At 37.8% G+C, this 144,179-nt stretch overlaps 1 protein-coding gene across 1 annotated transcript; it reads right to left on the reverse strand.

Moving 5' to 3' along the window:
* Positions 1 to 14,237: 14,237 nt before the first annotated feature.
* Positions 14,238 to 109,262, reverse strand: MAP2 (microtubule associated protein 2). The gene is made up of 14 exons (XM_070933828.1): positions 109,001 to 109,262; positions 73,893 to 74,006; positions 72,038 to 72,115; positions 52,924 to 54,684; positions 51,512 to 52,872; positions 50,785 to 51,286; positions 50,375 to 50,581; positions 49,381 to 49,515; positions 43,472 to 43,533; positions 37,601 to 37,751; positions 35,732 to 36,075; positions 18,869 to 18,950; positions 15,668 to 15,780; positions 14,238 to 14,453 (listed from the first exon to the last, which is right to left on the reverse strand). Exons 1-14 carry the CDS (start codon positions 109,260 to 109,262, stop codon positions 14,238 to 14,240), a joined length of 5,388 nt encoding a protein of 1,795 aa, XP_070789929.1.
* Positions 109,263 to 144,179: the final 34,917 nt, after the last annotated feature.

Here is a 144,179-nt window from a genome sequence, read left to right on the forward strand (position 1 = left end):
AAGAAAGCCCTTAATCCCTTCTTAGCACCATGCCACCTCTTGGGATTCCAAAATCCGTCATCAAGGTAGGCCCTCAATAATGTGGAGGGCCAAATTTGCAAGAGGGGGGAGTCTCGCAATGCCAAGAGTTCGGTCGCCAAATACATCTAGTAAGTCAGATGGGTATAGTATTTGGGTCTGGTCCAACAGTCTGATGTAAGAATCTTGAGGCAGGCGAGTAATAAATTCAGTGTGGATAAGAAACTGGTCTCCCTTGCCCTCTCACGGCAGGGGGAAGGAGTTTAGTGCTATCTCAGGATGGACAGAGGATAAAAATCTAGTCATCCTCTCACGGTGGCTCGTTCTGAATGAGATGGTCGTAATAAATTTGTTGTTCCGTCTGCTCAAATGATGTTAGTAATTTGAAACTCCCTCAGCATCCACATTAGTAGCTGCCTAGACAGTGTATGACAAGAGGGTGGCTCAGTTGGAAATAAAGCCAAACAGTGAAGGTAGAATGATAATAGCTCCATGGGGGCGGGGGGTAGATGTATATAAATAGGGAAGGTAGTCTAGGTGGTGAAAGTATAGTCTTGAGGCAGCTAGGTCAGTGTCAAAATCAAGGTGGTAATGTATAAACTGGAGGCGGCTGGGTTAGGGACTAGCTGAGGCAGAGAATTGAGAAAGGCGGGGGAGGCCTCCAAGGTGACCATATAGATAGTCTTATTGTCAATCTCTGGCCTCTCCTACTCTCGGCATATTGAATAGTCCTCTGCATATATTGCCAGGCTCCAGACTTTAGATTATAATGATGTCTTCCAATTCCAGCAAGGGTCTAAACACCTTGCGTGATTCAGGGCACTCAAGGCACTCCAGGGGTTAATAGTTTTGAGATTCCCTCTGATGACGTTGCAAGCTGTCACTGGCCTTAGCTCAGGCCTTTTGAAGAGGTAGTCATTTCTGCCCCAGCAGCTATCGTCGGTGAGGGCAACTTCAGGTTTCCCGGCAAGTCTCCAAACCAATTTGGAGCCCCCAGGGTGTCTAGGGCTCGACAGGGACTACCATGGTGTCGGTTGCCGCTGCCGCCCACCACCATTGTCGTTCCAACTGTCGTTGCTTTAAGAATGGAGGAACTGATGTAACTGCCAGTAACGGAACTGCTAGAGTTAGCCTCCCATGGTGCCTTCACATGCCAATATCTGCCCAGCTCCGATGATCCAGAGGGTGAGAGAAACCTCGTTGAGCTGGGAAAAGGCTCCCCTAGTTGGTGCTGGGGCTGAAGGGAGTTAAATCAGCCCCAGTGGACCTCCAAACGACCCAAAGCCTCCCCATCATCAGACGGAGATTAGGCGAGAGCTGCCATCTTGGCGCATGCGCAGAAGAATATTCTCTATATTTTAGAAAGTGGAAGAGGTTACATCTCTTAAAAAGAAAGCATAAAGGTTTCTTAGAAATTTGCTCAAATTGTTCTTCAGGTATCTCTTGAAAAATAGCCGTTTTAGCAAAACACTTCTAAAAGAACACCTTCTCTCCATTTCTATTATCTCAGGCAGGCAAAAGCCTGGGTGTATCATTCAGCCAACCACAAGAGGGCACCAAAGGGATACAGAAAATCCTCTTGGCTATCATCTAGTGGGTATTTGCATTTTTGCAGTACCTGTAATTTTTTGTACAAAATCATCCTCTTTTGTTCATCTCATTCTTCTCTTAACAAAAACACAATGTACTGCTGTGAAAGGCCCTATGCTAAAGAACCAGTTTGGAATTGTTTTCAATTGTTAAAAGGGCTGTTTGGATCTATTTAATTCAAAAAGAATTTGATTTAGCTATGAAATAATTGTGTTAGCAATACAGAACTGGGCACCATTTGTTCATATCTATTTTATGGACATCCCCAACCCCCTTCCCACCCACTGAATGTATTAAACCTGCCAAATTCTCATGTACCCTAGATGAAAGCCATTTGCCTCCAACAAGAATCATTCCCTCTCCCTCCCACCCAGACCTAAGAATGATGGACATATAGGCAGAACATGTAACTTGACTATTTAAATCTGGTCTTCTAAGTTGTCGGTTTTCACCTAGACATAAGAAAGTGGGTCTTGACTTCAGGTTGATGTTGCGGCAAGAACAGCTGGAAAATAGTGGAGCTCCACCAGGCTCTGTGAAATGCAGCCGGTAACTGCTTGCTGGGAGACCCTACGGGGTTAAAGTTAGGGGACTTGGAGGAATAATCTTGGGATTGATCAAACTTTATAAAGAATTGATTTTTTCTGGAGTCTTTAGATATTGGGATTTCAGAGGTATATTAACTTGTTAATAGACTCCACAGGAGATAATCTAGACCCGTACCAGTCGGGCTTCAGGCAGGGGCACAGCACAGAAACAGCATTGGTCGCGTTGGTGGATGATCTCTGGAGGGCTCGGGACAGGGGTTGCTCCTCTGTCCTAATCCTATTAGATCTCTCAGCGGCTTTTGATACCATCGACCATGGTATCATGCTGCAGCGGTTGAGAGGGTTAGGAATAGGGGGCACCGTTCTGCGGTGGTTCTCCTCCTTCCTCTCCGACCGCTCACAGTTCGTGTTGGCAGGGGGGCAGAGGTCGACCTCGAGGCGTCTCGCATGGGGAGTGCCACAAGGGTCGGTCCTCTCGCCCCTTCTGTTCAACATTTATGTGAAGCCGCTGGGTGAGATCATCCATGGTTTTGGGGTGAAGTGTCATCTGTACGCTGATGATACTCAGCTGTACATCTCCACCCCAGACCACCCCAACGATGCCCTTGATGTGATGTCTCGCTGCCTGGAGGCCATGCGGGTCTGGATGGGGAGGAACAGGCTCAGACTCAACCCGTTCAAGACCGAGTGGCTGTGGCTGCCGGCGTCCCGATATAGTCAGCAGGTGCCATCACTGATTATTGGGGGTGAATCTTTGCCCCGCACAGAGAGGGCTCGAAATCTGGGTGTCCTCCTGGATGCACGGCTGTCTTTAGAAGAGCATATGACAGCCGTGGCCAGGGGGGCCTTTTATCAGGTTCGCCTGATCCTCCAGTTGCAGCCCTTTCTGGACCGGGACGCCTTGCGCACGGTCACTCATGCCCTTGTCACCTCCCAGCTGGACTATTGTAATGCTCTCTACATTGGGCTCCCCTTGAAGAGCACTCGGAGGCTCCAACTGGTCCAGAATGCGGCCGCGCGGGTGGTTATGGGCGCAACTTGGTGTGCCCGCAAGACACCCCTCCTGAGCGAGCTGCACTGGCTCCCAGTGGTCTTCCGGGTGCGATTCAAGGTGTTGGTTACCACCTTCAAAGCGCTCCATGGCATAGGACCCGGATACCTTCGAGACTATCTTCTGCCACCAATAGCCTCCCACCGACCAGTCCGTTCCCACAGAGTTATGTCGGCTGGCGACACCCAGGGGGAGGGCCTTCTCTGTGGGAGCCCCAGCCCTGTGGAATGAACTGCCCCCAGAAATACGTAAGATCTCTGACCTCCGGGTGTTTCGCTGCGCACTGAAGACCCTGTTGTTCCGCCAGGCAGGGCTATCAACATAATAATTTTAAATTGGGGTATTTTAAATTTTTGGGGTTTTAAATCGGCCAAATCTATTTAATTATTTTAATTTTTAATCATTGTTGTGTCCTGTGTTTTTAAATTGGCTGTACACCGCCCTGAGTCCTTTGGGAGAAGGGCGGTATAGAAATAAAATTATTATTATTATTATTATTATTATTATAAAGTTTTATGAAGAAATGTTAGAAATAATGACAAAGAATTATTAGAAGTTGATGGGAATATTTAAAGATAAAGATGTGAAAGTAGAAGACTCTCACAAGGACATGATGGGACTGTCCAAAGATAAAGAAGTGAGTGTAGAAGATCCTTAACAAATAGTAGGAAAAAATCAGAGATGGTATTCAGCCAGTTCAGACCAGTTTGCCCGAACCGGTAGTGGAAACTGCAGGTGCCCACCCACCCGCCCCGACTTTATGCCATCCTATTTAGGCACATTTGTGAAGTCAGGCGCTTGCGCGGAAGGCACGCGCACCAGCAAAGTGCATGCATGGAAGGCCGGGCACATGCGTGGACGGGGTGCATACGAGCAAAACGAGTGTGAGTGAAGTGCCCTACCGGCACATTTGCGAGCCGGTAGGGAAAGTAAGTGAATACCACCTCTGGAAAAGATGAACAAAATATTCAGAAGATAGATGAGAAATCAGAAGGAGTGATGGAGGAAACAAACCAAAATAAGCTAACAAAGACAAAAATAATGATAAGATAATAAAAATAAAGATTAAGAATCCAATAGTTAACTCTGTAAGAGCTTACAATAGCACAGAGAAAAAAAATGAAGCCTTCCCCAAAATAATGAAAAGGTTATGGATGGGCATCCAAACAATGCAGCAGAAGGAGATAAGGGGTTAGGTAGAGGGAACATTCAGATTATGTAAAAATGCTAGAAAGAAATATAGAATACCAAGAGAGAAATATAAAAGAATTACCAAAAAGTCAATAAATGATGAAATTCAAAACAGGCTGAGAGATGACGGATAGAGATACAATATTTTGTAACACTGGGGTGATATTAAAAATTAGTAGAAACAAATATAAGTAACACGTATATAGATATATAATAGATTTTACTATACTCATAAATACTAAGTTTAGGAGGTGGAAGATTGTGATTAGGCATATTTAAATGTATTATTATGATTAATAGTGAGCAAAATATTTTGGAATTTATAACTTTAAGGATTACAAATTCAGGGGATTTAGAGACAAAACCCTGGGACCGATTTTTTAAATTAATAAATGGTTTTATTCAGTGGTGGGATTCAGCCTGTACCATTGTACCATTGTATAGAAACCTTATCTTTTTGCTTTTTTCCTTATAATTTTAAGTTTATTAAATTTCACTTGCATTATGTTTTGTGTGGTTCATGCATATCCAGGCATGCACTCAGGGCCTACTGCATAACATCTGTGAAATTGGTAGAGTTTGGGCATGTTTAGGCTGTGAATGGATGCTGCCTGGAAAAGCTATCAAAGCAGCTTGCATGCACAGATGCTCCTCATTTTGTTGATATCAATTTCCATGTATTTTGATAAAATTGTTGATATGTTCTATTTGTGGACAGTAGATGTTTAAACCTCAAATAAACACCATGACTGGACTTGTTAAAAAAGTGTATCAACTGCATGTCATAGAAGATTCCCAGTCTGGTAGTTGAGTCATGGCAACTGGACTTATTTCCTTGTTGGTCTAAGATGCTTCACTGCCCATCCAAGCAGCTTCTTCAGCCTCAATATGTATGAAATGTATTTTTGTTGTTAAGACTGGTGATCAAGACAAGACTTGTGCTCCTCACGTTTATAGTGTAACATGTGCTGTTGATCCTAAACCTTGGTTCAGAGGAACTTGGGAGTCACTTGGAAGGCATTTTTTTGGGAGCGGGGGGCACAGATCAGATCAGTCATCAGCAACAAGTGGGTCAAAGCTCTTTAGTGAAGCCAGAGAAAATTGCATAGAAAGCATTCAAGGTTGTTGTTGAGATTTTTTTTTTGGCAACTACAGATCACCAAACTACATTCAACTGGTTGATAAACGTTTTCTAGTATAGAAGACCATGAAGTGCAACATGTCACTGAAGATTCATTTTCTGCAATCATAGTTGAACGTCTGTGAGCGACTGTGATGATATCTGGGCAAGTGGGTGGAGCCTTCCACCACCGCCACTACCGGTTTGCCCGAACCAGTGCGAACCGGTAGAAACCCACCACTGACCAAAAGGTTTTGAGGAAGCAAAGCATCTGAAAAAAATGTTGTCCAGTGTTACCAGCACGGTACTGTCTGGATGACAAGACACTGCTGCTCTGTTGCACTACAGTTTCTGGGAAAATACCTAATAGTTGAGATGTCAATCCAGGCTTCCTTTTACTTGAAAACTTTGTATTCCAAAATATAGACAGTCCTGTATCAGCATCTCAGTACCAGATATTCCTGCCAATGTGGCAGAAGCGGGAGGTATATTTATTTATTTATTTATTTATTTATTTTTATTGAAAAAGTTTTTCAAATACAAATTTTTCCCCCTTTCCCCCCCCTCCCTAACCCCCCTCCCCCTCCCTCCCCCCATGGCTTCTGCAAGATGAAATCCAAATTAATATCACATTATATAATACTTTACCACCCTTTTACACCACCCACTATGTGCTAAACATTTCTTTCTAACATTATTATTATGTCCCCGATATACTATACATTTCAAAACAGCCTTCGGCTATAAAACTATATAATAGATCCTAATTTGGCATTTATTCTACTCATAATCTACCCATTTCCTCCACCCCCATACGTATATCTCTTAATTCAAATCTTTTAAGTATATTAATATCTAAACATAACATCCCTTTTTCTAAACTAAGCAATCAGTAACGTTACCTATCACCTTGTACCATATCAATTTTGTTTCACCCACTTTCCTACAGGTCTACCATACATAATATATTTAATATCTTTATTCTTCTGCCCGTATCACTAAAAGATATTTCCATATATAAATAAAACCCTCAAATGACTTTAAATTTGTATTCCATATAGTATCTTCTGTAATGTCTTTCAACTAGATTGTTAATTCCATCGACCATGTTAGGGTAACATCAAGTCCTGCTTCCAACAGCATATTCAGTATCTTCAATTACCATCTGCCCCCATCATTAATAAGTATTTCTGTATATAAACCCCCTCCCCCCGAGTGACTTTATATTTATATTCCATATGGTATCTTCTGTAATGTCTTTTGTCTAGATTATTAATTCCAACAACCACGTTAGGGTAACAGCCAGATCATCTGCATGCCCCAATTCCATAGTTCTCTTGCCTTATAGCTCAACATATACGTAATCCATTTTTCAGAGAGTCCAAAATAGAAAGTTCCAATCCGCTCAATCACAGGCCATCTTCCACATCCCAAAAACACCAGCACTGCAGAGATCTGTTATTCTTCTCAAAATAGTATAAGTCTGTAATTTGCCTCAGCTATATTTTCATGTATCAGCCTTCTATAAATCCTTATTATATTTAATCGTCTCTTAAATAGCTGGCATTAATCTGTTGGCTAAAAAAGAATTGTAGTTTAAAAATTTTTTAGTTTTGTAGAACCTGCTTCTTCTTTTCTTAACTTGTTGTGGTTTAGATCTCTACCCTGGTTGCCTTTCTAGGACTTGTATATCAGCTGATTGAATTACATGCTGGTCTTTAACTTGATAAGACATCAAATCAAGATCCAAAGCTGCCTCTCTTGTATTTATAGGTGATCCAGCTATAGGTGAAGGAGAATCCAAAAGCAGCTCATCCAAAAAGCCCTCTATAACTTGTCGTTTTTCCATTACCTCCATCTCCATCTGCTTGGCCTGAGTTTCAATCTCTTGTTCATTTTGCTTTTCTTTACCCCCCTCCTGTATTCCTGACACTGATAACATACGTGGAGATGTTGGGCCCATTTTAAAAACCTTGTAGTAAAATTCTTCCGCTTTTTCAACAGTGTTTAATTGATATCTTTCTCCTTGATATCTCAATATTATACCAACTGGAGCATCCCACCTAAATGGGATGTTTTGTTTCTTTAGCTCAGTCACCAAAAATCCAAAGTCCTTTCTATCTTTTAACATCTTGGACGGCAGCTCTTTATATATCCAGATCTTCATTCCATTCATTTCTAGAGTGGAGTTAAAAGACTTTTGCACAATATCATTTCTTATTCCTTTATCAGTAAAATAAATCACCACATCTCTAGGCAATTGTCTTTGCTTTGCCACCCAAGAATTTACTCTGTAGACCTTATCAATTTTACAGAATATTTCTTCAGAGCTGACCTTTAAAATCACAGCCAGAACTTCAGCAGACATCTCTCTCAAGTCCTCTCTGTTATTTTCCTGTATTCCCCTCATTCTGATCGCAAATTCCATGGATCTGAATTGCATCATTGTAACTTCATTTTCAAGCCTTTGCTTTATATTATCTACATTGTAAATCTTGTGATCAGCTTCCTTCATTTTAGATTCTACTTCTAAACTATTTTCTTGAATCATTGTCAAATCATTTTCAATTCTTTGTATTTTATTATCCAGATTATGAATCTTATAATCAGCTTCCTTCATTTTAGACTCTATTTCTAAATTGATATCTTTATCCATCTTTATAATTACTTCTGAAAAACTTTTCAAAGCTGTTACAATATAGCGCTTCAGGTTATCATACTTTTGTTGAACCAACTCTTTAATTTCCTGTCTAAATTTTTCAAGATTCTGGTTCATAATCTCATCATGTCTTGCCAACTCCTCCACAACAAATTCCTTTAAATCTTTAAAACCATTCTTCTGCATCTGCAAGCTCAAAAATTGCTCTTGTGATTTATAATTGGGGGAGCCCCTCCCCCTACAGCTTGGTTGTCTGGCTTTGTCAGTTTTAACGCCATCCTGCCACACAAACAGACTCTTTTTAAAGAAAAAGTCTTCTCTCCACACAATATCAATATCAAGTCTCTAAGAAGGAAGAAGCATAAAACAGAAATTTTTCTCTTCTCTTGTAGCCAGCACTATTGCTTCAAATACTTTGTAACATATTAAGCCATTCAAACGGAAAGACTTTCGCTTTCAGCTTTCTTCTCAAGCCTCAGCCAGCCACCATTATAAACCTTTTTTTTTCCTTTTCACTCTCTCTTCATTCTTAAAATCAATCATAGGGTTGTTACAAATACTTGTGATTTAAAGTCCCAAATCCGGATTTCATCCTGCTTATTCAAGCAATCTGTTAGTTTTCGCTGATTAGGTTGGTCACATCATCTAGCTCTGCAAAGCGCAGAGTTCTCTCGAAGCCCGGAGCAGCGGCGAGCTGGATAGGGAGCCTCATCCTGCTTCCTCCCCAAGAGTAAAAAAAAAAACTCTGGGGACTTCGCAGAGGGCTCTACCTGCTCTCGCCGGCTCTCCTCACATTTCCTTAAGGAAACGGAGTTTTTCGAGCCGCCTCCCAGCTGTGAAGGCGGCTCTTTACGGGCGGCGGGGGTGGCGGTCCCAAAAGACCGTCTAGCGACGACGGAAGCCAAACCGGGAGCCGGGAGGTATATTTATTCATTTCCAGATGAAAGCTGTTTATAAATGTACAAAAGATAATCTTGAAGCAGAACTATAAGATCCATTCTAATATTTGGTGCATATGAATACTATACACATTGAAAATCACCCACACACACACCTTCCTACCTTGTATCACCATTGGAATGTCACTAGGAAATTAATACATGCCCCTAAAACATCAGGCATGTATTAAACACAAACACTTAGCTTGATGGGTTGGAATCTGCTAGGTTCAAGAAACAAATAGACACAGCAAGTTATATTATGAGCCATGCTGGCACAGTGGTTAGAAAGCAGTACTGCAGGCTACCTGCTGATTGCTGGCTGCCTGCAATTTGGCAGATTGAATCTCACCAGGCTCAAGGTTGACTCAGCCTTCCATCCTTCCGAGGTCGGTAAAATGAGAACCCAGATTATTGGGGGCAAGATGCTGACTCTGTAAAACCATTTAGAGAGGGCTGCAAAGCACTGTGAAGCGGTATATAAGTGTAAATGCTATTGCCATTATCAGGATGATTTCCTAGGAGACAGAAATTGCCCATCATTCTTTCCCAGAGGAGACGTGGGAGACTCCTTTCTTTAAGCTAATATACTAATATTTCAGTGTGGAACAGCAGAGGATATAATGGAGAAACAGAAACTTGGGATACAAGCATGTTGATGACAAGCGATTTTATTTTGCAAAACAATCACTATACAGCAACAAATACAACTGCAAGTTGGATTGAAAAACATGAACTACCTACCACCAGTCATTCAAGAAATGCCTCTTTTATGATAACAGGCTCTAGAATTACCAGGAAAGGAAAGAATTCTACAGGCTTTCTCATAGCCTACAGTATATCTTAAGAGAAAGAGAGAAAGAAAGGAAAAATCCCAGCACTCTGAAAATGATTTTGCATTTCTCTTTGCTAAAGTTGAAGTGATTGCTAGGTTTGACCATACCAAATTTGCAAAATAATATATATTTTTATATAAGGAACTTTGTTTGATTATTTTATTAGTAGTGATCAATACAGTCTCCTCTAAATTGTGCTGTTGGTGATTTCCTGGTTTTGTTTTGTTTTTTGCAACAATATAGAAGCAATTTGCTATTTTTTTTTTCAGTAAGCATTTCAGGAATTGTTTAGATCTAAAAAAAAGCTGTTGATGACCAACCAACTTTGCATAGCGGTCTTCTTGAGGCCCAGCAACTCCCATTTCCCCCATTCTAGGGAGCAGCAATACTGTACTCAGTATGTCTTGTGTTGCATTCAGTTGTCCATCATAAATCACAAGCCTGGATTTATCTGATAATTTGGTTTACTATTTCACTCTTAATATATTTGGAAGGAATTTTAGTGCCTAGTAAAATAGAAAAACCCCTAGCATGTCTGTTGTGACAATATATATTGATCCTTTTGGATATTCTCTTGGCAAAGAGACTCATTTGCAAACCGCCAGAAGGAAGGGGAAGTTGTCATTATAAATGCATATCATGTAGGTGTGTATGTGTACAGATACACGCGCACACATTTACACTTACGTACCATCCAGTAAGCAAGGTGACTGCTGGTTTGGTCCAGAGTTGATAGAAACAACTTCCGTAGCCTTTACTGTACCCTTCATGCAGTGAGATGCTCATCAATGTGTGACAACTGGCTCTGCTAGCTGCTACCAAACAGCTGATCAGTGTATTAGGCATTGCAGCGCTACTCTCCTCTTATCTGGCTTGCAAAATTCCGGAAAACTTAACAATCAGTTCTAGCAAACTGGTACAAGCCAGCTGCAGCATGCCACTGCCTTTGTGCCTAGGCTCACACAACACTACAGTATTGTAGGCAGAGGAGAGAGGGGATCCTGCCTTGTTATGGATCAGCTTTAGTACATAGCTTTGGTTATAGACTTTTTCCTCACCTTTGCTGTGAATTGCTAAATGCATATTAGATTATTATACTTGACCACAGAGCTTACTAGTCAAAGTTATTGTGTCATGCCTTAACAGCTTTAATTATCTTTAATAGGGAACAAGCAAATAAGAATTTCTGTAGAGATGGTCCAATGTTTTGTGTGACCATGTCCCTTACAGGGCTTACATTGTGCCGTTAGTTTTTAAATCGAGCCTACAGTTGGCAGTTAAAGTTTCAATGGGATTACTAGCCAGGCAATGCCCGCCCTTGTCCCCAGTAAAAATCTAGAGTCCTGTAACATAGTACATGCATTTCTTATATTACAGCATGGTCCCCTTCTGGCTCTTCAATTTGTATAAATTCATCAACTTCTGCTATTCTTTCTATGGAAAGACAATTATGATTACAAGGACTTAGCTTCAAGATAAGATAAAACTGCAACATGGAATTAATGACTTTGGACACGTATGCTTGGTAAGCAACTTTATCATCTAGAATGTGTTTATATCTCAAAAAAGCAGATTACAAAATAGTCACAGATTAAACACTGTTTTGACTGGCTGACACTTAGCATTGTCCACCTCAGGTTCAGTAGAGCCTTAGATCCTGTTTGCTCTAAGATTGGAAAAAGACATAAAAACTCAGAGAGGCTTCTGCAGGAACCAACAGCACAGAGTCAGAGTGACAACATTTCATTAAAAATACTGCTCTTTTTGACTTTTTAATTTTTTTAAAGCAGCGGCATGGAGCCCACAGCAAGATTGGCTCTCTTGTTCTGATCCAGCAGGGGAATTCTTATATCTGTAATCAATGTTGTGTTTGAACTTCATAGAGTTATTCCAAATATCATAACAATCACAGAGCAAAACAGTCCTCTTGACTGCTGGCTAACTTTAAAAGAAAAAGCCTACACAACTGCATTATAAGCAGTAGGATCTTAACATGAGGCAGCTTCTAAGATGTAACCTATCAGGCTATTTATGCATTAGTCTATCCTCATATTATCTGAACAAGTACACAGATTTACTTGTTCCCATTCATTTACAAATAAGAGCTTGACATTAAAGGCTCTATTTTAAAATTAGGATCCAATTTAACCCTATACCTATTACAAAACAATTCCAGAGAAGTGCAAAGAATCATATTTGTGCATCTAATAAATTCATCTAATGAGAGCCAGCTCCATGCATCTTATGAGATTGTATGCAGTGATACATTTGTTAGCTTTTATGATGATATGAGCCTCTTATTTGTTTGCATTGTTGATGTTTTTCTTTGAAAATAATTGAAGCATCATTCTTGAGACACACTAGGTAAATTAAAATGTTTAAGAGGTAGCCCTTGTCCAACAGCTTCCAACACACAAAGCCATCCTAATGAACCATTTACATACAGGTCAGCTTGAGAACATGCAAATGTAATATAGGTGATTTTAAGGAAAATGCCATAAAACTGCAGGGTAAAATAGGGAACAATTATTATGTAGTCAAAACTAGCATATATTACATGAGTAGACGGTGGTCCACTTATGCATCACATTACCAGACCATCTTGCGTATTCTTTTAATTTCCATGTAACAATGGTGGAAATCCCATACACTCCAAGTTAAGTGCCTTTTCTCTTATTAGAAACACTGTCGTATACTTTTTATATTGTTTCTGAAGATTATCAGTCCATCACCTTGGTTATCCTACCTAGGGAGCTTACATACTAGGAATCAATATATGTTATGAATGCAACTCTCTAGAGCCTTGTTCTACTGAGGTGCCCAAGTACATCAATGCAAAGATGTAATTTGTAGACATGGAATAACTTCTGAGAAGACTCCTTGTTGTTTCTTGGAATTTCAACTTTAGCAAAAGAAAAAATAAATAATTTAAAAATATCACTTGTACTTCAGTGTTTTTTAAGGTAGAACAAAATCATTATTCTAAATGATATTTTTAAAATATTGAATCCAAAACTATAGTTTTGGAGAGAGAGGGAGGGCAGGAAGGCAGGAAAGCAGGAAGAAAGGAGGAAAGATAAGTAATACATAAATTCAGTAATGGCAAAGAAAACACAGATAGGTAGAAAGAAAGATTTTTTTTCAGTATCACAGAAGAGACTTGCATCTGGCACTAAAACAGGGTCACATTTTGAGATGTTACAGAAAGCAATTTCATGCTAAACAATCTTTTTTTTTTCTGTATTTGTAAAAGGTTGAATAGGGAAATAAAATCCCTGCTAACATCTACTTTTACAGACCTAAAATTGCAACACCAAAGGGTGCAAGAGACACAGATACTGTGAATAAAGAATTAGAATATTCAAGTATGAGGGGGGGTATCACAAATGGCCACACAGATATATATATATATATATATATATATATATATATATATATATATATATATATATATATATATATATATATAAATATTGATAATACTGTATCAAACAGATGGGAGAGGACATGAAACCAGTAGTGAAGACACAAACCTAGATGCTTAACTAATATTCTAATCTGACATAACTCCATAGCTTAATTTCAGTAACTGTTTTTAAAAAGAAAAAAAATGTTGCTTCCCCAGTACAGCTCATATGATTTTCCCCCGCTACTTACTTAATTATTAGTTAAATAATTTATTGTAATCAGCTATACACTGACATAATCATCCAACTTCCACAACGTTAATAACTTAATTGCCTCTTTCTTCTACCCATGTATATAAAATAACCCCACCCTTTCTGAAGTGTTGACATCACTATATTTGCCCTTCTGCATGGTCCTCAGACTCTCCTGTTTAAATTAACCTGTTGATAAATTACAAGTGGAGATGCTTCTTAATTCCATCCATCAACAAAACGGTCAAATGAGCAACTCAAGGGATTGAACAAGGCTCTTCAAAAAGTAGTGGATGGCCTTCAGGCACATGGAAGGTCAAAATGCATTGTTATCATAGTACATACTCCATGCAAGACAGAGCAGAGCAACAATAATTGTCCAATGTAATATACTGCAATTGTACCCATAGAAAAGCCAAGATCTTCCTGCTGTAATTGGAAATCAGGCCAGTTTCTGCATCTATATGGATCTTTCCCCCAGTTTTTATTTTATGATTACTACAGTCTTGGGATGTGACTTAATTTTAGACATAGTAAAGAATGAATGTTAACACCTGCTCAGAGCCCATTCCTGGCAAGAAATCATGCCTAAATATTGTAACTTCAAACACTGCTAACAAAGCAAATTCATAAGCCCTGTTTAGCAAGGGCTGCAGTGACATCTTCAGCCAGGGTGGCAAGTTGAGGAGATTCAAGCAGGTTGATACTGCCAGAGGAGGAGACGTTGCTGAGCCTCCGAGGGGAAGCCACACTTGATCGGCCAGGAGATTGGGTGATGATTTCAGCGCCATGGTCCACACGGGCCCTTGCGTGCTCTCGGAAATTGAGTTTCTGGCTGTCAATCTGTGCAAGGAAGGAAAGTGCAAAAATAAAATGCAGGAACTACAGAGATATGAAGCTCCCCTGAGACCAATTTCACTTTAATTTCCTTGGAAAAATTCTCTCAATATTTTCTTGGGTGGCAATCTTTCCTGGTCAAACTTCAAAAGCAGATTACAGTTGTGTCCTTTGCCCAGCCTCTTTCTGAAGATGTCCTAATTTCATCACCAGAATTCTCCTACTGCAGAACTTAAATTAAAATGAAGATATGTGCAAGAATCGTGTGGGAAATGCTGAAGTATAAGTTTAATTTGGTTGATCAGGACTTTCCAAATTAACTGAAAGATAGATTCATTCATGACAGATTCCCTGGGCTAAAATAATTTTTTAAAGATAATTTGTACTCTTTGGACATTCTGTATACTCCTTTTAAAAAGATTGAAACATTGATTTAAATAATATTTTAACTTTTTTGTTTAAATCATAAAACAAATAGCTTATACAATGCAGTTAAAGGGAACCCTAAGGGTGGAGGGAGGCTGTGGAATGCAAGTGAACTGTCTGTTGCTGGAGAGATGTTATCTAACAAGGCCATGTAATGAAGAATGTTTTGACCGAAGCAGACAGCTTTTCCCAAAGCAAAAGAATTGAATTCAATTGGTGAACTATGTACTGTGGGTTGCCCAGAAGGGAAAAGGGGAGTTAGCTATGTAGGTTTTCATGGGAAAAATCCCAGATCTGACTTTGTTTCTGCTGTACTTAGATGGATTTTTCAATAAAGCTACTCTTGGTTAACCTAAAGAGATGGGACTTTCTTTTGTTGAATGTGTCAAATGGGACAGTTGACAGAAACAAAATCAAACATGCAGTGAAGATAGAGTCTGAAAGTTTTTGTACATAAACTAGTGGTCACAGTGTAAAGCTTTGACTTCAGAGCAGAGGCAGGAAATCTCTGGAACTTGGATATGGCATAAGATGGGACTTTTCATCCTTGGGAATCTCCCTGCTCTTGCAAGTCTCCTCTGAAGAAAGAGCTAAGCAGTTAACTCAAGCCTAATGGAGGACACCATAAAGTAATAGGAACCTCTATCTCTATGCAAATCATTGTCATTTTTACCTATAGGACTATGAAGAACTCCAGAATATTAAACAACTCCAAAATATTAAACAAAAGAATAGATGATCCATTAAAATAATATATTGACAAGCTTTCATGTCTATAACTCTTGATGTCTTACCTTAATATTACCTCCTCCAGGCACATGGTGAGCATTGTCAAGTGAGCCAACCTTGGCTTGAGCCTTTTCTTTAAAATCCAGTTTCACACTTTCGATTTTCACACGACCCCCTCCTATAAGTTATGGCAGAAGGGAAAAATACTTTAAAAGAGCTCAGTTCTTCTGGATCTAGGATTTAAATAGCATTTAACCCTACTGTGTAACTGATTATTATGCACTTCAAACTGAAAAAAAAAATACTATATGATGAGAACACGACAAAAGAGAAATAAACATATACACACAATCCACATAATTGTAGACAAAACATTTATAGCAGTGGGCCTCATGACTAGAAAATATGACTATTATTAGCTAAAATGAGATATATCTGCCATACAAATGGAATCTGAGATATACAGGAATTGGTGAATTTTCACAGATTTGTATAACACAATAAATCAGTTTGTGGTTTGGTTTACTGCACTCTAAACCCAGACCATGGTTTCATTGTCGTTAATAAGGAAAACTTTAACTATATATTATAGCAATGGCTTGGTTAAGACTATGTGACCTTCACCATACTTCAGCATGTCATTTAACTTCAGCCTTCATAAAACTGAAGTGCTTCTGCAGCACTGCCTCTACAGCTTCTGGGCATTTTTGGACTACACCTCCTTGCAACCACACCAGGTTGATGTGATCCTGATTGGACTAGGCTGTTCTCCGTTAACAAAAAGCAGGAACAGTGAATTGGCCAGTTAACTCCCAGATGGCTGGGACACCAATGAAAGATCTTTGTTCAGAATGATTTGGGATAACATCCTGGTGGGAATGATGATGAGTCCTATTTGGCCTCTGCACTAACTTTAAAAAGGACATTGAAAAGTTACATGGAGATACTTGCAAGAGTAATAATAGAGGTTTTTATTTAAAATATTTTTTGTAATATCTTTAGCCGCCAAGTCATACCTTGCCCTATTTTAACTAATAATCAATAGATATTCAGCCACAATTTTGCTAATTTCTGTCATCCCTTTGAAGTGTGACATACGTAATATGAATATGCTTATGCCTACAAATAGTTACATTTAAACAATGTTTGGAAAACACCCAGAAAAAAAGTGGGAAACACTCATGACAAACATCTGTCCTTCCTTTTAAAACAACTGCAGTATAGCCATTTTTAAAATAATTTTTCTTTGAATATTTCAGTATTTTACTGCTATGAAAGATATTCTTCCTACCAAGTTGTTTTATATACAATGCTAGCAATGCAACTAATGTAACTTTCAGGAGAAACAGATTTTTTTCTGAAATTAAGGAAGCAGAATTCACATGTAAACTATATAGTTACTTTTATACTTTGATCATTATCTAAAATTTATAATTAAAATACAAGAGATTAATGAGTTTGTGTAAATGAAGCGCTGCACTAATAGATAAGTTTAATGTACTCTGAAAATAAAATTATGCAGTTTCTTTATTGGTCTCCAATAATTCCAAGTTTCAAAAAGATTCTCTGCCAAGATGAAATAATGGTGATGTTGGGCTATGCACTGCCTCAGATTTTAACATAAAAGGTTGCCTTTGTGGTCCCAGGGAAAAATGTGGCTGCTTTAAAAGCAATTTCAAACAGGAGTTCCATTAGTTCCCCTGAACACTCTGAAGCACTGGTTTCTTACCTTGCTTCAACCACCTTAAGTAGTGACCTACTTAATTTGGGAGAAGTCCCTTTAACTCTAGTCTTATCACTTTGGGGAAAGACACCAGCTCCATTCTTCTTGGAATGACTGAAAACCATGTAAGTTAAACAGTATGGGCCAACATGTTCCCAGCAGGTATGAAATATATTTATATATATTAGTTGCTAGTGTTGGGAAGTTCTTCACCACTAATACTGAAAACTAAACAGGGTGGTGTATCAACATCTCCAGTTTTGATGTGGTCCCAGTATCTTGTTGGGAAATGATTATTCTGAATAGACTGTTCAAGCACCTCTTTGTTTTGGTTACAAGTCTGTAATTTTGGTTGTCTCCCATATTCCTCTTAACTTCCAAATTCAATATAAAGTGCCAGCTTTAACATATAAAGGCCTTTACAGTTTGATGCCACTTCTTTCCTGTTCAGTTGGCACAGCCATTTGAATCATGCCAAGAGAAGCAGCTGACTGTCCTCCATTTTGGGGAGGGGAGATGGGAGCTTAGAGGCATCTTCACCCCCAGAATGGCTTCCTACCCGAGGTTCAGTTGGGTCCAACGTTAACTGTCCTCCAGAAATAGCTGAAGATGGAGCATTTCGGAGAGCACTGAGGTGTTAATGCCAGATATTGGTTTGGGGTCTCTGTGTACTATATATTTTATTTTAACTATATTTAACTGTATTAACTATATATAACTGTACTATATTTTAACTATTAACTATTTAATTTTAATTAAGCCACTACGACTACTTACAAGTGCCCCATGATATAAATTAGATGATAGATGGATGGATGGATGGATGGATGGATGGATGGATGGATGGATGGATAATTTACAACTTAAGTTACTGCAATGCTAAATATATGCAATATGTATGTTTTTAATGTTGAAAATGTGTACAATCAATTACTTCATGTTGGTTTATCTATTTTAAAAGGCTTAGTAAATTTGACTCCAATGATTTATCTGCAATTATCTGGTTTTACTGGAAAAGGGAAATTTCCTTAAAAAAACCTTATGAATTATACCTACCAGGTATATTGTTTATATGATTTTCTCAGCACACATTTGACCAATTACCAGACTGGTGTAGTCAACCTTTCTCTAATTTAGTTCCATGTACTTCAATGATGTAATGCAGGACATAATTCAGAAACCATTGTAAAAGTTTCACAATCATAAATTCCTCAAAGAATGCACTGAGAAATAGTTACGACCAATCTACTCCCTCGAGGCTTTTTGTTGTGAGTGCTCTTGTGCTGCTCATCTTCTTCCCATCTTATTTATGTGTGCTGGGCTGATGGATAGGCTTTGCTAGAGACCTCCTTCCTTTCCTTTCTCCTACCCTGCCATGTAGCAATGTAACAGACCAGATATTAGGGAAATGGAGGATGCAGGTTTCCCCAATAATCCAGACATGGTTTTGGAATCAGAGTGCCTAAAAATGAAACTTTAGAAGTTTACAGAATTTCTGGAGTTTACAGAATTCCATTTCCCCTCTGGAAAATCTTAGCATTACCTGGCCTATGACGGATATTCTTCAGGGAACCACATTTAGAAGTCACATGACTCAAGTCTATCTTCTTGGTTACAATTTGCACCTGTTTAAAATATACAAAATATATCTGTATGTTTATAGAGAGCTATAGACACAGAAAAAGATGCATTTTATATCTGTAGGAAGAAGAAATTAAAATAGAAAATGTAAGTATCAAGTTTGGAAAAAGCAGAATATTAGAAAGAAATAATAATGGTACAAAGAAGAGAATGATATCCAGGTTAATACAGCAAATATCCCATTGAAGAGTAAATTAGTGGAATCATTTAAAATCTCTTTCATTGATAGGTAAGGTTATTAATCAGGAAAGTGTGATTATTTTTAAAGATGAAGGTAAGATTTTCCTCAGTGCTGTGTGTTGAAGTGTGTCTTTTAAAGCTTCCATTTTCCTTAGGTAATCAAGGATGTTTTATTTTCATTGCCTGACTTTCTGCTCAGGACAATTTTTTCTTCCTAGACTATTTCATAAACTTCCTTAGCTCCTGAGAAACATTAGTGGAAATATTGTCTTATAATTTTGACATGTCAAATATGTTAAAATATTTAAGAGGTGTTCACTACATTGCTTGGAATAAGTTTACTGAAAGGGTCAAACCATATAATTGGGCAAATGACTCAATATATGCAAGATAGCCCTAGATTCACATATCTCCCACTGTGAAGTGAAAGCATCTTACAACTGGTTAACATGCATTGTTCAGTGGCTATGAATGCCATCTGGTAAGATTAGGACCAATGAGTGATCAATCCATTTCTCTTACCTTTGAATCAGTGACAATACACCTGACATTTTAATCAAGCAATGGTAATTTTCTGTTGACATCATTATTTCTTCAGAACTCAGGACTTGTAAGACTCTTTTTCATTTTGCTTTCAAGCTTTGATTAACGATGGAGTTCAGAAGAACCAAAGCAATTAGTCATTACATCAGTGCTGGTAGAACAGGATGCTTTGTGAAGAAAACCTGACTCTTGTCCTTCTGAGTGAAACCTTTGTTTTTTTGAGGAAGATATACCACTCAGCACACAAAGCTGATGCATTACTAGACCAAATTAATGTGTGAGGCATTAGCAAGAAGAGAAGCAATCTTTGTAGAGGATTAAAGGGCTAGTTCATATAGCGTGGGTTCCCCACAGTCACCTGGAGAACAATGTAAGATACTACCTCTACTTACATTTCCTCCCCCTGCTGAATGTTTGATGTTATCTCTTGAACCACATCTGGAGTGTACATCGCTAAAATCAATCTTCTTGCTTAAAATCCTAACCTAAAAGGAATTGGAGGTTATCTTACTATTAAGCATATTCTTTGGTTTTTATGATCCTGAAAATCAGGGTGCAAAACTACACTGTAAGGTCTGGCTTTGCACGATTGCAGACTAACCAACCAGCATTTTGTACAAATCTACTATCTTCCTCAAACATGGTCCATATAGCTATGTATACTGTGTGCATCTCAAAATCAGTTGCTGGAATACGTTAACAAAGAATAATCACATTAATTAATGAACAACATATCAATATATTATTGCCATTTATCATAAAATGTCACGATACAATAATAACGGGTAGCTTTATGTCATGTTTTTATATGAATAAGCATATGTATGGAAGATGGAACACAAAGCACACTCAAAGTAGGCCCAGAAGGCAGAAAGATTTGTTCATGAAAATTTCAGGTACAAAAGTGTGCAACAGTATCAAAATGAAGAGTCAGAAAGACACCACAAAGGATGATTCCCTGAATAACAGATTGTTCCCATGCGAGCTGCATGAGGAATGCTGCTTTGGTGGGAAAACATCAGGATGTGCCACAAAAATTCCCAAAGATTGCCTGCCCAATCTTGTGGGACAATGTAAAAATCTTGGGGATTGTTATCCTTGATTTTATGTGGGCATCTGTTTATGTTTTATAAAACATTGAAGAACTGGATGTGCTCCACAACACAGGGGTCAGAGTTTAGATGACTGTTGTGATGCTTTTATTAATTCTGTTTGGATTTACCCTCGACAACCTCTCTAGATTTTACTCTTTGTTAATACCATTTTATATTGTTTGTATGTATTAACTGCCTAGGGTCATATTTGTGAGATCGGTGGCCATACTTAACCTATGATGATTCATTCAGCGACTGTTTGAAGTTACAACAGCACTGAATTAATGGTAGTTGCAACTGGTCCTCAGAGTACTAGCCATCCCAGCAGCTCCCATCACATGATCACAATCTGGGTGCTTGGCAACTCGAATGCCCTGATCACCAGTTGCCAAATGCCCCACAGTTACATGATTGCCATTTTAAACCTTCCATGTTGGTTTCTGATGAAAGTCAAAGGGTAAGCCAGCAGAGAAGATTGCAAATCACTGGAGTAAATCTGTCCCACCCATGCACCCACCTCAGCCCCTCTGTACTTGCACTGCATATTCCCTCACATCTACCTCATACCCCTGTGCATCCTTTTCTCACCCATGTGGCACTTCTCATGCCCTCTCCCCAATCTGCACAGAGCTACTCATGCACTCTCCATGACTCATGCCTCCCAGATCTCCCTGCACACCCTCCCTGATCTGCACAACACCTCCCACGCATTCCAATACACCCTCCCTCATCTGCATGGCACCTCTTGCACATTCTCCCAACCCACACAGTGCCTCCTCTTGCACACCCTCCCTAATGTTGTGAGGAGCCTCTTGCATAGCCTTGCATAACTTTCCCAATCCACACAATGTCTCTTCCACACCCTTCATACCCTTCTGCAACCACCGTGATCCCCACAACTGCCTGTGGACCTGGGATTTGTAAGTTCCTGCCCACTTCCCCAGTAACTTTGGTTGTGGGAAGCCAGCAGGAGTGGCCTCACATAATGACCACAGAATTCAGTTAATGAAGCAATTGGTATTGCAGGAATTTCCATTGTGGAACAATGCGGTTACATTTTATGATCACGTCACTTACCAATGAAAATTGCAGTCTCAAGAACAGTCTGCAGATTCTAAACTGTTATAATGGGACAAGACAAAAAATGGCTGAACCCCAAAAAGGTGCCTGAGATCTGGCAAGTAGAATCGAATTATATTCTATAATTTAGGGATATTTATATATTAAACACTTCTTCTTTAACTTCTTTTTTGAGTGGCAAACACATTTACTCTAGAACAGTGATGGCTAACCTTTTTCTTTGTTTGCCAAAAGCACAAGCACATGCTTGTGATAGCGCATGTGCATGCCAGCACCCATAATGCAATGTGTGCCACCCCTCCATGTGTGCACGCCCCCCTGTGCATGCGCACGCGATCCCCGTGCATGCATGCGAGGGGTGGCATTCAAAAATTTTAGCAACCTGCACCACAGCAGGGGGGGGCATTTTCACCCTCCCCAGGCTCTGGAGGCCCTCCAGAGGCCAGAAAGGGGCCCATTTCTGGACTTCCGGTAGACCTGTTTTTCGCCCTCCCCAGGCTCTGAAGCCTTTCCTTGAGCCTCTGGGAGGGCGGAAGTGGGCCCCCCTAGGCTCTGGAGGCCTTCTGGAGGCCAGAAAGGGGCCCATTTCCGGACTTTTGATAGGGCCATTTTTCACCCTCCCCAGGTTCTGGAAGCCTTTTCCAAGCCTCTGGTGGGCAAAAACGGCCTCTCCTGGACTCCAGGGCCTCTCCAGAGGCCAGAAATGGGGCCATTTCCGTACTTCTGGAACATGCACGCCACTTCCCCCCGTGCTCCCCCACCCATACATGCACACATGCCCCCCATGTATGTGTGTGCATATCCCGCATGCCCCCCGCCCCTGCACATCCCAAAAATCAGTTGGCCAGTGGGAGGTGCATGTGCATATGCGCAATGGAGCTCAGTTGGGCAACCGCTCGCGTGCCCACAGAGAGACCTCTGTGTGCCAGCTGTGGCACCCATGCCATAGGTTCACCATCACGACACTAAACCAATCCTTTGAATATGCCACATCATATTCTCACATACACAATTCCCGCCAATCTGCATTTTATCTGCACTACAAAAAAAATCATTTCAGCAAATTAACTGAAACCTATCCCAACCAACCAAGAAGTACATGTAGAAAAGAAAGATGAAAAATTTGGATTGATTTTCACAGGGTTGAATATTGTTGAAAATCTGTTGAGAGGTTGTAAACCTCAGTGCATACAAAGAATATTTCTAAACTCTGAATGTCCTTGAGTTCTGAAGGAAAGAGTGGGAAAATAATAAGAATAGGAGTATGCTTAGCTGCCTACAGGAAATCTTTGGAAGGCACTGTTTCTGTGAAAGGAAGCTAACAAAGTGCTGACCAAAGAGGTATCTGAACTGTACCTGAGGAACAAATAAAGAATTGGGGAGGGGGGGAACTAATAAAATAAGGCAGCAGAGATTAAGATTATGAAAAAAGGGTGCAGTTCATTAGGAGATCTATGCTCTGCATGCAAATTGGGCCAGATTTAATCCCTTGGGCTACTGAATTATGTAGAGAATAACTTTTGTCTGATCTTTTGGAGCATTGTTGGCGTCTGACTGATTTCCTTGTTAAGGGAACAGATTAAAGCAGCCACAGAACTGAGTGTTGCCTGCCAGATGACCAAGAAAAGACACATTTCAGTCAAGGCATTCTGGACAGATGCAGCATGAATGCCCACTTGAACTCTGAATCACACTTTGCTCTGAAAATCCAGCTCTCTGCTGAGTCCTAATGCTGAGGTCGGTGGACCTCTGTGACTCTAGAACACAGCAGCTTTATATGCTCCAGTTTCCTGGGAGGACCAAGCACACCGGACAGGCAGGAAGCCACTTGAAGATTTTAAAAGTTTTATGAACTTCTCAGAGTCACTGGGAGTCAGGAAATGTTCAAACCGACTTATTCACTAACTCAACGAATGAATGAATGAATGAATGAATGAATGAATGAATGAATGAATGAATAAATGGATCAACCCAAGGTCAAATTAGCAGGTGAATTATTTTGAAGTGATTATCAAACGAAGGCAACATGTTAAGATATGATAGAAAACTGCAGAAGAAATGGTTGCAACAACTAGGTAATAAATGGAATACTGTATGACCCAGATTTTTGGCTAGAATGGGAAGAGGATATTGGAAGAATCTTCCCTTCTGAAGAATAACCTGAAGCAAAAACATTTACCATTTTAAAGTAGGCTTATATAATATATATATTCCCAGATGACAAAGACAGAATAACAAAATTTCTAATATGTATTCTCTAAAATAAAATGCAAAAATATAGTCATAATTCAGAAGACCATGGCATAAATGGGCAGGGAACAATGATTACATCTGCTCTATATAATGGATCCATAGGATTCTGAGTTATGACAGTTTTTTACCGATAACTTTTGCATTTAAGTTGTTTCATTTGATCAAAGCCTGACACTAGCAAATTCTGGCACCTTTTCTTTCAGAAGGATCAAACAAAAGTTTACTAGAATGCCCAAGAAAAATAATTTCTAGTTCCAAACTTTATGCAATGATATTCTTTCAGAATTTTTATTTTAAAAACCTTGGGGATTCTATGCATTAAACATTTGGTTTAGATCTGGCTCCAGTAGGAAAGGATATTAATATTGGTTATGTTTGCCATCTTGAGTTTTTTTTAAAAAATAATAAAGATAGGATAAAAACAAACAAATAAGCAAATCATTTGGAAGTTTATAAAACAACTGGCTGCCCTATCCTTGAAGTGACAAATAAGCACTTCTGAGAATAGCAATTGAGAAAAAGTATTTATCTGGAAATAGCTTTCCAAGCTTTATGATTTTCCTCAGGGTGATTTTGCAGCTCTTCAGATCCTTACTCCATCCATTTCCCAAGCATATATACAAGAATATTCTGAGTTGTCCTTACTATTTTAGATTTATGTTGACACCTACAATAATGCCCATTATCTACATTTTTTGAGAAACTAGATCCTGTAGAGACTATCAACCAATCTCCAAACTGAGACAAGTGTTTAATACTCTTAAACCCATCATAGATATTATTAATTACAATAGTTTGAACTGTGAATTTACAAAAATGCCATAATCCCTACTATGCAAACAAAACAATAACACATTGCTAGTGTTTTTTTCCTAGCGATTATAATTTACTTTTCCCTATATATGTCTGGTGCTTTGAAAATCCATCCATCCATTTATCTGGCCATACATACAGTATATACATATATTTAAAATCCCTTCTGAGGAATAATGCCAAAGAAATACTGAAGAAATATGTAAACAAAAACCCTGAATATGGCATCTCCTTTGTGATATAATAACAAACCCTTATTCAAAGGTTTTAATTAATTGTACTGTAGTGACATAGTGCTAAATCTGCATTCAAGTGTTTTTTCTGAGCTGAGTGATGAAAAGGGGAATGAAGGAAAGTCAGCTTTAGAAAATGCATGTCAAAAACAGGTCATGGGAAGCCCTGTGAAATAGAAGACACAAAGTCTTGGGAAAAGAGAAAGTGGCATTTCTTAAAGGAAGAAGGGGAGAGAAGAAACCTCTTATATGGAAAACAGACTTTCCTCATGAATTATGGAACAGTTAACCTATAGAGTAACAGTGCCAATAACACTGGACATTTCAAACCAGCTTTTCATCATTTGAGAAACAAGAAGGAGGAGAAAGATACACAGGAAAGATGCATAGAGGGGAAAGCTATGGTCCATCATGAAGATGGACAATAGGTGGGACATTCTGAGGGCTGAATAAAAAAGTTATCTGGAATACTTATTAAATGTACAGATGGAACTGCTTTTAACTTTTAGGGGGAAAACTCTCTTGGATATGTTTGAATGAAATTAAGGATCTCAACTGTCATATATTTTACCTAGTCAATAGTTCTCTATTTTAGAAGAGAAGGCATGGGTATTTCTGCCCAGATGGTAACCCAAGTTCTTGGAGGACCATATCCTTATTCTTGATTGGCAAGTAACATGCAGAATGATTGCCTATTTTGGGAAAAATATGTCACCAGCTCATTGCACAGCTGTGTTTTTCAAACTGCTTGCATGGTGTCTTCCCCTTCCCCCTCCATTTTTTAAAGTTTTTGCTTTATGAACAACTCTTGCCTACCATTCAGAAAACATCTCTCTTCTGTTCTCCAATTCTCTTACTTTTTCTAATTATGAATTTTGGATTTATTATCCCATTTGACTGTCCATGCCTTGAAATCACAGCTGTATCTTTCCTGAGATTCTGAAACTTTTCTGAATTCCTCTTCCCCGACACAAGTAGGATTTCTGAAGCTGCCAATATAAAAACCTTTTTGAAAATAATTAAATGCCACAAAGGTTCATTAAAAAGTTCCTAAATGTTTAAGTATATGTTTAAGTATACATGTTTTAAAACATATTTTATAATTGTCTAAGCTTTGTATTTTTTCTTCACAATCAGGTAGATTTTCAAGAAAATTCTAAGGGTATTCGCTTGTCTTCATTGCAGTATGCTGTTAGTTAAGGTGACTTTTTTAGTTTTACAGCTGCTGAATAAAAATTCTACCTTATGATGCCAGGGGAAAAAGGCTGTCCTTGTCTGAATCTATCCTGCACACATGACTGTGACTAGTGTTGCAAAAAACAAAAATACCAGAATTTTCCATTTATGAATTAAAATTACACAGCAAGGCAGTAAGAGAATACTTGCTTGGTGTTGCTCTCACTTCCAAAGGAAAGCAGCAATGCCTAAATGAGAGAGTTGTGTGTATGTGTGTAGTTTTGCAGAAAGTTTATGAAAATTCATATATATCTCAAGGATCATTCTTTGAAAGAAGGGCACACAACTCTCAATGTTAATTCAGTACCTTCAGGGTCCCTTCTGCTGTCTTTGCCAATTTCATATTTCCTTTGAAAGTTATAGAACACGACATTGCCAACAAAATGAGGCTCAACATGCAGAGCACTATTCAGAGACTGGCTGGCTTTTCCCATGTGCTATTTTAGAATGCAGAGCCATGCAAAAGAGAAGCTCTGGTAGAATCCCCAAGTGTTACACAGACCCATTTGGGTAGTAAAGATGTGCAGCTGACTTTTATTGATGACCCCTTATGCCCCTTCCAATTCTATGATTCTAAAGCTCTACGGTGGTCTTTCTGAGTCTTTCTCAAATTATTAAGTTGGAGATCAGGTAATTTTATCTGACATCACATACTAGCTACGAATGTGAGTGGGGGAGTTCTCTTCTTTAGATGGATTTCAAATGCATTTTTAAATTAGAGGTATGAACTGTAATGTTTGTAAAAATAAAGCTCTTGAATCTTAGCTGCATTTCTATTCAGGTATAGATTGAGAAAGTACAAATTAAATAAATTACAATTCCGATGTATGCTAAACCAAATTCTTCCATCTCTTATCTTTCTAAACTACTGCAAACAAATTTTAAGATAGCTAGGGAATGCAGAATGTCAGGACACTGGTATATTTAACTAGCCATTATGGGGGAGAAAGCAAAGCTGAGAGCACAGTGGTTATATGCATTAATAGCCACACATCTTCATTTTTAAAGATAACTATGAAATTTAACAAGTATAGATTGGTCAATTCTAGATGATATTTGAATATTTTTCTTCTAAGACATTCTCTCTTGCTAGAACATATTAAGAAGGGAGTTTGTTCTTTTTTTAAAAAAAAACAGGGCTCTACCAATAAATAAATTATCTGGGATACATTTAAGACTCTATGATTATATTCCTGTAAATTAAAAAAAAAGATGATTAAAGATTAATTTTTGTTATACGTTAGAAATCTCACAGACAAATCATATCAAGTATTTGTAGCAGCAAAGCTTAAATTGGAGGCAAATAACAATTTCAATTCTCTCTGAAATATATTGACTGGAAATACTGAGAATCTGATAGAAAGATACTAAAAAAATGCATTATTGTTTGAAACAAGAAAATTGACAACATGTTTAACTGAGATTCCAGATCAATGATAGAGAACTATTATCCAAGCTGAATTTATCAATTATCAGGGTTTTGATTTTTATACTGAGTTATATTAATCAGGGGCTTTTGTAACAATAGCAGATTATTAATTTCCTGGAAAACTAATATATTTGTCCCATAGCTAGAGTTATTACAAAAGGATTTGTTTCTCAACTTGTCAAGTTATATCATTGCACTCAGAAAGGATGCTTCCTGTCTCTTTTAATTTTCAATTTAGTTCTTAAACCACTGGCTATTTCTATTAGACAATCTCAAGATAGTATTAGTATGGTTGCATTCAATATTGAATATAAATTGTTCTTATGTGCAGATATTATGACTATCCTTGTTAATTGTACAATGTACAATTGTACAATGTCATTACCACCATTGCTTTATAAACAGCAATGTGTTTACATTCTGGTTATACTACTAGTTATAACAAACTTGATTTACTAGCATTAGGATCCACTACAGCTATAGATTATTGCAAGAGACTGGATCTACAATTTATATTGGTTCACTAAAATGTTTGGATTTGTATTTTTCTCAACATATATCACAATCTATTGAATTAACTACCGTGTTTCTCCAAAAAGACAACCCAGTTTGAAAAGAAGCTCTATCACATTTTTGAGCGCATGCGATAAAATTAAGCCCCACCTACAAAATTAGCTCTAATTAAGATCCTGCCCACCCCAGGGTGCAGGGGGTGGGGTGAGGCACACAGTTAAAAATAAGCTAGGGTGGGAGTGGGGGGTGAAGCTGCCCTACTTACCGGGTCTCGCACACCCCGACACCTGCCTCGCCTTCTTCTGTAGCCACTTGCCATCACTCGCACGCATTGCCCTGGCCTCCGTTTTGCCTTCAGATGCCTGCTGGCATCTGTTATCTGCAGCCAATAACCATGCTCCAGATCAATCCAGAGCTCTTTTATTGGCTGCAGATGCCTTCCAGCAGGTATCTGAAGGTGAAATGGAGGCCGGGGCAATGCGTGCAAGTGGCGGCAAATGGCTACAGAAGAAGTGGGCCAGAAGCGGGCTCCTAATGGGTGGGGCTATCGGTGCCACCGCCGCAAGGTGAACCCTCCAAAAAGAAGGCCTAGCTGTTTTTTTCGGGGCTCAAAAGAAAATAAGATCCAGCCTTCTTTTTTGAGAAACATGGTATATCTAAACACATAGGTGCAATTTCAGTAAATATAGCTTGACGATTAAAACTCTAATTAAGTCTTTGGTCAAGATTAATGTTATCAAAATGAATATTACATTGACATTAATATATATTTTAAGACAGATTCCAAAGTTACTACTTTTCACAGGTAGATAAACTACTGGTAGATCAGAAAATGTTTATATCAAGCTAAAGTCCCTTGACTCACCAAATTGAGATCATCATAAAATGCTTTAACTTACTAGATTTTCAACTCAATCATTGGACTTTTATACACTGCTGAAAAAAATAAAGGGAACACAAGCAGAAGACATCCGCGATCTGAATGAATGAAATAGCCTTATTAAATACTTTGTTCGTTACATACAGTAGTTTTGTGTATAAACTACTGTATGTAAAGAACAAAGTATTTAATAAGTCTATTTCATTCATTCAGATCGCGGATGTCTTCTGCTTGTGTTCCCTTTATTTTTTTCAGCAGCATATTAACATCAATATGTTTTATTCTTTTAGAATGAGGTGTTTTATTAATATTCCCTTCTTTTAGCCTAATTGGTGAGTGAGTGTGTACTGCCTCTGGAATCTTGGCAAGTTTTACAGTCCAGACACATTAAAACAGGGACCTTCTTTTCTAGCGTTGAAAGATAGACAAGTGAGAATGTGGCATTATGGAATAATCCAGTCCAATCCAAACATTTTAAATCAGGTGGTTTTAACAGTCTTTTAAAGACTTCCAGATACTGTGTTCATTTTCATTCCTCATTCTAAGGAAATGATTATGTAAAATGAAAGTCAGTATTAATGATTTAACTGAAATATGGAATTAAGAAGTAGAATTGCCTATTTTGAAGAATCAGAGGATCCAGTCATTAAAAAATGTAAAATGATAGTATTTTATCATTTAAAATAGATCAATTCATCAGAAAATTATCTATTTTCTGATATTATTTAATATTTATGGGACCCCTCAAACAATGTTTAAAAAGACTAGACATTGGTGTGGCAATTAATTTGTATGTTCTGGTCTAAGACTGTAATAATAAATTGTATTGTAATTAATTTGTAACATTGAACGACATTTCTAAAACTTAATCTGTCATTTAAGGACCTTTGGTTCTTTTGAGCATGAACCATGACAAAACAGATACTTTTACACAAATGGAAATACTTTATGGATTTTAAGGAATGGATTCGGGATAAGAATCATATGTTTTTGAAAAGTCTCTCTGTTTCTACTGGATACGGTTTAGATTTAATGCTAAGCTAAGATGTGAATTAATATTATATTAATTTTCCTTATTAATTAGTTTTCACATTTAGTTTATTTTAATTCCTATAATATATCTAGTTTTCTTGTCTCTCTGCCTAACCACTGTTTTTCCTCTTAATACTGTAGTTTTTTCATATTCTATTAAAATAAATAATACAAAAAAACAAAACACCCCCCCCCCCCCAATATTGATTTTTAAAGATTCTGGTTGCATTGCCATGATGAAGGTATATGGGCACCTGTTTTAAGCCTCATCAGAAATGAACTGTGTTGCATGTTATTTTGTCCTTTCCACAAACATATGAACTGCAGATCCACATTTGATCATCTCAGTTGTTGTGTATGTGATGCAATGTCCTCCACATTATAAATGTTCTAATTATTTTCTGTTTTCTATTTTTCAAGGAGATCTATAAGGAGAAATATACCTCAGCTGAAGTGTGTGGTTTTTAAAGGGTTCTCTAGCAGTTACCTAGCTGCCCACAGAGCATAAGAATATTCCTGTGGTAGGATATGTTTGATAATTTAAAAACTTTGTAATTTAAAACCAGAAATATATTTTACACAATTTCTTCAATCATAATTAAGAAAAAATAGCAACCAATGAGGGATTGGGGGGGGGAGGGATCTGGGAAGAAAAGGGCTGTGTATGTACAGCAGACTTCTCTCCTGACTTTCTTTGGGCTTCCTTGCCAATCATTAAGCTCCCAAAGGCTCTTTCTCTCCATGTTTCCCATTCCTGATGGACAGCATACTAGATTCTTCTGAAACATATCATTCACAGCAAAGAGAACCACACTGTACATTTGACAAGGAGAGGCTGCTTTTTGCCCAACACACCCTGAAGAAGAATAACAAGTGCTTGGTTTTTGTTTTTTTTTAAGTTGCCTTCATGTTGAGTTTGGCCCACAATGATTTATACAGACACATCCTTATTTTGGCAATGCCTTCTGGGATGTATTTTCAACTTCCTAGTCTAAACCACAGCAGTAAATATCTCCTGGTGATCTCCCATTCAACTACTAACCAGGCCCAATTCTGTTATATAAAACTACTTAATTTTTTGTAATGGTGAGTAATATTAAAATGTCATTGGATTAGGATACGTTTGTCTAGGAAGATTAACAGAAGTGGCACATTTTTCTCAGACTGCCCCTGTATTACTTTTCTGCTGTGCATCATACCATCAGAGATATGCCATTATGAAAATAAGATGGTTGGACTTTTGTTAGAATGCATAACTATGTTGGTGGTAGGATTATACTTCATTTTGTTTTTTTGTCTTAAATCATACATTATAAAAAATTACAATATTAGCAAAAGAGAAAAGCTAGAACTGTTCCCTTGATACTATCAGCAGCCACAGGGCTGAAGTTTTTGTGCTTAAACTATTTAAGAATGCAGTTCTTTATCTGCAACTTTTGGTGATTACATTAAGTAAGAGTGAGACTTTATGAACTGACTAGCAGTAGATTTAGCTGTGAGCAAAAGATACCTTTCTCCTGATTAAGAAATTGATGGCAATAGATCCTCTCTCCTTTGCCATTTTGCATGTTATAGCCATCCTTTTTTGGGGAGGGTCAGAAGTTTATTTCAGAAAAAAAAGTAACAGAACTTGAAATGCCTTTGTTTTGTTTCAGTTAACAATTGGGGAAACCTCATCTTACTTCATAGTACGTGATCACGATTATAAAGTCTAAGGTCTTCTGTTGACATGTGAGCCATTTCAAGCTTTTTCAAAATTTCCATTTTTTTGTTGTCAGATAGTTATGCTGTATAAAAGTACTAACAGAAGCAGACCAATATGTGTGCATAGGTTGAGAGCAAGAGATAGGTTAAACAGATTTATTAAGTAACTATCTACTGATGAGAACTATACTATATTTTGATTTATTAACAAACAACTTCTTACTGTTTTATGTAAGCACATCCAGTTGTTGGGGCTGTGACAATATTACTCTATTTCCAGACTAAGTGCATGGGTTAGTACATTCCTAGGTTAGTGTATGCCTCTGGCAAAAGGAACAAGTTTATCTCCCAATGACACTCTAAAATAGCATCTCTTCTCTCTTTAGACAGTTAGTTGTCATATCAGTTTATAATGGATTTTCCTCCCTTCTATGCTTTTTATTTTTGTCATAGCTATTTTAGCTCATATTATGAAACTCCAGCAGCATGCTCTTGATTTCCACAAATTGATTGTGGAAGCAGTTCATAGAAAAGCAGTTCATTTCAATAGCCAGGAAAGTCACAGCCCAGATATCTAATACTGAGGAAGCATCACCACATTATCTCAGATACTTAATTTTTTGAAAGTTAATTCTTATTGCCTAGAAGTACTTTTTCCAAAACTCCAAAGACCAGGCCTCTGGGTGGGCCCCCAAGTGACTGAAATGAAGCATCATTACCAAGCATGAAGACTGCTTTCAACAAGAATGGTCCACCCCTATCTCCTGCCGGACATCTCCCCATGCCCATCACACCATCATGTCACTGCTTGCCTTTACTTCCTTCGTATCACCCATCGCTTCTTCCCCAGGTCAAAGGAGCCATCGTATACTCAATTGCATGCGCCTTCAAAATAGCTGACTGATCTGGGATGCTTCTGCAAAGCACTCTGCAACCAAAACCTAGCCAGCCAGTCTATCTACTTCCTTCCATCCATCCATCCACTATACCATCTCATGGCTCAACCCAGGTACCTGGTGAAAATTTGAAAAAAGAAAGAAAAACCCTTCTTATACCCTTACCAACAGAATGAACCAGAAATGATTCTCCTCTCCTCTCCGTCTCTCTCCTAAGAAGGGACAAGAAAGTCCCATCTCCTCAAACCTTTATCACTAGTTTAGTTTGTTCCTTAGTCTTTTAGATGTAATGATGCCATGGAAACTTGGCTCTGGACACTCAAGATCCTCAAACTTTCATGTCCAGAGTGCAGAGTGAAGGAGATGGCCAAAATGATCACTATCCCAGAGAGCTCACATGACAGCCAGAGGATGCAGGTTTGTTGTCTTGGTATGTTATTGATCTATCTCCAAACTGATACCTGGGTGTCCAGTCTCTTCAGCACACCAAGATTGATTATTTCCAGTTCACTGTCACCACTGCTGCTTATGTCAGATTGGCCCTTGATGCTATCCCTCTTGTTGTTGCTTGCCATCACCATGTTGGAGGGTATAGTCAATTCTGCAGCTATGTAGAGTCATCTCTTCAGCTATATGTAAATGGAGACTGGCCCTCCCTAATTGTTTCTTTTGGATGAAAGTTCCCCTTTGGACTCTTTGAGTCAACTGGAGTAATCCCAGTACAATACCTTACACGCAGGCTGTGCACCTAAAGCTGTAGCTTTCTCATCTGTAATGGTGTGTATATATATATATATGTGTGTGTGTGTGTGTGTGTGTGTGTGTGTGTGTGTGCGCGCACACACACACACACACACAAACCTTCTGTAGGTCTTCTAATGTGATTATAGTACTTTTTAACCATTAACATTTGCCACAATGCTTATTTAGCAACCTAAGGGGGTACTTTATTTATATGAGGCAATTATCATACAACCCTTTCCCTAGTTTCTGTGTTCATTTTTATTATTCCATAGTGCACAAGAAAAAAGAGCAGCTTCAAAGAGGCTCCAATGTCCTCAGGTTTGTCTAAATATTGCTCAAAATTGATTTTCTTTCTTCCTTCCTCTCCCACTCACCTTAGTAACATGTTGCTATGGCCACAGTCATTCAGAGAAATGTTTAAGAGCAGATGCCACTGTAACTGCTTTATGGTACCCAATGAGGACTTTTCTATCCAGATTTATGCTTTATCATCTAAGCAATGGTATGCTATCCACATTTTCTACCAAAATAAATGTGGATCATCTGCTGTGGCATACTATTTTATTCTATCCTTGTGGATAGGAGGAAAAGATATTTGTCAATCAATGGAAACTTAGGTAAGAAATTGTGATACTTAGCTATATGCCAGCTTGAAGGCATGAAGGGAGAGATTAATTGACTTTCTGTTCTATTAAACTTGCAAAAATACAAATATACTGATTTTAATTCTGAAAAATTAAAAACATAATGATACCTTGAAAGAATTTAGACTTGATTTAAATATATATTACATTGGATTATGAGATATAAAGGCTGAAAGGGAAAGGGTAAAAGCAACTGAGACATGTTAAGGGTCCAATACATAACTGGACAGAGAAAGAAGAGTAACAAGGACAAGCTTAGTTTTGCCATATAGAAAAATCCAATTATATGAAGCTTGGCTACGTTTGCGTTGTAGTTCACAGAGAAATTTACTACATGTTAAAATATAGATCAATGCCACACACTCCCCACAATTAGTGAAGAACCTTCATTTCTCATCTCAATGCTCAAGAACAGATCTGAGATAAGAGAGCAAATGATGTTTGTATTTGTAAACCAATAAAATCAACTAGTTAGAACCTGGAGAATCAGAAAGTAAGAAAACTCTGAAAAAGCTAAAAGTCTGACCCAAGAGCTTTTGAGGCATGATGCTGATCTCAAGGCATCACATGAGTGTTTAATGGTCTTTAACCAACTATGCTTTCCATTCCCAGCAGAAATTGAGGAAAGTAACCCGATCAGGAAGAAGGCAATGTATACATGCAACTCTCAAACTGAGCCAGTTGGGGTATTGGGAGGTTTGCTGCCGCTATTCTTCTACAGATACTGTAGCAGAACTCTCCTAGTAGTAGATACTTCTTTTAGTTTCTTAATCCTTCTGTGCAGAAGGCAGGGATTATTGCATGAAAGCATCCCAAACAGGCAGATAGAAGATATTATAGCAATATGAAGCTGCATGACATTTTTCTGAGAGGCTGAATAAAACAGGCACCATAATTTGGAATTATTTTTGATGAACGAGGCACACTTGATCGTTCAATATAAATAATAGTGAGATCTTAATGTATACACATTCTGCTATTTTTACGATTTATGGAATGTCCAGATATTTGCAGCTCCAATCTGGTAGCCCTCATTTGAAAGCAATTCCACAAAATAAAATAAAATAAAATTTCACAAGAAATAAAGCACAATTTGCATTTTAGGCAAATTATACCAAAGTATTTCACAAAGCTATCCCTTTATCATCATAAAGTCAGATTATAAAACAAAAACATTTAAGTGGTTAACTTCACCCTCTAGAAGTTTCCATTCTGCAGATTTTCTTTCTACTTTATCAGAAGTAATTGGCTTCTTTTCTTCTAATAAAGGATACTAACACCTTATACATTCAAATATACTGCTAGGAAAAATGCTAAACGAATGGAACAAGAAGTGTGAGTAATTAGGTGTCAATTACTACTAGAATAGAATTAGAAGTGTACAGTAATTAATGAAGAATGTCTTTGGTAGCTACAAGTCAATACTGCCTGTTCTTCTCAACTCTCTCTACCCTAATCCTGTTTTTAAATGTACTTAAATGAAAGCCTTACCTGCCCCCCTTTAGGCTGATACTTGATGTTGTCTGTTGACCCAACTTTGGACCTGACATTCTTGAGATCTGGTAGAGGTTGATTAATCAGACGAAGTTGCTTAGGGGTTGCTGGAGATTTCGGAGGTGTGCGTATGATAGCAACTTTTTTCTCAGTGGGTACCAGAATTGCAGATGTGGGAGTACCCGGTGTATGTGGGGTTCTGGAATAACTAGGGGTCCCAGGTGTTCCTGGGGTTCGAGAGGAATAACTAGGTGGGGTTCCAGGAGTGATGGCAGTTGATCCTGGAGTAGTTGGAGTTGATGTACCACTTTTTCCTGTTCGGCTTCGAATAGGCTCTGATCCTGTATTGATAACAGAATTCTGTTTGTTCTATGATATTAATACCATTTCCTAGAGAGAACTGGCATCTAATTGTTCATAAAAGAACCTGATCACAAAAATATTCAGTCTTTGCTAAAACTTTTGAGGATCAGGGTGAGACTTAAAATTGAACAATATTATACTAAATGACAAGATTATCATGAAGTACAAACCAGCTGGGATTTAAAGCAAGTTAAAAATCAATAATATTGGATATTTGCAATTATATCTTTCATAGTTTAATGATCCCCAAGGAGAAATCAATGAAAAAGAGAGTTAGAGTTAAGGCTTAATGCAGATTTCGATCTTCAACAGTATCTCCATGTGCTCCCTACTTCTAGCTTCATCTCTCCCTATGACTACCAGTTCTGGGTTGCAAATACCTGGCTGTCATTTGATGATAGGAAAAGATACACTCATGATTAGTGGATATCTGGATTTTTGCAGCCCAGATTCAATAGCCCTGCCTGTACCTCTAAATTAAGATTATGCTTAAAATTTAGAATCTCTTCATAAATTGGAAATTTTTTCCCTTAAATCAAAAACATTATATATTACAAAATGCAAGGCATTCTTTTCCATATATTTTAAAATTCTGCTATCAAATATTTCAAGGAACTGATATAAACTATACAAATAGAAATTTAGGATGTGTCCAGGGATTACCTTTTTTCTGCTAAACTTTTCTCTTTTCCTAAACACAGAATTGTCCTAGCTTTTTAAAAAGTATCCAATTACACAGAACCCATACTTTATAATATACCTAGAATTTTTTTATCAGATCTTCTTCTCTGGTAGTATACATTCCTCTTACAATAGAAACACAGCTGAGCAGAAACTGGTTGCTGTCTAATTTAGATATCATCTCTGGTCTAAAACGTATTTCTTCAACATGGCAGTGTGGCCACCAATGCATCCAGAAATATTTCTTTTGAAACCAGACAGACTCTGTATTTCATCTTGTCTTGTCTCATCTCATCTCATCGGATTCTTTTAGTTTAAAAAAATTAAATGGGAGATTAGCATATTGCAAAAATATTGCAATTTTTTTTATTTCCAGAAACATTTCTGGGTCCTGCATAGACTCTAGGTGGGGCGGGTTTCAAAACCCGTCACTACCGATTCGCTCGTGGGCGCACGCGTGCTCACACACCACTTCTGTGCGTGCACAGAAGCGTCTGGGTGAGTGGGCGGAGCCTCCTACCACCACTGCTACCGGTTCACCCAATCCGGGGTGAACCGGTAGCAACCCACCACTAGTCTAAACCAAAAGCTAAGATTGCATCTTATAAGGTTACAGGGAATAGTGCTCTAGAATTGTACTAGTTTGCCTTCTGATAAATGGGGATTTTTGAGACTGTCTGGGCTCATTGTAGCATAATTGTTGTAAGATTATTTATAAAATGCTTTCAAAATTTCAAAAATGCCCACTAAGTCAAAATAGATTAGAGAACCCTGAGCTTGTGCTTCCAACTTTAACTCTGAATTATAGGGCAAGAGACATACTTGTAGTTCGTCGTACGGATGAGATGGTGCTGTTCAGGGAGAAAGAATTTTCATCTCGTTCTCTGTCTGCTGAGATACCTCTTCGGGCGGGTAAAATGGAAGAAGGTCTTGGTAAAGAGGAGCGCTTTTCAGGACTCTTGGTTATTCCATCCTAATACAAAAAAAATAGGAAGCATTTTTGTTTTAAATATGTACTGGTATATTCAGCTCCAGCCTAACTTTGCATTTAAACCATTAAAGGGAAAGCAACACTACAGTAGTACAGTACAATAGTACAGAAGCTGTTGAGGAAAAAGGGTAGACTCCAAGGTTGAGGTCAGAAAGTTGACTTAATTTGGCTATGACTGCATCAGAATAGCCTTATTTTATTTGCATTTAAAGTAAAAAAAAAATTGCGTCTCTGCTGTGAACATACATTCATAGATCCATACACAGACATATAATCTGAAGCTAAATAGAACAACCATTCACTTGGTACTTGGAAACGGGCAGAGTGACTTCTCAACATACAAAAATTACTTGTAAAAGCCAAAGTTCTTAAGCAAGGGCTCTTCTATTGCAGCAAATGGCCTAAACCTACTACAAGTAGTCCTCGACTTATGATCAAAATTAAGTCCAGAATGTTGGTCTTAAGTCGTTGTGGTTGTTAAGGAAGATACCCATGTGGCTGCCTTGCTCAGCAACCACAATCCCAGCTCTTCCCATTGTGGTCATTAAGCAACCGCCCAGGTCATTAAATGACCTGCTGGCATGCAGAAATCTGCATGCTGGCAGGCTCAACGTCATGCAGGCCTCCTACCTCCTCCCACATTCCAAGAAGCCTTAAGCAGCTAGGCTCAGGAGTGTGCAGGCCTCTGCCTTTTCCCCCACTCCTGAGTCTTCCAGTGAGCATCAGGTTTCTGCATCCCAATGGGCCTAGGCAGCTGAGGTCTCCAGCCCATGTTGGGGGAGAGGGCAGTTGCAGTGTTCCCAAGGGTGGGAAAGTTGCCAAGAACTTGAATTTTGATCACATGATCATGGGGTGCTACAATGGTTGTAAATTCAGGCAGGGATTGTATGTCCCTTCACTCAGCGCTATCATAGTTTTGAATGGTTTGCCGAATGAATGTTCATAAAACGACAACTACCAGTATGTGCATCTTATGAAATTTGTAGACATTGAATAGAATTAAATAATACATTAAGCTTTTTGAACAAATTTATTTTTATCATCTGTAAATTAAGTTTTAATACTAGTCATTATCAAGGCAACAAATCCCAGATTCTGACATCCTATGACATCACAACTCAGCTCTATCTCACACAGTTCTATCCTTGGCACTTCTTTGGATTCTGAAATTGGCTTTGCCTGCCAGAATCTGTAAATCAGCCTTTGCATTTCTTCCTGTTTACCTTTTCTCGTACTGTTTTTCAAAAACAGTTATGGGAATAGATCATCACCACTTTCTCTCATCAATTTTCTCATCACTTGTGATCTGTGATGAGGAATGACTAGATTAATTCCCTTTTATAGACTTTATAAGCTAACCACGAGAAGTGACCCATTGGAACTTTTGATATTATGAACCAATTTGATTATATTTCTAACTTATATACTGCATTTCTTTTTTATTTGGGAAAAAGGATATCAAGGTGAGATATCTATATTTGATAGTGAAGGGAAAAAAAATAAAGATGTGGGAATTCATTCTTGTTCTACCTCAACTGCCTTACCTGAGCTGTTTTTGAATAGTCTCTTGGGCCCGCTGAAGAGGGCCACGCAATATAATTGTCTTTACTGCGCAAAACAACTTTTTTAGTGGTGATTAGTGAACAAGCAGAGTTGGGTCTTGGAGGAAGCAATGACTTTGCTCTAACCTTTGAGGCAGGAATCTTTGACAAAGAAGAAGTCTAATTATAGGAAAACAAAAAGAAGAATGTAATACGAAGATGAATAATGAGACAAACAGAAAATGTATGGAATATGGAAAACAGATTTCAAATCAGAACCTTAAAAATAATTATTGTATTGTATTATTGTTATTACATTAAAATAAGCATACATTAAAGTGATTTCATTGTTCAAATCATAAGAAGAATGATATAATGGCTATTTTTCAAAAGTTGACATGGTTTTTTCTGAAGCTAATTTACACTATCACTGGCCCATGCTAACATTCTATTTTTCTACTTTTACTGTTAGCATCTTTCCAGGTTTTAAGACTGGAATTTCAGTTATAGTATTCACCAAAGAGTATTGATATCCAAGTTAGGATTCCTTCGGTTACCAGGCTGAGGCTAGACTTGCACTGACTCTATTCTAGGTAAATACAGCCTATATTCATATTATTTATAATGTTATTGTAAGATACAGGTTTTTTTAGATCTCAGAAAAATAAGTCAATAAGCACTTTAAATTCAAGTTTAGGATATTAGTAGACAATATTGCTTTGAAACTGCTATTAAAACATTATGCATTACGCATTATTAACTGCAGCAGTCACAGACAAACTGCTATATCTTGTTAAAGCTGGAGAGAACATAGTCCTTGCCTTACGAAGTCTTCACACATAACTAATTTTAACAAAGCGAATTATGGAAACCTTATGATATCATTAACATTTTTGCTGATTCTTTTCCTATTGCAAAACAAAATACAGAGGGCACTGTTTGTCTTTTTTTTTAAATAAAAAATTTATTATTAATTTCCTTTCAGAAGCCTTTCACCTGAAGTCACACTCAGGTGCATTCCATATGCTATTCTTCATTTCAGTTTTAAATATACAAATCAAAGTAAATCAAACTCATATATGTGGCCTTTGTAAATTCATACAGATATAAGGACTAGGTTAGAATTACATTTAAAGAAAATAAATTGGGCACCAAAAACATGCAATGTGAATAACTTCCAAAAGAATAGCTATGTTAATCTATAAAGCCAAAAAACAGAGTAAGTATTGAAAAACAGAACAGAGGGATGGGATTTGATGGGCACAATTAGTATTATTATGTTGGGGTTTATAAGCATATATGAGCATATAAGGCAGGGGTGTCAAACTCAAGGCCCAGGGAGCAGATTCCGCCTGCGGGGAGCTTAGATCTGGCCCACAGGGCTATCCTGGAAACAGTGAAGGACTGGCCCGTAGTGCCTCTGCCAGCAAAAACGGAGCTCCCTGAGCTCCATTTTCACTGGCAGAGGGTTGCAGGACGCCATTGCAGCTGAAAACGAAGCTTGGGAGCCTGTTTTTGCTAGCAGAGCGCTCAGACCGCCAGAGGTGCTCCCGACATGAGTGACATCAAGCTGACCATGCCCACCCTAGCCATGCCCCCCATCCCCAAAGTCAAACACAACTCTGATGCGGCTCTCAATGAAATCAAGTTTGATACCCCTGATATAAGGTTTGAGAAATTGTTTATGAAACTGTTTAATCCAATAAATATTTTTCTCAGAAAAATTCTATGAAGTTCATTGAACTCAAGTCTCCCAGCCACAGACCAAGAATTGTAACCATCAAGTGACAGATTTATTTTAGAGAGAGATATTTTTTTATTTATTAAATTTATACAGCTGCCCATCTCACACAAAGTGATTCTGCACAGTGTATAATTATTAAAATAAAACAATAAAAAAATTATTAAAACAGACATCATTAAAGAGATAACCTCCTTTACTTAATCGACTCTCTGCCATCTTAAGATACTTGTGCTCAGAGCAGATAAGGTAGTCAGGGGGCAAGCTTGCTACTTGAAATTATCACTTCAAGTAGTGACAGGAATTGAACAGAAGTGTAAGATGATTTTTTAAAATTTACATATGCAAATTACTATTCTTTCACTATCGAATTCTGAAAAGCTGTGGCTGCTGGATAAAAAGGAAAAAGATACTTTCAGTGGGTGAGCAAAGGTATTAAATACAAACAGGCAAATGTACATGTGCATATTAGATAAAAGGGAACAGGACAGCCAGTGGTGGGTTTCTACAGGTTCACTCCGGTTTGGGAGAACCAGTAGTGGTGGCGGCAGGAGGCTCTATCCACTTGCCCGGACGTCATCATGGATGCTCTGCGCATCTACAGAAGGTTCTGTGCATTCGCAGAAGTGCTGTGCGCAAGCTCACAGTTCCGAACCGGTAGCAAAGTAGAACCCACTACTGAGGACAGCCATATGTTTATTCAATTATCTGCACATCCCATGCAAATGAGTATGTGAGGTATATAATTTTTATAACATCTGGGGTATGGGAGAAGCCATCTCTTTCTACCTTTCTTTATAGTTTTCTTCTCAATCTGGTTTATTCTGAAGCAGCTAGACAAATGGTAATTATGCCCAGTCCCCAAAGTTATGGCCATTGCAATGCCCCTACAGCCATGGGATCAAAATTTGGGCAGCCAACTCACTTAACTGCAGGGGTGCTTCAATTCCCTTCATCTCTCCCCCCCGCTCCACATCATCTGTGTCCCTTTGGCTGCCCTTAGCTACACTGACTCTACCACTCCCAGATGCTCTTTGCCATCTTCTTCCTCCCACTGCTGAGGAAGTGTGCCCAGCCTGGCTCTTCATGAGGCAGGATGTGCAGCCTTGTCCAAATTGTGTCAGCTTTGTCCAAATCATGTGCAGCCTTCTCATGAGGCTCTGAGGGCCACATGCAATTTGTACAAGGCCGCGCTTTGTTTGTAGAATGGTCTAAATAGTCTCAGATAGAAGGTCTGGTGATTTGGATTTGATAGGCTCCCTTTCCTTGGTTATGTTTTATCATATCTTATTATTTGATTTCAATTTCTGCACTAAGATGGACTTAGTCGCTTCATCCGGTTGTATGATTCCAGCTGCAAAACTCATAACAGGTATATTTAAATCAGAGGGGATATTTCTTCCCTATAGACTAAAACAGAATATATGTCTGAGGAAATAAATATAAAGAATTGGAAAGCATTTCAACTTTGGCCACATCCTTTTTCATCCTGCATTTCCTGTTAGAACAGGTATGGTTTAAGAGAGACATTCTGCTCCTCCCATCTTTCTCTTCGCAGGAAAGGGGAGAAAGGAAGCAAAAAGAAAAGATGGCACTTCATAGAACCTCCCAGTTGTAAGTCACCAGTCAACTGAATTTGTGACCTTGAACAAAGGATAAACATGGAAAGCAAAGTACTATGAATGGTACCTACCACATCTGGTAAAGTGCAGTCAAACATATTTGTGCAATGATTCCTTCCTTTGTAATGGTTAACAATGGGTGATAAAGATATTGTTCTGTTCTGCTGGTGGTGGTTCATTGTGCTGATTTCCTATTTTATGCTAATGAAAACAGGTTTTCTTTGCATCTTGAGGCTATGACAGCACTAGTTTTATTATATTTTCGTCTAGATTTTGCTTAATGCCTTGAGAGTCCATGCAGCCAGATTTTCAGCTGCCTTGTAATTCAGGGGCCCTGACCAGAGTGTGCTGGTGTCAATTTGCTTATCTAGCTGGTTAGCATTCAGTCCCAGCTTCAGTGTATTGGCTGAACTTTGGATTCCCCCCCCCTTTTTTTTTCCAGGCAGAGCAGCTGCCATTGGCTTTTAAACATACAGAAAGCAGATGAGATATAGATTCTAATATTTTCTCTTACAAGAATGAATCAGACTGATAGATTGAAAGTAGTGCCATGAAATTCTCAGAATTGCATCTGATTGAACATAAAATAGAAAACTTAATATCTTTCTGTCAATATGTAATTTTACACAGTACAGCAATTAGAATATTTTAAGATCCTATGATTAATTTCAAAGTAAGTAAAAAAGAAATTATTTGTTTAAAATTGTCAAATGGTTTTTAAAGTTATTTATGGTAATAAAACCACCAAATATTCAAAATACGCAGACATTTAAAACACATAAAGGCAAATTCACCCACCGAAAGTTTTTCCTTTGCTTGCTTAAACACCCCAGGCGTCTGGTTTATTTCACCACCAGCAGCTATTAGAAAAAAAGGGGAAAAGGGTTAACATTTGAAAATCATAACTTCAAATTAACCTTTAACATTTTCAGTTTAAATTGCCATGCAATATTTATAATGAAGTAATTACTGGCCCAACTTTTGCTAATTAAAAAATAAATTGCAATTGGAAAATTAAAGAATAACACTTCATAATGTTCTCTAAAAATGTTACCATCAGAGATTGCAAAGAAAATTATGAGGTTTGAATGATGTGGTATTAACAGCATTATATTCAAACAATTAGCAATAATCTGAAATCATTGGCCATCACCTTTTAAAACATATCAGCACCAGTAATATTTGGTCATGACTTAAAACCACTTCCTATGTGTATGTACTGCATCTTCTAGGAATAATATTACAAAGGAGGGCAAGACTTTATTTATATTAAAATAAAAGAATAGGACACTGAAATGATGGCTTTTATTTCCATTGTGTTATCTGTTATTTAAATGGTTTGCCCATAAACCAATTTACAAACATTAAAAAAACCGTAGTTAAAGAAACAGTGAATAAATACATAGCCCAACTGTTATATTCCATTCTTTTGGTTAGCAGCACGGAATGTAGAATTTGTACATATAAGAAAATCCTTGCATGTATGTTCAGTCTACTCCTCTGTAGTTGAAAAGGACAATGTGGGCATGAGTCAACATGCAAGATGTGAGTGTAACATCCCTCACTGAACAGTTTCCAAACTTCTTACTCTGAGCTGGGGAAGCATGGAAAATGCTTCTATAATTTCTGGCTCCATGTATGTTTTCCATGGTGTTCAGGTGAGTCAAACATAATAGTCCTGAGATCTTCATCATCATCAAAGGAAGGTTGGGAAGAGAGTCAAGATGATACAGAGGAGCAGCATGTATGCATCCTTTCCTCACCCCTTTAATCGTCTTATGTGCAATCTGAATAACTGTGCCTAGCTTAACATATCCTATTGTATTAATCATCACCAGTTCATTGCTTGCAGTCAAATTCAAAGAACACAACTGCAGCAGATAGCATGGTTTGCAACATACGTTTCTTAGAGATCTGATGGAATTATTTCCAAGGTCCAGTTTGGCCAAACATTCCATGGTTTGCAAGGAAGTATCTATTATCAGTTTGGCTACATTATTATCAAATTAAATCCTTAAGTAACATTTAAAAAGTATTGGTAAATATATTAAAAGAAAAATAAAATAAAATAGTGTAGTCAGTATTTGCAGGATATATTAATTACAAGCTGTTTGCATAATATTTTCTCAGTTTACTACTGGTCCCATCTACCCACCTACCCACCCACTCTTCCACGTAATAGATACATCTGATTGAATCATATATCAGTGATCCACAGCTATTAAATAATGGGAAAATGCCTTTACTGATGACTTACCTGAAAGCATAATAATTCTTCCATCTGAACAATAAACCTGGATCATGACTTCACCCTGTCCCTTGGAGTTTGATTAACAGTTTAATCATGCAAGAAACATGTTTAATTCTGGGACACACACCATGAAATTTAAGATGAGGAAGACAAACCTAATACATGTTTGTCCCAGTTCAGAGCCTAAGCTGCTACTTCTGTTTGTCCTATGATATGGATGTTGTGATGTCACAAAGGAAACACAGCCTTACTTTCTCAACCAACCAAAAACTGCAGTACAAATTTAGATAAGGTTCAGATGATAGCATTTATATTACTGTATTACAATGGTTGATTAAAGTCAATGTGGTTTCTTCAAATGCCCTTTTTTGTGTATATAAAAAAGGATAAAAAGAAATAAGTACTGCATCTAAGTTTTACCATTACACTTCTCATATATATGCATGCATGTATGTATGTATGTATGCATGTATGTATATGCATATGCATATGCATATCTCTATCTCTATATGTATATGTGTGTATGTATATATATAGTTTCATATATATAGTTTACTCTGCTAGAAAGAAGATCCGTTGATTCAATGGGAAGGATTTCCAGCTTATAATGCCTGAAATTGCAGTTACAGAAATAAAACCTCCATAGGGAGCTTTTGAGTATGTAATTAATAGAACTGGCAAATATGGGACACATTTCATATAAAACTGAGAATATTTTGAAGGGTTTCGGATTTGCAAATCAGTTCAGTCTTTAAAATAAATTTGAAGATACACAATTTGAAACTTGGCTATTTGAAAATAAATACCATATCAAGCCTTGCTTTAATAGTACACTCGAGTCTGACCTAATTCACAAACGTCAATCTTCCATGAAAGAAAACAAAAGTATTGATCAGTAGCAGATTCTTCTAGTTTCCCTGAACCCCAACCCCTGGTCTCCTTACAGTTTTTCCACCTTATGGGAAATCCTTTGTGAGCATAAGCTAGAGGAAGAGATCTCCTATTGTGTTGGAACTATGGCTAACTCAACTTTAGTCAGAACATGCCAGGATCTGAACCGTTTTCCTGAGTTCAGCTACAGTATTACAAGAAATAAGAAATTTTAAAGAGAGATATAAAAGATATACAAGAAAATAATGTTGTCATTTCCCCTACTTGCTTATTTAAAAGTAAATTTGTTCTATCCCTCTAGCATTTTGAAAAAGTGCACAGACATTGAGATGATCAACACTGATGTAACTTTAAATGGATTTGCTATCTGGCCAATATTCTTGAAACTGTAATTCAAAAAAATTTGCCTGCTTCTCCCAGAAAGTAAAACAAACAAACAAACAAACCCCTTAATTTTTGGCAACCTTTACACTGAGAGCAAATGTATGCAGAAAGATAGATATCTCAATTTTGTTTCAATGTAAACTCTGAGTTTAATTTGGAATATTAGTGTAGAGGATATGGTTTAGTGTTTGTCAGAAACTGCCTCAAAGATACCTTAAGTAGCTAATGAGAACCACAAACAATTCTCTATGATGGGGCATAAAAAATCAAGAAAGCAATGTTCTTCTGCAGCTGATAGTGCTGCTCAGTAGACAATTAGTGTCATGAAAATTATAGAGAATGAGTTTGTGTCATATTCAATCATATCCATCATTTGCTTATCATCATTCTTATTTATTGAGTTTTGCTTGGAATAAAAAATATTATTTAATTGAAATTAAGTAATTAATTACTCTATTAAGGAATTACTCTATTAAGGAAAAAAGGAATTTTAAAACTAAGACTTCTATTAGTCTCTCACAATTCTTTGGGAACTGAGGCTTTCCTAATGCAAAAAACAAGATTGGCTTCAGTCATATAGAAACAAGAGTGGTCATGCAACATCGGTATACTCTTAGGAGCTTTTCACTTTAGTGAGTACGCAAAAGTCTATCTCTCATTATGCTAAAATGTTCTGATTCAGAAACTATTATCTGATCTTTATATAAGGTACAACTAATCCCTGATTTACAAGGATTTACAGTTGTTTAATGACCATTCAAAGTTACAACAGCTGGGAAAAGGGAACTTTATAGCCTCTAAAGCTATATGAAATAAAAGTTCCCCACAATCATGTTATTACCATTTGCAAAATTCCATGCCAGTTTCCCCAGAAAGTGAATTTGGAAAGGAGGCAGGGAAGGTTGCAAGCAGAGGGGACAGAGAAAAGCTGAAACTCTCATCTGGGCTGCAGGAATGGTGCTGAAATTCTGAACATCATGACATCCTGAAGATTTCATTTCTGTTCCTGCAGCCTCACAAAGGAATTCTCTGTACAGGGAGTAGAGCTAAAGTCCTTCCGTGAGCTGCAAAAACTTTTGGGAGCAAAAGGGCTGCCTGCCAAGAGGACTTCTACTTCACACTGACCTGGGAAATTGCTTAATGTCTGCAACTGGGAGTCTTTGAATGACACAGTCACATGGGCTTGTTGCTAATGACCACTTTGCTCAACAACCAAGATTGCAATCCCAAGTGTGGATGAAATTGGAAGTGCTGTTGCAGAATTACTTCTGCCACAAATGTGTGAAGGACAGGCATTTCTGTTGTCAGTGCTATGCTACATTTTGCCCAATGCTGTCCTCACAGGAAATTTAACTGGTATTTATTCCTACTTTTGGATACAGAAACCTATGCACCTTACACCAAAGTAGGAAAAAAAGGCATTCATTGCCCACTACCATCTTCTTTAAAGACAACAAGACAATGCAAAAGTCTTTTAAAGAAAAAGGAGTCTTCTTTTGTTTTTACATAGGGAGCCAGGATGCTTCTTATAGAGCAGCATTCCCCAACCTTTCCGGGTTGGTGGGCCGGCATGGGAGAAGGCACGGGAAAAGGTTTTGTGCAAGGGGCAGGCAGGCATACAGGCATGTGCACAGCTTAATTTGTGTGAGGGATGGGCTGTGAGTGGGGCTGTGAGTGCACCGGCCTACCATTCACATGGCCCAGTTGCGAATAGGCCACGCCCCACAGGTTGGGGACTCCTATAACAGAGAACTTCTTGGAAGTTTGAAGAAAGAAGGCAGATGCAATTTTTAAAAAATATTTAGGTTTGCCTGTTTAATCTATCATGATTTCAGGATAGAAACTACCAATAGTTTTAAGAAAATATACAACCTAAATGAAACCCCAAGAGTCAAGGCCTACAGTTATTGTAATCCAGACATTGTCATTTACATATCTGAATTATATATAATGTACTATCAACCTCTTCAATGAAGAGAAATATGCATTAGTCACAAAAAGTTCTGCAATACAATAGTTGATAATATATGGTTGAGTTGTACAGAAGGTCCAGTAAGGACAAATTTGTACTGTAATTTTATAAAATATAGCTTTTTGTCAATAAAGGGAATGAATTGTTATTTAGCATTAGATTGGAGATGCATGAATATAACCAGTTAACAAGATTCTTTTCATCTATAAATTATGGACTGGCACTCCGGTTTTATAACCTTATATCCACAGACACACTAAACGAGAAATATTTTGGAATTGTCAGGAAAAATATTTTCCTGGAATTAGTAACATTATCTCATGTGCATTGTAATTCTGTATATAAAATAAAGAAATCAAGGGTAGTATGTAGTTATCTCTCCTTAGATTGCAATAAAAAGCATACATAACCAAATATGTAATTATAAGATGCATATTTCAATCAATTTTTGCATGGTCAACCAAGTACAATTATTGACAAGTGTGCAAATCTGTCCTGAAAAGTATTTGCACAAATGTTGTTCCTTGTGAATTATTTATATTAATCTTTTCAACTCCAAAAGCTTATATCTCCTAAATTACTATAAATGTATAATTAGCTGCAAGTAGTCCCTCATTTTCTTTTCCTGTATTTTCTACGTTTTTCACTGTAAGCAAATATTCATATTCAGGAAAGTTTTCTGTTCAAAAATAGCTCAGATTCCGTGCTTTAATACATAACAATTTTAGCAAACAAATCAGCCATCAATTTGACAGTTATGGTACACAATATAAATACAAAGTGGAATAATGTCGCAATTATTATTATGCATGAGAAGAAAAACAGTAAAAGAATAAAGGAAAAATGTAAAACATGGTTCAAAGCCATTTGCACTTTCCCACCAGAACAGAGCAAAAATGAAAAACAAAACAAAGCAAAATAGAGAGATTTATACAACACTATTATCAACAATAAACAGCTACAGAACTTGGGAAGTCCAAGCATGGTAAGCATTCATGATCATGGCCTCCGAATAATAATAAATGAAAAGAGTATGATACAAAAAAAAGCAGTATCATTCATGAGAGCTGAAAAACTCTTAGAGAGGAAAAAAATTGAAATCAAAATTAGAGCAGCCAATAGAGCAATGAGATTACAAATAATAATAATGAGAATAGTAATGTCTATGTTTGCCAGCCACATTGCATAAATTCAAGACAGCACAGTCACCTGTCTGCTTCCGCTTAACACAGGAGTGATGAGTTGGTCTAGTATGTTTGATAGCAGGTTTTAAAATGATTTTCCTGGAGGGAGAGTGAGCCTGAACTTCAGCTTTTTTAGAAAGTTCAGCTTTCTTATACACAGCTATAGACAAGAAAACAAGAGCATACAATCAGAAATAAAAAAATTGTAAGTAGAAATATATTTCAACAAATCAACATATTGGCTGCTGGTGCCAATTTAGCCATTTAACTCTGACTTGAGTTACCAATGCCCACATGATCTATATTTAAGATATTACTGCTTTCAACAATTCTGTCATCCTATCAATACACATCCTTTCCAAAATTACACAATTTTATTGAAAATGCATATATTATTTTAATAGGGTGGGAAAGCAAATTCTTTCTATTCCAATCTGTACCCCTGTGTCATTCTGATCCATTCTCTTGTCTAAACATCTCAGATAGCCTCAATGCTGGGCAACGTATGAAGCTATGGAAAGAAAGGAGCACCGATGTACATTAAGTACAAGGAGATCCTTGTGAGACATTCAGTTTTGAAGGCTCCCAACCTAGCTGTGGTTTGACTAATACGGTTTGATTCAGAGAGTTGGACATTTACCTTGATTCAAATTAAATGAAGTCTTCTGGATACTTACTGACAACTCTTTCTCTCTCTCTTTTTTTAGTAAAGATTAGAATTGAGAGTACTCACGTGGAAGCCGTGATAATTAATGAGGTAGAAATACTGCTACGTGGATACTCAGCACCAGTATTATTAAGGTAGATAATATCATGCTGACAATATTAATGAATCTTAGAAGATGAATTTCTATTGGTACGTTTATTTGCTGTTACCACCAGCATAAAAGTGAAGCGATGGAAGTAGTATGGACCGTATGTCATACTGTTAGCACAAATGTATGTCCTTAATGAAAAAGTATACAGATGAGCAACCCACAGTACAGCATAAAAGGAAAAAGAGCAAGTATTATATAAACCTTTTTTCCTTCTCACTTCATCTCTGGAGACTGTGCTAGGTTCCTTTTTAGCTATTTTTCTTTCAGGAGTAGAAATCCTGCCTCTCCCAGTTTTTAAAGGCTTTTCTTTTTTATGTTTATCAAGAGATGGTCTCCGCAATTCTCTCTCTGATTTCTCCTCTTTAGGAACAGTGTCTAACTGTTCTGTCATGATGCTCCTATCATCATCTGCAGGATCAGAGTAAATTATAACAAAAACAGGATTAGTTATTTGCACTTTGCTGGGATATAATCTTTTAAACAATTTGGTTGATTCATGCTTGTATTATTTTAATAACATTCATGACTGCACTATCATTAATTATTTTTACTTGTTAATATAGTATATCGAAAGCAAAATGAATGAATGAATGAAAAAGCATAAGGCACACCTTGTGTATCCACCCATATGCTGTCGGTATCCAGGACGGAGTCATCAATCGTTGTTTCATCTTTATAATCGTCATATATTTCTGTCTTGTAATCAGTTCCTGGGATTTCTTCCTGTTCAGCTGATCCAGGAGGTTCCGAAGACTTTTCTTCTGAGTCTGCTTCAACATGAGCAATAATCTCTGCCTCCATATCCAGCTTTTCAGTACAGAAAGCTTCTCCGCCTGTTTCAGCCTGTGCAGTTTCAGCAAAGCGAACACTGTGGGAATTGGCTTCTCCTTCATCAATGGTTGTCTGTACAATTGTAATGAAATCATCCTCAACTGTAACAACAGATTCTATTACTCCTTTAAGCTCAGGTATCTCCACAGGGATAGCTTTACATACTTCTTCACTGGGTCTCTCCAAGTCCTCTTCTTTACTCGTTTGCTTACTGGTTTCCTCTTCTTGATCTTTTTCCTCCTCTTGTCCTTCTGCTTGCTTGATCTCTTCCTCTTCTTTTTGCTTAATCTTTTCTTCATATTCATCTTTCTTAATCTCTACTTCATCTTGTTTCACAGGTTTAATGTCTTCATGTTGTTCTACATTTTTAATCTCTTTTTCATGTTCTTCCCTGTGCTTGATTTCCTCTTTTGTTTGTTTTTCTTCTCCCTCTTGTTCTTCTATTTGCTTAATCTCTCCCTTTTGTTCTTCTATTTGCTTAATCTCTTCCTTTTGTTCTTCTTCCACTTTTTCTTTTTCTTTCTCATATTTTAAATCATGGGGTAACTTTTCAACATTCTCAGTGCCAGTTATCGCCACATTATCTACCTGATCTACTTTATGTTCTATTATGCTCTCCATTTGAGTTTCTGTTGTTTCTTCTTGAATAACTTTCGATATACTTTTTTCTGTAGCAGATTGTCCTGATGGAAAATGTGCAGCCTGTTCTTCCTCTGGCAAAGATGGGCTTTCTCGTTGTATTTTGTCCTCATGTGGCTTTGAAATTTCTCCAGACAATCCCTCTTGCACTTGACCATTATCTCCACTTGATTCATACGATTCTTCTTTATCTACTGCTTCTTGGTGCACCAGATCAGGCTTAGGGCCTTTTTCCTTAATTTCAATTTCAGACAGTTTAGCTGTATCTTTCATATGATCAGTTTCTAATTTTGCACATAGATCAGGTTCTTGATGTAATGTAAAGAGGATCTTCTCTGGATCTTCTTTATCCTGCTCTGAAACTAATTCTGTGATATGACCTCCTAATTTACTCTGATACTCCTGTTCCACTTGCCGAGCAGCAGAATCCATATCATGTTTTATAGCATCATAGTCTGGTTTGCAGGACAATTCTGCCTTATCTATATCTGCAGCAACATGAATAGCATTTTCCTCTTTCTTAATTAATGAAGAATTTTTTTCTGGCTCAACTAGAGTTTTATCATTAACATCTACTAGCTCTGAACCAAGCTTTATTTCATGTTCAGTATCTTCAGGAAAAGATACTTCTTTAGCATCAGCTTGTTCCTCACTTTTTTCTAACACAGTATCTAATTTATCAATAGCTTTTCTCTCTTGTTCAAAGTCCTGGCCCCAAACTGTGGAGTCCTCAGAGACCTCTTTTTCTTCACAGGATCTCTCAGCTGCTGCCAACTTCACTTCTATCAATGAGAGATCTGTAACTACACCTCTCCTCATTTTCTCCTCATAAGAGGAGCTTTCTCCTGCCAAATTCTCACTGTCCTGAACTGGAGACGGTAATGGTACTGTGTATTTGTTGAAAACACAGTAGCCTAAATCTTCTATTTGACTGTCAGCTTTTAGAGTCATGTGATTTTCATCAGTCATAAACTGCTGAACTGCAGAGCTGTCCTCAACAACCACCTCTGAAGGAACAGATTTCCATTGTGCTACCTCTGTATCTGCACTCACAGATGCTACTCTTGACCTTGTGCCAGCTAAATCTAACATTTCAGGTAAGTCAGGAGCCATTACTGTTCCATTTTTGTAATAATCTTTAGCTAGGAAAGGCGATTCATATAAAGGCTCCACCTGAATCTCTCCTGACTCTTTAAATTTGGATTCTTCTATCCTCTCTTCTTCTGCTTCTTCTTCTACTTCTTCTTCTGCTGCTTCTGCTTCTTCTTCTTCTTCCCTACTTTCTGTTGGGAAGGGGGGAGCTTTTTCTATTCCTGGGGTGGTGGCGGGCAAGTAATCATCACCTTCATCTCCACTAGCCGTATCTAAAATATCTGAACCTAAAGGTGAAAGATCATGAGCACGTCCAAAGTTAAATCCCAGTGCTATAGAATCTAAGCAGGACATTGGGAGATTAATTGACATACTTCTCTGTTCTATAGCGGATCTTCCACCAAGCCCTAGGCTCCTGCTGAGAGTTAAGTCATCTTTATTTTTATTGTGGAGTTCTCTCTTATCTCCATACACATTTGGATCAATAGTATACATTCTTTCTGGAGGAGAGCTAGGTTCCTTAGCATCATCTTCTGGGAAACTCTGGGCAAGGGTACTGTATCCAATTTGATGAGCAGGTGGACTGGGCTGTTGGTGTGCTTCTGGCTGATAGTCATCAGTCTCCTTTTTAGATAGAAGGGAATTTTTATGGTAAATATCATAAATCTGGTCTTTTGAATCACTCAGTTCATAGTAATCATTGCCTTGCTGTACTTTATCACTCTTGATAACTTCATCTTTAAGAGTGGAAGTTTCAAAATATGTAGACATACCTGATTTATCTTCTTCTATCCTCATCTGGTGGGGATCTGAATCTGTAACAGGAAACACTTTACCTTTCCCTTCTTTTTCAGAACGTTTGTCTTCCTGGGGTTCTTTATGTGTTTCAGATGGGGCTTTCTCTATTGTTTCATGTAATGCAGCGGTATCCAAATGCTCTTCATATTTTTCAGGAAAAAAATCTTTACTGAATCGGTCTGCCATGATCTCAGCACCATGTGTTTTCTCATCTTCTTTAATATTCCATGTTGTTGATTCCCCAGGTATCCCCAAATCTTCTGCTTTGGATGCATCATATGCTTCTTTAGGGTCAATGTCTTTTCCCATAACTTCTTTATCCAGAACGGTTGGTTTTTGGTCACACACAGCAAAAGATTGATCATCCAATTCTTTGAGCCTCTGTCTACTGGACATGGCGTACCTCTCTTCATCACTTTCATCCTCAGTCATATCTTTCTCTTCTTCCCAAAGGGGAATTTGACTTGGAGTTTGTTCTACATTGGCTTGTGAGGCACTTGTAGCCACCACTGCAAACTCTTCTTCCTGTATTTTTATGTGCTCTTTGTTCATTGTTTGATCTTTTGAAAGGTCTTTGGTAATCTCTGTAATAGCAGACTTTTGTGTTGTTTTGCTACTCTCTTCTGGTACAGACGTATGTGGAACACCTGGTAAGGTTTCAGGAAAAAAGGCACTTGTTACTGTGCCTATGTCCACTATAGGTTCTGAGGGCAAAGAAGAACCAATGCTTGCAGGAGAAGTAAAGTCATTTTTTGTAATAGTCATCTGATCATCTTTAGATTCCAAGGGTGATGCTTCTGTTGCAAGTTTCTGGGTCTCTGTGGCCTTTTCATCTAGTGTACTTTTCTTATGCAACTCTGTTGACAAAACTCTTTGCTCTTGAGGTGTGGAAGCCTTCTCTTCTTTCTTTTGCAGAGTTGCATCCAAAGTTTCTCCCAACCGAGATGGGAATGCCATCTCTTCTCCTGTGAGCTGTGGTTCTCTCATTTCTATAGTCTCTGTTTTTGCTGGCTGTGGAACTAAGGCATCTTGGACGGGGTGCTCACTGGGTTTACTTCCTTTCTCTTCTTCCTTGGTGCTCAAGGGTGTAGCTGCGAAAAGGCTCGTATCTTCCTGTCCATGGATTTCCATCTTCGAGGCTGAAAGTAAATCTGTAGTTGTTGCATTGGATTTTAGAACAGTTTACAGAAAGCATTTATAAAAGTAGTTTATAGCATAATGTGGCATGGCAAAGTCATAAAAATATGGCTACATGCAACTAGAAAAACTAATTAGAGATCTGTTTACTTTATTATTGTTTTACTCTCTCAGTGCACTATTAATAATCTTAGATTGATAAACCTAGCTGTATTTTGTTATATTTGTAACAATTATTAGATTTAAAATAAATCCAACTTCACCTTAGAAAACTTTATCATGCAATGAAGTTGAGATAAGATTCTGGAATATAACTAATATGAATATACACATATGTATGAATATACATACATGTGTGTATGTGTGAATGCATTTATGTGCTGTATTTAAAATTCAAAGTCCTGTATCCATTTAATGACATTATTCCTTTTGTCTGATTCTGGCCAAATCATGGTACAACTGAAATGGATATACCAATCAACTTTTCACACAAATTGGTGAATGAGGGGACTGCTTTTTAAATACATTTTTAAAAAATTCTAGTATCATAAAACTATTCTTGAAAAACACAAGATTATGATAGAATGTTTATACCTACAACTGTTTCATACAAAATCACTGTACTGCAACTCTGAAACATTGCTGAAAAGCCGAGACTGAATATTTAACATTTTAAAATAATGGAATTCAATTATTAATCTTTGTGTATATTACACATTAACATTTATTATATGACTGTTGCAGGCTTTGACAGTGACTCAGAAGAAGTGTTCCATACTTCTCTCAACCCCAAGGACAATACCTCACTGCTATTCATTCAAGCATGCATATCTTTTCTTGGACTTTCATGACACCTGAAGAAAATATAAATTAATCTTAATAAATCAAGTTCTTAAAGAAGTGCATCTTTAAAAGTATTTATAGTAGTAACCACATCTTTTTTGGGGGCTCAAATGGTATACTGAAAAAAGGCAACTGTGTTTTAATGAATAGGCATTGTATTTGCACTTGAGTGAGGTATAAAACAGTAATTCCAAATCATTTTTTAAGCAAACATAACCCTAATTTATATAATAGCACTTTTCCAAAACATTTTATGAAGTTCTCCCAAATCAATTATTGGGTCTGTGTGTGTGTGTGTGTGTGTGTGTCTGTATGTATGTATGTATGTACAATACACACAGACACACACATCAGGGTGGATAATGGCTATCCATTTATACATATTTAAAGACAAGATCTGACTTTGGCATTGAATTCTTAATTATTTCAGTAGGAACCATTTCAGCTCCATATGCAGCAAAAAGCATATTTATTTTGAAAGAATTAAAAATGTGCACATTTCTCCAGAATTACTGGCAAGCCCAGGGATCAGTGAGGCATCTGAATTGGGCTGCAAAACATACAAATGTTAGTAGCATCCTTTTCAATGAACTTTTCCATTTGCAAAACTGGTTAGGAAGTATGGGTTTGTGAAATATATAGGAGTTGTTGTCCAATACATCTGAGCAGCAAGATATTGGAAATGACTTTTCTAAAAGGAGGAAACTGGAGGAAAAACACTACCACAAATGGAAGGATTTCTCGTATTTCTAATGTAATCTTCTGCCCTTGATTTATTTCCCAGAGAAATTGCATTTCGCAACACTGGAATTCTTTAATGGTTTTGTAACCTCCTCAGACTCAGGATAAAGAACTCCAATAATAAACAGTATTCTGAAAGCAGTGAAATAAAGCAGTTTAAAGCCACACAATATAATTCTTAGAATCAGTTTCACACTGGGAAATTGGCTTCCATATGCAGAGTAGCCTCCTAGGTCAGAACTGAAAAAAATGCTTCTTCTAGCTGATGAACACCTGAGATAAATGGCTTGATGGAAAGCAATGTCCAGTCCAGAATTCTGCCTCCAACAATGATGGACTAGATACCTCTGGAAGTGTGACTACTGTATTGTAATAGTCCTTGAACAATCTATCCTCAATGAACAAATTTAATTTTTAAAAATGCAGTTAGAATCAATGACTGTGAAAATGAAAATGGTGTGCTATGTGAAGAACTATTGCTTCATCTGTATAGTAAAACCCATTAATTTCTGTGGATTTTATAAGGTGGTGGAGGAAACAGATCAGCTCCCTGATGAATCATAATGCCTAGATTCCCAACAGTTATTTAAAAAAAAGATAGGCAGCTTCTTATCCCTCTGGAAGCTGAGCTTCAAAACAAAAATATATTGCTTCTGGTTGGAAAGGAAGTATCTGCCTACTTTTTAGCTAGTGGATGGACAGTTCTACAAAAGACTAAGAAAAGGCATACATATATTGCCTGGAAACAGAAAAACATTTTTGCTTGCTTTGTTTTGAATCTTCCATAATGGGAAACAATTTCTGCCTTAGAAAAAAAAATTTTTTAGAAATCTATGATTAAATAATAATAGATGGAATGCCTGAGCAAAGCATTCATAAAGAACTAATTCATAAAGTATGCTGTGCAAATAAAGTACCCTTCCTTGAAGCAAAGCATTAAAGTATAGTAGTTGCATCATTTGGGAAGCTGTCATGATTGCTTCAACAGGTGTCTCTAGTTCTCTGCACCTAAAGTACATCTGTTAGGGCTGCTAAGGAAAAACAGCTGTGTAGGCATATGAAGGTAGAAACATCTAGGGACAGCCTTCAAAGCAGCCATGATAGCTTTCCAGGGGACACAGCTGTTCCAAAGGGCAGTGCTTTTCTTGCACTAATGTCTTTTCAAATATGCTCTTTCAAATGCTCTGCACAGGGCATTTCTGTGACCCCAAAACACATAGTAGGAAAAAAGCATTGGATCTTTATTATTTACATTTCCCATAGACTTCATTGCTTCCAAGATGAAAAATTCAGCATCCAAAATATCCCAGGATCAATCTCTGTCTCCTGCAGATAGAGCTGGGAAAGATTCGTAACTAAAAACCCAGAGAACTTGTGCCAGATGGGCATTCTTCATGTTTGCCAATTCCTTTTTCCAAATTAAAATACATGCATTAGACTGAGAGTGAGAGACAAGATGACATGTAGCAAAGTGTCAGCCTCCTATCTTAATTTTCAAGGTTCTGCTTGGTTTGTAATGACCCCAAAAGCTAGGCCTGTGTTTGAATTACTTCAAGTGTTTTGTTAAGTTCATCTCTCTCTCTCTCCCTCCCTCCCTCCCTCCCTCCCCCTTTCTCTTTGTGTAAACACCCACCATAGTCTTACACAATGTTGTAAACATATGATAGTCACTGGGTAGTCCAATTTTTTGTTATCCTATTTCCTATTTTTTATTATTATACCTTTCATTAAAGATAGATTTTTCAATGAACATTCTACTACACCTCATTCCAACCATTAATTCTTTCCTAGGAAAATTACAAACAATTTAGATCATATCAGTGAATGTGGCAAATTAGTTTTGGCTCAAAAATATTCTATTGAATGGACTCACAAAGATAAGCTAGTCTGTTTTCAAGTTTACCAAGTCTGCATGGGAATCTATCATCTTTGACAATTAATTTCAAATTATCCCTTGATTTAAGGGAATAAATGAATTAACTAAATTCATTTAATGCATATGAAAATGAATGTCATTCCTACACTTCCTCTCTGTCTTAACTAGTGACTCAGTAAAATAACTTACTTTCAATTATTTTACTGTATGTTTCATTAGATAAGTCACTTTTGACACAAATGATGTGAAGATTCATCAATGACTAGAATCTTTCATTTTTTTTAAAAAAAAAATGTTAACAGTAAACTAAGGGGTCAAATACCTATGGAGGGAAAATGTAAATAAGGAAAAGTCATGTGGAAGAAGAGAACATTAATCCTTTCCAGTGCTGGAATCCCAAACTAAACTATTCTGATCACAAAATTCTCATTACTTGAGATTATGTTCATGTATGTTCCCTATCACAACTAGCTTGGTTTACCTGTTTGTTGATATAGTCAAGGGATGATGAATCCTTAGTGAAGTAAGAAGAAGCAAAGTTAATCCTGTAACAGTTGCAGCTGTTGTGATATATGTTCAGACTTCAGCTACGAGAACCTTAACTAGACTTCCCACAAATATTCCTTGAATGAAAATTAGATTTAACCAGTGCACAATTATTTGTTCAACGGCTTGTGTTATTATGTGCAGAGAAATGTGAGTATATATCTAGACCACATTTAATCTGGTTTATTAAGAATAAGCAATATAAGTCAGTGAAAATTTATGAGCTTTATATTTAGTCCTTCACTATAATATCCAATGTGATTCATGTGAATTTTCTTCTCACACTGGGACTTCCACTCAGATAAACAGCTGGAAAGAAGGATAAAACAGATGCAAACTCAAAATCCTGGCAATGGCAAACAAGTGTTATGGTGGGCTGCAATGAATGGTAAAGATATGATATAAGCAGCAATAGCCTTAGGGAAATTGAGGCAGAATGTATTGAAGCATAAGCAAAAGTAGATTGCACAGCACAAACGAACTTTACAAAGTAAGCATTTTACGCCATAGTCAGGGTTAATCAGTTTGCTTCTTGAAATGAAAAACAGATGAATCTCCGTACCAAAATGAAATGAAATATATATAAAGACACAAATATCAGCAATGTGACTGGCAAACACATCTGCAACGAGGAGGGACAAGGGATGGCATATCAGGTTGGCTGCACTGCAAATGGTATCATGAGTAAAAAACACTCCCTTAAAAAGTCAGGAATCTACTGCAGTGGTGGGAAACCATGTCATCATACAGCCTTTGGCTTGCCATGTGCACACTCTTCAAGCATAATAACAAGAGCATTAACCATGAGGACAAATCAATGGGAAGAAAAGCCAATGAGAGAATGGGAAGAAAACTGAAGAGCAGCTCCTATGCAGCCAAGACATGCAGGTCCCTAATGCAGGCATACCTTCCTCACCGGAGGAAGGTAGTTTTGCTTTTGAGGTTTCCTTTCCAATGAGGATTATATTTTCCTCATTGTGATCCACTTGATCTTCAGGAAGGGAATCCTGCTGGGCCTCTGAGAAACCCTCTGTTTGTTCCAAAGGCTCAGCAGGCTCACTCCTTTTCTCATACTTCTCATCAAGGGGAGCCTCAGGTTTGGGGTCATCAGCCATGGGACCTTTGACTGTTTCTTCTTCCTCTTCTTCTTCTTCTTTGGGGGAGCAGGAAGGAGAAGGAAAGTATGGAAAAATGAGGCAACAGCTTCAAGATTAACAGATATTATATGGTCTATACACATATTAAACATTTACGTATGGAAGCTTTACATTTATGTTTATCTTTTTCAAGTACTATAAAATTGGTTCGCACTGCTTTTTTAAAAATGGCTTAATTTCTATGGCTCACAATGCCTTAACATACTACTTTTTTACCTTAAAAAGTATGGTCTAAGTGTCCCAACAGCCAAACTACAATTTGTGGTCTCGCCCCTCTCTGTTTCTCTGCCTCTTTCTCTGATAAAGCTAGTTGTGATTTATGGTTACATCTAAATTTATTTAACTATAGAGTTACTGATGATTCTAATTCATTTTTAGAATCAGACCAAAACCACTTGATCATTCTGGCTTAGAAGCTACCCAAGTTAAAATTACCTGGAACTATAGTATTCATTTTGTATTGGTAAATGGGGAAGAAACATTGCAGAATAGCCCCAAATGTTAAGAACATTTTGATACAATATAGAGAATTAAACAAAGCATTTGTTTTCAAGCAAGAAAGATAGAACTGAAATGACTGTGGTTCCTGGTAGATATGGCTATTGGGTTCTAAAACTACATTTTAGAAATGAAAGTATTGTAATCTTAGAACAGGCTAACACATGAAACGAGTTAGAATTCAAAACAGGACATCATCAGCTGTACCTGTTCTCGATATTTTCCACAGAGAAAATGATGAGGAATACTTCAAAAACCTATTATGATGTGAGAGGAAGGTAGGGAAGTCAGATACCTCTGGTTTTGCCCTACTGAGGTTCAAATGTTGTAAAAAATACAGTGGATGGGCCTTAGCAAGCCTGTGGTATTCTTTCAGTCTTGTCATGGGCAATAAAGTAACAGAAGTAGGTTCTTCAGGCAAGATTTTAGATAATTAAGACCATTTTTGTATTATTGGATATTTCAACCCTCTTATTTTAGGTGTGCTACAATTTACATGCAGTAATTGGCATTAAGATATGACCATATTTGTATTATAGACAATGTCTTTTATTTTTATTTTTTCTATTTTTATTTTATTCTTTCCATATTTAATATAAAATATTGTTTTGGCTTAGTTAGTCATATTTATTGATAACCTTATTCGTATTTTCTGTTTTATGTTACCTCTTTATTCTCATTTGTAGCTTTTAAGTAAATTACAAAATTTATTTAAAAAATAACAAGGAGATAAAATAGCATACATTTTTCTGTGGAATCTTCTTTAAAAATAGTATTGCATAGAGAGATTGCTTTATTTTCCTGACAAGTCTATTCTTGTCACATGAGATACAGTGGGAACTGAATGACATACTGTAGAGTAAGGGTGTCAAATTCACGTCGTCACGGTGGCATCACGTGATATATCGGGACTTTTTTCCCTTTGCTAAACCGAGTGTGGGCATGGCTAGCACATGATGCATCCGGCCTGCAGGCCGGGCATTTGACAGTCCTGACATAGAGGCAAGGCTAAATGCACATCTGAGTAGAATCGTGCTAATGTTCTTTGGAAATATACTATTTGGGATAACTTTTCAATTTTAACCAATGTTAGCTTTAGTTCAAGAGGCTTAGAAAACTAATGGTCTATGATACAAACATATAGCCTCCTAATACCAGCTATATGGAGAGAGAAAATAATTCAAGTTTTATACCTGCTTTAACCCTGTTGTCCATTATCTTTTGTTGAAATGATCACATAGGGAATGGAAACTTTCAGCATGCCTGTTCCATGAAAACATTTCACAGTAGTAAAATGGTGCTTTGGCATGAATTAAGTTTGTTCTGGCACCATCGTTATTAGGATAGTAGCTGAACAGCAAATATTTTACACAAAGGAATATTTAATTTAACTGCTATTGGAGACTATTGAATTAAACAATTTAATAAAGCTAATTTCTGGTGGAGAGAAAACAATTAAAATGTCTTCTAGTTACAGTTAATATTTTTAAAAATGTAGCTCTTAACGTGCAACTCACCCTTTGATTTCAAATTTTTATTCAAAGTCATATATGCTTAAAATAAAAGCTCTCTTTTTACTCAACTTATTTATTTCTCAGTTAGCCTCATGGAGTACATTAAAGACAAAAAGATAAATTGCCTGTGGGTCTCTGTGCCTAACTCTGTTTGACTAAATGGATCAGCCACCATTCAAGAAATCTTGCCAACTGAAATCTCAACACAACAATGCCTATATTCAACTTAGTTTAATTAAAATTGTATTAGGTACCTTATTCCCCCCAGCAGTACAAACATATCCACTCATTCTTATAGATAGGTAAAGTAAGCTATGAAAGTAGAAAAGGGAAGCTACAGCTGCAGGCCCTGCTGAATTAGACCTAAAAGAGATCTGACTCATTCCCTCTCTTTCTTTTGAATTTGCTGCAAGAGTACCCACCCACTTTTGATAGGATAGCCACAAGATGAGTTACACTTGAATTGTAGAGAAAGAAAAAAGAAGCTGGGTCGAAATCTACATGGTTTTCGGATCCTAGATGTATCCCTCAGAGCCTTCCAAATATGGTCACTGCAGTGTAACTTTTAATGAGACCAAATTGGAAGACATGGGCAGTCATCCTATTATCAATACTAAACTGATGTATTTTTATTATATTTAAACTTAAACATCATTAAATTGTACATAATTTTCCTTCACTTTACCCATATTTTCATTTCCTTATTACTGTATTTTTGCATGCGTTTATTTTTTGCATATATGTTGCCTTGTGTCAACATAGTATATAAATCACATACATCTCTAGACTTTTCTCAATGCAATACCAATGACAGCTTCACCTAATGTTTTTCTTATAACCATTTTCTGAGCTAAGTTGAACTGAGAGAAAATTCCCAAAGCAAAGTTATCCAGCAAGTTTTGAAACTGATCAGGGCTTGAACCTGGGTCTTTTCAGATGCAATCTAACACCAGAGCCTTTACTTCCTGATGTTTTTTGCCATGGTTCCACAGACATAGGAGAGTCCAGGATGCCACTAAAAGTCCATTTTGATTTCTGGCCTGGGAAAAAGAGTGTCTTATAGCTTTTAATTCTTGACTCCAAATAATTTTAGTTGCATATACCTGCACCTAATATGTACAAAGCCATAACAACAGAATGTGTGGTTTTTCAACTCTACTCTGCACAAACAAGTGAAAAGGCAGGCATTACCATTTGCATCCCACTGAAATCAATGCTGCCCGCTAACCACATACTGTGGCTTGCTAGTTGAAAGGCCTATCCAACTCTGATGAGCTAAGTAAATGGGATGTTTACAAATCCCCTAGGTGGCTACCATATGTGGTTCTGACTACTGTTCCCAATTTTCCATGCCTTGTTTTGCTTATTTTAATATCAATGCAGTGGCTTCACATTAAATGACTGCCCTTGAATGGATCAATAGACGACCCTGTCCTTGAATGGCTGGGTGGACTGGACATTAACATTTGAACCACTATAAATCCATGCATTTGCCATACGCTAAATAAATAAAGGTGACTGTAATTTATTCATTTAGTAAATAAACAAAGATTCTTTAAAAAAAGATAAAGATAGATGAAATGTATTAAATGAATTTAAAACATTAGTATGATTAAGTGTGATTTTATATGTCTTTTAATGTTTGATTGGGAGCAACTCAAGAGTTGGTGGAAAGATGGGCATACTGTGGACTAACCCAAGCCATATAGGTAAACCTGTATCAATATCTGGGTTGCTTGACTGGTTACTAGGAGGCCAACAGTTGAGCATGGCTCACTACTGATACATGCCTTTTAATCTTTTTTCTCCAGTTCAGAGATTTAAACAGGAAGGCATGCCAAGTAGGGACATGATATTGCTTTGGACTATTGCAATAAATTAAAACAGTATGTTGCCTCACTTTCTACCACGACTACAGAACTCTTTTCAATTGCAGGAATCCATTTTCCAACATGTATATCTAGAAAATCACTTTATTTTACTTATATTCAAATTCCCATCTAAGGTTTTGTACTGGTATGAATTATTCCTTAACTGGAAAAATGTGCAGCTCTGAAAGAGTCAACTAGCAGTGCATATTGGCTCCTATGCTGTTACATTGATAACCTGATGTGCCAAAAGTTAAAGACAAAAGTGCAAACATCTTGTTTTATGCAGATAACATGGTCCAAATGCCCTACATCAAGATAGGGAAGATAAGATTATTTCATAGATCTTTCTGCTCTTGTGAAATCAATGTTCTGAATATTATTAAGATTAAGGTTAATATAGTCATATATGGAAAGAGGCAGCAGATATAATTGATGTGTGGAAGGGAACACATATGCCAAGTTAAATTTTATCTGCATTAAAGGGCTGTCTTTTCAAAACAGGTTCCTGCCTTCTGCATTTTAAGAGGAGTTCACTAAAGACTATAACCAGCACTAGTTTAATAATGCAAGAGTTATCCACAATTCCAGTTAACAAGGTTTATAAATGCTAAAATAGTTCTGATGATAACATATGGTACAGAACTATGAGGATTCATCAATGTTCCCTTGTTGAAATGAAATCAATCCTCCTCAGAAATGCATCTTGAGGCTATATAAATCCACTCCAACCTCTGCTTCTGAGGCCAAGCTGGGAATATCTTTCACACAAAATCTTATGATCAAAGTATTTCACTACAGGCAGAAGTTCTTATCATTGAACTCAGACTCATTTACCAAATTGTGCTTTGAAGAGTAGGTTTTAACAAGTCTCCTTGTACTTGGGCTGCTCAGTTTACAAATACTATTTCTAGGTATTGTTCTCTCTAATCTCTAGTTCAAGCAGGCCAAGAAAAAAAGCTTCAGACAAATGCTTCTAAAGGTCACTGTGTGTAAGATAACATTGCATTCCTTAAATTTGTTAAGTCTATGAAATGGCTGGCACAATATAATAAAAGTAATGAGCAATTCATATGCCACAACATCGTAGAAGAATTTTTTTCCAGAGCACATTTCTAACAGCTTGATTCCATGGTAAGGTATGGGAGGTTTCACAGAAAGATTGTATATAGATGGCACTCCAACTACTGAAGATATACAATATCTTATTTGACCGTTACCTAGACTCTGAAACAAGGCCTGATGTAAGCACCTATTTTAAAATTTAAGAAATATTGAAACAATCAGAATCACTGTCATATTTCTTCCAAAGAATGAACATGCATATTACCAGCAAGACTCCCTCTTTCATATCAAAGACTATCCAAACGATAAAACATTTAGAATAGATAGGTGTAATGAAATTCTATGAATGTATTAATTTTTCTTTACTGTGATTTTATATCTCCTATTCCTGTTTTAATATGTTTTTTTGCCCACTGATGGGGTCACATGACTAAACAATAAAATTAATTTGGAAAATTGGGGATCATTTACTGAATTGATCAGGCAAGGTTATCAAGGTTATCTTAAAGCAGAGCACTAGACAGCAATCCAGATTGAGTATCTTCCATATTCCTTTGCTCCCATCCAGTGACTGATGAAATTTTCACAGCCGAGATAGGACGACTTCATCTTCAGAGTTTCAGCAACATAAATCCTGTTCCCCAAATGTAAGTTATTCAAATGATATCTTAGTTGACTTACATGGAGAGGAACATTTTTGTCAGAAATTGACATTAATTAAAGAAAATCCATCCCATATCAAACAGCAGCAGTTCTGGCGATGATAAGTAATCTATTGTATTTATTGACTTAAATTGGAATGGAAAAAAAATTCTATGGTCAAAATTCCAACAAAATCTCTCTGGTTTTAGGGTTGAGAAAAAGGTGAAATATTTTAACAAACACAAATACAAAACTGTTCCAAAACAATTATGTACCTCTCTGAAATGACATTAAAAAAGATCTATTAAGATGGGATAAATTGCAGTTATCACTATTGGGCAGAATCTCTGTAATTAAGATGAATGTCTTACCAAAGATGCTCTTTTTGTTTCAGTCATTACCAATACTTGCAACTGATATTCCATTTAAACAATGGCAGAAGGATATCTCAAAGTTTATATGGCAAGGGGAAAAAAACCCAAGAATTAGACATAGACTACTGCAAGATGGTAAGGAAAGAGGGGGTCTGCGTCTACCAAATTTGAAATTGTATTTTGATGCCTGCTGTTTGGTCTGGTTAAAAGAATAGGTGAACCTTCAGAATAAGAGGCTACTGGATTTAGAAGGTCATGAATTAAGATTTGGTTGGCACCATTATTTATGGTATGACAAAGTTAAAGTAAATGTTGACTTCAATAACCATTTTGTCAGATGTGAGAGTTTTGAATACATATAAAACATGCTTTTCCACGAAGGTGCCTCTTTGAGTTTGATCACAGGAAGCTTTTTTTAGAAAAGAAATTGTGACAAGGCCGAACTGGTAGACTTATGGTAAAATAATATTTCAACTTAGGGAACCCTACCCTCAAATCTAAGGAGGAACTAGAATCAGAAGGTCATGTTTGTCATTGGTTTACATATTTACAACTGAAAGGAAGATTTAAATCAGATAAAAAGAATCATGGGTTTAACTTTGTTAAAAATGAACTAGAAACTCTACTGCATGGTAATGATGAACATAGAATTACTAAAGTCTATAAATTCTTATTTAATTTAAATCTGGAAAATGAACAAGTAAAGCATTGTATGATTCAGTGGGCAAGAATTTTGAATATAATGTAATGCTTGAACAGTGGGAGAATATGTGGAATAAAGGTTTAAAGTTTACATTAAACTATAATTTAAAAGAAAATTTCTATAAGATGATGTATCGTTGGTATTTAACTCCAGATAAATTGTCAAGAATGTATAAAGGTACTTCAAATGAATGTTGGAAATGTAAATGTAAGGAAGGGAATTGGAGTAGGATTCACTGAAGATGGCATTTAATTTTGTTGTACAAGGTGCAATGATAATAAAGTAAACTAAACTAAACATATCTTAATACAGAAAATTCTTAAAGTGAATATAGAAAGAGACTTTTCTTTTGAGTTTAATGGAACAAGACTTGGGAAAAAAGTTCAGAACTCTGATGTTATATATGTTGACAGCAGCAAGACTATTCTACTCACAGAAATGGAAGATCACCTCGATTCCCACAATGGATAAATGGCTACAAAAACTGATGGAGTTAGCAGAGATGGCTAAATTGACTGCTCTGATCAAAGAAAAAAAAATACAAATACTTTCATTTCTACTTGGAAACCACTTCTGGACTTTGTGCTTAAGGTGGAAAAAAATGAAACTTTGATTTGGGTTTTACCAATTAGATATATTTGTTTTTATAGAAATGGCTAGTTTATATGATTATGAAAAAGTAAAAAGTTGAGGGTACATGTTAATGCCTTATTTTCCTGCACCAAAGGAGTTGGAAGTCAATGATTGTTTTTTCTTTTCCTCTTGCTTTCCCCCACTATCCACTTCACTTTTTCCTTCCTTAATATTTATTTTTGTATTCTCTTTATATGTCACATTATAAATTAATAAAAAACTATATATATAAAATTCCAACAAAATCTCAATGACCTTTTATGTTGTTTTTTACAGGCAATAACAATAGCACTTAGACTCATATACACTTCACAGTGCTTTACAGCCCTCTCTAAGTGATTTATAGAGTCAGCATATTGCCTCCCACAATCTGGGTCCTCATTTTACCCACCTCGGAAGGATGGAAGCTGAATCAACCTTGAGCCGGTGAGAATTGAACTCCTGGCAATCAGCAGAATTAGCCTGCAATACTGCATTCTAACCACCGTGCCACCATCAACAGGCAAGGGTTCCAACTCCACACAGCTACTATATTCAAGCCACTGGAACTTCCAGCCCTTCAGTTGATTTCTTTTAAGGGAGATAGATTGTCTCTGGCACTTTTACAAGAATTTCCAAATTTTAAAGATTTCTTGCTTTCTTCCTCTGTTTGTTGGAAATAAATTTATCTTTCAGCACTACTACTGTGAGGACTAGGTTACATGGACATTAAGAACCACTTACATAACTCAAACTCTACAATTTAATCTACTTGGCTGAAATTTGGGCACAGCTACCAACGAGCAATTGCTGCTCTATACAGCAGGACTTCCTTCTGCCTGTACTAGTAGAACTAATGAAAGTGCTCATGCTGATTTTTTAATTTTAATTTTGAATTTTCTGAAAATGGCTTAATATATATTCAAAATTGAAAGAAATGACAAATGTATAGACTGCTTTCTTGCAACTTGTGGTAGAGAATGGATATGATCTTAAAACACAGTCTGAATAAATATATTTGAATTATACTGGTGGCTCCATGGTTCCTAACAAATATTCTTACTTTATACTTAATTTCTACAAGCAGAATTTTCACTATTACAGATATAGATATTTTTAAAAACAGAAATAACTAATTCAAGTTACCAGTTGGAACCATAAGAACAACTTGATCTACTGAGTCACAGTGACCCAGGAATATTTCATTTTTAAAAAACTGAGTAAACTACAGTTAAATACATTTGGCATTTGAGAGCCTTAAAACTCCTGGAAATTAATCAGCTCTAGGGTTATACCAACTTAAATTAGTGGAAAAGCAACAGCACTTTACAACAGCAAAGCCAATTTTATGGTCACAATTGAAGTTTCCTCTGAATACAGACCAATAACTTGGCAGTCTGTATAAAATGTCAAGAAAAAGAAGTTCTCTTCCTATGAGCCAAGGGAATAATTTAGATAGTATTTTATCATAAGAAACTGAGCCAATGGAAATTATGTAATAATTTAAGTGCACATGGGAATAATAGTAGAGAAAAGGTCATTCATTTCCATATTAGCTAATTGAGTAACATGTGTTTTTCCAACCTGGTTATATTTAATATATTCAATACACACTTGGCTCTCTTTTGGACCATTTCGGAGAGCTGCAAGAAAGATAATTTAGTGATAACTGAAACGACATTCAGCAGCATCCACCCTCATTTTAAAGGTAAAATAATAATAGAAACAGAAATGACTATCAATTAATAGTTCTATTTTAGCAATATCAGTGTCAATATGTATTTAAATATATTTAAAGATATATTTGCATATCATTGAAGTATTACCTAATGCAATAATTCTTTACCTCATCAAACATTGCTTGACATGACAAAACTCAAATTTTGCATCCTACCTTATACACAGAACTAATAATGATATTGCTTAAAAGATTTTTAAAAAAATTGTTTCTTTTTTAAAAAAAGACAACGAAGATATAGATTGATCCCTATAGGTATGAAAGTATCCAATTACAAGTTTCTGTTAAAAGAAATATGAATGAAGCAAAATTAGTCATATTAATTTCATATAATTCATTCAAATTAATGGTTTAAAATATATAACTGATGAAATCACAAAAATAAACATAAACATGAATAAAATCATAGTAATAAACATGATTAAAAACATGGATAAAAATTCTACAAATGATAGGGTAGTGTCAGGTTTCGATGTCGTCTCAAATAAAATAAATTGCATTTCCAAACAAATAGTCTTATTTGTTTGGTGGAGAGGTAAACCTTCTCTCCCACTCGGAATGGTCTTTGGGAAGTAAATGCAGGTTGAAGTGCTGACAGGGTAGCTTGTTAATATAATTATGTTAATATAACTAATTGTATATCCTATTGTATTCTATTGTGCCAAGATCACCTTCTGAAATGCAGGTTTGCCCATAATCTAAAACAAATGTAATGATTATTTTAACTTGCATTTTTAGAAAAATGAATATTGCTTCTATGGAGTAAAAAGATTATTATGGAAACAATTAAATGGAATATGTCTTTAGGCAACCTGGCACTTCATGTGAAGCTGCTTTAACACAAGTATCCATTTTTTCTTTTCTATTGTTATAGTTCAAAATAATCTTAAATTTGGTCTTAAGGAAAATTGATCTTAACAAAAATCTTTATGTTTGTGACTGTAGTGTATAATTCCCTTTGAATTACTTTAATTTCAAGTGTTCATATTTCAAAAGGTAAAACAACTCAATCCCAAAGTGCTTAAAATTGGTTATGAAATCTCTTTTAAATCATGCAAATGGCTGAAAAATGTTTATAGAGTACTGGTAGTTTCATCCTACATTTATCTTGATAAATCCCCTGAGAAAACTAGCACTTATGGAAATAAAAAATGTAGCAAATGTTTATAAGTTTGGCCTGGATGTTCTATGTTTAAAAAAATATTTTCAAACATCATTAGGGCAGTTTATTTTCCTGCATGTAATATTACATATGTTCTCTCAGTCTTTCTGCATATTTAAATTGCAGAATTTTAAGACTACAACCTCTTTAATACCTTAAAGCAAAAGTTCTCAAACTTTATGATACTGTAAAAATGATAATTGTTTATCATATCAATTATAGGCCTCATTCACGAGTACAACTAATGATTTCATTGGGTTTAGGATTAGATAATTAAGAAGTGTACTACTTACTAAAAATTATTACAATCTTACTAACAACTAAACACTTACCATTTACCTAGATTTACTAAAATAAACTTCACTGCATTTTCTGAAGCTAATTTCATCAGCATTACTGGCAAAGTAATCATCTTTAGTTTTCTTCTTACCACTTAACAAGCCTTTTCCACTTTGAAAGCCTACAAATGTTAATTAACGGATAAAAATACTGACCCTTCCTAATATATGCACTTCCACAGATATTCAAAAGTCTTCAGATTTAGTCCCACACCAGAAGTGAGTGGCTGTCAGTAAACCAGCTAGAAATCACAGTGCTTCTGTAACTAAGAATGATTTTGATAAGACAACCAGACCAGTGGAACAAATTGCAACAGTGCTCCCCTTGTCCTTGCACAAACACAACCAGTTCTTTAAAATCCTGTAGTCCCCACCTATGTTGTTTGCAAGCCCACAATTTGAGAACTTGAGGCTGAAACAGAAATAACAGTTTCATCATAATCTCACATTTTAAACCTACAAAACAAGCTTAGCTGCAATGGACTGCACTACAAGATAGACCAGCCTAAGAAACCAAAGCCATATAGGTCAGGATTGTTTTTTATTGTAACAGTTATAGTAACTGAATATTGCAAGTATGACTGTGCTTCTCCTCCCTCACTTTATCTTACTGAGAATTAGTAAAGGGCCTGTCTAATTTCTTGACCTGGCGTCAAGACCCATTTATCCAACTGTTGCCTTGCTAGTGGCTCTTCCTCTTGCACTTCACGGCCATTCCTTATGCCCACCACATGGATTTAGACACAGAAATAAATTAGCTTATGGATGAACAAAAGGGAAAAGGCATTGCAATATTATTTGAACAAACATTGATCCCAAATGAAATATAAAAATAGAAGATAATTTAATTTGCCAACTTCTTTCTCCATCACACTCTTATGTCTATAAGTTCCTTATAAACGTATCTTCACAGAATAAGTGCAAATACAGTAAAGCAAATAGAATTCTGTTTGTTTCTTCTTTATATATAAACTCGGAACAAATAGAATATTTCAAAATCTAATGAGTTTTAGTACACCAGACAATTTTTGTATTTAAAAAATAGACCTGAAACAAGTTGGAAAGGAAGAATTTCAGTGTAGAATATTTTTAGCAATATGGTAATAAAGGGCTAGAAAAACACTTTATCTACTTAAGTCTCAAATTCATCTGTCAAGAATTCTAGAAATATAAGCATTCTTATAGCTAAAATAGAACCTTAGCATCCTCTTCAGCTAGATAGCCTGTGTCTTAATGAAGCTTGCCTGGCTCAGATGTTGAAAGAATGATTTTGTTAGTAATAGCATAGAACAGTCCATTTTAAAGAACATTATTCATCACAGGATCAGTATGAATACATCTAATGAACTTTTTTCTGTTTGAAATGTGAAAGCTAGCATGGCCTTTTACAATATTCATAGGATAAAAAGAAAATTCACATAGTTCATATTCATTTATATTTCTTAAATATATAGATGCATGTTCACACACACACACATGTGTATGTATGTATATATATCAACATACAAATTTAAATTAAGTCTGCATTGCTATATGCTTTTGGTTATTTTTTGAAACCCCACCTATTCAATCTATAAGTTAAGACTTAAAGAATCTTCCTCCTACCTCTCTTTCTCTTTCACCAGGGTCCCTGGATTTCTCCTCTTAAAAATGCACCTACATTGTGAATGCAACCCAAGGAAATTCTTACCTTCTTCCAGGGTTCCAGTCTGCTCTGACGCAGGTGATGGGGGTGGAGAAGGAGGCAGGTTAGCTGTTTCTTCAACTGCTAATGATTGAACAATAGAAAGAAAACACATCTATTAATTAATCTGAAACCAAAATACACTATTGGAGTCAAACTCCATTGTTTCAGTCTGCATCCAATAAATTGAATCTTATGAGTTCAAGTGAATCTCAGGAGTTTTTAATGTTGTACAACTCAAGTATCCACTCAATTCAAATGAGGGGACATTAAAACTTGTGCATTTATAAACAAGTACAAATGTTGCTATATACTGTAAGAGGCAGAGGATATGGGGGTGCTTGGTTGACATGCCAACTCTTTGAATAAGTAACATTGTAGCTCTCAGATGACAATAAAAAACTGATTTGTAAACCTAAAAAGAAAAAAAAATCAAGCAATACTTGATTATAAAATTTGGAGGGGTTTTACAGCAGGATCCAATCACATGTAAAATTCACATGTGAAATTGAGAAATCAGTACTGTAATTTATTTCTTTCATATGTCATTACAATTTAAACATTTTTTTTCTGGCATCATCTTCATTTCTTACATAATTGCCAGCTAATTTTTTTTATAACCAGAGTAAAAATCATGATGCTCACCTCCTATTAATCATCTATTGGTGGTAGATGACATACTGTATGTGGCACAAGAGCAAAAGAGTGGCTTGAGCAGAAATCAGTGCTAAATATACCCAAGTAATATTTCCTAGGCTTTCTCTTGAAATACTAGGCAACAACCAGGCAAATGTAAGCATCTCTTTGACCAATTTACATCATTACAGAATAAACCATTTTTAAACAGGACTTTAAAATAATGTATTTTAAAGTCTTTTCAGTCTTATTTATGGTTCCTGTAATATAGGAATATTAGCAACATTCATAGATCTGTGATGTATATAGCAATGGGTAAGATAAGTAGATTAAAGCTGAATCCATGGGAAAATGAATCTATTATATATAAAGGTATAGTATTCATACTATGTTCATAAATGATTATTCTTGTTAGCACGAGAGAGAGAGAGAGAGAGAGAGAGAGAGAGAGAGAGAGAGAGAGAGAGAGAGAGAGAGATTAAATATGTGCTTAAGTTTCAGCATAAAATGAATTGAATATGCTTTCTGCTCACAGAAAATATATTTGTTCCTAAAAGCAGACACCCATTTTAATTGATTTCTGTTCTACTTTCTATTTCTCTTAATATTTACAGCAAGCCCCCAACTCTCAGGAACAGTTTTTCTTTTAAACTTGCAGAGGTTTGGACAACTGATTAAAATTTGGCAGTCTATCTGTTTATGCATGTGCATGGATATATGTAATTGAACAACCTTATTTATATACAGAAATATTTCTATCCCCTTTTTTTCCATCTAGGAACTCAAGACATCACATATGGAGACTCCAAACCTTATCCTCACAAGCCTGTGAGACACAGTACATTGGCCCAACGTAACTGCATGAGCAATATGAGCAAACAGGGCCCTGAATCTAGATTTCTCACTTCCAATATAACCTTTTGATCACTAATTCCATTGGGTTTTTTTATCCATTGCCCCTTATTTTGATTGCTGGGAAAGTTGAAAAATTACTTAAAGAATAAACATCCTATTTTGAAGTTTGTATTATTCATATAAAAAGTCAAAAATTGGACTGTAACATAATCCTACCTTTCCTAAAAAGCTGCAAAATAATTCTAAGCGAGTGAGCTCTCAGGTCTTAAAAATGAAATAAATTATACAATTTTTAAAAATGGGAAAGCTGTAATTCAACACTTCGTTTTCTAACACACCACAAACATACATCTAAGATCATTTGCTTTACCTAAAGGTAATTGCGCTGGCTGATCTTTGAACTGGGTTTCTTTTTCCTGTTCACTTTTCAGAACTGCCACAGCTTCAGCAGTTACTACTTGGACTATTCTTGCAGATACTTCTTCTGGGACGGATGGAGGATTAGAACAAGACAAACAAAAGCATGTTAATGATATAGGAAGACAATTATTTTCAATCTAAGTTGCAATTCTGAAAGCACTTTTCCACGCTTACTTTATTATACTCAACTTACTCTATTTTGCTAACTTAGTACTGCTGCTTTCCCCCAAAATAGTCAGTCAGTCAGTCAGTCAGTCTGCCTGCCTGCCTGCCTATGTTATCTATCTATCTATAATATCTATGATACCTATGATATCTATCTATCTATCTATCTATCTATCTATCTATCTATCTATCTATCTATCTATCTATCATATATTATCTAATGTAAGGTCAAATTTCCACATATAGTTATTATTAATTCTAGTCTCCATGACTGCATTGATTTATCAAAAATGTTGAGGAATAGTACTTGTACTTCAGCTGGAGTGAATAATCTAAATCTTTCAGATATTACTCCACTTCCTATTTGTTGATTGTTAGGAACTGCTGTTCATCAACATTTGGAGAACTGCAGATTCCCTACCGAGGCACTATATTGAAATTACTTGAAGACTCTTTATTTAGAATACTTGATCTGTGAAGTAAAGCATTATTGCTACCAAGCAATTAGTACTTTATAGACTTAATTGCTATTTTTTTAAAAAAAGGACTGTCTGTGCGTACTGTTTCTTAGGGGTTCTGGGATTTAGTTAGTGAATGTGGGCAGGTTCAAGGTTAAATAAAAGCATGGCTGCATAGTATTAGAGAGAATGAAGTGACCTGTCAACTATCTCACCAAATAGGTTAGTTACATCATTACCATCACCCACCCATCTTGCCCAATTGTGCTATTTTTCTATTGAAGAGAGATTTCTTTTTTTTTTTAAATTTTTTATTGTAAACAAACATACACATATAGACATAAACGTTAAAACAAACTAGACATAAACTAACTATACAATTTAATTTTTAATTTAATTTAATTTAATTTCGAATTTATATACCGCCCTTCTCCCTGAGGACTCAGGGCGGTGTACAGCCAAGATAAAAAACATAGAATACAAATATTAAAACATTTAAAAATATATATAAAATTTGAAATCAAGTCATATAACTTGAACTTTGAAAGTAGAGTTACTTCGGTAATTATATATCAATATATCTATATATATTATCTTTCATCTTGTATCAATGTTTATATAACGATATTTCCTTTTATTTCCTTATTTTTGTGTCATTGGGTGGTATTCTCTTATTTCGTGTCTTTTTTATCTAACCATTTGTACCATTCTTGCCAAATTAAGTAAAAGTCTGTATCTTCTTTTCCTTGTATTTCTTTAGTCAATTTATCCATTTCTGCACATTCCATAATTTTTTGTATTATTTTTTCTTCTGGTGGCGTGTTTTCCAATTTCCACATTTGTGCGAAGACGATTCTAGCTGCGGTTAAGATGTGTATTATCAAGTATTGTGTCTCTTTTTTATAGTCCTTTGTCAGTATACCTAGTAGGTAGGTTTCCGGTCTGAGGGGTACTTTTGGGCGGTAATTTCTACGGAGAGGTCGATAGAAAAAGGAGGATTCTCTAGGACCTTGGTGTGACAGCAATCACCCTGAAGGTTCAGAGGAAACCCTCCTAATTCCAGCCAGGAAAAAAACCAGCCATTTTGGCCGGCCGGAGCACTGTCAACCGATAAGTGTGGAAGCGAAGATTCAAGAGAAACATTGGTAAAGATTAAGCAGATCGAAATATAAAGGTATAATCATAAGGACCTAAATATATTGGCGAGAATAGGACTCCAAAAAGTGGTGGCAAGATCGTCAAGCAAGCGGCGAGAGACAGTGATCGGAGCAAAGCTCAATACACACAGTGACAACGCAGATTTGACAGGCGAAAGGAACGAGTGACAGACAAAGAGGATTATAAGTAAGCGGTGGATTATAACCTTAAAACAACACAATTTGACTTAACAGAGGAAAAAAAGGATTATTTAAGAGAAAGATTGTAGAAAGTGAACTTAAAGAACTGAGACTTTTTTAAGATCGTTGTGAGCGGAAGGAAACCAACTGAACAGTAGCGAATGGCGGACTGAGGATTTGGAGAAGAAAACCTTCACTTTGTATCCAGCGACAATAATAAATTCAACTACAGACACGAGACTCGTAGTGAGACATTAGATACATTGACGCTGTTGGCAAAGGAGATACAACTTGCTACACAGAAATACTGGAACAATTGATTTACTTACGGATTTAATAGAGGATATTGAAATAGAACTGGGACAGATGGGTGAAAAGAAGGCGAACTGAAGAACGAAGGAAGAAGGAAAGGAGAAGGAAGCAACCCCAATTGGTCTGAGAGTGATATAGTTGAGAACTTTAAATACTAATTTACTAAATTTCATCTATTTTAAAACTTACTTAACTTTGCTTAAAGAACATTAATATCAAATTTGAAATTATTATAATATACATTAAGAAATTGATTTAACATTACTATTTTTTTTCTCTTCTCTTTTATTGTCTTACTGTTTCCTACCATATTGAAACAACTATATAGATTGCAAAATAATATATTGATTAAGTGGAATTATATTGCATATTGACTAGAAAGTTAGATATTAATATAGACATTGCATAGAGATTGTTATAGATATCATTAAGGAATAATAATTGTGATAATTAATATAGGTAGCATGTATTGGTAACGGTGATATAACTCAATAGAATACTTTAGATGATTTATAGAGAACTTTAAATCCCATTGATCTATCATATAAAGGTTATATAGAGATTGTTTAATTTTAAAGTGAATTTAAGTATTGTGATTATTTGGTATTTAAGCATTAATTGCACTATACTGTTTAGGGATAAGAATAGAAGAATGAATTGTTAAAATATTGTTTTTTCCCCCTAACTCCTTCGAATTAATTAACCCGATCCTTATATAACGATATTTCATCCACCCCCAATCAATTAGTATATGAAAATTTGGGGAAAAGTAATATAAAAGACAACGATGGCAACATCTTCACTAACAATAACTAAATCAGGGAAAAAATTAACAACAAACCCAATATCTACACAATCTTCACCTGCACAACAAAAAACCATAGACACGATGTTAACTACAGACAAAGAAAAAGCTGCCAGTGCACACAGCATACAGAATATACAGTCTATACTAGCTATGATTCAGGAGGGGATGAACAAAACCCAAGAAACAATTGCGAATAATCACGAAGAAACAAAAAAGAACCATGAGGAATTGAAATCAGAAGTAGGACAAATAAATGATAATATTAAAAAAATGGATGATAAGATCGAGAGAATACAACAAAACATAGTCAAAAATGAAGAACGAATCCAAAACATGGAAGCCAAAATGATCCTAACGGAGAAAAAGATGGACAATGTCGAACAAAATCAAATAGAGTCAAATAGAGAACTCGAAGAGTCAATTACCCATTTAGAATTAGAAAAAGCATCATTCTTTTTGCGATTTCAAAATATTGCAGAAACAAAAGGAGAAGATCTAAGAGACCTGATGACAGATATATTAGTAGAGGCTACCCAAAAGGAAAAAAGCGATATTAGTAGGGAAATTGACGAAATATATAGAGTTCATACGAACTATGCTCGTAGGAACAAACTACCTAAAGAAATACATGTTAGATTCGCACGTAAAACTGTAAAAGAAGAGATTTACACGTCCATGAGAGAGGGAAAACCCTGCTACCAAGGGAAAGAAATAATAACCCTAAAACAAGTTCCAAGAAGAATAAGAGAATACAGAAAAAACTATAATTTTCTGACAACCCTACTGATTCAACACAAAATAATGTTCCGCTGGCTGGTGCCGGAGGGAATCTTAATATCTTGGGACGACAAAAAATATAAAATCGATACGATAGAGAAGGCACAAGAATTCTTTGACACTCACTTTATAATAGAAGAGGAACAGGAAACTAGACGTGATTCAGATAATGTAAACCAGGAACACCCCACGGGGGAAACAAAAAAAGGAAAGGAAGAGAAGGAGCCTAGGGAAAGAGAGAAGATGGAGAGAGAAGGGGCTAGGGGGAAAACACATATGGTAACAAGAAACACAAGTAAACTTAAACTAATAAAGGAAAACTAAAGGAAATGGGACGAGAGTTGAAATTAATCTCAATTAACATAAACGGCCTTAATCTACCAACCAAAAGAACACACACTTTCAGAAAACTTCAAAAATTAGACATAGATATTATCAACCTACAAGAAGTACATATCAAAAAACAACATCAACAGTTACTAGAAAACAGAAAACTTGGAACACTATTCACCTCACTATCAGATCAAAAAAAAAAAGAGGTATCGCAGTATACATTAAAAGCCATATCCAGGCAAAACAAATTTACACAGATGAAGATGGCAGGATACTAATGATAGATATTAAGATGGAGACCCGAAATATGTTATTGATATCAATATATGCCCCGAACGGGAGCCAAAAAGAATACTTTAAAAAGATGCATGATAAAATTAAAGAATTAGACTACGAACATCTATGTATAATAGGGGATTACAATGCAATCGTGGACATGGACTATGACTACCAAAGTAACAAAAAAAATAACTCTAGGAAAAAGACACTACCTGATTCTTTTAAGGACATGATTCAAGAGTTACAATTGAAAGATGCCTGGAGAGAACTGAATAAAACTAAAAAACAGTACACTTATTACTCAAATCCTCATCAGTCCTGGTCCAGACTAGACATGGCCTGGATGACTGCAGAATTAAGAGAAAATATAAAAGAAATTGAAATCACACCGAATGTATGGGCGGACCACAGTCCTATAACAATAGTCTGGAAAGGCCAGCCAAAAAGGGGACGATGGATGATGGATAGAGAGATTATTAAAGATAAAGAATATATAGAGATGATAAAGAAAGAGATGGAGATATTCTTCCAAATAAACAACAGGGAACTAACATCATTGCAAGTCCTATGGGACACTACAAAAGCATATATAAGAGGATTAACAATCTCATTTAAGGCGAAGAAAAACAGAGAGAAACAGCAAAGAAGAAACAATTTATTGATTGAGCTCAGAAAACAGGAAGCAGAATTACAGAATAGACCCGACAAGAAAGAGATCAAGGGGAGAATAAATCTCATCAAACATGAAATAAATCTAATAACAACAACAGAAATAGCTAGGAAAATCAAAATGGCAAAACAAAACCAATTCGAATTCGCAAATAAAACAGGACGTTGGTTGGCTTATAAACTAAAGAAAGAAAAGGAAAAAAATAATAATACACCAACTACAAGATGAACAAGGGCAATTACAACACATGGACGAAGAAAAAAAGCGAATCGTAAGAAATTTTTATCAGGAACTATATGCACAGGAAGAAATTCAATTGGGAAAAGTGAAAGAATATATAAATAAATCCAACATTCAAGAAATAAAGGAAACTCAAAGAGAACTCTTGAACAAACCAATATCGATGTCAGAATTAATGGAAGCAAAGAAGAAGTTGAATAACAATAAAACACCAGGTCCAGACGGCATCCCAGCGGAATTTTACAAAATCGAATACCAGCCAATAGATGACATTTTATTACAAGTCCTAAATGAAGAGAGATTTCAATCAGATTGAAGTACTTGTACTAACTTTGGTTTTATTTAGGAAGAAGATCCCAGTGTGTTTTGCTTAAGGTGACAAAATGTTTTGGGTAGTTTCACTTTAATACCAATGATCAGGAAAATCTCCCCTCCCTTAGACTCTTGTTTCAGTATCAGAAGGAACTTCCACATTTGTAGACAACTTGGCAAAATTGTTTAAGAGTTGTTATTGCCGTTTTAGATTAGAGTGATAGAATGGAAACACTTCCCTCTATTTTTATACCTGCCTTAAAAATCTCAAACAAAGTGGAAAAAAATTCCTTCCCTATACTACTTAGTAACCGTAGCATCATTGCCAAGAACTGACTTGTTTCCAGAAAACTAAAAGTGTAGGGAATTAATTGACCTTTGAAGTCCAGAGAGAGGAAGCTACAGCTAAGAGTGTTATTTTCTGGGTCCCCTCTGATCTTTTATAAGGATGAGGACCCAAAGCATATTTTCTCCGTTAGAACATATAAACTGAATCCAGACCCAAGCTATACAGAGGTTTATAGCAATCCTCAAAAGGGGCTTCAAAACCTATTGGAAGCTTTTTCAAGATAAAGTATTATTCTATTAAACTGGACCACGCTGCTGAGCAGCAGCGTTCTGTGCCAGTTGAGGCTTCTGAGTCATCTTCCACAGTGTTCCACTTAAAGCAAATTACAGCACTCTAACTGAGAGATGCCAAGGGCATGAGTCACTGTTCTCAGTGCCCATGGCCACCCCGGCACCTGCAGGAGCCAGAAGTCCAGGCAGACCATAAGATTGAATGACAGATTTTCTATCGTAGTACAACCCCATTCATAGCAATAGGTGGAGCAACTGCCTCTTATTGGGATTTAATCTTATTCTGTTTTTCCCCATCCAATCCATCCGCTTCAGACAAACAGTCAAGATTTCTACTACATCTCCTGTTCAGTCCAAGATAGAGCATTGATGATACCGAATCTCAAGCTAACACATTTGAAATCTCCTCACAGCATATAATTTAAAATGTAAGTGATGAAAAAAATGATTTAAAGTTTTTGTTCCTTGATTTAATGACTCTTAAATATATCAATTTCTGCTTCAGAGTGCAAAAAATAGCTTATGCAACTTTTCAAATAAAATTTGGATGGCTGAAGAAACCTAACTCTTTTATAAGCTCCCAAATAACATCAATTCCTTATTCATGAATTTTGCAACAGCTTTAATCATCTGAGATAATTATGTCTAGTTATTCCCCGAGATCCCTTTCACATCAAAATCCTGGTCCAGTCTATGATTAGTGCCACCTCCTTGTGTCTCCACAATGCCATTATATTTGCACAGGCTTGGGAAGATGAGCCATTTAACTACTGACTTGTCCGTTTGAGAGACAAATGGTGCATAGAAAGATTTTTTTGGATCTGAGGGGTAGGTAATTTCCAACTGGTAGGAACTGTTACCTCATCACTCTCACTCCCAACCAGGAAATCTACATCCCTTACTACACCATCTTTTCCAGTCATTGATATGATTTTACCAGTTTGGTCTGTGCATAGCAATTCCTACATATAGGCATTCTAAGATATTATATCTTATAATAGCAATTTAGTTTAGAAAAACAACTGTTAGGAACAGAATCACTGGCCCTATTCGGCAGACAAGATGGTTTTTAATTGTCAAGGACCTCATTCACAATATGTATCACATAATTTCCTTATCCTTTCAAGGGATATCAATTGTGTTAAAAAAAAACCCAACCATTGTTAAAAGATAAACCCTTGATGCTGGATTTAGCTTCAACTCAGTAGAAATAACTATCACCTTCAAGGCTGATTTAACAGTATGACAAGCAATCTTTCTTGTTTAACAAAGCATGCTGTCTCTGCCTGGAAAACCTACATGACTTGACATTTGTCCTCCCAGAGAAAGTGATGATACTTTGAAAACAGGCTTGGTAATGGGTCATACATAATGAAATAAAATGCCCATACGTATGCCTGAAAGTACGTAACCTCTTCCTTTCTTTATCAGTTGGCAATGTATGTTGCTGCAGTTGCAGCCCAGACTGGAAGGCATCCAATGCAATCAAGCTGAGTGATAGATGCTCGATCAAAAACTGACAGCCATCATCTCACACTCTGCTAAGATTCTAGGCATGCCTGGAAATAAATGGTGAATCTTTCTTTTCTTTTAATAAAGTTTATAACATGGATATGACAACTGGAGATGAGGTTAGATCTGGAGCTAATTGATAGATTCAATCTTCTCTACAGTATGTATTTGTTGCTGAACTTTCAGCCCTAGGGACTTCCAAACTCTCTTAAGTTGAGCTTAATATTGGAAAAGATATGAGTGATTTTGGAAGTGAACAAAGAAGTGTCAGGGAGGATTTATTATCTAGCAACATTTTGCCCCTTGGATGATCTAGTAGAATAGCCTTAGCTTTATTCTATACCAAAGAAATTTGCCAGTCCTTGCCACTGGCAGTAAATTTTGCCTTGGACAAACCCACAGCAGACATAATGCTGTGTTAGCCTGAGCAAACTGCAACTCCTCAGAAGTCTGTTTACTGGCAGAAACATCTTTCCAGAGAAATTGGGGGTGTGGTGATGAACAGTCCAACATTTACCTAATTGCTGCAGTGGTCTCAAGTCTTTTAGTGCATTGGTTACTAAAAAGGGAAGAAACAATTTGTAACAACAGCTGAGGTAGTAGAAATAATAAATATAGTCTGAATAGAGTGTACAAGGCCAGTACATCCCCCCCACCCCAATCCAGATCTCAGTATCAGGTATAATAAAAATGGTCATTGGCTTTTCTTCAGATTCTGTTTGTTTCTCATTCTAAATATTATGCCTCTATCTCATGCAGCAGTCATGAGATGGAGAAAAAGTTGCAGGCTGTAGTGATACAGGAGAAGCAGTTTTGCTTCTTAATATATTAATATGTTTTTATTTAATCTTCTTATTTAATATAAGCCATCCAAATAAAACTAAACAAACTGCCATTTTTATTCAAGTAAAATTCAAGTTATAACATTATTGTAAGGGACATTTTTAGTAACATGTGCAGCAGAAACAGTCTTTTTATTGTTAATGGCTACCAAACAAAACCCAGACATTTGGTACTAATGGATCTTATAAATAACAGGATCCAATGATCCAAGGAGTCTGGATAGCTCTGCAGACAAGGCACTGTAATTTAACACCAGCTGTCTGCAATTAAAGTAAGTTCGAATCTTGCCAGGCTCAAGGTTGACTCAGCCTTCCATCCTTTCTAAGGTAGGTAAATTGAGGACCCAGTTTGTGGGGGCAATAAGCTGACTTTGTATAAAAACATACAAAAGTATGAAGGCTATTGCTTAACGCACTGTAAGCCGTCCTGAGTCTCCGGAGAAGGGCGGCATATAAATCAAATTTTTTTAAAAAAATACAATTTGGGAAAGGTAGCTAGCTACTTAGCTCTTGTTACATAAATGGATTTTAGTGATATTAAAAAAGAAAATCCAATAAAATTCAGTGAGAAGGCAGGTGGGTATGAGTTTCTTTATATCTTTAGAACTGTGTTTTTCAAACCTGGCAACTCTAAGATCTGTTGATATCCAGGATTCCCCAGCCAGCATGGGAATTGGCCCACAGACTTTAAAGTTGCCGAGTCTGAAAAAACACTGCTTTAGAATATATTGCACGGGTGTCAAACTCGTGGCGTCACATTGCCAACATGTGACATCGGGATGTTTTCCCCTTCACAGAGCTGGAGTGGGCGTGGCCTGCACGTGACACATCAGGCCCACAGGCCGCCAGTTTGATACCCCTGGATAGCTATAAACTCTGAGCAAAAGGGGAAAGAGACTTTTTGATGCTGTTACACATTTATTCCCTATGCTGTTCTACCACAGTTCACATATACAGCACTGGATGAATTCTTATATAGCCAATAGGGATGTGGTTCACCCTGACTATAAGAGAGTCAAAAATGGGATTATATTAATTCTTTGAGATTTTCCAACTGGAGATCCTGTAAAGCAAGAAATCTACTATATTTAAAAACAATAAATGGTAGAGCATTTATTGAAAGACTAATTGGGGAAAAAAGGCAAATATTGTTGAATTGTTTGCTCTCTGCAAGCAGACATCAGATTTGGTGATTTCTCTGAAGATCTGATGAAGGAACATAGGCTTTCTCATGATGTGTTTTAGGTTATAAATACTAAGCATTTTTATCGTATTTATTTATAAATTAAGAGAAATCACAAAGGAAACTACAATAAATACTGCCATCCTGAAAAATACCATCATCTGTAATTTACAAAAGTATCAATGAATCTTTACTATGTTAAAGAAATAGTAAAGAGCCAGAAACAGCTGGAGAGAAAATGTGGGTCAAACTAGTTGCGTGGAACAACTATGTATAAGATGGAGGGGAATTGCCTCTTTTATTTGGCAAGAAGCATGGGGAGAAACAGCATTATTTTTCTCCACCCAGCGTAATTCTCCTACTAGAGCTGGTTTGGGGAAGAACTGCTTAAGAGCATAAAACGGTAAACATTTGGTTCCTCCAAAGTATGAGTGATGCTTGGGTGACTCAGCCATCCAGCCATCCAGCCATTTCATTATGAGCTGAAACCAGAAAAGGTAGATTCAAAATGACAGTCCCATCACATTTTATATTCTGAAAGTGGTCAAATACTGGAAAGATTCAGCTGGCCCAGAGAGAGAAATACTACTTTTCCCCCCTCTTCTGCCAATTTAGCCATGTTTTAGATGAGGAACAGGAGCAGAGGACAATGAAGCAATTAGCTATACTGCAGCTGTGATATGAGGAATTTTCAAATGCTTCTTGGAGAATTTCACAGCAGGGACCAGTTTCCTTAGCAACAACTCTAATAGCTGTTAAGGTAGAAATTAGACAATAAAAGGAATGAGTAATTCAGTTGTTAGTTAAGTGCATGTGCTAAATATATTTCTAAACTATGAAAATGAAGAACACTCATTACTTGCTTCATGTTAACAACTTGACAAATCTATGGTAGAACTTTGATTTTTTTTTCTACTAATATATATCATATCTAAGCATCTTGACATAGATAACCAACAGAATTGGATTCTATTGTAATACCACCAAAACATTCAGTATTTTGAATACGTTGAATGTTAGGTAGCTTGGAATTAAATTTTTAAAAATCCAGATGTAATTTATTTGTATTGTATTTTTATATCAAACTAGTTGTACCCGGCCACGCGTTGCTGTGGCCCAGTCTTCTGGGTATACAATATTTTTTGACCAAGTGCCAATAATTTCCCTCTGTAGCTCAGGTAACGCCTACTTTGGCTCCGTCCCAGTTTGCCGCGGTGTAAGAGCTGGTTTCCCGGCAAGCCGGTATAACCGCTTTCACCTTCGCAGCTCTCTGCACCATAGGCGGCATCAGGGTCTCTGCCAAAGGTACGGCATACTCAGTTAGTCGGGAGGACGCTTGGCAGCGGTTGACATTTCCCACCATTTTGCTTGTGGGTTTGGCAGCGGCGGCGCTGAGAGGAAAAGACCTGGCTCGCGCCTGCCATTGTAGTACTGCGACATTAAAGTCCAAAAAGATAGTATAGCGTGTGTTGCTTTATGTCCAACAGATGGCGCTGTTTCTTAAAAAAGCATGTTTTTACCTGTTACAGGTGTGACATCTATATAATATAGGTATATAAAAACACACGCGTATTCGAATGCAAAGTTGTGTCAAAATTTCAAAGCAATCGGTGAAGAACTTTCGGAGATTTACGATTTTGAATAAACAAACATTTACATTTTTATTTATATAGATTTAGGGACTGCATATCTCACTTAGAGAATGATGTAATTTAATATTAAATAACATTAATGCAAACAGAAAAGAACCATGAAATTATGAAATTCAAAACACTTTACCTCAACTTGTCTATATCTAAATTCATTCATGTCAGATTTCTTGCTCAATATGTATGTGAACCAAGTGGCAACAAAAGTGAGTACACCCCTAAGTGATAATGTCCAAATGGGGCCCAAGTAGCTGTTTTCCCTCCCTGGTGTCATGTGACTCATTAGTGGTACAAGGTCTCAGGTGTGAAGGGGGAGCAGGTGTGTTAAATTTGGTGTTATCACTCTCACTCTCTCATACTGATCACTGGAAATTCAACATGGCACCTCATGGCAATGAACTCTCTGAGGATCTGAAAAAAATGAATTGTTGCTCTACATAAAGATGGCCTAGGCTATAAGAAGATTGCCAAGACCCTGAAACTGAGCTGCAGCATGGTGGCCAAGACCATAGAGGTGGTTTAACAGGACAGGTTCCACTCAAAACAGGCCTCACCATGGTCGACCAAAGAAGATGAGTGTCCGTGCTCAGTATCATATCCAGAGGTTGGCTTTGGGAAATAGATGTATGAGAGCTGCCAGCATTGTTGCAAAGGTTGAAGGGGTGGAGGGATGGAGGGGGGTCAGCTTGTCAGTGCTCAGATCATATGCCACATGCTGCATCAAATTGGTCTGCAGGGCTGTCATCCCAGAAGGAAGCCTCTTTTAAAGATGATGCACAAGAAAGCCCGCAAATGGTTTGCTGCAGACAAGCAGACTAAGGACATGGATTCCTGGAACCATGTCCTGTGGTCTGATGAGACCAAGATAAACTTATTTGGTTCAGATGGTGTCAAGAGTGTGTGGCGGCAACCAGGTGAGGAGTACAAAGACAAGTGTGTCTTGCCTACAGTTAAGCATGGTAGTGGGAATGTCGTGGTCTGGGTCTGCATGAGTGCTGCCGGCACTGGGGGACTACAGTTCATTGAGGGAACCATGAATGCCAACATGTACTGTGACATACTGAAGCAGAGCATGATCCCTCCCTTCAGATACTGGGCCACAGGAAAGTATTCCAACATGATAACGACCCCAAACACACCTTCAAAATGACCACTGCCTTGCTAAAGAAGCTGAGGGTAAAGGTGATGGACTGGGCAAGCATGTCCCCAGAACTAAACTCTATTGAGCATCTGTGGGGCATCCTGAAACGGAAGATGGAGGTGCACAAGGTCTCTAACATCCACCAGCTCCGTGATATCATCATGGAGGAGTGGAAGAGGACTCCAGTGTCAACCTGTGAAGCTCTGGTGAACTCTCTGGTGCCCAAGAGAGTTAAGGCAGTGCTGGAAAATAATGGTGGCCACACAAAGTATCGACACTTTGGGCCCCATTTGGACATTATCACTTAGGGGTGTACTCACTTTTGTTGCCACCAATGTTGTTTAGACATCAATGGCTGTGTGTTGCGTTATTTTGAGGGGACGGCACATTTACACTGTTATATAAGCTGTATACTCACTACTTTACACTGTAGCCAAGTTTCATTTCTTCAGTGTTTTCACATGAAAAAATATACTTAAATATTTACAAAATGTGAGGGGGTGTACTTACTTCTGTGATATACTGTATATATAGATATAAGTGTGCAATCTTCGGTAGTCCAAGGTAAAAACTGCAAATAGTTACTCTTTTTACTGTACCCCTTTGAAACTAACCTTGTAGAAAGTGATTACCCAGAAAGCAATAAAGTATTTCTTAATCAGAAAACACATCTGAGTTAGGGGTGGGGGACACTGTGTTGCAGTGGTTCTCCTCCTTTCTCTCCGAGCGGTTGCAGTCTGTGTTGGCAGGAGGGCAGAGGTCGACCCCGAGGCGCCTCATATGTGGGGTGCCGACAAGGGTCGGTCCTCTCGCCCCTTCTGTTCAACATTTATGTAAAGCCGCTGGGTGAGATCATCCGTGGTTTCGGGGTGAAGTACCATCTGTACGCTGATGATACTCAGCTGTACATCTCCACCCCGGACCACCCCAACGATGCCCTTGAAGTGATGTCCCGGTGCCTGGAGGCCGTGCGGATCTGGATGGGGAGAAACAGGCTCAGGCTCAACCCATCCAAGACCGAGTGGCTGTGGTTTCCGATGTCCCGATATAGTCAGTTGGTGCCATCACTGACTATTGGGGGTGAATCACTGGCCCCTACGGACTCGCAACTTGGGCGTCCTCCTGGATTCACGGCTGTCTTTAGAAGAGCACTTGAGGGCCATGACCGGGAGGATTTTTCATCAGGTTCGCCTGATTCGCCAGTTGTGTCCCTTTCTGGATCGGGACTCCTTACGCACAGTCACTCATGCCCTCATCACTTCCCGCCTGGACTACTGCAATGCTCTCTACATGGGGCTCCCCTTGAGGTGCACCCGGAGGCTCCAACTGGCGCAGAGTGCGGCCGTGCGGGTGGTTATGGGAGCGACATGGCATTCCCATGTAACACCTCTCCTGTGCGAGCTGCACTGGTTCCCGGTGGTCTTCCGTGTGCGCTTCAAGGTCTTGGTTACCACCTTTAGAGCGCTCCATGGCTTAGGACCTGGTTACTTACGGGACTGCCTGCTGCCACCAGTAGCCTCCCACCGGCCGGTACGCTCTCATAGAGAGGGGCTCCTCCGGGTGCCGTCGGCCAAACAATGTCAACTGGCAGCCCCCCCAGGGGGAGAGCCTTCTCTGTGGGGGCACCTACTATCTGGAATGAGCTCCCCCTGGAGATACAGAGGATCCCGGATCTACGCACCTTCCGCCACGCTCTCAAGACCTTTTTATTCCATCAGGCTGGCCTGGCCTGTTTCCCTTTTTTCCCTTTTTAAAATGTAAATTTTAATTCGTTTTTAATTTATTGGGGTGTTTTAAATCTGTCTTCAGCCAAATTGTTTAATTCAATTTTATTCAGTTTTAAATTTTGTATTTATGTTTTTTATCCTTTCGCTGTTCACTGCCCTGAGTCCTTCGGGAGTAGGGGGGTATACAAATCAAATAAAACTAAAACTAAACTAAACTAAACATCAATGCCTCTCTAGTGAAATCTATTTCAGTGAATGCTGCAATAGATGGATGCACTTGATCTTCTAAGCCAGGGGTGTCAAACTCACAACGCACGGGAGCGTCATATGATGTATCGGGACTTTTTTCCCCTTTGCTAAACCGGGCATGGACATGGCCAGTATGTAACGCATCCAGCCTGCAGACCACGAGTTTGACAGCCCTGTTCTAAGCAATACATGGATAGGGACTCCTGGGGTTGCCAGAGCTGTAGGCTAGACTACAAATATACATTTTAAGATCAGGGACAGCTATCTCCTGAGGCATTCATTGAAACAGATTCACTGGAATACAGGTAGTCCTCAATTACAACCATTTTTTTAGTGACCATTCGAAGTTACAACAACACTCAAAACAGTGACTTGTCACTGTTTTTCACACTTACAACTGTTGCAACATCTCCACGGTCAAATGATCAAAATTCAGACACTTGGCAATTGGCATGTATCTATGAAATACAGGGTCCCAGGGTCATGTGACCACCTTCTGACAAGCAAATTCAATGGGAAAGCCAAATTCAATTAACAACTGTGTTACTAATTCAGCAACTGCAGTGGTTCACTTAACAATTGTGGCAAGAAAGTTTACAAAATGGAGTAAAACTCATTTAACTGTCAATGACTCAGGCTCCTCCTTATCTTTTTATTAGAGAATCTCAAAACCTTGATTTCTTGCCCCCCATGATCTCACCATTGTAGTGTCTGTTAATTTGCACATCCTATTTTTAAAGGTTGATTGTTATGTGAAGATGAACTGACTATAGAATAACAGATAATGGAAGGCTGCATGGCTGTAACTGCAGGGTTTGGATTCCAGTTCAAATATAGGTTATCAATATGTGCCAGGTAATGGAGAACTCTAAGTTTGATACTGTTTCCATCAGCATGGAATGATTCATAAATAAATGTACACTTATTGGCTTTTTGGTACTGTAAATTAGACTATAAATATTCCTTTTCTTGTCTTCACTGTCCTATTTAAGGCATCCCCCACCAGAATAATAATCCAAAGCAAGTGTGGTTCATGTAGAAGACGTTATTCATTTAAGGACATAACTCTCATCTGAAGTTAGTACAAACTCTTCATTATATCTTATTCCTACATCACCTTGTACACCGTGGTTATTTTACACAGAGAAAAGGTTGGTATTATTGAGAAAATGCAGCTGAAGTGAAATAATTTCAAATTAATTTACAGTGTAAGTAACATCCATTTATGAAAAAAAAATTCAATTAACACGCACAATTTCTTCAACGCTACCAAGATTATACTCCAAATACTCTTTACTCATTATTTTAGAGACAGCAGATTCTTTCAGGACAGATATTTATTATGTCATCCTCCTGCCTCATTCAAGGAATTTGGGAGATTGAGATGATGTCCTCTTCCCCTTATAAGCTTCCTCTGAAAAGTCATCAAATGATTCTAAGTGCAGAGTGTGCAAAACGGCAGACGAAACAGTAGATCATATACTCAGCTTCGGCAAGATGATTACAAACTGATTATAAACAACAACATAACACAAAATGATTCATTGGAAGATCTGTTAAAATCATCATTTGTCAGTAATGAAAACTTTCAGTGCACAATTTAAAAATTAATTGAAAATGAGCAGGTTAAAATATTCTGGGATTTCCAAATACAAACTGATAAACTCTTGGCTCATAACAGACAAGATTTAAGTTTGGTTGAAAAGAGGAAAGATTATGGCACAAATTGTTACGAGTAATGGTGGATCAGGCCCAATAAAGAGACTTGAGTCATCAAGTAAAATATCTCTCCTTTATTTGCAGGTTCATCATATCATCACTTGGTTACATTAGGATCTGGAACATGGAGGAGTGTGCCCACCTTTTATACCTGTGGGCGGGGATTCAGGTAAGGAGGGGTCTATGGGAGGAGCTGACCAGGTGGGTGTCTGGGTTAACCCTTGCACTACTGAGCTATAGCTGATCCCTGGCACGGGCAGAGCATTTATACCTGACACAAATTGGCCATGATGGTCCCAGTAGTTATCAGCCCACTAAGTGCAATACCACAAAATCTAAAATCTGGGAATTTAGAAAATCTGGGCTTGACAAAATTTCTATTTGTCAGTTACAAAAGGCTACATTGGATCCATGTGTACATTATGACTTGGAAGTGCTTGGAAGAATTTGATGCATATGATTTAATTTTAAATAGTTTAATGACAGCATGTAGACATTTAACTCTAATCCTAATATTTTACAGAGAAAAAAGCAGCCTATAATTGCCTTGGCACTGTTACTGGCAGAAATGACTCTAGATTGCTCCTGCCAAATTCCAGAGACTTGAAAAATTACTCCAAGATATTTAAAAGCTGGAACTTGTTCTATTTTGTTAATTCCTATTTGGCATTGGTGTTTATGGCAGCTAGATCCTACCAAGAAAACCAACAGTTTTAGTCATAGAGTAACATCTGCAGTAAGATATCCGGGGGGATTTGGACTCTGACTGGGTAGATCGGGGCAGGGTGACGAGGAATAGTCTTGAGAATGTTACCTGGGAGGAGTTTGATGCTGTGACTCCCGATGATGTGGACAGGGTTTTGGGGAGACTTAGTGCGGCCACATGTTTACTGGACCCGTGTCCCTCCTGGTTGGTACTGGCCTCCCGGGAGGTTACACGAGGCTGGCTCCAGGATGTTATCAACGCTTCATTGAGTGAGGGTCACTTCCCTGCGGCCTTGAAAGAGGCGGTGGTGAGGCTTCTCCTCAAGAAGCCGTCCCTGGATCCGGCAATATTGGCCAACTACCGTCCTGTCTCCGACCTTCGCTTCACGGCGAAGGTTGTTGAGAGTGTGGTTGCACGACAGTTTCCGCAATTCCTGGAGGAAACATCCTATCTAGATCCATTCCAGTCGGGTTTCAGGCCTGGGCACAGCACGGAAACGGCATTGGTCGCATTGGTTGATGATCTCTGGAGGGCTCGGGACAGGGGTTGCTCCTCTGTTCTGGTCCTGTTAGATCTCTCAGCGGCTTTTGATACCATCGACCATGGTATCATGCTGCACCGGTTGGAAGAGTTGGGGATGGGGGTCACCGTGTTACGGTGGTTCTCCTCCTTTCTCTCTGACCGGTCGCAGTTCGTGTTGGCAGGGGGGCAGAGGTCGACCACGAGGCCTCTTATATGTGGAGTGCCTCAGGGGTCGGTCCTCTTGCCCCTCCTGTTCAACATTTATGTGAAGCCGCTGGGCGAGATCATCCGTGGCTTTGGGGTGAGATACCACCAGTACGCTGATGACACCCAGTACGCTGTACATCTCCACCCCAGGCCACCCCAAGGATGCCCTTGAAGTGATGTCCCAGTGCCTGGAGGCTGTGCGGATCTGGATGGGGAGGAACAGGCTCAAGCTCAACCCTTCCAAGACTGAGTGGCTATGGTTCCCGGCATCCCGATATAGTCAGTTGACTCCATCACTGACTATTGGGGGCGAGTCTTTGGCCCCCACAGAGAGGGCTCACAATCTGGGAGTCCTCCTGGATATGCAGCTGTCCTTGGAGGAACATCTGACGGCTGTAACCAGGGGGACCTTTTGTCAGGTTCGCCTGATTCGCCAGTTGCGGCCCTTTCTTGATTGGGATTCCCTGTGCACAGTCACTCATGCCCTCGTCACCTCTCGTCTTGACTACTGCAACGCTCTCTACATGGGGCTCCCCTTGAAGAGCACCCAGAGGCTCCAACTGGTCCAGAACGCAGCAGCGCGGGTAGTGACGGGAGCAGCATGGCGCTCCCATGTTACACTGCTCCTGCGTGAGCTGCACTGGCTCCCAGTGGTCTTCCGGGTGCACTTCAAGGTGTTGGTTATCACCTTTAAAGCGCTCCATGGCATAGGACCTAGCTATCTTCGAGATTGCCTGCTGCCACCGACGACCTCCCATCGACCCGTGCGCTCCCACAGAAAGGGCCTCCTCGGGGTGCCATCAGCCAAACAGTACAGGCTGGTGACCCCCAGGGGGAGGGCCTTCTCTGTGGGGGCACCTACCCTCTGGAATCAGTTGCCCCCAGAGATAAGGAGAATCCATGACCCCAGTGCCTTCCGCCGTGCCCTTAAAACCTTCTTTTTCCAGCAAGCCGGGCTGGCTTAATTTTTTAAGTGTTTTTAATTGTTTTGTTTATCGTTTTTAATTAATGGGGCCAAATTTATATATATCTTTTAACTGTATTTTAATATTTGTATTTGATGTTTTTATTTGGCTGTTCACCGCCCTGAGTCCTCAGGGAGAAGGGCGGTATACAAATTCAAAATAAAATAAAAAATAAATAAAAAATAAATAAAAGATATCCAGCTTTATTAGTGACCAAAGACCACTCGAGTTGCTATAATGGACTGTGAGAAGGACCTTGGGAGTCAAGAGGAGAAGCTGCAGCCCAGGCAACAGTGTGACAAGAGACATCTCAGCCCACAGAAGGAATGGGAATGGAGAGAAAGCCTCTCAGAAGGGACCCTCTCTAGTTCTGTAGAAAGTAAAGGCTGGGGAAGGGGAAAGTGCTTTCACACTTGCAAGACTCTGTTACTGTAACATTACAGTAAGGGTTAAAGTTAATACAGGACTCATGATTTTAGTTTCCTGTCTGGATTACCTCAAAGGGCTGACATTTGTTGATGGGAAATGACTGGTACGCTCCTATCTTGACCTCTCTTTACTCATATTAACAACACATTCCAAAATATAATGTAATAAATCCAAACTCTAGGATTATTAAAAGGAATATTTCTGAATCTCAAGTATTCTGATATTACATAGATATAATATCAAAATACACCAGAAGGGATGCTCTAGCATGGCAGAAAACTCAAAGCTATAAGTATTCCTTTGGGAGGGAGGTTGACAAATTTTCTGAGGAGAAAAACAAATTCCATTAGCAAGACTGTGACATGAAAGACAGGCACAATGCCTTCTCTCCCTTCAGGGTCCCATTGCCACATGACATTGCTAATGCCACTAGACCTAAAACATTGCACCAGCTGCATAACTCCTGGATATTAGTTTGGGCTCCAGCATAATTGAATCTTTTTCTTTTATACTGCTAAGAATTGCATTGTGCAATAACTCACCAAAATATAGAAGAGAAAGAAGTAAGAGTCTCACTGCACAAAAAAAAAATAATCAGATTTGACACTCAAATGTGTATATAAATTGGCCCTCTGGATATTTATGGAAGTTGCACAAAATGATTCATTCTCAAAAACTATTAGCTTAGTTTTGTCATCATGATAGCTGGTGGGAAAAAGAACAGAAAACTGAAATCTTTATTTTGGTGGCCTGAAGAATTTTGCACAAGGTTCCCAATTTTAGAGTGGACTACCTGAAAGTCATTATTTTAGAGGCATATCAGATATGGAATGCCAAAACCTGGACAACCACTAAATGGAAGCAAAGTGTTTTCAGAATCTGCAAAATCCAGATCACTGGATGACAGCAAAAAAAAAAAAAAAAAAAAGATGGGAGATAAAACTGACATTTCTTCACAATCAGAATTGAGGAAAGTAAGAACGGTGAGAGAGCTGAAGAAACTACCAAACACAGAATTGGTAAAATTCCTAAAACTATGAGCATTGTCAAAGGAAGCAACAATTTCACTACAGATTCTACAAGATATATAATAATATTAAGAGATATTTAATGAGAAAAATCATCCTTCTCTGAGAGTAGATACTGGAGAGTAGATACTGAAGGCTTCAGAAACTTAACTATTACTTAGGATATATAGTGTACTCAGATATCCTTATAAAAGTGCAAGACGAACAGAGTTATGATTGCCATAGGACTGAGCCCTCAAGGAGAAAGCCAAACTTCATAGAGTGTTTTCTTGTATCTTCCTTCCAGAACATCTGCTGATACTGCATTCACTTGATTTTTTTTTTAAAAAATAAGCAACTCAGCATAGGACTAATCCTGGATATTTCTTTGTTCTTATAAATGTGCTCATTTAAGCACACGTGTGTGTGTGTGTGTGTGTGTGTGTGTGTGTGTGTGTGTATCAGTGGTGGGTTTCAAAAAAATTTACTACCGGTTCTGTGGGCGTGGCTTGGTGGGCGTGGCAGGGGAAGGATACTGTAAAATCTCCATTTCCTCCCCACTCCAGGGGAAGGTTACTGCAAAATCCCCATTTCCTCCAAATCATCTGGGACTCGGGAGGCAGAGAATAGATGGGGGTGGGGCCAGTCAGAATTTTTACTACCGGTTCTCCGAACTATTCAAAATTTCTGCTACCTGTTCTCCAGAACTAATCAGAACCTGCTGAAACCCACCTCTGATATGTATGTATGTATGTATGTATGTATGTATGTATGTATGTATGTATATATATGTAAATCTTTTAAAAAGATTGATATGCAGTATCTGAACAGCACAATTGTTGAGAATAGTCTCAGAGATGATGATGATGATGATGTTGATGATGATGATAAGAATAATGACAACTACTATCTCTGTGTTGCCTTACAGATAATCATTCATGCACATATGTGCGCGCACACACACAGATGAGAGGGAGGGAGGAAGGGGGAGGGAGAGAGATCTAAGAATTGCAACTTTTTGTAATTGAGTTGAGATTTTATCTTTTCCTATTATGTCCCAGTGATTTTCCAGATCTTTGGGTACTGCACCAAATGTGCCAACTATTATTGATACCACTATAACAATCTTTTTCTGCATTCACTTGATCTATTTTTGTTAAAATGCTGGCCACAGAATGGCCTCTTTTGCCATTTTTGCCTTCACAGCACCAGCTGCTTATTCTGAGTACATCTTTGGTTGCACTGTTTTCAATACACCTTCCTTTATTAAGTCATATAGCTTATCTTCCTAGCTACCCTTAGTATACTCAGCTCTGATCCTTTTTTCTTTTTCCATTGTTTGCTGCACTTGCAGCGTTCCTTTCATAGCAGGAATGATCTATCAATTTTGCTACATGGGTGTAGTGCACAATTCATTGTCACTATTTTCTAAGACTTTGATCTGGTATTTTTAGCTCAGCTTGTGTCCAGAAAATAGTTTTTGAATACAGTGGCTTTGACTTTAATACGTCTAATTCACTAGAAATTTGTAACCATCCTCTCATGCAAGATTTCATAATTTATTTCCAACTAGCCTTTCAATTCCATCAATTTTCACTTATTTACTATTAATGATGGATTTTTACCTAATTGAAAATCCACACTTTTGATGATGATATTTCCTGAGCACTGTATTAAGAATGAAACTATGTTGATTCTGCACACAATATAAGAGACACAATACAAATATAAAAAGGAGGAAATTCTCCCCCCTCTCCCTATCTCTCAATCAACCAATCAATCAATCTCACATGGTTGATGCAGTGTGAATGTCATGATGGAAAATTTATATATAAGCAGCTTGAGCTCTAAGAGGAAAAGCAGGATAGAAATAGAATTTTCTTGGTTTTCTACAGTTTCTATGATATATAACACAGTCTTTTTCTCAACTCTTCACAACTACAGAAAACAAGACAACTTTCTGATAAAACAGAAGATGCACTGGAAATACAAAAATGATTTATTTCTACTGATTTACAGTCAGCCTAGATTTTTTTCATAAATGCAGATTCTGCATGAATCAAGCTCAATTTGTTCATAGTTTTTAGTGATCTATGTGTGTGAATGAGACATATAGATTTGTGTACAGCCCCTATTTCATTAACCAAGGCAGTTCTTGGCTGAAATGAAGCCAATTAATGGGTGCTGCCATTCTCCTATGATGACCATAGCAATAGCCTTATATACTGCTCCATAGTGTTTTACAGACCTCTCTAAACGATGCACAGAATCAGTATATTGCCCCCAACAATCTGGGTCCTCATTTTATTGACTTTGGAAGACTGAGTCATGTCTTCCAAAGTCAATCTTGAGCCGGTCCAGATAGAACTCCTGGCAGTGGGCAGAATCAGCCTGCAATACTACATTCTAACCACTGTGCCACCATGGCTTCTGAGATGCTCAGATGATAACTGACACAGGCAGAAGAAGAACATAGAGACACAAACTATTAATTCACAGGGATGATAGAGATGCATGCTACTGTTTCCATTATTTCTGAAAAGGCCTGCTGGAAGACTTCAAGGAAATCAAGGAGAAATAATCTAATTGGTAATATCACCTGCCTTGGCCATCTCCCATATTTTTCCCCAGAATTCTTAATGTGACTCTCCAATGTGTCTTTCATTTAGATCCTGTTACTGAATGGAATGTTTCCTGATATTTAATCCTTCTGAGAAAACACAGAGTGCTAGCAGCATCAATAACCATCAATGATGCTGTCAAAATGTTGAATTAAATGATTGATTATGCCACCAAGTATAATTACATTTACCTTCTTCTACTGTATCTGATGCAAATCACAAGCCATAGTGTGATCTCATAACACATACTTGCTGTCATTTTCTCCTATGGCAAGGCTTTGCTCAGCCTAGCATCTTCCAGATCTGTTGGGACATTGAATCCCCAGTTGCCTCATCTTTGAATTCTGAAGTTTCAATCTCAGGGCAGCTAGAGTGCGCTAGTTAGGATCAAACTCTTGCAGTTGATGAAAAGATTCCTTCCAAAATGAAGGTCTGATTCAGGGAATGTAATAGTTCCTGGTACATAATTAAGTCTCTTGATAGATCTGAGAACACTTTTTTTTTAATCATAGGCTTCTATTTTTTCCCCCAAGTCTTCCACTTCTCATAAGTTTGAAATATTCAATATATTCACAGTAAATGTTCCCTTTTTTATATTAAAAAAAACTAAAAGAATTGAAGGTTAACTCGAGAAGAGGGGAGAAGGTAAGCAATCCAGAATGCTTTATTTTAGTTATGCACAGCTATAGGATGGGCTCCAGCACGAGTCCGAAGCCTGGAAGAATAAACCTCTGGTCCCAGTGACCAACTCGGATTGGATCCTATACACAGTAACTCATTTATTTGATTGGATCCTATACACAGAAATCATGGATACTGACAAGAAATCCTCTTTGTTTCTTAGCTTAATCCATCTATCCACTGTCTTTCAACCATATGCCATTATTGCTGAAAATGATTCCTTGCATCTTTTGTCTAGCAGATTGAGCTACCTCTGACTAGTCAAAGAGACAGTGCAGTTGGCCACGGGTCTGCTCTTGAATTCTAAATAAGCTCCCTTTCTGCCTACTTTATCTCAGAGGAGTTTAAACTGAAATTTCAGACAGCACACTGAAATGTTGGCATGGCAACACCAAAGAGAAAAGCTGCATTCAGATGAGGAATGGCAGCAGCTTGCTTATGTAGATGGTTGTTTTCAGTGTTTCAATTCTAACTCAGGACGTATTATATTTCTATGATTCTAGAATGGGTACATATTAACCCTGCACCATGAGTGTTTATAACTAATCAGAGAAATGAGGCAGTAAGTGTATAGATACTCAACAATCTTTTTAATTCCTGATGGCCTTCAAGAAATAAAATTTGATAAACGTAGATGCCTTTATTAAGAATTGAGTTTATAAAGACAATAACAAAATGGCAGAGTACTATAATATCTTACCAACGTCTTCTGGAAATATGAATTTCCTAAAAGTCTATGGCTGCTAATAAAGAATAAGGAAAACTGAGTGAAACAGAAAAAAAAATAATAAAATTTCTTTAATCAGTTTCATTCAAAATGGAACTATTCAAGGAATAAATGTATTGCCTGTAAACAAAAATATGAATAAAAACTGTAGCAATTTCTTCCAGCTAGCTGTTTAAACTTTGTTTTGCTATAAACTAAAACGAATCCTTTATTTATCAAAGGTTAAATGGAAAGTGAATTGCCTCTCAACAAAATTATAAAATTATTTCTAAAATATTTTTAGAAATCCATTTCCTATAATAATTTGTATATCTGTTTATGAATTATTCTGCAAACACATATAAATTCAGAAATCAATATGATTTCTTTTAAGTTGGATTTCTTAAGTAAGCATAGGGGTCTGATTTTAACATGAAACTATAAACATCTTCATTTAATTAGGTTTCATGCCTTTCCCTTAGTCTAGTTCCAACTGTATCTAGATGAATAAGAAAAAAAATAAAAAATATTTTATAATACACATCTATAGATTAGACTAGAGCAGAGGTGTCAAACTCAAGGCCCGGGTCCTGGATCCGGCCCGCATGGTGCTTACATCTGGCCCATGGGGCCACTCTGGAAACAGCAAAGGGCCATCCCACCGTGCCATTGCCAGCAAAAACAGAGCTTCATTTTTGCTAGCAGAGGGTTGCAGAAGGCCATTGCAGCCAAAAACGGAACTCGGGAGCCCGTTTTCAATGGCAAAGCGCTCAAGTCACCACAGGTGCCCCCGACACAAGTGACGTTGAGCTGGCCATGCCTACCCTGGCCACGCCCCCCCCGAGGTCAAACAGAACCCTGATGCAACCCTCAATGAAATTGAGTTTGACACCCCTGGACTAGAACCCCAGTACTGAATTTATTAAATTCATTCATTGCTGACCATTAGAGGAGCTAGAAAGAGGAAACCCCTTCACATATTATCAAAACAGTTCAGATATTACTGGCGTCATATATTATTTGGACCTTTCACTGTGCATATTACAGATAATCTTGTAACGACTGTAATTGGGACCAGAATTTCCACTGCTAAGCAATACTTTCATAAAGTAGATGTCACAAGAATTATGCTGCTTAGTGATGGCAGTTGCAACACTTCCGTTTGTTGTTGTTAAAGTGGACATCATGTGATCACTATTTGCGATATCCTGTTAGTTTCTCCATTGATTTTGCTGACAGTAAAGGTTGCAAATGATAATCATATGACCACAGGACATTGTGATGTCATAACTCACCAAGGGCAGGGCAGAAGCTGCAACAGCTACAATTACAAGGACTGATTGTAAGTACCACTTATTCAGCACTGTCGTAGTAAGTTTGAACAGTCGATGAACAAATTATTTTTAAGTGAGGACTACATGTACCACTTATTAATAAAAATAAAAATTATTAATTATAATAGGGAAGCCTTCACAAATAAAGAAAAGATTACAATTTGAATTGTTGATTTTTTAGATTTCTAACTAGCATTCTTCTGACTGTACTCATGGTCCACATTTATAAATATCTAGTACTAACATGTCACTCAAATTTTAAATAACTTTAGAGACTGCTTAATCCATTGATGTTAATATCCTAACTGAATCCCAAATTATATAGGGACCATCAAACTAACCAATTTTGAGCCCTCTTTGATAAGCGACTGTTTAAACAAGGGGTCACCAACCTTTCGGACCTCAGGGACCACTAAATTCATAATTTTAAATCCCACGGACCACTAATATGATCTGCCTAATGACCGGATGGGTGGGCATGGCTAGGTGGTCATGAGACTTGGTGGGCATGGTCAACTCAATGTCACTCACGTCAAGGTGCGTCTTGACAGCCTCTACTCACCCCTTCCCTCCCAGCCACTCCTTGCCTCCCCAACCAGGCACCTTAGGGCCACAACAGGAAGCAGTTGTTGGACCTAATCAGCCACCATGAGAAAGAGTTGACAAAACAGCTCAGTTCAGATTGGATCTGATCAAGAAGGAGGCTCAGGTGAGGCTCAAGTGAGGTGAGCATAGGCTTTGCAAGCAGAGGGAAGACCTGCGGGAGTGCAACAGTGGTGGGTTGCCCCCGATTCATACTGGTTCTATAGAACCGGTAGTAAAACCAGCGGGAGGCTCCGCCCACTGACCCCAACATCATCAAAATGCTTTTGCGCATGTGCAGAAGTTTCTGCACTTGCGCGCGAGCGAAGGAAGCACGCGCGCACGGCCCCGTTGTGAACCAGTACTAAAGGTAAGTAGAACCCACCCCTGGAGTGCAAGGCCAGGTACCGTCGCCTGGAGGCTCAGTGGGCTGAGATGATCAGTCAGTTCCAGGCCATGATGCAGTCCCACTGGAAAAAGGCCCTCCGGCTCTTCGCCACCAGCAGCACTTCCCTCCAGCCTTCGCCCAAAGCCCCACACCAGGAGGCTGAAGCAGACCCCCAGTCGGAATTTCATCTCTAACATGGCAGGTCTGAAGGAAGAGATTCTACATGAACTTAACTAAACATTTAATTCATATTTAATTTTGATCTGCCTTATGAATATAAAACTGACAGGTAGAAGAGTCTGTGCCAGAGTCTGTGCCAGGATGCATTAAGGTTATATAACTCTTTAGAATTGATTCCAAAACAAGTGCTTAGGAACATATTTATTTGCCTGCCTGTCTGCCTGCCTGCCTGCCTGCCTGCCTGTCTATCTATGGCATATCATATATGGACTAGCAACATATATTAACATAACACCTCGATTAGTAAAACTAATAAAATATAAATGTTAAAAAGATCTATGTTTAAATATATATAAAATATAGATATATAAATATATATTGAGTGTGTGTGTGTGTGTGTGTGTGTGTGTGTGTGTGTATCAATATATATATGAACCATTTCACATAACCATCATTTATAAGAAGAAAAAAAATCAGGAACACAAACATAGTATCTTTCTGAAACTTTTTTAAATTGTTGCGTCTTTTCCCAGGATCATATGGCAGTAGCAAGAGACAAACAAATGATCTTAAAAAAAGTAAAGGTAGTCCTTGATTTACAACCATTTGTTTAGCAACCATTTGAAGTTACGACAGCACTGACTTAAAACTGGTCCTCATCCTTACAACTGTCGCAGTCCAATTCCTGCAGTCATATAATTGCAGTTTGGATGCTTGTGCTTAAAATATTTCAATAAATATATATTTCACTTCTAAAATGTCATATACATTATTTAACTTAGCTATAAATAAGCATGAACTTTGCATGCTTCCAATCTCAGACACTGACCACTGTGCAACTAATGATGAACTGCTATTACCAAGTAAGTCAAAAATGGCTATATTATGGATCCACTTATATATTATATTTCTTCATTATACTATTTATAGTTATTTCTTGCTTTCATGAACAGCTTTAATCCATATACCGTAATAGAGGGAGATACAGTTAAAAATTAATCCATGAATTGATGATCATCTCAGTTCTCTACATTGTAATTGAGATCTAGGCACTGTAATGTGGTCCAGACATTTATCAAATATTTACTACTAAACATATTCACTTTTAGAAGAAGTAAACCAATACTTATATCAAGTCTTATATTCAGACTTTGTATTGGTATTAAGCATGTGTAAGTTTCCTGCAGATGTTAATAGGTGTTTTCTGACTCCTTTTGAATGGTGGCTACAAGTATGGATCAGCTAAAACATCTTTAATCCAAAATATAATTTTACAATATTTTTAAAATATCAAGCATGATTATTATATATATTTGCCACAATGTGAAGAAGTAAATGCAATTTGCAACTGATGGTACTGCTTTCACCCTTTATATGGATGAGAAAAAGACTCTGACAATGGGAAGCATACCATATATTCATTTTATTCCCCAATATTTCATTTTTGACAGACTTACTGAACAGAAATAAAATTAGGAGTCATAGATGTATTTTACTGTATTATTAGTTACTCTTAGCTAATTGTCAGTTATTTTTCCCTAAATAAGTTGCTTCCTATTTATTGTTTTGTAAAATATCAACTGTAAAAGCATGGATCTTTAATATAAAATGTTCTCAATTAATCATAAAGTAGAAGCCTTTATTTTCCTAATCTAAACATGCCAATTAAACCTAATCATATGACAAATATTGCAATGCTGCAGTAAAAACAGAATAAAGCATTGCCAAGCTTACCAGCATTAGATTTCTATACACCCTCACAGATATAGAAAGTTAGAATGGATTTGTAAATAGTTTTATTTATTTGTTTGTTTGTTTGTTGTTTGTTTAGTGTATGTCATATCATATGCTAAATATGAATAAATAAATACACGGGGAGAGATTGATTCCTAAAAGCAAGTAAATTAGAGCCACACCTTTGAATTCATCCAGCATTAAGTATTTAATATCACTAACAATCAGTGCAAACAGCTTCACATTCTCAAATATCACAGTAGAAGAATATGAGACAAATGTTCCTAGAATGGACCAAACCTTTCAACTTTACTGTGGAAAAGTTTCACTTACTGTTTAACTGTCAAATAAAAACGTACATTATTAGGAGCCACTACATCTGGTATAAAGATACCAGAATCCAGTCCATGCTGTAGAACCCATTTGTAGCTACATGTAGTCAGTTCACTTGGCCAAAGAACATTTTCTTGCTGTCCTTGAACATTGTCTGTGTAAAGTACAAACTATCTATTCAAGAATGTATAGAGAATAGGGTGAGGAATCTGAAGAGTACATAAAAATGTATTTGGTTTAATCCTCAAGACCAGAACAAAAACCTGATAAAGCAAAAATAGCAAGAGAATTAAAGACCCTGTCCAGAAGATGGTGCTACCTAACTACTCCTCAGTGTGCACTTGTGCTCCTCTCTTCCATGAAGTAGAAGAATGACACTAGGATTTATGCCATCAGATGTGGGCTACAAAAATCCTGGCAACCATTAGATGACTTCAAAGAGATGCAGAAAACTCTTAACCTTTTGCTGTCACTGATCGTCATCACCTGTCATCAGCATTGTTACAACTCAGGTCTAGCAGCTCTGAGCTCCTGTTAAGAAGCCTTTTATTTACTGAAGATTTTTAGGGAATCACAGTCCTAAATTACAAAAACTTGATTTCATTCATAGAATATTATTTATATATTTAAATGACAAATAGGCCACGTTTCCTCAAATCAGGATAGTATTTAAAGAATAACCATCTTAAAACATAAAAAAGGACAATGTCTCAAAAAAAAATCAAGCCAAATTTACTAGATATTAGATGACAATACTAATGTCTTAAAAACTCTTCAAAATAAGTACAACAGGTGCTGTAATTTTATAAAGGGAAAACAGCTGAACCTAAATGGAGTATGGACTGATAAGAGTGCAAGATGTAAAACCTTTTATATCTAAATGATTTTGATAATTTTCGTCGGGCCCTGAAAACTTATTTATTTCACCTAGCTGGGCTGGCTTGATCCCACAGTTTTTGGTTAAATTTAATTGATTTTAATTGGGTTGTTTTAAATTGTGGCCAAAAATATTTAATTATTTTTAAACTGTTTTTAAATTTTGTATGTTCTGTTTTATCCTGGCTGTTCACCGCCCTGAGTCCTGCTGGAGAAGGGCGGTATACAAATTAAAACAAACAAACAAATAAATAAATAAAAAACATTATGATACTCAATTCAGTCTTGGAGCTAAATATATTCTCAATTCTTGAGGAATTTAAGGAAAGTTCAAAAACATACTGAGACCAGTAAGAAGAAGCATTCATCTATGGCCCATAAATTGCTTCTTGATTTTTTTAAAGTAATCACATACAATGAAATTGAGGTTTCATCATATGACATCATATGTAAAAGAATGTTATTACTTAAACTTTTAAACGCAATGTGCCAAAATGCTTGAATAGAAATTAAATTAAATATCATCCAATGGATAATTTAAAAAGTCATTCAATTTCACTGGAAAAAATTTCAATATATTCATAAAGAAGAGTCTACTGCAGGATAAGTAAATGACCTCTCTCCAAATAACTCTTCCTTGGAAAAATAAATCTGTCATGTCAGTCACAAAGCATTTAAACACAAGAATGTTGGTTAAATTATAAAAGAATATTGGAAGATGAGAATGTGGAGAACACGTCTCAGAAGGGATCCTCCCTACTTTTGGAGAATAAAAGTGAAGGAAGAAAAGGGTGCCTTGAGACTTGCAAAATTGATATTAGCCTTGGAGGAAGTACAAACAAGAAGCCGACTATGATTTACAGGTAGTCCTCAATTTACAACCATTTGTTCAGTGACCTTTTAAATTACAATTGCACTGAAAAAAATGACATATGACCAGTTTTCACACTGCAACATTTGCAGCATCCCCATGGTCATATAATTAAAATTTGGGTATTTGGCAACTGGCACATATTCATGACAGTTGCACTGTACCATCTTCCCAGCTGGTTTCTGACAAATAGAAGTCAATGGGAGAAGCCAGATTCTCTTAATGACCACATGGTTCACTTAACAACTGCAGTAATTCATTTAACAACTATGGCAGAAAGGTTGTAAAATGGGGCACAACTCATTTAATAACTGCTTTACTTAGCAACAGAAATGTTGGGCTCAATTGTTGTCATTAAGTAGAGGACTACGTATACTAGCTTTATATTTATTATAAGGTTGCATTAAAAGAATTTTGCATGCCTGAAAATACCTCTCCTCTTCCTTACTTTTACTCTCCATAAAGTAACACAGGAAGTCCCTTCTGAGGTGTTTTCTCCACTGCCACCCCTCTTTCAGTCTCAGAATTCATTGATCAGCTCAGTCTGTTGTCTAGGCCAGGAGTCCCCAACCCCTGGGCTACAGCCCACTACCGGGCCTTGAGCCATTTGGAACCATGCCACAGAAGTGGCGGGGAAGCACACACCAATCCCCACTCATGCAAGCAGCAGGTGAGCACATGCACATGCACTCCATTTGTGCGAGCAGTGGACATCCATGCCCACTGCTTGTGAAAATGGAGCTGCACGCACGTTTGTACAAATGAAGCTGCATGTGTGCACGCTCATGCAAGTGGAGCTGCATGTGTGCGCACACTTGCCCACCGCTCACATGGAATCATTCTCTCTCCCCTCCCTCACTGGTCCGGAAAGGCAGAATGGTTGGAGAACTCTGATCTAGGCCACAGCTTTTCCTCCTTTCTCCCAAAGTCATTCCCACACACCATTACAGTCACAAACAAACTCATGGGGAAAATTTGTGAAAGAAATTTCCTTTGCACTATCAAGTGCTTCTAAGGTTTGGATTTTAAACAATCTATGTGGAGTCATAGTAGCAGAGTATATATGTTATTCTTTTGAATTGTTATTGCTATTGAATTAACACAGCATGCACTGCCCTAATCATGCTACAGAACTCCAATAGAACTACCTTTTTAAAAAGTATACTTAATCATACACTCAAAGTCCTATTGCTTCTGCGCATGCGCAGATCATCATTTATGACGACCGGGTGGGTGGGCAGAGCCTCCCGCTGCTTTTACTACCGGTTCTAAAGAACCGGACTGAACCAGGAGCAACCCACCACCGATTCTGTTATATAAAAACATCAAACAATTATATGTTTTATTCTGAAATAACTTCTTCAAGGTGAATTTCTTTTTTGAAAAAATTGAACACTAATGTATTTAGCAATGGAGCTACAGTGGCACAGTGGTTAGAGTGCAGTACTGCAGGCTAATTTTGCTGATCACCGGCTGCCAGCAGTTTGGCAGATCAAATCTCACCATCTCAAGGTTAACTCAGCCTTCCATCCAGTGGTGGGATTCAAATAATTTAACAACAGGTTCTCTGTCCTAATGACCGGCTGGGTGGGCATGGCCATGGTGGGCGTGGCCAGGGGGTGTGACTGGCAGCACTCGGCCTCCTGCACTCCCCTGGGAGCTGCAGGGGGGAATGTGCCGCCCCCCCCGTGCCCCATTTTGGGCCAGTAGACCTCCCTGTAGCCTCCTGGGAGCGAAAACGGGCTGCAGGGGGACGTGCTGCTCTTCCCTGCGCCTTGTTTTGGGCCTAGGAGGCCTCCCTGCAGCCTCTTAGGAGCACTAATGGGCCACAGGGGGGGCACTGCACCCCCGTTCCCAGTTTTGGGCCTAGGAGGCCTCCCTCCAGCCTCCTGGGAGCCAAAATGGGGCGCATGGGGACTCCTGGAAGGGGTGGGGGGAGGGGCGGAGCCAGCCAGCAATTTAACTACTGGTTCACCCGAACCAGCCTGAACAACCTGAATCCCACCACTGCTTTCATCCTTCCGAGGTGGGTAAAATGAGGGGCCAGATTGTTGGGGGCAATATGCTGACTTTGTAAACTGCTTAGAGAGGGCTTCTAAGGCACTGTGAAGCTGTATATAAGTCTAAGTACTCTTGCTCTTGCTATTTAAATAGATGGTGGAAAATATATATATTTGCAGACAAACTGAACACAGTGCAGTGGTTTGGGGCTACAAAAATATAGTATACAATTGGATAATATGTAATTTTCCAGTTACTATTGGCTTCCATAAGCTACTAATAATTTTAATGATACTAAGGATCCAGTGATGCCTTTCAACTAGCAAAATGCTTCTTCTATTCATAGAAAAGTTATTTCCTACCTACTGGAAAAATACTGTCTAAGATCAGCCCACATCTGCATTTATTGTTGCTCTTTCATGCACACAGTGTATGTGTTTTAACATGTCAACTCTTCTTCTATACTGCTGCTATATCTTTTGATACACCATGATGCTGTTTTATGACAAAAAAATCTCCCATTGTTGGAAAAGAACTAATTTCTCATTTTAAAAAATTAAACTATTGGCAAAAATATGTATAATTTTTAACTATGTAATCCCAAATTTTGGTGGCTCAGGTAATGCATTCATCAGAATTTCCTCTTAATTTCTGAAGATCAGATGTTAGCTATCCTGCTCACATATATTCCCCAAGGTGTACTTTTTTTTTCTTCAGAAAATGTTCTTCTTCCTAATGGTTAAAGCATTTCATCCTGCTGGGAGGTATTGGATCAAGCACTGCTTCTTGTGTTGAAGAATCATAGATTTTATATCTTAATACATGAAATACTAGATCAAATATAGTTTAGCTTTTTTAAAAAATTGACCATACTTTTGTTGGGGTTGGGTTTTTTATTTTGCTTTTGGATTTGAAATGGCAACTAAGCTTATTAGTTATCTTGTGCATCAATAACAACAATAAGGAAGCAAATGGAAAGCAATCGAACTGCTTGAATCTGCGTAATTGCCAAGACACCTAAAGGCAAGAAATCCTTCTGCTGTAATTACTATCAATTACTATTACTACTATTTGCCATGGAATGAATAATTTAATTGACTTTCTAGGATGGCAATACAGAACTTCAAAGAGAAGCCTATTCAGTGGAGCCTGATTTCCTTTATGAGTGCAGTTAGGGGTGTTCATAGGCAGGGATGGGTGTGGGAAGAAAAAAATGACAGCAACAACAGCAACAACAACAACAACAACAACAACAACAACAACAACATGGACATCTCTAAGTACAATAAAACATTTTTTGCCTCAGAATGGTAAACATCAAGAGTGATTGAACTCAAACCAAACAATTAGCCTGAGATTATTATCTATCTCCTGAGCCTGGCCTACACATCCCAAAGAATATGAGACATACCCTTCCATTGAAAAATGTTCTCTTAAGCTAAAACTAAAAACAGGATGCAGCAGGCAAGGGGCTGTTATGACAATATGTTCTCCAGATCTGTTTATTTTCTATTCATAGAGCTGTGTTACGGAAGGCTGCAAGGCACTGAAATGGTATCTGCCTCTGCAGAAGGAGGGCATCTATGCCAGGATCACAGTATGTTGCATGAATAGGCCAAGATCTCTTATCATTTATTGATAAACGTTGCTTCATACAGAATGTATGTCAAGTTATCTGGAACTACTAAAAGTAAATCAGATCTTATTGCATTAACATTAAATAGCTGCTTAGGCTTTAATCAAAGCAAGTGTCGGCCTGCAAGGTGGACAGACTAAGAAACCAATGCCGTATAGAGGAGGAGGACTTTTATTTTAACACCAACAGTGCCTGTAGTAGACCCTTGCAAGTCTGAATGTGCTTCCCTCCCACCTAACATTATTTTCCTGTGACCTAGGGAAGGGCCTGAGGCATTTATTTAAATTAATTTCTTAACCTGAATTGAACTTCTCTTATCCAACTATTGCTTTGGTAGAGGCTCTTCCTCCTGACCTTCAATGTCATTCCCCTATGCCCCCTACAGCAGGCCACGTATTCATCAATTATACTTCAGTTAATTCCATTATACAGTAAATGCAACAAAAATATCTGTGACATTACTAGCTGCATTTAGTGCTATAATGATACACTAGCATCCCTTTCTTTTTTTGCTGTAAAACAATTTTTCAAGTAGCACAGAATTAATTTTTATAAAGTCTGCCATTGTTTTCACTCTGAAAACTAGATTTTAATGACTTTGTTTAAATTAGACTTTGACTAATTTAACTGTTTGACTGTTCAGCAACTAGACTTCAACCCAGCGTTTCTGCTCTTGCTAGTAAGCCCTTGTTAAGATCTCAGTGGCTTTCTAGCCTGAAAATACTATAAACTAAGACTTTTACTAAGAGCAACTACATGTAAACACTTTTCTTTCTGTGCAGTGCATTCTTCCCACTTTCAGAATTGGATCCCAATTCAAATACCCTGCACTGTGGTTTTTAATAACGTAACTATGTTACCTGCGGAAGCCTAAACTGATTCAAGTTATTAGGATGCTATTGCCTAGAAAAATATTATCTGCAGTGCTCTTTCCCTTAAAAGCAAGGATTTCAAGAACAAAAGAAGAGTAGTCTTTTGATAATTTACCTGCAGTGTCTTTCTCTCCTGTAGTTAGTTCTCCATTGATTCCATTCTCTTTGGTTCTGGAATATGAGCTCTGTGGTCCATGTGCACCATATTCTCCAGCTTCATCCTCTTTGTATGGAAACCCATTAGAACTTCTGACCAGTCCTTCCCCTGTGCCACTTTGCTCCTTCATCTCTGCAGCATGTGGATGTGAAGAAGCTTCTGCTATCTGACCCGAGGTCCAGTGCGGTGCCTTAGCTTCATCTTTCCTATCGTCTGCCATACTTCTTGTCCTTTATAATTTTTCTTCTAATAAGAAGGGAAAGAGAAACCACTAGTAAACTGAAACATGCTGCAGATATTCTTTCCTACCCAATGAAAAAAACGAAATATGGTTGGATATGGAAATGAGTAAGAAAGCACCATCTTAGGGATATGAAGAAAAAGAAAAATACATTGAAAGTTTTATATTTGACTTCAATATAGTAAATATAGCAAAAATCTTTGGATTTTTGAAGTTGCCTTCATTTACTTCCATTGGTAATACTGCAAGGAAGCAGTTAGAAGATGTTATAAGTTGAACGTTTCTTCACGTGTTATTTTGACATACATGTGAAATAATACAATTTACTAGATTTTACAGCTAAGGGATTTTTTTGAAATGCCTGAATCAGTGGTGGGTTTCAAATTTTTTTACTACCAGTTCTGTGGGTGTGGCTTGATGGGTGTGGCATGGCTAAGTGGGCGGGACAGGGGAAGGATACTGCAAAGTCTCCATTCCCTCCCCACTCCAGGGGAAGGTTACTGCAAACTCCCCATTTCCTCCTGATCAGCTGGGACTTGGGAGGCAGAGAATAGATGGGGGCGGGGCAGTCAGAATTTTTACTACCGGTTCTCTGAACTACTCAAAATTTCAGCTACTGGTTCTCCAGAAGTGGTCAGAACCTGCTGAAACTCACCTCTCGCCTGAATGCCCACTACTATTTGCTGTTAATCTTAGGAAGACTAAGAGGAGGTAGTTGCATTGAGTCAACTGCTTAGCATTTAGATGGGCTGATTACCATCTTTTGGGCAATAGAAAGTTGCTGTAGTAGGAATTCAGAAATATTTTGGTTTATTTAAGCCAATGGATCTCAAATGGTTTACATTTTTCTGCTTACAAAATGCAATTACTAGAATACAAACAGAATGCCTTATGCTGAATCACCAAGGGTCTGATTTGACCAGTATTGTTTCTTTTCTCTGGCAGCTATCCAAAACTGCAGAAATTAAATCTTTTCTAATTCAGTTCCAAGAACTCTTTTTTAAAGCTGAAGATAATAGATAGTAATGCAGGTCCTCCAGCATGCAAAGCACGTGTACTGCCATTCAGTTATAGTTTCTCTTTGACTGTGATACAATGTGATACAGTGTTAGAGTTCTACCTTTAAAAAAACCCAATACAATTATGGACTAAAATGTCCAGAAACAGTAGAAAGTAGGGCTTTTGTACAACTAGTGAAAAAGAGTGGAGTTTGCCAGATGAAACTTGTTGCAATACCATCATTCAGGAAGTAAAATAAAAATCCCTGCTCATCGTGTTGGTGAGCTGGATGGATGGTGAGCTGTTATCATCATCACAATTTGTCTGTGTGCTGCTTTTTATAAGGAGAAAGACTGGCAGAGCCAGGGGGAGGGGAGAAAAGGGGAATCAGCCTAGAATCACTACATAGCCACAAATCAACAACTGCCATTGACCCTTACTTAAGTTTAACCAGGTGCTGAATCTTTAGTTGAGAAGGTTCCTGTGCATAGGCTTTTACCAATAAATCAGTTAAATTGAACCTTCGCGTGTAGACCTGGTTTTTGTTGCGGATATTTTTTGATGTAAACTAACCCAAAGCAGCCCATATTATTAAAAGAAAGCTTGCAAAATGCCAAGTCTCCCAAACAAAATATCAATACTGTAATTATGTGAATGTTAAAGATTGTACAATGCTAAACTTAATTTAGCATATTAAATGTATATAATCCTAACAAAAAATCTAGAAATACAATTTAATCAGCAAAACTGATGCTTTTCATAAAATTAAATGGTGGTCCAGCAGCAAGGCTTAAGATTTGCTCAGGGTACCTTCAATTGCAGGTAACTAAAAGCCTATAGAAAAAGGCTAATTATTTCAGTCTAGATAGAGACTGGCTAGCCGCTAGAGAGAGGGGAAATGATCACACCATCTCCTTGCAGCAAAGTAGAAAAAATAGAAATGCAGATATTCATACTTCTTTTCATACAGCACTCCTGTATCTTTTTTTGTTTCCTCGTGTTTTTTTCAAATGGAGGTAAAGTTGCTAATATATGGACCTTCAATGCACATAGAACCATTAAAACTAAAAATGGGCAAAGGTGAATTGTTTTATAACTATCACAAATTCTCTTTATAAATTTATTTTTCAGGATTTATGTATCTTGCTTTCCTTTATCCCTGATAAAATAAAATCCAGTTATGAATCACATCTGTTCCTGATTTCAAAAGGTGAGCCTAGAGACAGACTGACTGTCTGACTTCATTTACTGCTGCTTCTGATATGCTATGGTATCTTCTGAAGAAGATGGAGGGCTTCAGTAAGTAAAAATAAATAAGAAAGTAAGAACTTGAGGGAAGAACCTCAGTCTCATTCTACCCAACATCCTGAAGTTATCATGCTATAAAAATGATGGTCAGATATGTATAAATCCTTCCATTCCCCAGCATCCAGTCAGAACTGATGACGCTTCTTGGATGAGAAGTGAAAAGTCTTTAAAGAAAAACAAGAAAGTCCAGTTGCTTCTTGAAAAAGCACCTTTGGGGTAACAAATTAAAGAGTATACGAGTTAAATGAGTTAAGAATTTAGTTATAACAAGACATCCTCTTACTCATTGGGTCATCCTTTCAGAAATAATTCTTTACCTAACCAGAGAAACAAAATGACCACAGCAACTTCTGATCTTCTGCCAACTTCCCCATTAATGTTGCTTGTGGGAGACTGGGAGGCAGCATCAGAAATTACTCCTCCTCCTCAGATGGCCTGTGGAACTGCCAGCCATTTTGCTGGAGTGAGGGGGAAATAAAGACAGCAGCAGATTACAAAGAAAACTGCACCCCGGCTCCCCATCCTGACATATTCCCAAGGGGAGGGTGTGTATGGATGATGTCTAGGTCAAGTGAGCTCCATACCCTCCACTACAGGAATTCAATTGCAGTTTCTTCCTCAGTATTCAATATCCCTACTATAAAGACTATGTTTATTGCAAGCAAATTAGTAGCCCATTAGGACATCAATCAAGTCTGACATTCTAGAACTCTCAGTATATAAAAAGATTCATTTTCTACCATGTTTCCAATGTTTTTCTCTAGCCAGTCCAAATCTCCTTTATGTTTCTCATCCTACTCTCAGAAGGAATAGAATATTTGCATCTGAACAATGTTCTCAACCTAGAAACAACCTTTATCCCCAATGCCCTGACATCTCTCCAGAGTGTTTTGGGTTCTGGTCTATACTATTATTCTATTAGAAAGCAGTAACTGAAATAGATTGATGGTGTGTGGTTTGTATATTTTATGGTTTTCCTATTAATCTTCTGTGCTAGTATTAATTTCAATACATTTTAAATTGATTGCATTATATGCTGCCTTGAGAACACACTGCAATTTTGTTTCAACATCGGAAATATTCAGTAAAGTTTGTTATACAAAAATTCTGTTGTAGAATGGAAACCTGACTCAGTGGATAAAGGATTTAATTTTTTTATGTGTAGATAGATCAGGATGAGGCATTTGTGGTCTTCCACGTGTAGCAACTCCAACTAGCATAGCCAGACATGAGGGTTGCTGAAAATTATAAATTCAAACATTTGGAAAGCAACAGGCTTTCCCTTCACAACTCCATTATAATGCTTTCTACCCAATTCTTGTGTCAGTTTAAGATTTCTGCCCTCATTTGCCACTGCCACTCATGCCACAGTAATGAGGCCAGTGAATGGTTCTGTCACTTCTTAATTATTTAAGTCAAATTAAGGAACTGGTAGATTTCCCCCGTTTGATTCTTCTCCCATCCAGAGTCACCCCCTGGCAAAAATTGCAAAAATTGCAAATAATTCTCTCTTAACACTGTTGGGCAGGGTAGTGTGAATTTAGAAGAATGCTTACAATGGTAGGTTTACCCATCTGTCAAGTTACCTGATAAGTGGCAGAAGCTAAGAGGAGAGCTTGGTATGAAGTAGGAGGTAGCTATCCTCTCAGCTGAGCTACTTCTATAGTGTCTCTGTGAAAGAGACCTAAACCCATAAACCCAAAAGAGAGTACTTCAAGTCAATGTTATGGGGATGGTGCCTTGCAGGTTCCTGCAGGGCTCTACACTCTCTCTGCCCTTATTTAACATCTATGTGCAACTTCTGGGTGAAGTAATCTATTGACATAAGTGCTTGAATCCATTGGAATTGGGTGGCTATAATACATTTAAATATTTTTTAAATATGCTGCTGTTAACGCAGTTATGCATCTCCATCCCAAGCTGACTAACTGAGGGCTGTAGGAGTTGTTTCCCAATGCCTCAAGGTTTTGGAGATCTGGGTGGAAAAAACAGGTTTTGGCTCAAGTCTAGCAAAACTGAGTGACTGGGATTTTGAGTCCTCTAATCCTAAAAATTATCACTTTGGGAGAATACACTCCTTCTGGTAGAACTGGTGCACAATTTGGGGTTTCTCTTGGGCTCTCAGCTTTTACTGGAGGAGCAGGTGGTAGACAAAGCCAAAAGGGCCTTTAAACAAACATATATTATGCATTAATAATGGATTAGGAGCCCCTACGTATGGTCACTCATGCCCTGGTCACCTGTCATTTGGACTGCTGCACTTGAAAACCACCCAGAAACTGAAGTTGTTCCAGAGCACAAAAGTATAAGCTATACTGGCTTCCTGAAACCTTCTGGATGCAGTTCAAAGTGCTGATTGTCACCTGTAAATGTCTTTATGGTACAGGGCCAGGTTATTTACAGGAGTGCCTGTATACAATTATCTTCCCATAAAATCTGGTGGATCAGAAATGCTTTAGATCTCTTCTACAAAGCAATATTACCTAGTGGAACCAAAGAGATGGGCCTTCTCAGAATCAATGGGTTCCCTGTGCAATAACACTCCCTCTGAGATTTGAATGAGCCTGACCTTCTCTCCTTCTTTAAAGCCTTAAGAACCTGGTTCTCTCCCCAGGCACCAGGCCAAAACATGGCATGAACCTATGTAAAATGAAATACTGTATGCTGCTTGAGATATGCATACAGTAACAAGGGTAACAGAGGGAAGGCTTCGGTCCTTCAGGCCTTCCCTATATTTGCCATTTCCTTGCTGAAGCCTGCAGGGAGATTGTGTTCCTGTAGGCTTCAGCATCCCTTTGCAAAAGGCCTTTGTTGGCACCAGCAGGGCTTGTGAGGAGTGGGCATGTCCCTCCAAAGCCCTGTTCCTACTGGCAAAGGCTTTTTGCAAAGTGCTGCCAAAGCCTACAGGGACACAATCCTTTGCCGACAAGAAAGCAGCCCCAAAAGGCCACATGCAGCCTTTTGGGGTTGCTTTCTCACCCCACATCAGCTTGACAAGGCCTCCAGCACTGAGAAAGATAAGTCATCTGGCGCAACAGGATGGAGGAAGCAATTGTGGGGAGCCCAGGGGAGGGAGAAGGAGGTACTTCTGGGTTGGGGGAGGCCTTGGGAGATCTGAAGTAGATGGCCTGTTCCCTCACTAGGCCTCCCATGGCTCTCCCCACCCCGATACTTCATGTGCACTTAACGAACCATGCATTTGTCCATGCATTTAATTAGCAAATGCGTGGGTGAAAGCAGGGAGTGATGTTGTTCAATGTATGAGATTCATTCCCACGAATTCTTGAGTTATGGATGGAATGGGCAGGTTCTGTTACATTTGTAACTCGAGGACTATGTGTAGTCTTCTTTCCAACGTTTTTCAGAACTGATTTGCTATTGCCTCCTTCCTAGGGCCAAGATGAAGTGACTGGCTCAAGGTCACCAGTTGGCTTTGTGCCCAAGGCAGGATTAGAACTCATGATCTCTGGTTTCTAGTCTGATGTCTTAACCACATGAGACCAATATAAATGGTTCTCAATATAAATGCTACCCATTAGTAAATTCAAGGTTTTTTCCCAGAAAATTTGAATAAATTTGAATAAATTTTTGGGGAAAATGCAGACTTAGCACATAAAACTTTTGATGTAAAATTAGCTTATATCAAGATAAAGAAACTACAAAGCCATTAAATAGATTATTCAGCATTTTTAAAAGAAAAATATATCTTGATTTGACAATATGTATAAAATTATTCTCTGCTCTCTTAGTTGCTTCATTTCAGGAAAAAGCATGTAAGATTAAGCATGCATTTGTATTTGTGTTAAGCATAGTTTATGATCATTTTTTTAAAAAAATACATACATTTAAAAGGTACAATGGCTGTCCTCGCTTACCAACTGCCTCCTTAAGCAACCATTAAATCTTATAATGGTTAAAAAAACAATTTTACAACCAATTATCACCTTTATGACCATTGCAGCATCACATGGATATGTGATCACCATTCGGGTGCTTCGTAATTGACATGCATTTAGGATAGCTGCAGCATCCTACAGTCACACGATTGCCATTTATGTGCTTCACAACCAGCTTCCAACAATTGTTAATTAAGAAATAGTTAAGAATTAATAGAGAATGTGGAAGTGATACTGCAGGTCACAGTCAGGTGATGTCTCACTTAACAACTGCAGTGATTTGCTTAAGGAACAACTCACTAGTGGGATCATAGGACTGCCACAAGGACTATTTGTACTTGAACTGCCAAAATATTTTAAGCAGAAGTATCAGACTTTGAGTCCCTGAAGTGGCAGCCAATCTCAGAATGGCTCAGGAACTCTATGGCTTCCAAAAACCAAATAAAGTGGTGGACAAGCATCATAGTAAGTACTTTCAGTCCCAAACACAAGAATTATGCAAGGCTTGCATATTCTATGTCTGTGTGCATCTGTGTAAAAATGTTAAGATTTTTAGAGTGAATTTCAAAAATTCAAAATGCCTGTTACTACTAAATGAACATTAATCTTAAATTTAATTTCCATGTACTGTATATGCAGAAGGCTGATATTCAGAGTAATATTATTCAAAGTTGCAACTTTTCTGACTTGAAAAAATCAGAGTTGCAATGCAATAGGTCAGATTATGTTCTCATTTAACATATGTTAGCGTAAATTAGAATAAGCAGTCTTTGACTCACATTAACAGAGTTGGAAAGGACCTTGTAGGTCATCTAGTCCAACCTCCTGCCCAAGCAGGAGACCCTACACCATTTCTGACAAATGGCTATCCAATCTTTTCTTGAAAGCCTCCAGTGATGAAACTCCCACAACTTCTGAAGCCAAGTTGTTCCATTGGTTGATTTTTCTCACTGTCAGAAAATTTCTCCTTATTTCTAGGTTGAATCTCTTCTTGATCAGTTTCCATCCATTATTCCTTGTCTGGCCTTCAGGTGCCTTGGAAAATAGCTTGACTCCTTCCTCTCTGTGGCAGCCCCTCAAATATTGGAACATTGCTATCATGTCTCCCCTGGTTCTTCTCTTCACTAGACTAGCCATGCCCAGTTCCTATAAATGTTCTTCATATGTTTTAGTCTCCAGTCCCCTAAACATCCTGGTTGCTCTTCTCTGCACTTTTTCTAGAGTCTCAACATCTTTTTTATAGTGTGGTGACCAAAACTGGATGCAGTATTCTAGGTGTGGTCTTACTAAGGCTTGTCACAAATTTGTGCTGTATGAGCCCAGGTCCTGGATCTTTCTTGTTGTCTAGCATTATGGGAGTTGTGTGCAGTCCTGAGTACATTTTTCATGAAAAGCCAGTAATGCCTATACACATACTGTATGGGCAAGATTTTCCTACCACTCTCTTTGATTAGCAACCCCTTCTTTTGGTCTGGATTAATTTATTCAAACTTATTTAGAGCTCTTACCTTGTTAAACTGACATTTATTTCTATTCCTTGAAGGAACTATGTGGGGCAAGTTTGAATTATTATTCCCACAAGTGCATGTAATAATGATTTAATTATTAGTCCCGCACTTGCAAGACCATCTGTCTAGCAAGTTTTAACCCATTCTGGGTGTCTTTCCAAGGAAACAATGCTGAGTGTCTTCACCACAGGCAATGTGAGAGATCTGGGGGCAGCTGCAGAGCAGGAAGTATATATTACCAATTTAAAATAGCTTTTTAAAATCAAAACTATTGATTTTAAAATTTAAAAAGTTAATTTAGCCTGGAAATAGAATAATACAATTTTGACCCATCGCACTATTGGGTAACCATAAATAAATGAAAAGGACTACCTCCTGAACCACTTAAGTTGATTCATAATTAATTGGAAGTTTCTTAACCGGGCCACTACTATACTGGTTAGAAAAGCTTCAGTTCAGGGAGAAAAAATCCTGTTATTGAAGTACTACACAGACCAGATGAAAACTCCTAATTGACAGAAACAGAACTTCCTTCCAAAGAGCAAACTAGATATTATAATCTCAGATTATAAAATGCCAGAATAGGTATCAATATTTGGGTGCATTTAGATGATAAATATATATAACATTGTTTCATAGTATATTATAAAATACAATATTCTATAATTGATTTTTAAATAATAAAACCTACATTAAGAATTACATTTTTTTTAAATTTCCTGAAATTAGTAGGATATGTAGGAGTCTAAATGTATATATCCCAGAAAAACTGGCCAGAATGGTCAAGAATCAAGGCTATTCTGAGTTGTACTTCAGATCACCCCAAGACTCCCAACCTAGGTTAAAACAGCCCTAAAATGTTAGCAAAATGATTGTGTCAACAGGAAACACATTAGTCTTTAATGTCTTACATCACAATTCATCCCAATAAAAGCCCAAAATTTGAGTGGTACTGGGAATTTTCATTTGTTTATTCTTTGTCACTGACATTCTCTATTTTTGTTAATCTAATATTTCCCTCAACATCCTAAACCTTTTCTTATTTTTCAAATATCAATTATATTAATTTTTAAAAGGATATCTAAAAGCTAATTGCCAACTTTATCTTTATTCTTTTTTATATATATAAAAGAAATATTATGCACAAATATACATATATAACTGAGTTGCCAATACAAAGTTACACAGAAACTTAAAATTAGGATGAGGAACAATGAGAAAAAAATGTGCCTGGAAACTTGCATCAGAAACAGAAAAGAACAGAATCACAAATTTAGCAGATTATTTAAAATTCTTCTTCTTTACTCCTTTGTTGAAAAAACACTAATTTAAATTCTGTATTGATAAACATCATATCAATAATCCACTGCTTTGGATGGGGAAGGGTAGATTTAGGATCAGTCTAAACAAGACAGAGTGGCTATTAATCCAAAAAATGAATTCCAGAGCAGTGTTGATGGGAGTCCATAAATTTTAACAGCAGGTGGAGAAACTATTGTCTGAATACTCTTTGCCCAGCTTCTGTTCTTGGACTGGGAGCCATCAGCAACTATCATTTCTATTCTTGTCACTATCAGAATGAATTTCCATCATGTATTCTGCCCTTGAAAATCACCTAGAAACCTCACCTGGTGCAGAATGCAGCTGTCTGTGTACTAATGAGAATTTCTCTACATGGACATATTAATACTGGTACTCTAAGAACTGCATTGGCTACCAATTTATTTATGGGTACAATTCAAGATGGTCATGATAATGTACAAAGTCCTACATTAAGGCTTGGAATCTGGATATCTGTAGGGCTGTAGACTTAAAGCAGAATTTACCCATTGAAAAAGTGTGAATACAGAAATTATGCTAACAACTACACCTCTGTGAAATGTAACAAAATCACACAGAGGTATTTTGTGGATCAACCTGTCAAAACAGCAAGAACAGCAGGAGTGATGAAGTCCTGTCCCTTTTTTACATACATGCAATTCATGCAATATGTGCTGAAAATATGGATTTTCAATCACCCAAATCTGCCTGCTATTTTGATGCTGGTCACAAGGAAGCAATCTCTGCCAGAACTCCCTTCTGTGGAATTAGCTTCCCCAGAAGTAAAATTTGCATCTTTGTTAACCTTTAGAAGGTTGGTAAATTTGGAGTTGCAGGCATGTTGGATAAAGAGTCTTTTCTGTATGACTATCATTGGAACATCAGACCCCAGACCCCAGACTGACCCTGACCTTGCTAGCCTTTCCCAAGGCCCTCAAAACATGGCTTGGCCCACAGTCGTGAGGACCCAGGAATGGGGTAGAGCTGGTGCAGTGATTGTACTGATATTAAGGATGGATGTATTTACCTTGGCTCAGTATTTTGTTATACAGTTTTATATTGTTTTTGCTGTTTTTTAAATGATTGTACTATAGAAAAACAAAGTTGTTTATATTAGTTCAAATGCTTGTGTACTGCTCAGCAGATCTTGAGATAGAAGGCTATATAAATTAGATGACAGACAGACAGACGGATGGCTATACCTAGGATGGGAGAGGGCTATCTTGCTAATCATCTTGTTAAAATGTTGACTACTTTAATGTGATACATCGTATAATTTATTATATATCTCAGTGTTAACCCACTTAGGTTCATTTCTTTTTACTGAAGCCACATAAAGTACTTGACAAATAAACAAACAAACAAAAATGGAAAAGGAGAAAAAGATCTTTGAGAGTAGGGTGCAATAAATACTATAATGCCTTTGTTCAGCCCGGAGAAATAAAAGAGGAATGCCTGTTAATGTCACATTTCTTGCCCATTTCAGACAAACACAGAGTGGTCAGCTGTTACACTTGAACAGTGCGATATCTTGATGGCTTTGAACTTCCTACTAAATAAACTCCTTCAAACCTGACATAGTCAAATGTTCTTTCTATGAAGTGTAAAAAAAAAAAAGGCAGAGAGGATTCAGTGCAGGATGATTGTGTATGTGAATTTTTGGAAGGAGATGCCTTTTCATATTTTGTCAGAAAAGACTGAAGGAGGGCTGAAAAATCTGATTCCAGGATGAGAGAAATTACAATACCTTGGCCTTAGTGTTAGACTATATTGACTGAAGATAGAGAGGAGACCAAGGGCAGGATCTCTTCTCACTTATTTACAGGCCTAAAGCAGAGCAGGCAGAAAACAGTTAGTAAGAATGTACAGTATACTATTGTTAGTCCTGCATCAACCGGATCTGAGAAGATTCTAGGACAACCTAAGCAAAAAAGCAGCTAACCAGGAGTACTGTTTTGTTGTATACAGTAAAATAGAAGGCTTAGGAACTGCTGCTTATGGTTTGTTAAAGACAATACATTTCTATGAGGAACAGTGGTGAGTTGCTCCCCGTTCGGTCCGGTTCTATAGAACCGGTAGTAAAACCGGCGGGGGGCTCTGCCCACCTGCCACAACATCATCATGGGGGATCTGCGCATGCGCAGAAGCAAGCAAGCGCTCCCGCTGCGAACCAGTAGTAAAGGTAAGTGGAACCCACCCCGATGAGGAATGTCATATGTTTATAATTTGTAGGTGCTTCCAACATGAATAAAAAAAGAGGAGGAATGCCCTATATTTTAGGCCCTGCCTTCCCCCAAAAAGGTACCATTCTATAAGGAGGGTCAGGTTCTGTTTCTGCATCACATTTCTCCTCTGTATATGTGAAAATCTTTACTTTTTGAGATGGCCCAGAAAGAAAGACTTTCCATATTCTCACAGCCTTTAAGATCCAAAGATACCTCTTTACTCACAGTCCAATCCAAAAATGGACAGCATTCATCCAGTCCAAACAAATGGGACATTCCTACTAAATTACTAAATGCTAAATTCTGGGCATGACATTTTAGCATCTGTTTGCTAATAAGCTTTTCACCAAAGCCATTTAAGAGATTCAGGCACAGTTAAGCTTGACTAGAACATCTATCTTTTACTATTTCACTAATGCCCAGCAAACATAATCTGAATCTGCTCCTCATTATAAGATTTCTCCCAGCTTTTTTTAGCTTTATGGACTAAAGCAGGCATTTGCTGACCTATACAATATTTTTATTTCTCATCAGGTCCAATTTCTAAACTTTCAAGAAAATCTCTATCACAGGGCTTCCGGTTTGCTCTTCGTAGCCACCAGACGGTCTCTTGGGACCGCCAGCCCCTTCGCCTGTAAAGAGCCGCCTGTACAGCGCAAAGGCGGCTCGAAAAACCCCATTTCCAGGAGGAAATGTGGGATAGAGCAGGTGAGTGTAGGTAGAGCTCTCCGTAGCCCCCAGGGGTTTTTTTTTTACTCTTGGGGCGGGCGGAGGAAGCTCCCTATAGCACTCGCCGCCCGCTCCGGGCGTTGGGAGACTTCTGCCTTTTTGCAGAACAAGGCTACGAAGACAAGCCTTTTAAGATATTTAACAGATTAACTAAAGATGATGAGATTTGGATTTGGATCTATGACCCTAAATTGCAAGTATTAATACTTATTTTACAAAGGATATTCAACAAAGTAAAAAAGACCTTTTAAAATGGCGATTGCCGAAACTGGAGCAGGGAAGCTGAAAAGAGAAAGTCCTTCCGTTTTTTATTAAGTTACAAAATAGCAGAATAAATGCTCCTGGTTACATTTGAAGGGATTTGAGTTGGACCTGTGACCTCGAATTGCAAGTATTTCACTTATTTTATAACAATTATTGAAGAAGGAAAAGGAAAAAGGAAAAAAGAATCTTTAAAAAGGGCGACTGCCGAGGCTTGAGAAGGGGCTGAAAGGGAGAGTCCTTCCGTTTCTTATTGAGATACAAAGTAGCTGAATAAATATTTTTGGCTACACTTTAAAATAAAGCTCTACTTTTGTGTTTTTTCTTTTCCTGGAGATTTGATATTCATCTTGGTTGGAAAGAGGTTTTTTTTTTTTTTTCTCTGCTGCCTCTCTTTTCTTTTTAAGAAAAATAGTTTGTCTGTGTTGAAACATGGCATTAAAGTTGGACAAACAAGCAATGGGGGGGGATTCCCCCATTAACAAATTACGTGACCAAGTTTTAAAGCTTCAGTCTCAGAAAACCGATTTTAATATAATTGAATTTCTTTTGGAGGAGATTGTAAGAAGGGATGAGATTGTGAATCAGAACTTTGAAAAATTTAAGCAGGAAATTAAAGAATTAGTGCAATTAAAGTTTGATATTTTGAATCGAAAGATTATAAAAATGGCTAATGATCTTGTAGGATTTATGACTAAGTTGGATGAAAATACTAACTTATTAGAGTCTAAAGTGGAAGAAATTGAGGACAATTTGGATAATAAAATACAAAAAATTGAAAATGATTTGACAAATACTCAAGACAATAGCTCAGAAGAAAAATCTAAAATGGAGGTTGAACAAAAGTCTTGTAATGTAGAAAATTTACAACAACGGATTGAAAGAGAGGTCTTAATGATGCATTATAATTTTACAGAATATGCGATCAGACTCAGAGGTTTACAGGAAAATAACAGAGATGATTTAAGGAAAATATCTTCTGAAATTCTGGCTGGGATTTTAAAGGTTCAACCTGAGGAAGTGTTTTGTAGGATTGATAGAGTGTACAGAATAAACTCCTGGATTGCAAAGCAAAGGCAATTGCCTAGAGATGTGGTGATTTATTTTACAGATAAGGAAATTAGGAATAAAATTGTGCAAAATTCCTTCAATTCTACTTTGCAATTGTATGGAAGGAAGATATGGATCTACAAAGAGCTTCCCCCCAAGATGTTAATGGAAAGGAAGAAATTTGGTTTTCTGGTGACTGAGTTAAAATACAGAAATATTCCATTTAGGTGGAATGCCCCAGTTGGCATAATATTGAGATATCAAGGAGAAAGATACCAATTAGATACTGTTGAAAAAGCGGAAGAATTTTATCAAAAAATTTTGAAAATGAACTTAACATCTATAGGCACAATACAGGATAAGCAGAAGGAGTTGGAAATAAAGGGAAAACATCGAATTACAGAGGTTGTGGTAGACAAACTGTCTTTGGATTCTCTTGATACTCCAGCTGGATTATCTACAAATATGAGAGAAGCGGCATCTGATTTCAACGTGATGATCCAACAAGATCAGTTTATAAAGCAGAATGAAAACCGATCAGTTGATATACAACTTGTAGAAAGGAAAACAGGATGGAAATCAAACCCACAAAAAGAAAAGAAAAAAAGAAATAGGTCTCATAAAAACAGAAATTTCTAAACTAAGCAACGGTGAAGCCAGTGATTTTTAAAAAAAATGAATGAATATGTGAAAAGATAGTGGAGGCGAAGTATTGGTTAATATCATCCTGAGGACAGTGACAGACCTCTGCAATGCCGTAATTTTGGGATGTGAAAAGAGCCTTAATCTGTTGGATTTGAATTATCTATTTTGGATTTCTTTTCTTGTACTGATAAATATATTATAATTATTCTGAGCTACAAGGCAAGAGAGTTACGTTGGGGCATGCAGAAGATCTGGTTGTTACCCATTACGATGATGGGAATTAATAATCCTGATGAAAGCCACAATTACAACTATATGGAATACAATTATAATGTCACTCGGGTGGTTGTTTTTATTTTTATATATATATGAGGATATTCATTACTGATGGGGGCAGATGAAGACTGAAGACTTTGAACAAACTGTTGCACCAGGATGCTATGTTACCCAATTATGGATGGGGGACTCAACAATCTAGTGGAAAGACATCAAAGAAGATATTATATGGATTATAAATTTAAAGTTATTGTCTTTTTTTTTTAAATAACGGAATATATGTATATATATATATATATTAGCAGAGTGGGCAGATATTAAGAATTGAATTGTTGTGTATGGTAATTTTGTAGGAAAGTGGGTGGAAATATGTTAGTCTACTGATGGATTAGCTTAAGAAAGGGGATGTTTAAGTGATATATTTAGGGTAGTGGAGGAAATGGACAGAGTTGAATAAATGTTAAATTAGTACTTATGTGGAAGGCTGCTTTGAAATGTTATATTAATATACACAAAGAATAAATGTTAAAGTAGGATTTATTATACAGTCTTAAAGTGGAAGGTTGCTTTGAAATGTTGTAACAATACATAGATATAAGTTTTGGGGAGGACAAAAAGGGTAGATTATTGCTAAATTGGGAGTTATAATAATATTATGCTAAACTAGAAGTTATCATACAATGTTATAGTAGACTGCTTTTTTTTTTTTTTTTTTTTTTTGAAATGTATGGTAAAAGGGGAAAGTAACAATATTAATAATATTTTTAGTAAGTAAGGGTCAGTATATAGAGGAGAGAGTAAGGCGATGGTAAAATATTATGTAATCTGTTATGAATTAGGTTTTTGGTGTGAAGAAGTCACGGGGGGGATGGGTGGCGAGGGGGGGTTAGGGAGGAGGGGGGGAAGGAAAAAAGGGGAAAAATTTGTATTTGAAAACTTTTTCAATTAAAAAAAAAAAAAAAAAAAAAAAGAAAATCTCTATCACAGATCAGAGATAAACTGTACTCCTATTCGTTCTGAATTCAAAAACAGCTTCCAAGCTGAAGGCCATAAACTGTGCACAAAGCATTAACAAATTACTGGTGTCTGCATTTCTTGCAGGTATAGGGGAAGAGTGCACAGAATGACAGCATGTCACAGACTACAGCAGTGTACTAACTTTCAGAGCTAAACATAAAAATATACTGCATGAAATATTGCCCTTGTTGGACTAATGAACAGCATGCCAGCATACATGTAACCAGTGAACAGGCGAGTACTTTAATGAAAGCAGTAGCACTGAGGAATTCTCTTTTCGATGACAGAAATGCAATGAATATAAAAAATAATATAGTGAATCCTGTTCCGTTCTTATACAGCTCCAATTTACAACAGTAACTCCCTAATGGGATGCTGAATAGTAATGACGTCTGTCTGAAAACAGATGCTGCAGGGCTTTGAATGAAATCTAGTGTACTTTCTTACTCACTGAAAATGAGATGTTTGCCCCATTGATAACCTCAGCTCATACCCAAAGGGCCTGTCTCTGGATGAAAGATTATTCTTGGCCTCTGCACACTTAATTGAATGAAAAGACTGTATTCAAATGGCAAAGCATTTGTCAGTTGAAATCCTGTCACGCTTTCAGTCTGACATGACTAGGTCAGAATCATGCACTTGGTTCCCTGTCTCCTTAGACTGCATGAACCTTTTACTCCTCAGTCAGTTCTTAAATAGTTCATTTTTAAAGGGCTTGATAGCTCTCACTCTTGCTGGCTATAGCAGCAGCTGATTCAGATCTTGGGAATATCTAAAGATGTTTATATCTTGCACAAAGGGCCAGTGTGTTGTAATGATTAAAGAGTTGGGATTAGGAGTGGGAAGACTCAATACTCATCCTCACCCTCAGAAAACACCCTGGGGTAACTCTCATCTCAACAGTGTCTAGACCTGTGATGGTGAACCTATGGCACGCGTGCCAGAGATGCCACACAGAGCCCTCTCTGTGGGCACGTGCACTATCGCCAGCTGCTCTTGTTTTCCAGTGCGCACATGCACACTAGCCAGCTGGTCTTTGTGGGTGCTGGAGCATTGGAAAACAGCCTGAAAACAGCCTGCAAAATTGCCAAAAACGGGCTGAAAATGGCCCGAAAAACCACCAAAAATGGCCAAAAAACATGCAAGCGTGCACCGGCCAGCTGGTCTTCAGGTTCAAACTTCTCGAAATTGTGAGAAGGTTTTCTTTTACAGCATGTTTCCCTGGACACAACAGTGAGGAAAGCGACAGAGCTTGAAAGGTAAGATGCGCATCCCACTTCTCACCCGCCCTACCTGCCACCTCCAAATTGCATCCCTAAAGGGGGCAGGTGGCTAAGCGAGGGGCAGGAGCCCTGTCATGCGTGGTGAGGGGCGGAGAAGGGATGGCAAGGGGAGCCAGGTCTCGCTTCACGCATCTCGCTTCTCCCCAACCCCACCTGCCACCCCTTTCGATAAAGAGATCCCGGGGAAGGGAAGCAGCTGTTGCCATTGGGGTGGGGTGGGATGTGTTGGGCCATTCAGCCGGTGCGAAGAACAGGGAGGGGAGGCAATGACAGCAATGGGACATCCAGTCCCATGCTCGCCACCTCCTGCACCCCCAAAATAATAAGACCCCTCAATAATAAGGCCAAGCCCTTATTTGGGGGAGGGGGGGTTAAAAGAAAATAAGATCCTGTCTTATTTTCAGGGAAACATGGTATTTGTGTACCATTATAGGCTGACTTGATCAACTGCTGTTACTTGTGAATATTTAATTATTATCTCAAATTCCTCATGAACATGTTACCAAATGAGCAATCAAGTGAATTTCCAAATGACAGTAAGTTCATTTATTAGTTTATTATTTAAATAACATTGTGATGAAACTATCAAGAAATGGGTGAAGATAATGGAGACTTTTCTTTACCCTCCTACCATATATCAGTATATGGGAAACAGCTGCCCCTATCTAAAACAGCTGGCATATAAAAGAGAAAAAAAGCAGGAAGCCAGTCTAATATTGATTGATTGATTGATTGATTTTTATCCTGCCTTTATTATTTTTATAAATAACTCAAAATGGCAAACATATCTAATACTCCTTCCTTCTTCTATTTTCTCCACAACAAGAACCCTAGGAGATAGGTTGAGCTGAGAGAGAGTGACTGGCCCTAAGTCACGCAGCCAACTTTGATTCCCAAGGCAAGATTATTCGTACGTAGCTCTGCCTTTACCATATAACCATGCTCTCCTTTATATTCCTACCCTTTATATTCCTATCCTTTGGTGGAAAAGATCCTCATTCAGCGTCTGAATTGTTAGAATTAGGGCTGGAGAGACACAATTTGGCCTTTCAGTGGTGCTAGGGCCTGAGCTTTCTTTCAGTGACCAATCCACTGTGTATCCCCCTCCTCCTTTAAGGATGACCCAAAGAGTAGATAACTAGTATGCATCTACTACTATTGCCCCCTCTCCTTTTCCTGCTGATCTGATTCTACTTTCTGAAAAGCAACACAACACATCCTACCCCTCCCACACAAGAATGGGGATGGGATGAATATCAAAGTATAAACTGAGATGTGGATGGATGACAACTATAGTTGTGCATTTATACCCACATTTCAAATGTATATTAGGGATTACCCAAGTACTACACATGTAAATGTCTTTCTTTGAGCAAGGCAAAAGACTCAGTGGATGTGATATATGGTACATAGAAAATGCTACTAGATAGTCAGCACCCAGCATCCATTAGACTATCGTATATGAATTAAAACAAACAGAAAATGTTAGATTCAAAGCGAGCAAGTTTTAGAAAACTGCTCCTAGTGGAAGATGAGTATAAATTCAACATGCAACATTTCCAAGATTATGAAGACATTGTAAGAGAATAAAAGCAATCCAGGCATGCATGCTGCTTCTATCGCTAATGCAATACCGTTTGGCAATTTCAGAGACGCAAGCTGAAGACCACTTCGTGGCTGCTTTGACACCAAAGCAACCTATCCTGGAACTGTTAAATCTGGAAGGAGGATATTTAGAAATGCAAATAAAACCATTTGGCTTTCTTCAAAAAATGTCATAAACATTTTCTGAAATTACTCACATAATGGAACATCCCTTTTTGGCATTCTTTCAACCTCGGAAGATCTGCAATCACGAATAACCATTGCAAATGTTTTGATTTAATATTCCCCACCTCAAGCACATACATAAAAGACCCATTTTCTGTTGGCTACCATCCTTTTAAATTGCTATGTTGCCATGAGAACTTGATTAAAATACCACCTACAGGCTAGGGAGGGAGGGGGGGGAGGGGGAACATCTTCTAACCTTTTGGAAAATGCTAGTCCTACTACATATGTGCTGCATTGCAGTATTTTCCCAGTCACCATAAACGTTCTGCAGTACAAGGCAGCTGAAATGTCTTGACAGCTTTTATTTTGCTGAACGCTTTCTGCTGGAAAATATTTAGCAGTCAGAACACTTTCTAGCCAGTACGTACTGTCACACAACAATATTCATGCATATACAGTAATCTTTTGTATTGGTAGAAATATTATTAGCACAGAGATCTAGACTGAAAATTACAAATGGGGGTTGTTTTTTTTAGCTCTGGGAGGTAATAAAGTTCCAGGTGTGCATGTCTGCAAAATACTCTCGGAAGCCTAATAAATTTGAAATTTCTTCCATTACCTAATTTTATACATTCTGGGTTAATGAGTAATGTAACATGGGATTGTAATAACACATTTGTCTGATGATTTGCCAAAAGAAAAAAGGGGGGCACCATGGGTAATCTTTTAAATGATTAAGGACTAGTCACAAAATAAGTGTAATTAGTGACGCCCAAACGTATCGAGTGGCAACACTAGGGAGGAATATCACTCAAGCCTGACATAGGAAAACAGTCCCTATTCACAGGAGTAAAATATTGTACACTCCCTAATTATGCATAGTTCTTTTCTGAGAAAAATAATGGAAAAGTAGTGGATAATAATAATGGACAAGTAATGGAAAAATACATAATGATAAGTTTGTAATTAAATTATCTCTTGATCATATTTCTCAACCACCACAGAACTACTTATTAAATCAGAGTAATTTATATTACTGAAATTTAGAAACAGATTCATTCTCAAAGAGTCTTTAATATAGCAAGGTATACTCATCAGAACCTTTCAGAATACAAACAGCACAGATCACATCCAGAAAAAGGGTGGCCGGGCATAACTCTTCTAGCTTTCCATGATAACTTTAGGCCACGCAACTTGCCTGATCATTTATTTAGATCTCAAGCAGGAATGGAGACTCATATTGATAATATCAGCTGAACATTACCACCCCTGGCTGAACTGCAGATGCCATGGAGGTTTCCAGAGGCAATCAGGGTCTGAGTAGATGAAATAAGTTCGGACTAAATCCCTCCGAGATCAAGTTGTTCTTTGTCAAGAGACATCCAGTAACATTGGACCTGATATGGGAAACTGGACAGGATTGGATTGCCCAGAGGAAGACAGTTCATATTCTAAGATCTGCCTGGACATACAGCTGCTATTCAAATAGCAAGTGGAAGCCAAGGCAAGGAAGGACTTTGCCCAGCTCCATCTGGTGACCCAGTTATAACCCCATGATGCTTTGACAATGGTAAATCATGTTTTTATCACCACTCATTTGAATTACCTTAATACGGTCCCTGAAGCTACAATTAATCCAGAATGCAATGGCTGGATTGATGATAGATAAACCTCACCATGGAGATAATATTGCTGCTAAAGTTGTTGCACTGGTTACCACCAAGTTCTAGGATGCTTGTCATCACCTACAAAACCCTGTATGACACAGCACTGGTTACACCAGACATCACCTTGCCCATCTGCCTAAGAACAATAGGAGAAGGCCTGAGAAGAATCCTATGCTATATGAAGTCAGAGGGATGTGCAAGCAGCAAGCCTTTTCTGTTGTAGCCCCTGCACTCTGGAACTGCCTGTCTGGAAAGTATGTGCCCCACCCTCCTTCTTGGCATTTCACAAAGCTGTTAAAACTACACTATTTCACCATTGTTTTAATGAGAGTTGATTGCTTAATGGCAGCTAGTTTGGGGAGGTGGTTATTAATTTTTATATTATTTTTTTGCACTTTGTCATTCAGAGTCTAATAATGTGGTCAACTATCAAAACTATAAAGCAGAACAAACAAACAAACAAACAAACAAACAAATAAATACAACGCAGATTTCTATTTAAGCATGAACCAGTTAGCTACAAATGTAAGTACAACAGTTATTGTTCTTCACCACATGTTCACTTTGCACATAAACATTTAATTCTAAATTGTAACAAAAACTGCTGCTAAGTACTTTGATAGATAAACTAGATGTGAAAAGGCAGCCATGCTTTTTTATTCTCTGCATGAATAAGAGCTATGGCAAGGGTTCGGAGAAATATTTTATAAGCAAAGAAAACAAAAAAGCAAGCCAAAAAAAGCATCAAAAGCAGAAGCTGAATTTACTGAACTCTTATCAAGTCAAGCATTTTTCTTCCCAGACCAGCTGCAAGCCACCTAGGGTACAGTGAGTAGTGAGCATACAAATTGATGTGATAAATAAATAAAGCACAAAGTGAGGAGGCTTCATTCATCCTCTCCTTTGCGTCTCTTCGGATGTAAAATTAATTTATAAAGCAGAGAATAAGACAATGTCTAGGCCTATGTTAAATGTGACTGTCCAAATTCTGTTATATTTTTCTCCTCTTCAAAATATATACAAATACAAAAATCTATCATTAGTATGCCACAAAAATAACTTCTATCTCTTAGTTTCATTGTACATTCTGATGGTATGGAACCTGTTGCAACTGATCTCCCAACTGTATAACAATAAAAATAAACAATTTATATTCCATATTTAGACATATCTATAAACTAGATGAAATTGTCTTTGCACTATCATCATCATCATCATCATCGATCTATCAACAACACCTCAACAACTGTGGTGAGAAATTAAATCCTCATTGTTATGTAAACAAAACTGAACAGATACTATACCTTCCCCAATGAACTGTTGGTTTGACTGAAATACTGCATGACTATATCAATTGTATAAATATTCTTGCTTTGCATTGAATTAACCAATATAATAATTTTGCTATTAATGTTCTAATTTACATCTTTCTATCAGGGAGAATAGTTTTGCAAATATTTTGGGGAAACCAAATCACATCAAATCAATTATCATTATTATGGTCTTTGACCACCCTTTACAATAAAAGGGTACAATAAAAAGGGAGATAGTTTAACACAACAATTTTAATTGGGGAAGCGAAAAAATAATAGAATAATAAAACAACATTTTTTGCACAAAGGTTTTGCACAGTTGTAAATATCTGGCCACCTAATATGTGAAAGTGAGGTTAGCATCTTTAAAAAATAATAAATGTAACTTGATCCGTATGGTCCTCCAATTTGGAAATGATTTGGTGATCAGAGTAACCAGAACTGATGTTTTCATTCTAATTTCCTCATTTCTCTTCCTGACTCATCTAGATCCAAGTGTCACACAAATTTAGTTAACTAGCACACTTCAACAGAATATTTGCAACTAACTAGCAACATTTCAAGTGAAATTCTGAATTAAAATAAGGATGGATAAACCTGTCGGTTTCAGTTTCTTTCCAACTTGGTCTCTTTCTTTTAGTTTGCCATGTTAGGAGAAATATTTGCTCTTCTTATACACACTGTTTTGCAATTTGTCTACAAAATGCATTTTTTTGAAAGCAGCTTTATTTAGCATGTTTGTATATTATCATCTGTGTGTGTGTGTGTGTTGTGGGATGTGTGTGTGTGTGTGTGTACTTTTTCCTAAAAACATGACTAAAAATTCCTATGTTCATTTTAAAACATCAAAAATTACATTTAGATTTCTATTTTAAAAAAGGATACAAAAGTAGCCCATATTTACAATCATTATCTAGATATCCCTGGATAAGCCTAGACTACTGATCTATATTCCTCTGTCTCCAGTGAATTGGTCAAAAAATTTCTGAACATACAGAATGTGGATTATGGGAGCTAAAATATCTAACATATCTGAAGGATGGCAAGTTGGGGAGGCTGACCAAAAAATATCTCCATAGGTCATTTTGATTCTGGGTTTCAGTTTGTGTCTTCTTGGTGAATACTTTTTCTGACCTTGCTATCTCTTCAGCCATCTGTCTGTTTTATTAAATATATGACTCGTTTTATGGTAGAAAAGTTGAGGCATATAAATAACTTGTGTTCTCTTTTTGTCATATATAGTAATTTTTATCAACTAATTGGCATGAACATAAAATGTAAAGAGTTTACTTCATAGAAATTGATGTATATGACAAAAAGAGAACTTAAATTACTAATATGTGCATAAAGGTGCAAAAGGGGAAAGAAGTGGACATGTCTCTAGAGGTAACAGAAACTGGTTCAGAGATACATTAACCAACCTCTCCATCTGAGAGAAGTTCCAGTTATAATGAAGAATGGTAACATTTACAATATCAAGGGCAGATGTAGAGGTGGGAGATGGAACTGATGGAATTAGGGCTACCATTTCCAGTCAGAACTTGGATGAACACATGATGGTAGCAAAGGAGAGTTTTCTGCATCTCCTTTCGACCACCTAGTGCAGGGGTGTCAAACTCAGTGTCATGTTGTCTTCACACGGGTGTGCGTGGCCAGTGTATGAGGCCTCCGACCGCAAGTTTGACACCCCTGATCTAGTGAGTGTTTGCATTTCTGCAATCCAAATCTGGTAGATCTAGTGACAATTCTATTTTGAAGCCAATTTATTTTTATTATAAACAAAAAGTTAAAAGCAATAACAATAAATCTCTATGTCTTCGTATGATTCAAGCATTTTCTAGAGTATCTCATAAGTTGGTCCTACACTAAGACCCCTGATTTGAGTTTCATATATTGTTTCCCAAACAAATTTATGTGGTGAAAACTAGACAGCAGGAAAGGTAAGATTACTCCCCACATTATTTTCTGATTTGCTGGTTGAACTCAGAGATACAGTAATTGCTTGATTGAACAAACACTGCAATCAATCTCTTCTAAGAAGGTAGCTTTCACTTACCTTTGGATTTTGTAAAACTGTGCAAGGCTAGAGTACAACAGAAGGAAGGCGTAAGAAAGGTCTGTCTAACATTCTAACCAAAACCAGTGGTGGGATTCTGCCGGTTTGCACAGGTTTGACATAACTGATACTTAATTTTTTGTTGAGTTCAGCGAACCAGCTCCGAACTGGCCAGACTAGCATGCATTCACATGCCTCCAATCCCTTGCTTGCTGCAATCTGATTTTGCAGCAAGCAAGAGGGTTGGAGGCACGTGAATGCACGCTAGTCTGGCATCTCAAAAAAATGGGATTCTGATGTGCAGCTCATTTGCCTTGTCCTGCCTCATCCCTCCCCACCTTGCCGCACCCAACCTTGCTGTGCCTGGCCCCACCTTGCCCCACCCAGCCACACCTTGTCACTCCTGGCCTCTCCTCTCCTTGCCTGGCCTCTCCTCACCACACCTGGCCTTGCCTGGTCTCACCTCACTTCATGGAGGCAGCGGCAGCAGCAGAAGCCTCGAGGAGGCCAGGCGCCCCCTCGGGAAAGCAGGGCTGGGGAGGTGGCAGGCAAAGGCTGCTTGCATGCAGTTGTTTCTGATGCCTAAAGAGGGGGGCTGGCAGGGCATCAGTGCGCAGCTGGGGAGGGTGCCTGGGGGTTGAATCAGTGCACAGCTGGGGAGGGGCAGCCGAATTGTACAAACTGCAACGGGAAGGGAGAGTGAAAATAGGAAGCTGCCGCGGGCAATGGGCAGGCAGCAGTGGGCAGGGGCTTCCCATTTTGACCTCTTCCCACTGCTTTTGCCTCTCCGTCTGACTCCAACCTAAAACTGAATGGGCAGTTCAGCTGCCCCACCCCACACCCCACCATACCCCAGCACCATTAGAATATCCAGGCACCCTCTCCAGCTGCATGCAAGCACTGATGCCCCTCCACACACATCAGAAACAGTGCAGGGCAGGGCAGGAGCACAGGGCGGCATGGACCCATGGACAAGGACATCTGTGCCCCACGGAGGCCCACGAGCTCCTGTTGTCAGTCAGTCAGGATCAGGTGTGGGGTGGCATGGCGTGGGGCGGCAGGCCAACTGCCTGTATGGGGTCAGGCAGGCAGAATCAGGCAGTTGGCCTGCCACGCCCCCCTCGCCAGAAGCTTTCTGCAAATCAAGGTACAATAAGTTAAATAAAAATGCAATAAAGGAAAGAAAGATGGAAAATCCTGACAACTGACACCAAAACATATGCAACATAACAGTATGTCAAACATATGTAACAATTTTTGAAAAGGCCACCTTGAGAAGGCTTTTTTAACAAGGAAGGTCAGAGTAGAGATGGTCATAGCATTACTGGATAAGAATGCTTCTCCCCCTTTCTGCTACTCTCAAACCATCTCAATGAAAACATTTGTTCCCTCTAAATGAACTGGGTAGAACTGAGGCTCTAGTACACATGGATTTACAACATTCTTCTATTACAATGCAGGAGTTTTCAAACAAATTAAACACGTTGCTTCTCCTTAGCTGAATCAACAATGCAGTGGAGACATCCAAGTGCCTTCAGCATTAGCAGCTTTGCCATCACTCCTAGTAGACTGTACTGCAGCAGAAATAATTCAGCATTGTTTAGCTCAGCGGACACGCGCAAGTAGCTGTATGGTATTTATTTGCTGTAGGGATGGCAGCTGGACATAGATTTAATCAAACCATTGTAATGTCTGCAACTTCCAAATGATCCAGCTAATAGAAAAACAATGAGGTTTGTCTGGTCCAGTTATTTTATTAGCATAAATAAACAAACAGATTAACACTTCTAAGCTTTTCCCTAAAGCAAGCTCATAATTAAGTATACTGTACTGTATATTACATTGAACTAACACTTCTTTTATATAACTGTGCTGGATTGGCACCTGTTCCACAACCATTCTTTTGTACAATTCACGACACTGACAGCTTTTTGGCCATCGGAATAAATCTACCCTAGGACCTGGTTTACACATGCACAATTCAAGTGCCCTAATATTGTAGGAAAGAATTCTAATATAAAATATATATTTTAAGCCCCTCAAAATAACTAGAGGCCAAGATGTAGCATAATCAATAATTCTTGCAAAACAGAGCCATTTTGAAAATACATCAGGGGGGAAGAGTAGGGTGCAAGCCAGTAGTGTGCTTCCTTCTAGGAAACACAGCTGAATTTGAGAATCTCATGCAACTGCAGGCCTGCCGCCTATGAGGAAAAGTGCAGAGAAATCTATGAGCCTATTAGGGAGCTCTCTAGACTGCCCAGGAAAGCCCTACCACTCCTCATTTTTCACCAGGGGCCCCACTGCCATTTTGAGAACATGTTGTGACCACTGCCTTGCTTTGAGAGAACGACTCACCCTTTTACACAGCGGTTGCTGGGATGGCCTGACTAGATGAACGAGAGAAATGATGGTGGGACACAAAGCCAGGAGGATATCCAGGGAGACATCACAAGGGCTACATGGAAGACCTCAACTGTGATTCATTCTACAGATACTTCAAAAGCCACTCTGTGCTCCCAATCCCAATATGTTGCCAGGATTTGCTACTACTTCTTAGAGTTATACCTCCAGCTTTATTTTTGTACAACTCAACCTACCTACTTTCTCCACAATAACCCTGTGAAATAGTCAGGCTGAAAGAAAGTAACTGGCCCAAAGTCACCCAGCTAGTTTTCATTCCTAAGGGAGGAGCCAACTCACAATCTCCTACTTTCTAGTCCACCATCTTATCCCCTGCATCAAATTGGCTCTTTGGTATTCTTTTAATTTTAATTTTTCCTATCACTGAGAAACAACAGAAAAAGCACATTTCAATGAGAAGGATTTTGAAAGAATAGTCAAGCATCTATTTGCTTTTTGGCTGACTGTCATATGGGAGCTAGCTAGATTAGAGATATGCAGTACAACTCATACACTCATGCACTGAAATGGGCTCACACCATACAGACTTTCTAAACCAACATATATTGATTGTTGCATAAATGATGCTTGCTCTTTGCAATTATAGCCCACATAATATACATGAGGGATAATTTAGACTTATAATTAACACTGCGGCATATATAAATGTCTTATAGAGAGCAATGTGGCAGAGTTATCATTAAAATTACAACCTTTTAAAATAACAATGCACTTTGCTTTATAGCCACTCAGGGAGGGGTGAATCTGAGAGTTGCTTCTCTGATCATGACAAGAGGAATCATTCTTAACTCCCTGCTTGATAGACCAGCTACTAGATCATTAGTTTATCATTTATGATGCACAGAGAGACTATAAATTTTTTACAATAATCAAGTGTCCATAGATTGTCTTTCTTGAAACATGAATTTCTCAGTCTTTTGGCTGGCCGCGGTCTGGCCCAGATGGCCACATTGCAGATCAGTGCCATGCCTGCACTATGCCTGCACCTCGCCCCCTCATCTCTACTGGGCCTGGAAAACCATGGCGCTAATGGGGATCTGGCTTTCCCCGCTCAGAGTAGCTGTCTTTTACCTGCTGGGCCTGGGTGCGCTCTACCACCTGTACTCGGCCTTTCCAGCTAGCCGCTTCATCTCCTTCGGGCTGAGCGGGTCTGCCAAACAGCAACAGCAGCAGCCAGCAGCAGGTCAAGGTGCATTGGGTGCATGGGGGGAACACACTCCATGCTCAGGCCAAGGGCAAGACTTGCAAGGGGTCCAAGAAGTTGACCAGCAATGACCTACTCTCCAGTCACAAAACAAAACAGACAGTGGGACAGAGTAAGTGCGTCCAACAGTTCGCATCATGTGCCTCTCCCACTCCTCCTCCATCTGCTGTTTGGATGGCCAGCCTGATGGTGCCAGTGGGCTCCAGAGCCATAGAGTGAGCCAGCTGAGGGGCCAGCAGGCTGTGGCTGCAGCCAGAAACCATCACCCCCCACGCACAATGGGCGGCAAGCATGCAGGGGCCAACAGTTTCAAGCTGTAGCCACCCCACCCCCACCGCGCCTCACCTCATCCCATGGTACGAGCCTCCTGCCCACCGCCCCACTCGCTGGAGACCCCTGGATTCCCTCCCCAATCTCGCCTGGATCCCACAGGCACCGCCACCATATGAGTGATGTCAAGCGATGGCCACACCCGCAGGCCATGCCCAGTCAGTCATGACCACCCTGGCCAAGCCCCTCCCCTCAGCCCCCAGAAGACAACCACAATGCTGATCCAGCCCTCAATGAAATTGAATTTGAGACCCCTGATCTAGTTCTTTGTGTACATCAAATTTAGATCTCAACAAACAGCAATACTTTGACAACCTTGCCTGGGCTCAGAAGTTAAGCAGTACCATGAAGGGAGACCTATCAGGACAGTAAGATAGCAAATATGTGACAAAATATTAAGTTATGGCACACCTTATACATACATTGGCAAGAAAATTGCATGAAAATATCCATGCAATCATCAAGAATGGAACTCAACATGAAGATGATTATTCTTTTTAAACAACAATTAAAAACAAATGTGTTAGTTGCCTCGAATTCAATTTGTGTGTAAGCAAATAGACTAGAAGACCTCAAAGGTCTCTTCCAATTCTATTATTCTGTTATCACAATCAGGAGTCATGTATTTCTTAATGTTTTTATTTTATGCAGACACACACACACAATATTTCTTTCAAGCCTTTTCAAAACAATGAAGCTTTTGAAATCTATTCATTCAAATACTTAGCTGATCCAAAGTGAATATGGTTCAAGACTTTGTGAAATACGATTTGTGAACCAGGGTTTCTTTTTGAAGAAGGATCACACAACGCACTACTCAATAACAAACACATCACATTCAAGCTGAATCAGTAAGGTAACTGTTCAAACCTTGAACAGTTGGGTGAAAGTAATCTTTGGTTTCCTGTAACTCATCAATATGCAATCAAATGTTCAATCACATTTGTGACAAGTAGTATTGGTTGTTAAACATAGAGCAAAAGCGATGAGTCTGAAATAGATATTTCAGATAAAAATAGAAATATGTATTTACAAAAGATACCATACCCCTGCATTTTGATGACTGAGAGTGAAATACCATCCCACGCATCAAAACCACTAAACAAAAAAAAAAAAAATCACTAAAGGATATGATACTTCCATTTCAATTTCTCCAAACTTTTTTTTTTTGAAAAAAAAAAATTTATTTATTTTTAAACATAGATAAAATACATCTTTTTAAAGCAAGGGTTTAATCCGGTATAAAATAAGTACAGTTGCTCACACTCCCTTCCAAATTTCATCCATTAACATCTTAAAAAGGTGGGGGGGAGAAAAAGAAAAAGAAAAAGACACGAAGAAATCCAAACCCAATTTTTATCACTCAATCTAACATCTTATTCTAAATATTTGGCATTCTGCTATATCACCCTAAATCTTAAACTCCAACTATAGACAGCTCTTTGTTATATTCATTTATCATTTTAACAATCAGTATTTCATATATGTTCCTTACTTCTAAGACCCAAATCAAATCAATATTTTCTTAAATCACATCTAATGTCCATAGTTTTAACATAAAATATTTTACTCCTCTCTTAAAATCCTTTCAGAATCAATTCACTTTAAAATTTATTCCACATTTCCATCTATAATTTATTATTCCCAAAATGCTTTGTTTTTGCTAGTTACGAGCTTCTTCTCCATTGCAACTAATTCTGAAATTTAACTGGCTCATAATTTAAATAGCTATTCCCCAGCAGTATTTTCCTCCACTTCTATCAATCTGACTCAGATTGATAGAAATTTGTCTAAACTTTAGACTCTAAAGAATGTCATCTTTTCATGGGAAGCCTCAGTTCAAAGGATCGTGGCCAAGAAGAAGGGTCTCCATCAGAATAGATGTTACTGCACATGGATGTTCTTGCAGCTGCGAGGACGGTGTCGTGAAACAGCAGCTGTGTTTTGGCTTAGTGAATATTTGGATGAGAACCCTATCATTACTCGACAATGCCTGTCTACTCTTGGGAAACATTCTTGTTTATTTCAGCAACCTTGTTTTCAAAGTAGCACAGCAGGCAGACAGGCAGTAAGAGAGAAGATGATGCCAACAAATAAACCTACTGACCTGAATTTGTTGCCAAAAAATTACTCGACACCTCTCCTAATGTAAAGGATAAGCAAATCCCCAGGACTGCTAAATATATATATATGCAGAATTCTAAAACAGTGCTACAAAAACTTAAAAACTAAAACATTATAAGCTTGGGCGTGGTTTTGGTTGTCATCCCTTTGCCTTTCATTTAATTTTTTTTTAAAAAAAATCTTTTTAGAGATCAACCTTGCCTTCAGCAAGGATACTATAGGAATATAGTATCTACCACATGACATAATATATTTCATCAAGATTACTAAACTATATTTAACAGAGATGACATCTTGAGTTACATGATGCAAGGTGTAATAAATGCTTAGGTTTCATCCATACTATTATTTGTTTTCACAGCAGCTAATGTTTAGTTCTTTCACATTATTTTCTTTATTTAAATTTATAAGAAATCCAACTCCGAACTTCCGGTGGCTCCGCCGGTGCCGAAAGACGCTCCTTGGTGAGCACCAGCCCCGGGACTCCGTTAGAGCCGCTAGAACAGCGAGAATCAGCTGTCTAACGGCTTGAAAACTTTCCCCCTGGAGAAAGAGAGCCAATGGGTGTGGGTAGAGCTCCCCAAGAGCCCCAGGTTTCTTTTAAAATCTGGGGCTTAATGGGTGAGAGCTCCCCGGGAAGCCCATCATTGCTCCGGACCCGGGATGTTTCTGCTTCAAGCAGAACCAGATGCCGCGACCACCCCAGCAACTCAATTTAAAAAAAAAGATTTTGGACTTGAAAGCTGGCAGAGCAAATACAGGAGAAACTAAAATTGCAAGTACTAAACTTTAACTGCGGAAAGCTTATCACTTCCCTCTGAATTTCTATGGGAGAAAGAGAAAGTAAGATGGCGTTTGACTCTAACGGGGCGTGAAAAAGTGAAAGTTAGATACAAAGTATTATGCTGTGTTGAAAGCCCCTGTTTAAAAGAAGAGGATTTTATCTTAAAGGAGAAGGACTTAAAAATTAAAATGGAGTCCTTAAAAAGGAACTCCCAAAAAGTTTTATTGGGAGGGGGGAAAAAAGAGAAAAATGGCTGGCTTTTTTGAAAGTGATGAAGGTTTACCACTATATACATCAGTAAATACACAAATTCTGACTGTGGATCTCTTTAAAGAAATTTTAGAATCATTTACCTCTGTGATAGTGGAAAGAATGGAAAGGTTTTTCAAGAAGGATTTTACTCAAACTTGCAACAAAGATACAAGAGAAGATACTGTATCGGTATTTCGGATGCCAAATAATAGTGAGTTGTTGAATGAAGAGGTGGGAGAAACAATCCAGTTCAATGTGCCTTTGGAAAATGGAATGGACGTTTTTCAAATTAAGAAGGAAAGGCTGAGAGGTTTGAAGGAGTGTAACCAGGAAATACTGAGAGAGATTTCTCCAGAGGCTATGACACAGTTAACTGGAAAATTGTCACAACTTTTTCGTAAAAATGGACGCTCAATCACAGTTAAAGAGGTGCGTTTACTGAAAGGAACTACTTTGCAAAGAGAACAAGATTGTAAAGTACAGCAATTTCAGCAAATTCAAGAACTTATAAAAATAAAAGAAGGCGGAGGAATAAGACTGAAGAATAAGATTGAAGAATTTATATAAACTGATGGGTTAAAAGAAAAATATTGTGGATGTAAAAGTTATGGACAGTGTAGATCATTTAATATAAGTTTATGGGTTAGAAGAAGGATATTACTTAAACCTTTATACTTTGTTTTAAATTACATTAATGTTATATTGAAGAATGTTTTGTTGAAGAATAAATATAAACTTGTGGGTTATAAGGAAAATATAAGTGGTGCAAGGGTTGAGGGAAGGTTTTTACAATATTTTTTATAGATATTAAATAGTGAAGAGGGTATTTAACTACATGTAAAGGATTTGTAGAGAATAAGATGAATAAGTTTATGTAAAGCTATTAAGTAAGGAATGTTTCCAGGAAGAATTAACATAAGTGTATGGGGTAAAAAGTAAAGATAAGGTTCTTACAATATATTTTATTTGAGATTGGTTAAAATATTTTGTTAATGTGTTAATATATGTAAGGGTTGGAAATGTGATGGTTAATTGTAATTGGGCTAATGTGTAATATTGGAAGAAAGAAGACTTGCTTATTATTGAAGAATGGACAAGAACGAAGGTGGATTGATTATTTTCAAGCAATAATTGGTTTAATTAGTTATATTTAGATTTGAACAAGGGGAGTTAAAGTGCAAGAGGGAGATAAATTTATAGATAGTTAGCCTATGTTATTTTTATGATTGTTAAATGCTATACCCTGTATTGGCTCTGGGAAGTCCGGGGGGGGGAGGGTTGGGGCAGGAGGGGGGGAGGAGGGAGGGGAAAATATGTGTAATTTTTTTTAAAAAAAGACTTTTTAATAATAATAATAAAAAAAAGAAATCCAACTCCAATGGACTCTGAATTTCACAGCCTTCCGCTCAGTGGTGGGATTCAAAAAAAAATTTCTACCGGTTCTGTGGGCATGGTGTGGTGGGCGTGGCAGGGGAAGGATATTGTAAAATCTCCATTCCCAACCCGCTCCAGGGGAAGGTTACTGCAAAATCCCCATTTCCTCCTGATCATCTGGAACTCCAGAGGCAGGGCCAGCTGGGACTTGAGGGCGGGGCCAGCCAGAGGTGGTATTTACTGGTTCTCCAAACTACTCAAAATTTCTGCTACCAGTTCTCCAGAACTGGTCAGAACCTGCTGAACACCACCTCTGCTTCCGTTAGAGTAATAGTTTATGCTATGATAGTTTATCAATCCCATCTTAAATGAAACCTGGATCCATTTTTTCACTGGATCACTGAAATCAGAAAAGTTAATCGATATGACTGAATGTCAGAAGAAAACCTGGGTTCAGGTCAGAGGGAGTTGACCTTTACATAAATTATGTAAAGGAACTGTGCATTCTGTCTGTTCATCCATCTGTCTGTCTTCCGCCCAAAATCAACATGGTCCAAATTTTGATGGTTGGAGAAACTGGCAAATTAAAAATCAAATCTAAAAATGGGCTGGAAAGAGTGAATATTGGGTCTCCATATTTGCCCAGGGAAGCCTTATGGAATAGGCAGTTGACAACAGCTGGGAATGCTGCCAATTGCTTTCTTCTGTGTCTCCCTCCTGGTCATGTGACTCTAAGTGGAGCATCTGGAGCCCAGTATGAGCTTCCCAGTGTACATTTGTTACAGAGACAAACACCATGAGGGGAGAGGGGAAACATCAACACAAGAGGCAACATGTATGAACACATCCGGATTAGACCCCGGAAGGAAGGGCACCCACATAAACACAAGTGCAACATATTACTTTTGTTATCTGTTCAATTGTGTCCAATTTTTGGACACTGACTGGACTGGTCCCTGAAATTTTCTTGGCAAAGTTTTTCAGAAGCAGTTTGCCATTGTATCCTTCCTAGGGCTCAGATAAACTGACTGGCCCAATATTACCCAGCTGGCTTCATGCCAAGAACTAGGAGACTAGAACTCAAAGTCTCTTAGTTTCTAGCCTGGTGCCTTGGCCTTAACCACTATAACAAACTGGTTATCATTACTTTATTATCCAGAAGAAAATATGGGCCCTGGTATTTATCAAGAATTCCAGAAACTGTGCTGTGCATGCTGTCCCTAGCTGAAAAAGATAATCTTTTTCTTTTTAAGTCAGTGCCAAAGAGCTCTTAGCGTCTCTTTGCAAAAAAACTACAGTGGGCCAATTATCCAAGTAAGTGGGTTTTTAAAATCTTCTTCACTGGGATTTGTATGATGTGGAGAGGCACAATTATGCCACTTCAAATTACGTATTCCTACTCTTGCTGACTTTCCATAATAAACTGCATCCTAGTTGGAGCTCATTTGCTTTTCCCAGTTCTGATTTTTCACATATTCATGTTAATTTATTTTCTCTGAAGAGAAGTCCATGGAGAAGCATAAAAAGCAGCTTTCCTGGTAATGTATGGTGCAATCACTCTTCTAGCTTTTTTAACCATCTTAAATTTCTGACTATCCTCAATAAAATATTCAAGGATTTACCGTTGGGTTCTTGTTTTGGCCCAGTTATGTTTCATCTTTAGCAAATGATCAATAATATATTACATACAACTCCAGGCATTCTCTTCAACATCTATCTCAATACTCAGATTTATTTGATATGGATTCTTTAGTCTATGATCATTTTAAAAAGTGTCCAAGATTCTGCCATGCCATATCTGCCCCTGTCTAACTTCCTGGACAGCAAAGTTCCCTAGACAGTGGACAGCAAGTGAGCAGCAGCCTTGAACATGAAATCATAGAGCTGGAAGGTACCTCGAGGTCTTCTAGTCAGGAGACCACATACCAACCCCATCAAATGGTTGTCCAGTCTATTCTTGAAAACCTGCAGTGCACCATTGAGCACCATAACCCTTTTTTTCTTTTAAATGCCTCTGACAATCCAAGCTGAGTTGCCTGATCGTCAGAGGCATTTAAAAAAAAAAAGTTTTTAATTTTCAATTAAATATTAGCTCTCAGTACCGGTACTACATGATCCATTTAAAGAAACAAGTGTTTTATTGGAAGATACTTATTCTTGTTTTAAAGTTGAGGTATTTCATTCTCTTTAAAAACATAGTGAAATATTGTTGAAAATGCAAAGGCCAAGTGTCTCTTTAAATGTCTGTCTTCTTTGTTAAACCAATGTATGTTTTACTTCTGTTTGAAACATTGGACAAACCAAGTTGCACTAATTTAAGAATGACTCTAAAATTCCACTTGGAACCTGGAAACTTGTACTTTGTGGTGTGTCTCTAACAATTCCAAGGAAGCATCATCTTTGCCTCTTATTAATTGGGTTAAGAGATGATTCAAAATTGGGAATATGATGCAACACCCAGAAAAATACGCATACTTCATTTAATCCTCCAGGGGAAAATTGAAAGCAAACGAGGTCCAGGCAGAAGAAGAACATCATGGCTTCAAAATCTAAGGAACTGGTTTGGACAAAACTCAGCAGCACTTTTTCATGCGGCTGTTGACAAAAATAGGATCACCAACATGATCACTAACGTCCGATGATGGATATGGCAGAAGAAGAAAAAGAAGAAGAGGAAGGAGGAGGAGGAGGAGGAGGAGGAGGAGGAGGAGGAGGAGGAGGAGGAAATGGAAGAGGAGGAGGAGGAGGAGGAGGAAGAGGAGGAGGAGGAGGAGGAGGAGGAGGAGGAGGAGGAGGAGGAGAAGGAAGAAGAAGAAGAAGAAGAAGAAGAAGAAGAAGAAGAAGAAGAAGAAGAAGAAGAAGAAGAAGAAGAAGAAGAAGAAGAAGAAGAAGAAGAGCACTCCTACTTGAAAAGCAGGTGGCAGTTGCAACTAGGAGGGTTTTTTTTCAGTTACATCTACTCTTGGATCAGGAGGCTCTGTGTCTGGTCATACATGCCCTAGTCATTTCCCAGTTGGATTACTGTAATGTGTATTACCTGGTCATGTCCTTGAAGAATATCTGCACCCTATAACTAGT

The sequence above is a fragment of the Pituophis catenifer genome, unplaced genomic scaffold (assembly GCF_029215685.1).
Source record: "Pituophis catenifer annectens isolate HBS135680 unplaced genomic scaffold, rPitCat1.0.hap2 SCAF_1, whole genome shotgun sequence".
NCBI lineage: Eukaryota > Metazoa > Chordata > Lepidosauria > Squamata > Colubridae > Pituophis > Pituophis catenifer.

What these genes read in the sequence shown, in the direction of transcription:
- MAP2 (XM_070933828.1), bottom strand. Translation starts at nt 109,262, where the DNA reads ATGGCAGACGATAGGAAAGATGAAGCTAAGGCACCGCACTGGACCTCG. An exon ending in GCCAGCGCAATTACCTTTAG is followed by an intron (nt 72,116 to 73,892) that starts GTAAAGCAAATG and finishes TTCAATCATTAG; the next exon opens with CAGTTGAAGAAACAGCTAAC. An exon ending in TGAAGTGAGAAGGAAAAAAG is followed by an intron (nt 49,516 to 50,374) that starts GTTTATATAATA and finishes TCTTGTCTATAG; the next exon opens with CTGTGTATAAGAAAGCTGAA.